Raw genomic sequence first — 106440 nt, forward strand, 5'->3', positions numbered from 1 at the left:
GGAGTTCAGGAAACCCGGGGACAGGTGGAGGGGGGCAGCACTGACGGAGACCATTTCTAGTGCTGGTGGGATGGCAACTTGAGGCAGATCAACTGAAGACCAAGAAAATTCGATTTCTGGCAAAATAGAGAGCAGAGACAGATGGCAGCACAGAAGCCAGCCCCAAATGTCTACAGCCTTGGCACTGATTGTACTTCTGGTTGGGTATCAGGGAGCCTGTGAGTGAGGCAGACTCCTAAACACAGCACTGTCAGAACACACACAGCTCCTCCGTCTCCTGCTGTGGGCAGCGGCAGCTGAGGGAATGGGTAGGTTTTTAGGGGAGGAAAGCATCTGCAAATGAGATCACGTGGCATTGATTTGAAGGGGGAGAAGACTGGGAACTTTGTGATTTTTGCTAAGGACTAAGTCGGTAGGAGGTGGACCCCAGGGAATGAAGTCTTGCTGGCAAGGCTTTAGAAGGAGACCTCTGAGCCTGTCAGTCTACTCTCTGGCTTTGTGATGTTTACATTGTGGAAAGCGTAAAATGAAAATCCCATACCACTCCATAAGCAGCCCCATGGAGACGAGAGGTTAAAGGAGACAGATGAAGACACTTTATTCTGACATGTTACGGTTACAGTGAGAACTTCCAAGTTCCAAAAGTTCAAATAAAAATAGAATTTTACAAATTAAAAAAATTACAATGTATGTACACAACAGAATTAGCTAGGATTACTGTCTAAACCAACAGTGCGAACAGAAAGGAAGCCCGCCACGGTCGGAAGCTGTGGGATAATACTGCACATCGGCACTACAGGGCCCCTGACGGAGCTTCCGGCCTTTCCAGGGGCTTGCTTTCTTTCCTACGGCTGTGTCAGCACACAATTTTGCATCAGAAATGTCAAGCAAGCAGGCAAGCGTCCATCCCAGCCAGGAACCGTTTGTTAAACAAGGTCATGAGCAAATCCTTCTGGAGCGCCAAGGTCCCAGGGTCGGGAGGGACTCTGGCTCACTACCTCCCAGGCTCCTCAGCTGGGGAACGTGAAACACCTAGCGGGAGACGGGCAGGCACACAGAACACCGGCCTCCTGGCCCGAGCCCCCTGCGGCTGTGCATGTGGGCGTACCCCACCGCCACGGGGGCGACGGGGCTGGTAATAGGTGAGACATGGACAACGTGGGTTTCTAACTATCGAAGGAGTGAGGCTTCCAGTTATTTGTTACAAGTGGGGCAGTGGTTCTCTTTGGGCTAATCCGGTAAGGGCAGACGCCCACGGACGACAAGAAGCAACGTGCCTTTCCAGACGGGCCCGAGTTTGGGACCTCGTGGCCGTGCAGTCAGCTCATGCGGAGGGAGGCGCGTGCGTTCTGCCAGTCACCTCTGGGCTAGTCTAGTGGGGATGAAGTGTCTGGGGACCAGAAGTGCAGGGGCGGTAAATTCCAACAACATTCACCCAGGGCAGCCTCGAGGCAGACAGCTGGTGACCCCAGAGCCCTGGAGCAGACGTTCCCCACCCCCCGCAGGACCTTAGTCCTGCCAGTTTCACTGAGGTAGGGGAGAGGGGATTCGGTTTCTGTGACAGGCGGGCCTGACTTCTCCGGACTTGGGTTTCCCTCTTGATTCCCTCTTGATAAAAGGAACGAGTACCGCGGCCTCGCCCTGGGTGCGGCCTTAAAATGAACAGGCAGGGGGCTGAACGCGATCACATTCAGAAGCGCTTGCCTTTTTGGTCCTTGTGATTTCCCCAACTACTTACTGGGGGCCCTCATCCACATTTCACAGGTCGAATGCATCCAGGGAAGCTGAAACATTTAGAAGTCAAAGTATTTTTGGTCAAAGAGATAAGAAAACGGGGAGGATGGGCTGGGGGGTAGGGGAGCGGATGGACTGGGGGGGGAGGGGGAGCCAGGTGGAAAGATCCTGAAACAGCCGCCTCACTTAGGGGAGCAGAGGGGCTGAGCACAAGACCTGGGCCCGCCACAGCGAGACGAGTGCCCGCTCGCAGACTGCACCGTAGTCTTGGCAATGGAGGTCGGCCCGAGGCAGAGGGCGAAGAGGACAGCACTGTCCAGGGCAGGCGCCCATGTTGTCGGGAACTGCCACAGCTGACCAAAAAACCCGACGCAAACTTAAATGCAAATAAACGCCATCTTGAGTCCCAAAGCACATCTGCCACCGGGCGGCACGACCCCAGGCCTAGGGTGTGGACACAAATCAGAGGGACGGCCCAGAGGCTGAGAGGAAAGTAAGTGCAAAATAGCCGAAACGAAGCGCTCGCTCTGGGGGCCCCCAGCCTGGAGAGACAAAGAGGCTCCGTTTCCAGGGTTTGTGCTCGGGCCTTGGGGCACGTGCGGGTGGGGGTCCCTCCCACCCCTGTCCCCTGGCAGCACAGTTTCCATGGTTGGGCCCGAGTGGGCTGGGGATGGCTAGTGGCGGGGGTCAGACAGGTGTGTGACGGGCACACGCCCTCCTCCTGGAATAAGCCATCTGCTCTGTCCTAATCTGGCTTCTAGGCCGTATCATGTTCCTGTAGTGCTCACTGGCCCAGGACTGGCTTCTGCCCGTCTCAGATGTAACAGTATCATTCCCCAGAGTCGGGTCAAGCAATATCACAGGGTGCCCTTTTATCTAATGGGGCAGGGGGCGGGGTGGAGACACCGGGGCCGTGGCTGCATCTCCAGGAAGACACGCGGAAGAACTCATGGGAAGTCAGTAACTCGGTGCAGAGGGAAGGGACGAGGGAATGGGCCACGGTAAATGCTAAAAACTGGGGCGGCTCTAAGTTGGACCGTCCCATCAGACTTCTCCTTCAGGGACAGTCCGTGGGACTTGTGCTTCTGGAGGGCGGCGCTTCTGAGGAGGCAAGCCCAGAGCAGCAGCTCCCCCGGAAGCTGTGTTTCCCTTCAAATAAACTGGGCACCTGTCAAGAGTCCCAATGCAGGAAGGCCCCCGGGACACATGCATTATCTCAGTGGCTCAGTCTCTAAATTTGGTAATTCCCTTAATTTTGCAACTGGCTTTCGCCCCAGCACTTGCCTTGGCCAAAGCCCCTCCTGTTACAGTTTAAGGCAACACCTGGGTTCCCTAGGAAAGCAGCAGCAGAGGGCAGGAAAACTGCTCTGGGCATCACTCCCCCGTGGCTGAGGCCTGATGCCCCCTCTGGTCCTGGCACGTGTCGGGTGGAGGGGCCTGGGGCCGGGGCCCAGGCTGGACGGCAAGAGAGCAGGGAGCAGGAAACAGGAAGATACTTGCTGAGAAGATCAGACAGGCCCAGGCTCTCGAGGTCCAACATACCATCCCCAGGACCGCTGACCGCCGAAGTGTTCGATGATCGCAGGCTTTCCGAGCGAGTGGGTGAGTGGGAATCTTCAGTGTCCTGAACAGCCCCAGCCAGCTGTGGCGGCGAAGCATGAGTGAGCCGCCTCCTCCCCCGGGCAGACCCAGGAAAGGGCGGGCTGGCGTGTGGCGAGGCCGCACCGGGCTGTCAGATGGTCTGGTAATGCTGCCGCAGCCGGGCCTGCAGGAATTCGTAGGTCAGGTTGTGTCGAGTGATGATCCCAACGATCTAGGACAAGGAGGAAAAGACCCCCGTCACTGCAGAGCAAACCTGCTGGGGCAGGAACAGAAGCAGACACGGCTGGCCCGGCGCATCACTGTAAGCAGGGGCGACAGAGGCCGGGACTGCAGAGTGCTGGGACAGATGTGACAAGCCGGTCACGTGCACTTCGAGAATCTCCAGTTTCCAGGTGACGGGAGGTCGACAGGTTAACTAGGGCTCGTCATCTGGAGGCCAATGGGACAAATTCAGCTCCAAGAGAAGTTTTAGTTGGGCCAGCTAAACTCTGAGTTTTTCAACAGAACACACGCTCACTAACGCTCATAAATACCAGGTCTCAGCACCACCTGAGTCCTTGTGATGCGTGACTTACAACAGTACACATGTACTTGGTCTTCACCCCAGCTCCTGGCGTAAAGCTCTAAAAGCTTGGAATTAAGTGATAAGAGTAAGGAGTAAGGAGTAAGGACGTCCTTTACCGTTCATAACTAGCCCCTTTTAGCTCTACCTGAGCTTATGCGCATGACAAAAAAACTGTGAGAAAGGCCCTAAGGATGCAGTCCCCATCCCGCAGCCCCATCTGTGGGTGGGGAAGGGCCGGAGGCGGACTCAGTCAGCATGGCCATCATGTGATCGATCACGTGTATGTGCACGGCAAAGCCCCCGATGACGTTCCTCAACTACGGGGTATGGGGAGCCCCACGCTGGCGAACACGGACGGTGCCAGGAGGGTGGGGTGCCGGAGGGGGCGGGGAAGCCTGGCGCCCCTCCTCCACACCTGCCCCCGCACCTCCGCCATCTGGCCGTTCCTGGGTCACATCCTTTCGTGGTTCCCGATCATCTGGTAAGTAAACTGATTGCCTGAGTTCTAGGAGCACAGGGTCATGGGAATCCCCAAAGTACAGCCACCTGGCCAGAAACCCAGGGAACAAGCTGGATTGTCGATTGGCATCTGAAGTGGCGGGGTGGGGGCTGGCAGTCGGGTGGGGCTGAGCCCTTAGTGTGCGGGGCCTGATGCCATCTCCAGGCAGATGCGGTCAGAAGGGAGGAAGGCTGCGGGATGTCTCGCCGGCGGGCGGGCAAACAGAGCTCTTCAAGGCCGCAGCCGCCGCCGCTCACGTCTCACTGACGAAAGGAAGCACGTTAGAACCGCCCTGCTCTTTCAAGGAAAAGAACTGCGCTGGTGCTTCAAGGAATAGTCCGACCCACGGCAACCAAGCCCACAGAAGAGCAGGCCGGGCCGGGCCAGCGTTCTGCCCGAGGACCCCACCCACAGAGCTCTCACGTCCTGGAGGACAACTTGGCGACAGACATCAAAAGCCTCAAGAGGGTGATCGGCGGTGACGTTTAACTACGCGGCCCCCAGCAGGGGACGGTTGGATAAGCGACGGGACAGCTGGCCACGGGGATGCAGTCAAGCCCACGGAAACACTGTGAGTGAGTGTTTCCTGCCACAGAAAGGTCTGAGCCACCAGGGCCTTAAACAGTACAGGCAGTGGTGACGCGCTAAGACGGCACGTAAATCTCTACTTGTAGGTGCAGAGGGAAAAAGACAAAGGAGCTACCTTGGGAAGACAGAGTGGCTACAGCTCTGTCGAAATAAGGGGTTGGTACTCATTTGTTTGTATTTTGCTTTTCTATTTTTTAAATAACCAAACAATAACTGTGTAACAAAAAAAACAACCGAGTTCGGAAAAAAAAAGGAAAGTCTGCAGCACTGATTACTAATTGTAGGCAGTTGGATCTTCTAAAAGACTCTAAGCATTTTTTTTTATACTTTCTAAGCATTTTGCTTGAAATTCTCTTATTTCATGTCATAAATCCCCAGAACGGGTGAGGAATGGACCCTTGCTCCAGGAGGCGCAGGCCTGATGGAGGGTAAAGAAGAGGAACCTTGGGGACGACCGGCCTATGCGCTTCTGCAGCAGCCGTGACCCTGGCGACACCTGCCGGCCGAGGGGACAGTGTGCTTCAGAAACACGCAGGAAGCAGAGGGTACAGGTCCTCCAAAGGCTACAAAAGAGCTTTTAGGCGGAGAAACCCTGCTGGTTGGGAAGCCTGACTCGCATGCAGCAGGGACAGGGTTCCTTCTGGAAGGCAGGCGTGGCTGTGGGCACAGCCGGAAGCTGGACTCACCTCTCCCACAGCATTCACCACAGGCAGGTGCCGCAGGCCCATCGTTCTAAACAGGTTGAAGACTTGGGAGACGTGGGTGTTAGGTGAAACGGTGAAGGGCGAGGGGTTCATGTATGGGGTGACATCCTGCAGAGAAGACCACACAAGTCACCTGTGGCCGCCGGCGCCCTAGCCAGGATGAGGCGTGAACATGCGGAGGAGAACCCCGCCCCAGAGGCACAGCCCTGCTCACCACAATCATGCGCGGGTTCAGCAGCGTCAGGTCCAGGTCGTGGATGTCGGGGTACCGCGGGTAGTCCTCAGCCATCTCGGCGTAGGAAAGGCGCGGCTGGCTGGCGCTCTGCAATCCCAACAGAGACAGGTCCTTGCACCCAGGACGGCCACCGGCAGGGGCGCACTTACAGCCCCTCCCCCTCTACGTCCACACCGCTGGCCATGGTGTCACCTGGCGCGAGGCGGTGCAGAACCGGGGGCTCTGCCGTGAGAAGCCCTGGTCTGGAGCCAGTTCCCAGCCGGGCCTCGCTGGGCCCCGCTCAGGGAGTCCCCTCATCTCTCTCTGACTCGGCTTCTCCTGGTCCGTAAAACGGACCTGGCTCGTCCTGGAGCCTAAGTGGGAGAAGAACTAATAGGTCTTAGGTTGACGTGTGTTCCTCAAAAGATGTGTGTTGAGGCCTAACCCCTGCTACCTGTGCCCATGGCCGCATGGGAAACAGCGGCTCTGCAGACACGAGCAAGTTCGGATGAGGTCAGACAGCCCTAGGTTGGGCCCTAGGACCAACGACTGGTGTCCTTCTAAGAAGAGAAGAGGACACAGAGCGAGAAGACCACGTGACAACAGAGGCAGACTGGAGGGACCTGTCTAAGGTCAAGCAGGGCCCGGGACAGCCGGCAGCCTCCACAGACCAGCAAGGCAGGGAGCCATCCTGCCCTGGGGCGTCCGGAGATCAAGGCCCTGCTGACTTGCGCACTTGGTAGTAAGACCCTGAGGACTGTGAAAAGAAAAGGTTTCTGTCGTTTGCAGCCTCTGGGTTTGTGGCAATTCATCGGACAAAGCAGCTTTGTCACGGCCCTGCATCCCAAGTCTTCTGGATTTCCCCTGCGCCCTCACTGGGCAGCTGGACGGCCACCCAGGAGCAAGAGCTGAGCCAGGAGAGTCCTTCAGGAAGGGAGGTCTCTGCACAACATTTTCAGGTTCCTTCTAAAGGGGCTGAAGTGTGTGCAGATGGGTGGGTCTTCAGGTCACTATAGGGACCACTTTGAACAAAACACCCACCCTCCTTATCTCTGTAAGAACCAAATGCGAGGAGGAAAAAAAAGGAAAATTACAAAAGAATTAATGGGAAGAACTTAAAAAAAAAAAATAAAGCCTGTAAAAAAGTTCATTTATACCAGAAATCAAAGTGTACAAACTGTATTAAAAGTCTATAGGTGGGAAGCTGGGTGGCTCCGTCGGTGAAGCGTCTGTCTTTGGCTCAGGTCATAATCTCAGGGTCCTGGGATCAAGTCCTGCATTGGGCTCCTTGCTCAGCGGGGAGCCTGCCTCCTACCCGCCCGCCTGGTGCTCCCCCTGCATGTGCTCTCTCTCTCTGACAAGTAAATAAAATCTTAAAAAAATAAAAATAAAAACTTAAGAAAAAAAAAAAAGTCTAAAGGCTTGGGGCGCCTGGGTGGCTCAGCGGGTTAGGCATCTGCATTCGGCTCAGGCCATGATGCGGGGGTCCTGGGATCGAGCCCTTTCAGGCTCTATGAGCTCCATGGGGAGCCTGCTTCAACCTCTCCCTCTGCCCCTTCTCTCTCTCACAGATAAATAAAATCTTAAAAAAAAAAAAAAAAAAAGTCTCCAAGCCAAAAGGACACTTGACAAGCAAGTGCACAGACTAAGGGGAGTGTGACTGGGGGCGTCCCCCCCATAGTAGAGTCCCCCGGGAGGCGCCGAGCACAGCAGGGGGCTGTGGGGCTGCACACGCTGCAGCACAGCCAGCCGCCGGCACCGGACTCCCCGAGTACTAGCTCTCGGCCCCCCGAGGCACTGGGGCTGTGCTCCCACCACCCTCGTGCCTTCCCGAATCCCGGCGCAGAGCAGAGACTCACTGATTGGCTTTCCGAGTAGCAAACGCCTCGGACGAGCAGGGTGACGAGCTGCGCCCGCAGGATCAGGCCGTGGAAGGTCAGAGGGCGGAAGCGCTCCTCCATGGTCCAGTCTTCGCTCGGGGACTGGTCAGGGTATAGGTTGGGGTAGGGAGTGTATCTGTTACGTAGAAACCAGACGCTGCCTAGCACACCCGCAGCAGGATTGCTTCTCGCTCCCCCCGCACACTGCCCCAAGAGACTCCCCGAGTCCGGAAGCTCAGGGGCTGCCTCCACGCAGCGCGCTGGCCCTGGCCCTCGGGGAGCCGCAGGGGCGGGGCGCGCAGCGGGGGGTGCGCCCTCACCTCCGCTCCAGCATCTGCTGCAGGAGGTCCTCCTTCTCCGCAGGCTCCTCGGAGGGGAGGTGCTCGTCACACACGTTTCGCAGCTCACTCGATGGGTACGACTTCATGGATTGGCTCCGTCGGCGCTGCTCGCCAGCCCGGGTCAGGATGCTGGATTTCTGGGCGTAGGGAGGGGTGACGGCAACAGGGGTTTCCACCAGGCAGGCCGCAGATGGCTGGCCACGGGCACACACCCACGGCCTCCACGTGGCTCAAGGATGCGGGCGGCAGTGGAGTCGAGCGCTACCAACGTAGGAAGTGCAGGGCATCTTCACGGTGGCTCAGGGCAGAAGGGCTGCTCTCTGAACCTCAGGGCCTGTAGACCCCGCGGGTTCTGCCTGCCAAGCTTCCCTACTCCTTTGGTATGGGAACAGCCCCTCACTCTCCAGGGGCAGCCGCTCTCCTATGCCATGGCATGGAGGGATTGAAAACACATGTGCCCTGGCCCCCGGAGCCACAGGGGCTCACAGCCCGACTGAGGGACTCTGCCCGCACCTGGATTTCAACTCAGGAGCCAGAGCTAGCGCCCCTGCCTCCCAACACCCCAGGGTGACTGCGAGCCGCCTGCACACCCGGCGGGCCACCTCTGATCCTCCAGCTCTCCTGTCGGTCCTGCAGCTTCCGGCCGATTTCTTTTTCTGTCTTAAGTAGGCCAAAGTCCACTTCTGTCCCAGGCAACCCTAGAAACCTCCTGATACCACTTACACGCCATAAGAAATGGTGATTAAAACAAAAAATCCATCTGCGCGTTTGCTAGGGTGAGACAGGACATATGTCGTGACGGTCTAACGACGTCCACACTCGCTATCATGTCTACACTCCCTGCCGCACAGAACAAAGAAGCGGATTCTCCCTGAGAGTCCACCAGTGCCCCCATCTGTGGGGTGTGGCAGGCGCCAGGTCAGCGCGTGCGTCAAAGAGCGGCTTATTTCTCGCCCACCATTCCTCTCAGGTGCTGTACCTTGAACTTGATGTTGTTACTGATGAGCTGGTTGCCCTTCATGAACTCCTTCTCGTTGCCGCGGTTCTCCGTGACCACCGGGAAGGCGTGGTGGACCGTGGTGCGCAGGATGCTGACCAGGGACTGGATGCGGGTGTGCGGGTACACGTAGGTCAGGTTGGGCTCCATGATGTCACTGGCTCTCAGCCTGGGGACGGAGGGAAGCCATCCTGCCTCACGAGAGAGCCCGTGGTATCCCAGGAGCGAGCCCCAGCTCCCCTGGGCGGCCCAGACCACCGCACTCCCTCTTCTGAGCCAGCTCAAATGGTTCTTTGAACACACGCATTCCTCTGTACTTCTAGCTTGTGCCAACGCCCTTCCCTGCTCTACCATACTGGTGGGCCTTTCCTCAGCTCGATACGAGATGTCCCCTCACCACAAACCCCATCGACCTGCCCGGTGATTAGCCACCATCTCCTGAGCCCCCCATGGCACGTTCCTCATATGATCACTGAACTGCTAATGATACTACTAGGATTAAGAAAAGAGTAAAGTCTGGGCCGCCCCTTTAAACCAGGTGGCAACCACAGGTCCCAGGTCAAACCTGGCCTCTCCCGCTCATTTACGTGTCGCCTCCGGCTCCATCGCACTGCAGCGACCGAGCGGAGGAAGTGAAATGGCAGCCAGGTGGTCCAGAAAGCTACAAATATTCACCATCCGCCCCCTTACAGAAGTTTGCTGATCCCTCTGTTGGACCACGAGGGCCCTGTGGGGTCCCCCCATACAGGAGCCCCAAACCATTTGTGGGCTGATGGATAAACTGGCGGTTATGCCCAGAAAAATCCCTGATGACATGACATTTCGTGGGGCATGTGTGACGCAGGCTGGCTCTCATTCATGGGGCTCAGCAGACCCCCGGCAGAAGCGTGCAGTCCGAACACCCCGACTGAGTCCTCCTTTCAGATCCCTCCAGAAGGCCACAGGAGCCACACCCAACGATGCAGGCACCACACCAAACCCACCTCCATCCCCCAGTTCCCCGCCACACCCAGCCACTTCCTGTAGCTATCTACCGGCTCACCGGACCCCCACCCCAGCATCTTCATCACCACTTCCCACCCTGATGCCCACAGCCCTCACAGCCCAAGATCATAAGCTCTGAAACCAGAACAGAAGAGAAGGAAAGCATGGTCTCACTTGTCCATTTCCGCCTCCGTCTCCCATTCCAGGAGTGGGACCCCTCGCAAGCCCACATGGATATCATAAATGCCCTTGTTGAAAAAGTCCCCTGTCCATTTGGCCACCTAAAACACAAAACAAAGACTCGAAAAGAAACTGCTGGGGGTGGGGGGTGCACTTGGCCCTGCCCTGGAGACAGGCCTGGAAGGGGAGCACTCACCATCAGAGTGACCATAATGGGGAGCCCGTAAGTAATCTCGTTGGTAGACTCGATAAGGATGACCGTGAGACTGATGGTCATGCGGACCACCCCGCCCAGGAAAGCTGCGGCACCGATCAGGGCGAAGGTCCCCGAGTAGATGTGGCCCAGGCCGATGTAACTGGGCAAGAAAGAAGCCGAGACTGCGGCTTGGAATCACAAGGTTCGTACACTTGCGTCCGTCCACACCCGGGCATGCTCACACGCACACATGTGCGCACGTACCTTTTAAGCACATTGGCAACTAAACGTCCAAAAGCAGCTCCACAAAGCAGGGAAGGCACAAAAAGGCCACTTGGAACTGAAATGCCGTAGGTCCAACACGCGAGCAGGAAATAGAGGGCGAAGAATAGGGCCAGAGTGACGGGGCTGAAAGTACCTGCGATGCAAGAACCCATGTGAGTCCACCACCAGACACCACCAAGGCCCACCGAGCTGCCCTGACCCCTTCCAGGTCCTTCCACACCCCACCGGTTCAGCTCCAACACTGGAGGCAGACACTCCGGCCTTGTCTGGGTTGCTAGTACAAAGGAAAAGTCCTATTTTGCTCTGAACTGAGGGTAAGCCTGGCTGTGTCTATAGGCCAACAGCAGGGGCAGAGGAATCATTATCCGTTCCCTGCAGAAAAAGATCAACCACCCCAAGAATGAGCAGGCTCACAGATACTCACTATCCTGGTGGAAAAGCTGAAGGATGGCAGACTCCTGGGGATTGAAGAAGAGTGTGGCCATGTCGTTGTAGGTCTCGTTGGGACAAAAGAAGGTTTTGATACTTGAGTTGACATCTTCTGATGTGACCTAAGATACAGGAATCAGAAAGTCAGTATGAGGTCCGTACGAAGTCAGAATACTGACCACGGCGCTCAAAGTCTCAGAACGGGAGGTCTCCAGTGAGGTCGAGAAAGTGTGACTTGCAAACTTTACCCAGAAATGAAACAGGTGGCAAAGAATCAATCTCTAGCTAAAGCAGCCAACTGTGAAACTGTATTCCTTATGGTCTGAGAATGAAAGAATCTGGACGAGGGCTCTTGAGCTACGACTGAGCTATGACAATGAAATTCACCACAGATCCGGCTCTGCTCCGTCTCGCAGTGCTCAATTTTCTAAGTGCTACAGCTGGAAGCTTGGCCCGAGAGCCCCATGCAGGGTGAGATGCGGATGGGGACCAGCAGATGGAGACGCCACGGGAAGCAGGGCAGCGCCCCCTCCTGGAGGAACCTGGGAGAGAGGAGCAGCCAAAGGAGCAATGTGTGTGGCTCAGGAAAGAGGCAACCATGGAACGATCCACGACGCAGCACTTCACAGACTGTGTCCGGAGGAATCCCAGCCCTGAGGGCTCCCTGGAAAGAATCCTGCAGCCAAACGTGCTGAATGCATCATGGCCCTTGCTGGAGATCAGAGAACCAGCTGAAGGCAGAGCAGAGGCTCCAGCATCAGGTGGACTCGCCTCGGACTCGGCAACTGTGGGAGCGGCAGGTCATTCCAGGAAGCTTCGGCTGCCTCCCCTGTGACATGCAAGTAATGCTGACCTCATGGTGTGTAGCACTAGCTCAGATCACGGTCAAGACCTCGTTGTGTGGGGCGCCTGGGTGGCCTAGTGTGTTGTGTCTGCTTTCAGCTCAGGTCACGATCTCGGGGTCCTGGGATCAAGGCCTGCATCGTCGGGCTCCCTGCTCGGAGGGAGCCTGCTTCTCCCTCTCTCTCTGCTGCTGTCTCTCTCTCAAATAAATAAAAGAATAAAATCTTAAAGAAAAAAAAAGACCTTACTCTGTCTCCATTTTCTCCCCTATAAGATGGAGATAATAATACCAGCCTATGGCAGTGGTTAAGGACTCAATGAAGTCACGTCCGTGAGGTGCTTAGTGGCAGAGCGGGCACACGACCTACATCCAAACACTTGTGACACAGACAGAACTGTAAGCACCCTCCGCGGACCTGTACTAGAGCAACTCACTCAATCCTGGCTAACCCATCAGACCACAGGATTCTTCTCCACTCGTCTGTGACTCATAGGTACCAATGTTCCGCAGGACATGTTTGGAAAACACCGCTCTGGTAAAGAACAAGGTAGCCTCAGGACCACCGAGTAGCAGGGGTTGCTACACGATTTCTATAAAGAGCCACTTTGTAAATATTTTCGATTTTGTACGCCACACAGTCTCTGTTGCACCTTCTTCTTTTTTTTTCTTAAAATATTTTTTAAAAACGTGAGAGCCATTCTTAGCTCGGGGGCTACAAAAACAAGCAGGAAGCCAAAGGCCAATCTGGCCCACGGGCGGCAGTCTGCCCAGCCCTGATCTAACCCACACTGCCATTCGTGGATGTTTCTGGGGAAGCCAAAAGGGGCAGCCATCCAAGATGAAGCCCCCAATGAGGCCCGAGGGGTATGAGCGGCTACTCAGGGACAAGAGGACGACCGGCTACTTTGGGGACACCCCTCAGCCTCTACCCTAGAGGCCAGAACCATGCCTCTGGCTGACCACATGCAGCTCTAGGACCCACTGGCTTGGACCAAAAAATTACAGGGCAGAGTGAGCTCTAATGCCTCCCTCGCTGCCTCTGCTCTTTCAGGGAAAGGTTCCAGAAAACACTATACTATATACTCCTAAGAAGAGAGAAGGAGAAATGGAAAAAGAATGTAAGCCAGTAAATGACCTAAACCCAATAAGAGCGAGGAGATGCCAGAAGCGCCAGCTCGCCCGTTACCCTGAGGCAGACATTCGTTTCTCCTCGTCTTAAGGGTGATGCTCACAACTGTGAGGCTGGGGGCACCTGTCGGGGTTGAAGAGGTCGAAGAGTCAACTGGGGCTCGTCGAAGAAGCTATGGTCTCTGCTTCCTGAGCTCGGCCCCAGTTAACTCTGTTCAACAGGGAAAGAGAGACAGAGAGAGTCCGTTCTGTGAGGGCTGTGAGTCTATGTAAGAGTGAACAAGAGCGTCGCACACCCTCTCTTCTGGGAAAGGCTCCCACGGACTCCTCTCTCAGCCGTCTGACACTGCGTGGGGGGGCGGGCAGGGCAGGCAAGACGCAGCTATTAGCAATCCGCAGAGGTGGGTCACCCATTTCTGGATTCTCCCTCTCTGGGGTCTAGCACACGGGCAGCAGGTGCACAGGGTTACCTGGAGCTGGAATGAGTCATTACCGATTTGACTCGAAGCAGACATCTGTCGGCATTCCCCTAACACCATCGAGGCCAGAAACACCACCACGGTGGTTACCACGGACACCAGGAGGCTCTCCAAGACTCTAGAAAGCAAAGCACAGCTGTTACCATACAAGATAAAAAAGACACCCCAGCCTCAGGAACTAAAAACACAACCCTGTCGACTCCGACCCTCTTCTCCCCCAAGAGCCCGCACACACAGCAGCCCCGAGCCAGTAGTCAGGACCCGTGCGGAACTTGTCAGCGACTCGCTCCGTTCTAGCACTGTGCAAGTCAACAGTGGGTGGCCAGGAACGTGGGCGGCTACACCCACGGCATCTCTGAGGAACAAAACGGGCTTCCACTTTAGGTCCTGGGCCTTGACTCGCACTGACCCTTCTGACTTCGCCATGTGTCCTCGTGGCCGGGAGGCAAACAGCACCCCTGATATGAATGAAGCTCAGACAGTCTTTCAGCCCATCTGACAACTGGACGGGATCTACAACCCTCTCTCCATTTTTAGTCTTAGACGTGAAATCAAAGCTGGTGTGGGAAGTAGAATCCGTGCCTACAAGTGCCTTCCTTGGGAGAGACGGCCTGGCCCCCACGAAGCTCAGGGAGCCACGGCAAGCTGGGGGAGGCGAGCAGGTACCTGACGAGCTTAGGTTTCGGATGCACGTTTCGCATACGGTATTTTGCAAGCCTCTTGTTCAGACAGTTGAATGTGGCTCCCAGGAGGCCCCCAATGACCCCCATCACGACGAAGAAACCCAAATCCATAGCTGTCCAGAGATGACATTTTTTGTCAGAGTCAGAGCACTGAGAGAAGGGGCAAGGGAGAGAGAGAGAAAAACCAGAGCGCCCGTGAGAACAGGAAGGGACAGAAGCAGGGAAGCCGGAAACAAGCAGCGAGCCCATTTTCCATCTCCGCGAGTCATTACAGAGCCGGACGCCTGCGCACGCCGAGCACGGAGCACGCACAGGAGACTCCTGGGGCAGAGAGACCCACTAGAAGCTCTGCCGACCCTTCCAACCACCGCGCTCTGCTACTTTACTTACAAACAATTTTCAGGTTGTAAAGTAAAAACAAAAACAAAAATAAGAAAACCCCCCCAAAACTATGGAAGGATGAAACATACCTTAAACTCCCCAAAGTTCAGCAATCCGGGCAGCTGGAAGGAACCCCAACTTCCAAACTGGATCCCAGAACGGAAGAAGTTGAGGGTGAAGGTGGCAGACATGGAGCAGAAGAGCTGGGAGAGAGGCGACAGACAGGAGAGAACAGTCAGGAGGAACAGGACCGACCTTCTCCCAGGCGCAGCCTCAGAAACCCTCCCCGCCACCGAGAAACCCACACGCCCGGGTTGGACACAGAGCTCTGGTCGCCACTGCCCTGAGCCCTCCTCGGGTGCTAAGACTGCGAGACGGGCTGTGAGAAGTCCGTGTTAGCTTATTGCGAGAGTCTCTTCATTTAGAGCCTGCTGTGGTCTAGACCTTGAGCCCCAAAAGGAACAGTGCCCATAGGAGGAGGAACGTACTAGTCTGAGGGAGGAGGCTAGGGGGTGCTCAAGTCCAGATTCTGCCAGTCTGTCCCCGTCTCCCGTTTTCAGGCCAGATGGTTCATCAAGAGAAGACAATGGCAGTGTGATTTGCAGATGATAGGAAAAGTACAGAAAAGTCTACGGTTTAGAGATTGTGTGTCTACAGCAGAGGAATTTCTAATAAAGTCGGCCCTCCTGGTCTCATCAAAATGAAAGGGGACTGCACCAAGTCAGAGATGTCCACTTTAGTTCTAGGGGGAGGTGGACTGACTAAATTTAAGGACATGTGTTCACTGAAAGTCCTCCTTACCACTTTCCACGTGAGCCCCTGGTTCCAGAAGGATGAGCCCTCTTCCAGACTGAACAGGGTACCCCCGATAGGGGCCCCGAACGCTGCAGCAACTCCAGCAGCCGCCCCGGCGGACACAAAGTCCCGCTTGTCTCTGTGGGGAGAACAGAGAAGTGATTTACCCAAAACAGTTCTCAGACCCCGAAAAGCAGGTGTTCCCTTCCTTGTCTACCAACATCCTGTCTCGTGACCCATGAACAGTCAGGGCTTCCGGAGGCCAGGAGTCCGGTGAGGCAGACTCCCCAGCAAATATGCTTTCCCTAAGAGCGAAACGCCCGCCTTAGTAGGAGGGCTCCTGACATCGGGCCACTCTGAACGCGGGATCTCAGCCACTGGCTGAGGCGGCAGAGCCCAGACTTCCGTCAGTCCCTGCTGAGCCACACTCTGACCAGATCTTTCTCCCAGAAAGCGAGAGCAGCAGTGAAAACACCAGGAGCGGGTAACGGCGACCCGCAGGGAGCCCCACAGGAGACGGGGAAGGTGGATGACTCTGAACCTTGGCCTCGATTCCGAAGGCCGAGCGGGGTGCGCACGTCAGTGACCCGCCCGGATCCCACAGGGCGAGAAAGTACCCAGAAGAGCACCTTCCGACCCAGAAAGGGGGCAGACCAAGTACATTATTTTGGGATATAAGATACATTCTTGATAATACGTCTGTGGACTTCCCTGGTCATGTTTTCGATACCGGACTGCGTCTTCCTCATTGCCCGAGATGGTTCTAGGCCTCATGTCACAACAAAACAGAAGACCCGAAGCCGGCCTGGCCCTCGTGCTTACTTTCAGAAGCATCCCAAACCCCCCCATTCCGACAGGTGGGTTCCGCACGCAGCCTGCCCAGTAGGGCAGCCTGGGAGCCAGCTACGGAGACCACAGTGGGCACTGAGTAGGCAGCAAACGAACTGGGGCGGGTTTCCATACCTGTCGCTCCGGAAGTAGGGGAAGTTAAATTGGATCTTCCGTAAGGACATGCTCTGAAACTAGACAGAGAAAAAAGATGAGGGTCGGGGGGAGGGCGGGCGCAGGGACCACAGCGGCAGGAATCCCAGGCGCCAGAAAGTTCCCTTTGCTTGGGGACACTTGGGCAGATGTGTTGCAAGAAGGAAGAGGCCAGAACTGCAATGCGGGGGGAAGAAAGACGTTGCTTCTGGAAGGAACTTCTTTTCCTGCCCCCCAGACTTCTAGGATCTTTGGAAGTCACGGTTCACGTCTGGTACACAGTCAGCAAGACAGAGAAAGGGGAACTGCTGAGTGGAGGGAGGAACTGAAAGCTGCTGCGGAAGATGAAGCAGGCTCTGCTCGGGGCCACACTCAGGACGGAAGGGGCGCAAAGAGCCGGCTTCCAGTGACCCCGGCGAGTGCTCACGCTGCTGCCCTGTCCTCTCCTGGCCTCCCTCCGCCTCTCAGCTCACCTCTGGGAGGCCAGTGCCTGAGGTAAAGGAAGGGAAGCAGTGACGAGAGAGACCAACAGACGGGCTCTGGACGAGAGTCTTCTCTCCTGTGCGGCGACAACCCACAGCCACCGTGAGTCCCTCCCCTCAGAGCACGAGAGTGAACATCTCCAAGGTGTGGTTCAAAGAACAGAGACGTCCCAACCTTGCAGCTGGGGAGTCTGAGAAACCCTTAAGCAGGGGGCCTCTGGGGTCCCGAGCCAGTTGTAAGCCTCGGTTTCCTCAGTGGAGGATGGGAGAACGGGGACAAGCAACCCTGCGGGGGGTCTGAAGAAGAAAGCGCTGGACACAGAGAGTCCGGCCCCGACAGCATGTCGGCAAACAGCAGTCCGGGGCGCCTACGAATGGCCTTGCTATAGACCTGGGCCTGGAACCATCTCGGTCGGTGCTCCCAGCCCCTTGGGGTTTGGCCTCGCAGCGGTGATCCACGCCCACCTGACGGGCCGGCGCTCAGCTCTGGCTGCGGGCGCACTCGCTGACTTCCATTTGAACAGACTTTCTCTACGTGCCATCGCTGCTCTGAGTACACGGCAGGGCCTTGTTAAAACCCAGGGGTGCCAGCTGCCCCTCTCTGCTGGGTGATGGGACAGTTTCACACCCACCCAGACGGACATCAGCTTCCAAGGCCATGTTAGATGCTCGCAATGGATGTGTTGCGAACTCAACCACGGACATGGCCCTGCCCAGGGGCCCCTGCTGAGGGCTGTGTCCTCGAAGCCCAGCAGCTCTCACCTGAGGGAGGCCGGCTCCCACCACGGCTCCGCTGTGGATCATGGGGCCTTCCTTCCCCACAAAGAGCCCTGGGAACAGGTGGAAAAGAAGACGACCATCCGTCAGCACAGAAAGCTCTCTCGGTAGGAGACCTCCGCTAGGCAGACCTTTCTCTCGACAACCGTACAGCAGAGGCGAGTATACGTGACTTTGTAAGAGCAAGAGTCAAATTCTCATCAAATCAGAAAAAATATTCCTTAATATGAGCAGTCAGAAAACTACAGCCTGCGGGCCAAACAGGCTCAATGCCTGTTTCTACAGCCAGGGCATGAAGAATGGTCTTTACATTCTCACGCAGACCTATTTCCAACGGTTACACACGTAGAAGTCCCTACATCTTATCGCCCATTTTGCCTCTTGGCCCATCGGGCCTAAAACATTTGCTGTTTGGTTGTTTACACAAAAACCTTGCTGACCTTACTAAAAGCCAACTCCACAAACCAACTACCTGGTCTTTCCACTTCAAAACTAAATGTGTGTGAATTGGATTATCTCTGACTAGTAACTTAAGGGCCTACATTTAACCCATCAACAAAGACTGCAGGGATCCGTTTGAGGGCAGGCCCTTCAAATCCAAATCTACTGCATTCACACACACAGCACTTCTAGTCACCTTCCCCCCTCGGTACTCGGAAGGCTCAAAGTCAGAAAGACCCTCCTCACCTCCAGCCACACTGAACAGCACTCCAAAGACTTTGCAGAGCAGGGTCCGGAGACGGACAATTCCGGGCACCTTCACACCATTCAGATAGCATTTGATTTCAGGGATCCCGGAACCTGCTGCCACTGGCTGACAGGGGAGAGAAGGATGCCCGTGAACTCGAAATCCACTGGCGCTGGGGCTTACCTGCAACAACCCCGCCGACGAGGGGGAACCGACCTTCTTCCCGAGCAGCGTGAGCATCACCTGGTGGGCCTGTTAACACAGATGCTGGGCCCCGCCCTGGCTGCATCCCTGTCAAGTGCCGGGGCTTCCGCAGCCCCCGGGGGCCTTGGCATCTACCCTGGCACTCCACTTACGGAGATTCGGATCTCATTCACTTGAGCTGGGTAGCAGCCATTTTTAAGGCTAGTTTTAAAGTATTTTAAAGTCACTTAGAGTCATTTTTAAAGTTGCCCAGGTGGTTCTAATGTGCTGCTGAGGCTGAGTATCCCCCTCCTAAGGGGGCTTTCCCTCTGTCATCTCACCAGAGGCGGAAACCTTTACTTTCACAAACAGCTCGAGGAGCGGGAGAGGCCACTCTGTAGGAATCTATATCCCAAGCCTAATTCAGTTTCCTGACATTCCAGAACGGGAGATGGAGGAACCCAAAACCTCATCAGCCAAAATGCAACACTCACACCGCCTCACCTCGATCAGGACAAGAATGCTTGCCAAGAAGACGAAGGTCAAGTTGAAACCCAAGAGCTCAAGGAGGGAAAGGGCGAGGCAGCCCTTCTGGCTACATTCCTCCACCGCTACAGAACCGGGGTTAAGGAATATATGCTCGCCGGTCAAGGGCATTCCTACCATCAATGGCAGGAAATGGTGTAGCATCTCTTCTTTTAAAGTATATTGGCTGCTTACAGCATATCTTCCTGCTCTCCATATGTAAACTTAAAAGACATAAACAAAAACAAAAACTCTGTCTGAAGGGCACCTGGGTGGTTCAGTTGGGTAAGCATCAGTCACAACTCTTGATTTCGGCTCAGGTCACGATCTTGGGGTTCTGAGATCAAGCCCTGCATCGGCTCCATGTTCAGCGGCGAGTTTGCTTAAGAGTCTCTCTCTGTTCCCGTCCCCACCTCAAATAAATAAATAAATCCCCCTTCCACTAAATAAATCTTTTTTTTTTAAACTACTTTTTTTTTTTTTTTAAAGATTTTATTTATTTATTTGACAGAGAGAGATCACAAGTAGGCAGAGAGGCAGGCAGAGAGAGAGGAGGAAGCAGGCTCCTTGCTGAGCAGAGCCAGATGCGGGGCTCAATCCCAAGACCCTGAGACCATGACCTCAGCCGAAGGCAGAGGCTTTATTTAACCCACTGAGCCACCCAGGCGCCCCTCCACTAAATAAATCTTAAAAACAAAACAAAACAAAACAAAACAAAAAGAAGAAGAACAACAACAAAAAACCTGCCTTGAGAGATCTTCTACATCAGAAACCATTTTCTAAATTTATTTTTATTTTTATAAATATTTTATTTAAAAATAATCTCTACACACCCAACACAGGGCTTGAACGCACTATCCCGAGATCAAGACTTGGATACTCCATTGGCTGAGCCCACCAGGTGCCCGGGGACTATTCTTAAATTATGAAATACGGATGTGGGGAACACAAAGGCAAAAGAAATGTAGAAAAAATTAAATCCCCTTACAACTCGGCTCGGCAAACACTTGAGACAGGCAGCGTGACCTTCCTCAGGCCACTCGACTGCACCCATGTTTATGCTTTGCTAGAGGCAAAAGGCAACCTTAGCTGGATGGTAGCCTCATCTCCAGAATCCAGTAAGTCGTAAGTGGTCTTTAACAAATGAAAATCCCTTTGGAAACTTCCTTTATCTCTACTGGTCCTCCCCAAGATGCAGGTGAGCGATCATAATCGAAGCACAGGGCCCACTGATGGCCATCCGAAGGGTGTCAGGACTAAGGCTTCACTGGGCAGTACTAAATCACCGTATCTTAACAGCAGCTAGCCCCTCAATGTCCTGCAAACCTTGCTTCCCCAATTCCTTAAAGACCTAACACTATTGCTAACCCCTCCCAATTTAAAAGTATATAATCAGTCACTGCTCACCATCCTGGTACAGCTCTTTCTGCCCACAGGCCTTATCCCCGTGTGCTTTAATAAAACCACCTCTTTTGTACCAAAAACTTCTCAAGAATCCTTTCTCACCATTTGCTCCTGGACCCCAACACTTCAAATCAACACTTGAAATATCACAAAAAACAACAACAGCCTCCCCTCCACATCCTTCACATTGGCAAATCTTGGTGTCAGGCCATATTTGCTCCAGGTTTTAAAAATTAAAATGTTACATACCATTAAAAAAAAAAAATCCAGTTTCCTTCTCTCTCTCCCCTGGGAAAAACCACTAACCTGAAATTATTGTGTGTCATTTTTTTTTTAAACTTTATTTTTATGTAATCTCTATACCCAAAGTGGGGCTTGAATCCACAACCCAGAAATCAAGAGTCGCAGGCTCGACCAGCTGAGCCAGCCAGGCCCTCCATTCCCTGTGTATCTTTAGATGCAGCCATTTGTCGTATGGGCTTCTAAAATGAAAATAATGTGATTGCACTTTATGCATATTCTATACTTCCCTTTCTTCTCTCCTTCAACACTGAGTTTTTGAAAATTCGCCATGTTGATAAACACAGCTCTGGTCCATTCATTTTAACTTCTGCATAAAATGATACCATATGAACACATAATTTTTCTGTTCTCCCATTTGGTGTGATTTCACCTTCCTGCAATCACAGAGCTGTAATGAACACTTCTGCATCTGTCCAAGGTCCACATGAGAAGGAGGTACTTAGGAGTCGGGGAAGTGTCCCTTGCTACGTATTTAATTTACATCTTTAGTTAATGGTGAGGGGAGCCCTTTTCTACAGGTTTATTTACTGACCATTCCATTTTCCTCTTCTGAGAATTGCCTGTTCATACCCTCCGCTCATTTTGCTATTGGGTTGTTTGGGCTTTTTTCTTTTTGAGCTGCAGTTCTTCTGGTGTTCTAAATACTAATTAATTGTCTCCTAAATGCAGTGAGTTGCCTCTCCTAGGCTGTGGATTTGTTTTCCACTTTCTTTATGCTGTTTTACTGTCATGGTTTGGGTTTTTTTTGTTTGTATGAAAAACAAACTTGTCATAGTCAAGGTTATTGATCTATTCCCTTTCACTCTGTGCCTCCTGGAGTTTTAAGAAACTATTCCCTACTCTTGACATCACATATTAGAGTTTTGTTTTGCCTATTTACATCTTCAATCCACCTGGAATTAATTTATGGTGCGAAGTAGGAATCTGTATTTTTCCCGATGAATATCCAGTGTCCCAGTGTCTTTTATTAAGTCTGTCTCTTCCTCACTGACTTACAACATTAGCTCTGACATCCACCCTACTTCTCTATATGTATAAACCAATTTCTGCTCCTGTTATCTTCCACTGGCCTAATTGGGGATTCTGCACCCATAGGCAATGGTTCCAACAACTATATCTTAAATTATGACATTGAGTAGGGCAAGTGCCACGCTTATTCAAAACTGTCTTGGGGCGCCTGGGTGGCTCAGTGGGTTAAACCTCTGCCTTCGGCTCGGGTCATAATTCCAGGGTTCTGGGATCGAGCCCTGCATCGGGCTCTCTGTTCAGCAGGAAGCCTGCTTCCCCCCACCCCCACCCCCACCTGCCTCTCTGCCTACTTGTGATCTCTGTCAAATAAATTAAAAAAAAAACCAAAAAACGGTCTCAAATACTTTGGCCCTTTACTCTTTCCAACAAATTTAGGAAGAGAATTTTCCAGTTCCACAAAAAAGTCTATTGGAGTGTTGATTGGGACTACACTGAATTTATAGATGATTGGGAAGAACAGGCATCTTTGTGGCATTTATGTCTTACCAACCTGACTACAAAGTTCTCTTAATGACTTCCTGTTGTGTCCTTCGACGATAAATAAAAACTTAAGCCAAATGGTTTCTCTAAATCATGTCTCTTCTCTAAATCATGTCTCCTGTTCTCGAGACAAGAAAACAGGGTCAGAAACTGCTGACATGTGGGAACACCAAGAGCCGTGGAAAGGATACATGTCTGTACCACACCGAACTTGAGCTGGGTGAAGAGGCGGACAAAGAAGTCCACAAAGAGACCCACCTGTGAAGAGAAGGCAAACCGTCACTCAGTTTTTCCCCTCGGTGGCACATGCACTTCACCCCAAAGCTGTGAGCCCCCCTGGCCTTTCCCGGTTAGCACACACACCCACGGCACCAAGAGGCAAAGAGTGAACGCCTTTCCTGCTAGTCACTGACGTGCCAGGAGATTCCCTGCCAGCCTGGCCCTACCGCCCCTCCAGAGGACAAAAGAAGGGCGCACACGCAGCTAAGCTGAGAGAAGAGGAGTAAAACAAAGGGAAAGGCTGCAGGAAAACATGTGAAATCCAGGAAGACCGTCCCGTGACTAGAGAAATCACCCAGAACTGGGTGAGGGTCTGCTCAGCATTTTCCGGAGGCAGTTTCAGAAGAATTCCAGTAACATCTTCAGGGATTCTTAGCTAAATAAGCACATAACTTAGGATATTACTTTGAAAAACACTCTTTACTCAGGTGTATATGGCTTTTGCATATTTGTTATTACTATTTTTAAGTCACTATTTTGATTTGCAGCCAACGGCTACCCTGGTAAGGCAGAGAAAATCACTCAGAGTCCAGCAGTCCACGTTAAGCCCCAAGTCTTTGCTCTGGGCTTCATGGGGAACTGGAAAGGCTTGTTATTTGGTGGATTCAGGATCAAAGGCTTCAAGCCTCTGGCCTTCCCTCAAGCCAATGCCCCGAGGCTTTTAAACACTGAAGCAAAACGTTGTGACAGATGGAAGGATAAGACAGCCAGCAGGAAAAGGGCTGGTTGCTAAGTTATAAAGGCGAATCTGCCTTCCAGCAGCATGAGGGGATGTAAGAGGACCGGAGGGGACATGAGGGGACATGAGGGGATGTGAGGGGACTGGAGAAGTTGCTAGCATTGGTAAACAGAGTGTGATAGGAAAGGAGCAGAAAGACTAACAAGTAGATGGCTTGTGATTATGCCTATTACGGGGAAATTTCCAACCAGAAACATACATAGCAAAACAGACACCTTGAAATTTCAATATAACAGTTAAATCGACCCAAGTTCTCCCCATAATAGAATGTTACCAAAGAGACCTTCTGAATGCCCTTTGTCTTAACTAGAAAAATGTTCCCAGGACCTCTAAATTTACTGCAGCAAAAATTTGACAAATGCTAGGAAAATAAAAACTGGTCAGCCTTTATGGCTAGATCATACTAAATACGGGCTTACATCCTATGGGTATATCACGCAGAGTCAAGATTGAAACTTGTAGTCAGTTCCGGTGAGATGAACAAGCTGCTGCTTAAAATATATATGATCTAGGGGTGCCTGGGTGGCTCAGTGGGTTAAGCCTCTGCCTTTGGCTCAGGTCATGGTCTCAGGGTCCTGGGATCGAGCCCCGCATCGGGCTCTCTGCTCAGTGGGGAGCCTGCTTTCCCCTCTCTCTTTGCCTGCCTCTTTGCCTACTTGTGATCTCTGTCAAATAAATAAATAAAATCTTTAATATATACATATATATGTGTGTGTATATATATATGTATATATACATACGACCTGTTATGCGCTGACCTTTTGTGTCCCCGCCCCCCAAATTCATCTGCTGAAATTCTAACCCCTCCTGGGATGGCATTACAAGGTGGGGCCTTTTAGGAGGCGATTCAGTCCTGAGTGTGGAGCCCTCATGAAAAAGATCACTGGCTTTATGAAACACCCAGAGAGGTCTGGCCCCCTTCTCCCCTGTGAGGACACAGCCAGGAGCCAGGAAGCAGGCCCTCACCAGACACTGATCCGTAGGCACCCTGACCTTGAGCTTCTGGCCTCCAGGACTGGAAGAAATAAACATCTGTTGTTTAAGCCCCCCGCAAGTCTAGGGTATTTTTATTAGAGCAGCCCGAAGGGACAAAAGCAGCCTACCTGAACACTGTAATGATAGAAATCAGATGTGACAGATATCATTTTGATTGGCTGCTGACTTTTCCAGTTTCTCTTCCCCAATTTTAAGTGGTTAGGTCAGCAGTTAGGATTCCAGGCCTTGTGCTACTACACAATCTGGCAGTGTTTCATAATCTTTTCTTATCTGTGATTCATCTGTGAGCAAACGGACTCCAGAACCCTGTGCATTCGGGCACATTCCTCTACCCACAGCCGCCAGCTCCACCTTTTAGATAAAACAAGCAGCGTGCCGGACAGAAGTCCAGGACAGCACAATAAATTCACTGAGATCAATGCTGTCCTGCTTACTGGCACGCCACACTAAAGGAAAGGGTGTAACGGCTGGTTTTGTTCCACTGTTCTGCTTTTTCCCTACAGTGACCTCAATTTCCATGCAGTGCTCCCCTGACTACGTTGTCCACCTGATAACCATACCGTATAAGAGCTTGGTCCTGACCAAGGCTTTGAGTGCTTTAAAGAAAACCAGCGCTGTAGGGTTCAATTTCATAAAGCCAAAGCAAGAGAAGTGCCAAAAACAGTGTCAGGATTGTTATTTGGGGGTTGAAGAAAGGCAGTCTCAGTTATTAGGACAAATGACCGCCCCTCTGACCCACATGCCCCCACCCTGCCCACCAGGCCCCCCCCGTGCCCCGCCTGCTCACCAGCCCAGTGCAGACTCCAATGGCGAACACCATCATCCACTTCACCGCCTCATACCTGCGGCCTTTCTGTTCACACAGGGAAAGACAGACTCAGGTTCTTATATGGTTTTGTCAGCAACAGGGAAGTAGCACATCCTGGCTAACCAGTTTTAGGCTAAATTTCACAGAGACAGCAAGCCTGGTAGTGGTATCTGTATGACAGGTGCTTTGCTTTCCCAGAAGGATGAGCTCTAAGAGCCCAGGCCAGGTGCACTGAAGTGGGTACTTTGGTTGGCAGAGGTCTGAGGAAAGGGGCTGAAAGCCATGGAGTAAAGCTATCTACGGGGACATTAAGATGGGAAAGGGAAGCCGCTATAAGATCTATTCAGTCCCAAGAGATCAATAAGGGACTCACCTTATTATCCATGGTCTCCAAAACTTCCAGGTACGGGTCATTGATACAGCGATCATAATCCAAACTCTGGAAGAGAAACGGGAGTGAGCAGGTCACAAACAGGAAGAATCACGGAAACCTGCAAAGGGCTGATGCTTCAGGTTCCTGCCACTCGAAGTGTGGCTCGTCAGGGCAATGGACCTGCAGCCCCCCGGGAGGAGCTGGTTGGAAATGCAGATTCTGGGACCTCCGGACCTGCCTCGAGGGAGTCTGCGCTTGATGCACACGAATGTTTCGGCAGCGCGGCTGCAGGTTCATGCTTCGGGAAAAGCTTTCAATTACCTACCTTTGAACTTCCTGCTTCTGCAAAACCTGAAAAGACCTCCGGCTACCACCAGCGTTACCCGACTTATCCTATTACATGTACGAAAGTTTCAATTCACCGGAACCAAATTAATTTAGAAAATCATTTAATTATAAGTATCTTCCATAGTCAGCTTCTACGAGGAAGAGGTTAGTCACGAGACAAACCAACGTGGAGACTATTCTGAAAAGCAACTTTCAGTTCATGTTAGGAAGAGGCAGGGATTTCACGCAGCTCCTGAAAGTACATCTCCACATCTCCAGCCGTGTTCCTTTGACTCTCTTCACAGAACACAGATATTCTGCAAAAAAAATCTGCCTGTGTGCCAGAGACATCTTGAGAAACAATTCAAAGGAACTAATTTTATTTCTTCTATGTTTTCTAAGAGAAGCAGCCGTCTGGCAACAGAGGAAAATGGTCTGCTGTGTTCTCTCCTTCCTAAACCTGTTGCTACCAACACATCAGCTGCTGAACAAATGAGACATTGTGGCCACACTCTGAGCATGACTTAGCAGTCAGCCGAACACAGGTGTGACATGTGACAATCTGTTCCATCTACATCTATACCCAAAGTCCAAATCCCTTTTTAAAAAAGGGGCATAAGCAGGCAGCTTATGAAATCAATTATCAGACACCCAAACACAGGAGACTATATAATGATAAGGTAATTATGAAAGATCCAAAGAGACAGATGTGGAAAATACGCAAAAATTATTAAGTAAAAGAATGGGATGCCTAACACCAGAACATCAATCTCTTCTTTTTTTAAAAATTGAATTTGACATTTTGTAAATATGTACCAAGGGCCTATAGGACCTGTTCTTAAAACCAGATATCGTTTCATTCTCCTTTGTGATGACTAACTCCCTTCTATTTCTGTTGTATTCTGCTCTTTGTGTGTGTGTCGGGGGGCGCCGGGGGGAACAACTTAAAAAAAAAAATTTTGTATAGGTGTTCTGCAGGGCTGCCCAAGGTAATGAGGTTTTAAATAGCATGTGGTCAAAGGGGTAAGCAGGACTGAAAGGCAACCCAAGTTCAACCAGGAACGTCACCTCAGTGTTTACACAAGCAGCACCCACAATGGGCCTTGAGCTAGGGGAGCTGCTGTGGCCCAGAGGGAGAGGTCCTTTATTCTAAGTCCTCTGCTCTGAGGGATGCCTTTTTCTAATTCAAAAGAGCAACACAGGTTGTGATCTGCGTGAAAACACCACTATTAACAGCCACCCCACAGATAGAGGGTTATTGCTAATCAGACCACCTAGTATGAGAATGGATGTCAAACCAGGGATTCTAACGTCACTCCAATAGGTGCAGTGAACTCTTAGGGAGGCAGGAAGGAGAAAGAGCACATTTTAGAGAGATTTTCAACAGAAGGGTTTTCTAGTTGATCCCTAGTCAAACCTGAGCAGACTTTTCAGATTAAGTGTCTAGCTAAATTTGCTCTGATACAAAGTAAATGTTCTGAAGAAGCTCTTACTTGAAGATAGTTCATTGAGAAATATTAATGACTCACATGAAACATTAACCCATAAAATTTACATAAACATGCGTATCAGGTGAACGTAAATGCATTACAAATACAAGTGCACTTTAGTAAAAGGAGAGATGGAGCCTTGGGGACAGCAGGATGAATGGAGCAGAGAAGCCATGGTGAGCTCCAGGGAGTACAGGAAGGTTGCCAGAAAGTTCTTGTCACGCTCACACAGTCAGGGTGACATCACTGGGTTCAGTGAGGGAGTGTAAGGTAATAGCACAATATGGGGCTTCTTCTACTAACTCTTGCAAACCTCTCAGCTATGTGCAAGGAGACTAATATTTTAGAAATATTGGAAAATACATCAGTAGATATCATGCTTTTTGATTCTGATTCATTAAAAGCATTCCCAATCAGTGTAGCATATTTAACTATGCCATGGTAGAGCAATTGGCAAATTCCAGAGTCCTAAAAATTATTCTGTCAAGTAAACTGCAAGGGGAAAAAAGATGAAGGAGGAATCTTCTTCAAAAAGATGAAGGGGGGCACCTGGTGGGCTCGGTGGGTAGAGCTGGCAACTCCTGAACTTGGGGTTGTGAGTTTGAGCCCCATGTAGAGGGTCGAGATTACTTAAAAAAAAAAAAAAGTTTAAGGAAAATTTAAAAGATAATCAAACAGATGCACTGTGAGGACCTTATTGGGAACTAGAGCCAAAGAGTAATAATAAATAATAATTAATAATAATTTAAAAATTACAGAACATTAAAAATTACACATTTATAAGACAACTGGAAAATCTGAACACTGGATATTTAATATCAATGCATTACTGTTAATTTCTTAGGTATGAAAATGGTACTGTGGTGTGCTAAAAAAAATCCTTGTTCTCTAGAGATGCAAGTTGAATTATTTATGGGTGAAATGATGTGATGTGTAGAATTTTCTTCAAAATAATATGGGAAGGGGATGGGAGCCAGAAGAAACAAGGTTGGGCATGAGCTGAATGAATGTTGAAACTGATGAGTATAGGGGGTTTCAATATACTATTCTATCCATTCTTCTTTATGTTTGAAATTCTCCATGATGAAAGTTTTTTCAAAATTCCATGTTATACTAATAAATCCTAACAGTTCCACAAAATTCTACAGAAAAAGATAAAATATTAAAAAAGAAAATTAGTCTGAGTATGTTATTGCCCTAAAATATTGAATTTTTAAAGTCTGTCTCACAGATTTTTTTTTTTAAGGTTTTATTTATTTATTTGAGAGAGACACAGCAGGGTAAAGGAGGCAGAGGGAGAGGGAGAAGCAGGCTTCCTGCTAAGCAAGGAACCCGATATGGGACTCAATCCCAGCACCCTGGGATCATGACCTGAGCTTAACTGACTGAGCCACCCAGGCACCCCTCTACGTGACACTTTCAAGAAAGCACTAAACATAGAAGATTAATCACACTTCTTGGAATTGCTCAAAGAAGCAATTAAGGATGAAGAAAAAAAGGATAGTCAAGACTAGTTCACCATATAGAAAAATCAGATTAAATAAATTGTGGCATAATAAAAAAGTATTCCTCAATTTTTAAAAAACTGTAGTAATGTATTAGCAATAGAAAGATTATTTTCAAGCTGAGGAGAAAACATGTTAATATACGTAGCAGAATCTCGCTTCTGTTATTTTAAAAAAAACAGGAATGTAAGCATGGAAAAGGGTATTCAGTAAAGTTCATAGTTATCTTTTAGTGGGTGGGGTAATGGGTTTTTCTCTAACTTCTTTTTGTAATAGCTTAACAATTCTCTATCATAACCATGGCCTGTTTTTGTTATTTCAAAAGTCACAGAAACATTATCAGAAACTGATTAAATGATAAAAAAGCAAACTGGTTTGGTTTTACTCCAGCAGTGCCGGCCTTACTAAACACATACACTCTTAGAATCCTATTCTTGAACTAGAGCTACAATCCAGAGCACTTCAGAGAGGGACACCTGGGTAGCTCAGTTGGTTAAGCATCTGCCTTCAGCTCTGGTCATGATCCCATGATTGAGTTCCACATCCGGCACCTTGCTCAGCAGGGGAGCCTGCTTCTCGCTCTGCCTGTTCTGCCTGCAGTTCTCATGCTTCTGCTTTCTCTCTGTCTCTGACAAATAAAATAAAATCTTTTAAAAAAGAGAGCACTTCAGAGAGAAGCTGTTTGGGCAGGGAAACAGTCATCTGGAAAGTTCTCTAAGAAGAGAAGGAAGGTCTCCTGTCCCACAGCTGTTATGATGAGCACGCACTGTCAGCTGCTTTTACTCTCAGTCTCTAGTTGTAAAAGTAAACAGTTTAAGGGCAAACATGCTCTATCGAGGTTAAGGTGCCACAGATCTATGAATGCATAGAGACACATCAGACCCTGTTTTGGGGTTATGGTGAGAAAGGACTTGTCAAACAGTCCCTTTCAGAGAGGGAAATTACCTCTTAGCCATTCACTCCCTGGGAGAGATGGTCAAAGAGCATCCCTCCTTACAATCCTAATGCTTCTGTCTGAAGTGACCAGCTCCCTCACTGCTTTTTTTACCCCAGGCAGCAACTAAGAATCTCACCTCATAATCTTTCCTTGGCAGGATCTCATCATCCTCCTCCTGTGTTTCTCCAAGGATGGTCTAGAAAACAGATCCACAGAATGGTTAAATAGTTAAATATCAAATGATTAAAAGTACAAAGAGACAAAAATAGTTACTAAAATTTGATTGCTTATTTCCAAGCCATCTAGAACTATTATCAAATGGGAACAAGATCTAAAAAAAAAAACCAAAAAACAAAAAACACTTTTGGGATGGGGGTCATGTCGGCGGCTATAGTCTTCCAGGTGAGCTCTTCGTTTCTACTGATAGGTTCTCTAAATAACCACTCTTGTCTTCAGGACCCGTCAAAGATCTCCCATGCCAGATAAAGGAGAAAAAAATTCAGGATCCATCGGACAATGTACTGAATCTGAAAACAGAAGGGACCTGTCAGCTCTGGGACACAGCAACTCAAGTTTTCCCAGGGTGCTTTGCAGAGGGAAGCTGGATTAGCAATGACCCAGAAAAGGTGAGGGATACAGTCAGAAAGGGCTGGAGAAACTAAGCCAGCCGCTGGATAAGCACCGAGTCCGGTGAAGGGGCTCATTTTGACAACGCTCGCTTCATTCAAAACTCCTTTCACAGGGAAATAAAAGAAAACGTGGATGGGATTAACCGGAGCGGGCCTGGATTCTCCCGCAGATACCAGGGAGGGGTTCTGAGGAAGACCCGAGACTTGGGCACGGGAAGCGAGGCAGATGCTTCGAGAGCCGAGGATGCGGTGCCCGGGCCCCGCCCGCTGCCACCTGAGGCCCCAGCTCGGCCCGGCCCCACCCCCGGCAACGCCTCTCGCCGTCCCTTGGCAACCGCCCCCTCCCCAGCTGGGCTCCGCCCGTTCCTTACCAGCTCCTCCGGGGTGCGGGTCTCACGCTCACCGCAGCAGCAGCACCACCTGCAGCAGCAGCACAGGGACCCCCTGCACCCCGCCATCTCCCTCCTTTACTGCCACTCTGGAACCCTCCGCCAACCCCCTCCCACCCAGAATCCGCGCCTCACGTGACTGGCCCCCGACAGTGTCACGTGGTCCTCTCGAGCCTGGGACCGAGACAGGGAGTGGCTGCAGACGGGTGGGGCGACGGCCCGCGTCACATGACGGTGGAAGACCCTCTTCCCTTGGGCGCGGCCATGTTGGGGATGGACTTCCGGTCGCTCGCAAGGATGGTTTCCGCCCTCTGGTCCCGCCTCCCTCGGCAACCTGACACCTGCTCCGCGCCCCGCCCCCCCCCCTCCCCGAGCCGGACGCTCCCACACCCTGGTCAAGCAGCTGCTTCGGGCGCTCGCGTTCTGAGTCACTCGCGACGGGAGGGTGAGTGGAGGCGAGGCGTGGGGTCGCTAGGGAGGGATATCCGGGAAGTGAGGCCCACCCACCCGGGGGCGGGGAGCGAGGGGGCCGGCCCGCCCCTCTAGGCGGTGGCCTTCTGCGGCTCTGCGCGACCCCTCAGTTGGGGGGCTGGTGTAACCGCCAATGGCTGAGACCCCCAGGGACTTGCAGCTGTGAACGGAAAATTCGCCTTCGGTCCCCGGCGTGGACGGAGGGGACCCCGGGGAGGAGGCGGCCCTGAGACGGGGGTGGTGACTCAGCCCCCCTGGGACCGGGTCTGGGCCCGCGTCCCCGCCCCCACCTTGACCCAGTGACCGCGTGACTCGGTTCGTGGTCTTCCAGCAGGGTGCCGGAGGCGTCTTTCCGGCTCCGGTCTCTTAAACTTGCCTCCCAGCTGAGCACCTGTAGGCCGCTGGTACCGCAGTGTCCGGCGCCCGCTGTGTCGGGCTGCCCCCAGGTGTCCACCCTGGCCCTTCTGGGCGGGGTGAGTTTCGTGTTCGCGCACTGCACGGTGCTCGGCACAGATTAAGCAAGTGGCCAGTAAATGGCAGAGGGTTATTTTGAGAACAGAGTGACAGCGCTTGACCCATTGGCGCTCACAGAGTGCTGGCTGTGATGACTGTGCTGGGCATGGGGGATGCCACAGGCAGGATCCCGCGCCCTGGTCTCAGGGGCCTGGAGGGTTGGAGAGGAGGCAAAACTGAATCCACAATTACAACCCTATGGCCCCGTGGGAGTCCAGCTTTCAGATGGCTAAGAAGTGATGTGAGGAAGGAGGCTGAAGAAGGCACGTGCCTGGCACTTACTAGGAAGGCAATAAGTCTGTATTAAATCAACGAAAGGGCAGGTAGTTCTGTTTCCTCCCCCTCTCTTGGTTTTGTTCCAGCAGACAATTAATGAGCCACTGTCTTGAATTGAGGAGAAAAGCCAGCTAGGCTGATCTCGATTTTTCTCCCTTTCCTTACTCCTGTTGGCTGTCCCTGCTGAGAAGCTGGAGTTTTAGATCAGGATAAAAAATGGGTGTCCCTAGGAAGAAAAATCGTTGCTACAAGTGTTTTTACTCTGGTCTTGACTTTGGGTGTACAAACTGGTGTTTTGTGCCCCTGTGTGTGTTGCAGGGGACAGGAGCAGTAGAGTTCATCCATTTCTCAAGAGTCTAGGACCCCCACATAGTTAAAAAGCCCAGCTCAGGGGCGCCTGGGTGGCTCAGTGGGTTAAGCCACTGCCTTCGGCTCAGGTCATGATCTCAGGGTTATGGGATTGAGCCCCGCATCGGGCTCTCTGGCAGGGAACCTGTTCCCCCCCCGCCCCCCGCCGCCTGCCTCTCTGCCTACTTGTAATCTGTCAAATAAATAAATAAAGTCTTAAAAAAATGAACATACAAATAAACAGACCCTGACTGAGCAGTGACTATCCCTTGAAAGGAATTAACTTGGCCTGGTTGTTCCTCTGATGCCCCATGTCACCACACAGAGGATTTTCATTGCTAAAAGTGTGTGTCTGCCCACTGCTGTTCAAGAATTCTGTTCTGTCTTGTTTTTAAGTATTTGTTTCATTTTCCCCACTAAACTGGCGGGTGACGCCGTGCCTTCTGCTGGCCTGCCTGTGGTTGCCATGGCTTAGGGCTTCGTATGTGGTGATTGTGCGGTCACTGTAATTAACCAGCTCGCGTGGTGTGTGTACGGAGAACAGCCTGGAAGGCAGGCATGGATGCAAAAGCTTTTATTCTGAGTAGGACACAAATTCATGCCCTTAATTGAATTTGGGTCCGGTTACTTGTGGAACCCAGCCGGGGTCAAGGTCTAACCCATGACAGTTCGTGCCACTTTTTGGAGTAGCACGAACTCAGGAGAAGTCTGGCTCCGTTGTCCTGCCCACACTCCTTCCATCCTGTGTGCAGACAAAGTGTTCCAAGTAACAGGAGATGTTCCCGACAGGGCCAGACCGAGCTCTGCCTTCTTTGGAGAGTAATCCGGTGACCCTGAACGTCAGTTGGCCTCCTGTCTACCAAGCCCTGCAGTCTCCAGTCAACATCCCCCTCCTTCCATCTGGCTTCTGCAACTGGAGCCTCAGCCCTCCCTCCCGCCTGGAAGCCTTGCCCCCGCCCCCTTGCGCGGGGCCCCAGCTAGTCCGGCTCTGGGCTCTTCCCCTGTCATTGCTCCCTCCGCCCAGAGGAACACACTCGCTGGGGAAGTTTCCTTTTGTTTCTTCCCCACCCACCCCGGGTCCCAGCTGGTGGAGATGGACCATCCAACACCCAAGGTTCTCCCTTCCAGATCCCGAGGCCCCTGCCTAGGACTGTGGACTTTGGAGGCTGGCAGGGTGAGGTTCTCAGTGCCGCCCTCCATCAGGTAGCTGTCACCGAGGATCCCTGGGCGGAAGGAGCATGTTTCTGTGCCGGGTGGGGGCTGGTTTATGTGGAGCCAGGCGGCTGTGGAGGGCAAAGCGTCGAGGGAGGCAGCATAGACAGTCACAGCTGTAGTATGTGGAGCCACTGGGTGGGGGCATTACACCCTTACCCTCCTTGGCCTTCTTCCTGCTGGAAACGCCACATCTCACTTGACCCTGCCGCTCCGGGACTTGGCTGCCTGCCCTCTGACGCTCCTGCCTCCACTCCTTGCAGCCGGAACCTGGCCATGGTGAACGAACCCAGAGGGGATGGCGGCCCCCCTCCCCGCTCGGAGGGCAGCAGCAGTGGCAGCGAGAGCTCTAAGGAGAGTTCGAGATGTTCCACACCTGGGCTGGACCCCGAGCGCCATGACAGACTCAGGGAGAAGATGAGGCGGAGGATGGAATCTGGGGACAAGTGGTTCTCCCTAGAGTTCTTCCCTCCTCGGACAGCCGAGGGGGCTGTCAATCTCATCTCAAGGTGAGCTGATGTAGTTGGGGAGGTGGGGTCAGAATGAGCCCCCCCCGCCCCCCCCCACCCCCCCCACCCCCCACCCCCCCCCCCCCACCCCCCACCCCCCCCCACCCCCCACCCCCGCGGAGGCAAAGCCACAGCCCTGCTGCAGGGAGGGTCGCACTCTGACCGGGCAGGAAAAGGCAGCCAGCAGGGGTGGAAAAGAGCAGGGCAGACCCAGGAGCTGCAGCTTCTCAGCTGTCCACAGAAGTCCTTTGGGTTTTATTTTAAAGATTTTATTTGGGAGAGAGAGAGAGAGAGCGTGCTTGTGAGCAGGAGGCAGGAAGAGGGATATGGAGGCAGGAAGTGGGAGGCAGGGAGAGGGAGAAGCAGACTTTATCTGGGGCTCGATCCCAGGACCCCAGGATAATGACCTGAGCCAAAGGCAGACGCTTCCACCCTCTGAATCAGCCAGGTGCCCTGCATCTGGAATTTTTAAGACACATTCTTCAACGAGTTAAAAATGTTGATTTTCTCAGACTGCGTTCTTTGGCGGAACTTGGGACTGACGCATGAATACAGTTTAGGTAGTCATAAAGCTGTGGCTTAGAGAACATTTTCAGTACGTTAGGAATTCGACTTAAATACCTTTCACAATCTAGAAGTGCCAAACGAATTACATTAGCACCTTATGATTTGTGGTTCCTTTTTTTTTTAAGTTTATGCATTGTACCACTTGCATTTTTCATGTGTCACTCTGGAAGTTTTGAAGTTCAAAGACACGAGAGGTTTTTTGTTTTTTTTTAAATAAGATTTTATTTGATGGGGGAGAGCACAAGCAAGGGGAGCAACAGAGGGAAAGGGAGAAGCAGGCTCCCCATTGAGCAAGGAACCCGATGTGGGGCTTTAATCTCAGGACCCTGGGATCAGTGACCTGACCCGAAGGCAGACACCCAGCCTACTGAGCAACCCAGGCAACCCAGGCGCCCATGTTATAGCTGGTTAGTCAGGCGTGTGTGCACATCTGTGGCTCTTGAGTCTCGTTCAGGAACCGTGGCCGTGTTCTAGAAGCCTGCTGGCTGCTGCACCACAAGGAGGCGGGCAGGGGGTGGAGTGTAGCATGAAAGAAACTTGTGTCTGCTCACCCTCTTTTTTCCTCTTCCTAGAGTGAGCCTCTGCTTGCCACTCAGAGAGTTCCCCATACCTTTGACCAGCAAAATGTCAGAACTCACCCAAGATAATCCAAGTGCAAGCACTTTGAAAGGCTGCAGGCTGCCCTCTCACAAAAGGGTTGCATTGTTGATACCAGTTATCTCTGCAATCATCATCCTCATTGGGGCGCCTGGGGGGCTCAGTCCATTAAGCATCTGACAGCCCAGGCCCTGATCTCCGGTCGCACTCAGTGGGGAGTCTGCTTCTCCCTCTTCCTCTGCCCCTCTACCCCCTTCATTTTCACTTTCTCAAATAAAATCGTTAAAAAAAAAAAAATCATCGTTGTAACAGGAGTTCCCATTGACTGTTGGCACTTCAAGGGCTGTGGAGCCATCTATGGTAATATTGTCACAGTGTTATTATTATGAAGTGCTGTTCTCTGGCACATTTTTGAAATGGGGAAACGGAGGCCCAGTCAGATTAATTTTCCCAAGGTCACACAGCTACTAAGTAGCAGCGCCCAGATATGAGTGTGGGTCATCTGGTTATGACTTGCCTGTGATGTCTCCCCCCCTCCCAGAGCCCATGGGAAGGTGGTGTAGGGCCGTGTGCTCTCAGGAGCCCCTCTTCAGAAAGAAATTACCTACAGGTTTGATCGGATGGGGGCAGGTGGTCCCCTCTTCATAGATGTGACCTGGCATCCAGCAGGGGACCCCGGCTCAGACAAGGAGACCTCCTCCATGATGATTGCCAGCACCGCCGTGAATTACTGTGGCCTGGAGACCATCCTGCACATGACCTGTTGCTGTCAGAGCCAGGGACAGATCACCGGCTACCTGCACAAGGCCAAGCGGCTGGGCCTGAAGAACATCTTGGCGTTGCGGGGAGGTATGGAGCCAGCCCTCTGCTCACTGGGATCTTGCTTCCTGGAAGGCCTCTTCTGTCCCTGGAACAGCCCTTTACTTTTCTCTGGGGCCCCCACTGAGCAGCTCAGCGTCCTCTCCCATCCCGTGGTGTCAGCCGGCCTTGTGGGTAGTGAGCACGGGCAGGCCGCGCAGATGGACCCACTTCTGGACTCTTGGCCTTGGCATCGGAGCTCAGTCAGGACTGCAGCCTTGCCTGATAGCCCACTGCCCTGGCTACACAGCTCCAGCGATCAGAGAGTGCGGTTCTGGCACTGATACCCGGAGGGGGAGGGGGACAGTTCCTCATACCTCTGGCACCTGTTGTCATCATGCACCCGAATGTGGGAAGAGGGACCTGGGTGGGGCGGTGCTCCCCCTAGGACTCACCTGGGAGTAGGAACTTCTCTGGGAGGCAAGAGCTCCAAGAGGATGGGAGGGGGAGCAGTGGAGTTGGGGGAGGTGCCTGAGCACACCCAGATCTGGGGAGGAAGGGGGTCCCACATACTCCAGGCTAACTGCAGAGCCGCAACTGTCCCCTGCTTGGCGCTGCCAGCACACTGCCCGCGGAGTCAGTGCTCGGCGAGCGCTTGCCGGGATGGCTGCATCTTTCAGGCCGCCACTTGCCAGGTGCTGTGCTGGGAAAATCAAGGCTCGATCTCAGAGAAGCTGGTGGCCCCGGGGGTGGGGTAGGGAGAAGGATCATAAAAGCCATCTGGATCGTGGGTGGGACCCAGTGACTGCGGCCTCTGCCCCCCTTGCAGACCCCGTGGGTGACCAGTGGGAAGAGGAGGAGGGAGGCTTCAGCTATGCCGCGGACCTGGTGAGGCACATCCGGAGCGAGTTCGGGGACTACTTTGACATCTGTGTGGCAGGTGAGTGGCTGGGCCTTCCCAGCGTGGGAGGACAGGGAAGGGAAGGCGTGACATAACCAGAGAGGCACAGAAGGCCCCCTGGCATTCAGTTCAGGACCCAGTGGCCCAGGCTGTTGTGGGCCTGCACCTGTGCTGGGGGAAGGAGGCTCAAGAGCCGTGTCACATTGTCTTCGCTCTCATTCTGTCATCCACCACCTGCCAGGCTGCCACTGGCCCTTAAGTTTTTAATCCCTTTGCCTTTTTATGCTCTTAGCTTGCTTCCCAGCCCTATTCTTCTTTAAACAAAAAAGGGATGTTAAGACAGGGGTTAGGGGAGCCGCAGAGTCTCCCTTCTCTGCCTCCCACTGTGCACGTGCTCCATGCTTCCAGGAGCTCTGAGTGTATGCTCTTGCACACATGTGACCTGCCACCAGCTCCCGAGCGCACACAGTCGCTTCCAGCCAATAGTCCTGCCAGACTGATGGGTCTCAGAGTCCGCTCCAGACTTTCAGGAGAGGGCACTGGCCCGGCGCAGCTCCTGTTTGTTCCAGGGGCTACAGCCAAGAGGCAGGGCTCACCTGCTCAAGATGGATGCGATGGCCTTCCCTCTTAGCCCCACTCGATGGGATCGGGACTTGGCTCCTCGAGCCAGGGCTTGGGTATGGTGAGGCAGTGTGTACCGGGTCGCAAGAAGTCCAGGGATTACCTTGAATGTCGTCCCGACATGACCATTTTTTTCTCAAAACTTTCTTGGGGAAATCATACCATTTTTACATGAAAACCAACATGGCTACATTCTGAAGTAGCACAGAATAGGGATGTGAATTTAAGAAACTAATCCACATGGCCTCAAAGAAGCTGTCGCCGGTGGCTTTGAATTTAGTCCTAGGCCCCCGTGTGCACATCCGCTCTTCATAGTCAAAGGGGCGTTTAGGTGAGTCTGGGAGGCCCCAATGAGGAGTTAGGAGCGAAGTGAGCATTTCCACCTGCTCAAGCATTCCCTGCTCACACGGGCCGCCATTCGGCTAGTACATCGGGGAGCGTGCACATATGCAGTAGGCGCTGGGTGGCCGTGCGCGGAGACGGGCTGGGCTGTGAGCTTGCAGGTGTGGGCCTGGGGCTCTGCCTGTGGTAAAGCAGATGAGCAGGATGATCTGGGTTGAGACGCCATACTGGCTGTGACTGGAAATATAGTAAATGGGCAAAATCTAAATGTAAGCACATGCTACATGTGTTCGGTGGTAATTGAGGATTTAGAGCTATAGTTTGAGCTTTTAAAAACTCCTTGTTTTTAAAATCGCTGTTGGAAAAATAGCCTTATTGAAAGTGAAATATGGTGGCTCAGTCCTCCCACCCCTTCGCCTCCTGAGACGGGTTTTTATATCCATTTTTGATGACTTGGGGTTTCTGCAGAACAGAAAGGCCTTATCACAGCAAAGCAGCTTGGCTCCCCAGCAGCCTGGCTCAGGGTCCTGCCCAGGGCTTGGGCTCAGGAAGCCAGTGCTCCCCTGTAGCTTCCTGCAGGCCTACAGTCGTCCTTTGCAAATACCGGACACGGCTGCTTGTGAGTTCAGTTGCTCAGGAAAGCAAGCAAACATAGGGTTCACGGGGCTGGTAAGGAGCCCAGGTGACACGGGGTCCTGCCTCCAGGCAGTTGTGGAATCCCGCCCTTGGCATCCTTGGCACGCGGTCTCCAGAACCTAGTTACTTGTTGGTGGGGCTGCTCCTTCCAGGGTCAGGCAGCTCTCTGGGACCGATCCTGGCTCTGGCATCAGAAGCCACACAGACTCGGACTAATAAGGAACTTGAAGGCGAATCCCTGTTCCCCTGCGACAGGCCTTTGGGCTTTTGGAAGTGGTTCCGGGCTGCTCTCCCTTCTCCCCTTCAGATGGAACGTGCCTACCTTCTTCGCTTCTTCCCTGGGCAACGTGGTTTCTAATGTCCACTCTCTTGGACCCCTGAGTAATCTTCGTGTTAAAATAAAAGCACGGTTTTGAATCCAGTGCCCAGACTCCAGCCTAGGACCCCAGATGCTGCCAGACCTGTGCTAAAAGTGACATTTTCTCTTTTCTGTGGCCCCAGCATGCCGGCCGGATTTGCTCGGCGCTTGCCATGGACCTGAGGCAGGACAGTACAGGGAGTAGGTGCCATCCCTCCCCCAACTCTTGGGCAGGTCGCCCTAGGCCACCTCTCGAAGGGTCATGGCTAGAGTGAGAAGCACAGCCGCTCACCACCTTGGCCTGTCTGCTGCGGTGTTGCAGGGGTCAGGAACCTCTGAGGCAGAGGGCTCTCTGCTCCCAGCTTTCCGGTCTCTTCCTCACTCATCTTGAGCATGTATGTGGGAGCCAGCCTCTCCCTACTGTCATCCCTGTCGGCAGGTTACCCCAAAGGCCACCCCGACGCAGGGAGCTTTGAGGCCGACCTGAAGTACTTGAAGGAGAAGGTGTCCGCAGGAGCCGACTTCATCATCACCCAGCTTTTCTTTGAGGCTGACACATTCTTCCACTTTGTTAAGGCTTGCAGCGAGATAGGCATTACCTGCCCCATCCTCCCCGGCATCTTTCCTATTCAGGTGAGGGTCCCAGGAGGTTCCGTGGCCTCCCTCCATCCCACTCCCAGCACAGGCCAGAGCCCTGGCGTGAAATCCAGTGCCTGATGCTCAGGAGCTCTCCCTTCAGATGGGTGCAGCGTGCCTCCCCACGATGGTCCCCTTTGAGCCACACCCCCTGCCCCCAAAACAGTGTCTGTTGGAGGGACCTGCTGACCAGTGTCCCTAAAAGGGATTATATCTTTTATTATAAATCTTGGTAAAAAATCAGTTTTTCCCCAAACTTGACTGTCATCAAAATCATTTGAAAAACTTGTTTTGAAAGGTAGATTTCCAGATCTCCTATCTGGAGGTTCTGATTGAATAGGTCTGAGGTGGGGCCTGAGAACTTGCATGTTACTTGTTAAATTTTACAGGTGGTGCTGATGATCAGTGCAGCTTGGGAGCCACTGGCCTTGATGTGCACCAAGTTATCAATAAACACACCTAGGGGCGGAAGGGCTAGCTCAGCCCAAGGGCGGGAATGCTGTAGGCAGCTGCTACACTGAGTGGAAGAAGCTGGACAAGGCGGGGGTACTCCTGCAACCTGGACTGGCTTTCTGAGTCACTCTGTGTGACAGTACAGCTGGCCGGGAGGCCTGGTGGGATGGAAAGGGCGGTAAGTATTTCGGGGGAGAGACGGGCTGGGAGACGGCACCCCATAGCCCTTTGTGTCTCGTACAGGGCTACCATTCCCTTCGGCAGCTCGTGAAACTGTCCAAGCTGGAGGTGCCGCAGCAGATCAAGGACGTGATTGAGCCGATCAAAGACAATGACGATGCCATCCGAAACTACGGCATTGAGCAGGCCGTGAGCCTGTGCCAGGAGCTTCTGGCCAGTGGCTTGGTGCCAGGCCTCCATTTTTATACCCTCAACCGCGAGATGGCCACCACAGAGGTGCTGAAGCGTCTGGGCATGTGGATTGAGGATCCCAGGTGACGCCACTGGCCCCGAATTTGGGCCTGGGAGGCACAGAGGAAAGTCAGATGGGCAGACAAGGCAGAGAGAGGTCACAGAATGAGCAGGCCCTAGCAGTGCTGGCTACCGTGGCGATGCAGAGGGGTGTCTGCCATGGCTAGCCGTACACTTAGGCTTCTGTCTCAGTGGGAGCTCCATGCATAGTCAGATCAGAGAACTCCGGCTGATTGCTGTCCCCACTCTCCCCACCCCCGCCTTTCCTGCTTCCTCTAGCCTGTCCCTTACTCATCCTGTCTCCATCCTCACCCAGGCGTCCCCTGCCCTGGGCCGTCAGTGCCCACCCAAAGCGCCGGGAGGAAGATGTCCGTCCCATCTTCTGGGCCTCCAGACCAAAGAGTTACATCTACCGCACGCAAGAGTGGGATGAGTTCCCCAACGGCCGCTGGTGAGCACCCGCAGGCAGCCCTTTGCCAGTGCATCCTGTTTCTTGGGAGGGAGGCAGAGGGAGTTTGCCTGCTTATTGGCATGCTGTTTGGGGAGCAGTGTGGGACAGGATTCATAGGAATGCCCCTTGGGCAAGTGGGCACAACTGTCCCTCTGTCAGGAGCCCCAGGTAAGGAGTATGCCTTGCCCTCTGGGCACCTTCTCTGCCAGGGGCAATTCCTCCTCGCCAGCTTTCGGGGAGCTGAAGGACTACTACCTCTTCTACCTGAAGAGTAAGTCCCCAAGGGAAGAGCTATTGAAGATGTGGGGGGAGGAGCTGACCAGCGAAGAAAGCGTCTTTGAGGTCTTTGCACACTACCTCTCGGGAGAGCCCAACCAACATGGCTATAAGGTGAGTGATGCTGGGGTGGGATTCCTGGTTAACCCCCCTGCCCTGTCTCCCCCTGCCCATCCCCACCCAAGCCTCCCATCTCTGTCTGAATGGGGCACCTCTGCAAAGAGGAGGGTGAGCTGGGAAGTCCCCACCTGGGACACCTAGAGGGGCTGACCGACGCACAGGTGGAGTCTGCGAGAGGAAGGGTGCCCAGGGTGGCCGGTGTGGTCGCTGTCCCAGCCTGGCTCACCCTCTGCCCCAGGTGACTTGCCTCCCTTGGAATGATGAGCCCTTGGCGGCCGAGACCAGCCTGATGAAGGAGGAGCTGCTGCGTGTGAACCGGCAGGGGATCCTCACCATCAACTCGCAGCCCAACATCAACGGGAAGCCGTCCTCCGACCCCGTTGTGGGCTGGGGCCCCAATGGGGGCTATGTCTTCCAGAAGGTGTGGCAGGGACACACAGGGCTGGCCCACCTTGGCCGGCCCCTGGGGGTTCCCTGGAGATGGGGACAGAGAACTCCCGTCCCTCCCTGGGGTCTCTTTATTCTGGGGGGCAGAGGATGGTGTGGACAGGAGTTCCTGTGTTTAGTCAGACCTGGGGATGCAGGTCACTTGACTGCCATGCACTTTAGCTGTCTCTTCTGTAAAAGGCAGAGAGAGCCCGTCATGCTCTGGGGCCGAAATGAACAAAGCACGTGCTTGGCACGTGGGAAGAATGAAGGACGCATTCGTGAATGGAGCTGCTACTGGTGTCCCGAGTTGACACCTTTCTCCTAGGGCTCCTGGAGTTAAAACGCCATTCTAGAACTGTAGCCGTGGGTGCTGGAGTTGGAAAGAGCTGGGCTTTCAGTCCCTGCCCCGCTGTCTCCCTTCAGTGCAGCCCCATGGCTCGGCCTCTCCTGACTAAGTTTCCTCATCTGTGGGATGGGGGTAGCCATGCTCCCCCTGCAGGCCACGAACCCGGCCTCATCCCGGACAGGCCCTCGGTGCTGGAGAAACCCTGGGTCACTGTTAGCCTCTAGTGAGTGGGGCAGCTGGGATGTGTCGGGGACCCTCCTGTGTCTCAGCTTACCAAACGGGCCTCCTGTCCGGCTTCTGAAGCGGCTTCTCCGTGGGGCCTTCCCTGGCTGGGAGAAGGGAGGCAGCTGCCCCTCAGACCTGTCTAGACGGAGAAAGCCCACAAGCATGCTCCCCTCTCCCCTGCTTGCATTTGCCCGTTCTCAGTTGTGATTCGGTCCACGTGGCCATGCTAGCCCCAGGGCCTCAAGTCGGGCCACATGTGTCTGCGAGGGCGCCTCCCCGGGGTGTCGGGAGGGCCAGCATCCAGTTGTGGTGCACACAGAGCAGGGGTGTGCAAGGACTGGGTTTGATGTGCTGGTCTCCCCCCTCCCACCCGCCCATAGGCCTACTTGGAGTTCTTCACTTCCCGTGAGACGGTGGGGGCGCTTCTGCAGGTGCTGAAGAAGTACGAGCTCCGGGTTAATTACCACATCGTGGACGTCAAGGTAGGCCAGCCCCGGGCTTTAGCCAGCGCTCAGCAGGCCCCGTGTCCAGGGGCTGAGGGCACCGTGTTTACTCCATCCGTCTGCAAGCACTGAGCACCTAGTGCTGGCCAGGCATGGTGGGAACATATGCCCAGAGCCAGGCCCCTGCTCTCAGCCCAGAGGGCCCCCAGTATAGGGAGGGGGCCCAGTCCGTGGGCAATTACAAGTCGGGGTGCATTTTGAACAGTAAGGTTCAGTATGGGATGCTGGGGACCCAGGGAAGGGACATCTAATCTGGGACGTCAGGGAGGGTTTGGAGGGGTCCCCTGTGGTTGGAATCTTTGAGGACAAGGAGCAGGCATCATGGGGAATGGGCGGAGGGCTGCGAAGGCGTTGTCTGCCGGCCTGTGGGGACACTGCTGGGTGGGTTCAGAGTAAGGCTAAGAGAACTGACTGTGCTGCTGGGGCTTGGGGTTTCCCCTAAAGGCCAGAGGGAGCCTTTCCCAGCAGCAATGGCTTGGCTCCCCATTTTGTCATAGACAGGTCACGGTGGACGGGGTGTGGATAACAGGACCAGGGAAGACTAGAATCACAGCGGCCCTTGTGTCAAGCCAAGTAGCAAGGGGCAGCCTGGCTGGGCCGACACACAGCAACAGATCCACAGACCCGTAAAGGGAACCAGCAGGAGCCAGCAGGACGTCTGGATGAGGGGATGCGATGTGGGGGGTGTGGAGCTAGGAGCATAGGGAGGAGGAAGGAAGTGCCCCACCCCCCCTTTCCCGGAGCTGCAGGGCTGGGAGGGGCAGGTGGAGGGGTTGGAGCAAAGCCTCCTCCACCACCACCACCCACCCCTGCGAGTTCCCAGGCAAGAAGATGACTGCAGTGTCTACGCTGTCTCTGTCGAGGTCTGCTCTGACCACCCTCCCACCCCCCCGTCTGCCCTCAGGGTGAAAACATCACCAATGCCCCTGAGCTGCAGCCCAACGCGGTCACTTGGGGCATCTTCCCTGGGCGGGAGATCATCCAGCCTACAGTGGTCGATCCTGTCAGCTTCATGTTCTGGAAGGTAAGGGGGCCAGGAGTGGGCGTGCCCCACACACCCAGCAAACCTTAAGCGGGAGGTGTCATTGGGGCCCCGTTGCCAGGGCAGGTGGGCTCCGCCTTCCTGGCTGGGTCCTGACCCCTGACTCAGGGTGTTGGTTTCTGGGCTGGAGGTGACTTTGGCCGGGAGCCTTTGTTCCATTCCTGGAAGTGTCTTGTGGAGCTGCTTAGAGGCCCTTGGGGGGAGGAGCAAGGAATGTGGAGCCCTGACCCAAGGGCAGCCCTGTTCACCTTGCCTGCCTGTGTGTGCACACGTCTGTGCGTCTGTGTGTGCGCATGCGTGTGGCTGCAGGATGAAGCCTTCGCCCTGTGGATCGAGCAGTGGGGCAAGCTGTACGACGAGGAGTCGCCGTCCCGCATGATCATCCAGTACATCCACGACAACTACTTCCTGGTCAACCTGGTGGACAACGAGTTTCCGCTGGACAACTGCCTGTGGCAGGTGGTGGAAGACACATTTGAACTTCTCAACAGGCCTGAGCCAGAGCAAGACACACAGGCTCTGTGATCCCGTACCCTTGTGGCCTTAGCCCGAGGCCCCTGCCGTCCTGCCTTCCTCCTCCCCAGGCCTGGTTCTCCCGGGGACCCCTCTTCTCCGGCATTTCTCCCCCAGCCCCGGCCTCCACTCCTCACGTGATCATGGCAGCTAGACTGGTGTGAGGCTTCCCGGCTCTGGCCGGACCAGAGTCAGCCCCACGGGGGAGCCTGGTGTTCCTCCCTCAGCCTAGAGTGTGTGCACCCTGAGGAGGGCACCCTGTCCTGCTGAGGACCATGGTGGGCAGAACAACATCCTGCCTGAGAAGAGAGGGCGTTGTTGCTGACCCAGCCCTTGGACCAGGGCAGCCGCTAGGAGCAGCCTGGGGCTGCCAGTGACCTTGCACTTGGGACCTGCAGGGCAGCAAAGTGTACCATGGGTGGCAGGCATTTGTGGTGCTGCGGAGCGCCCAGCAGAGGTGGTGGCTGCTGGCATGTCCACTTGTGGCTGGAGGGGCAGACCCTGCCCTGCCCACCTGCTTGGAGCGCCACCCGCCAGGCTTCTAGACAAGCCTTGGCCTGAAGCCTGATAACGCCAGCATTTCTTGGCGCCCGACCCCCGCCCCCGCTGCCTGTCTGCCCGAGAGCCAGCTAGGGCTTTCACTTTTCTCCTGTGCTGCTTTTCAGAAGAACTATTTCTGTATTCTGGTGGTTCAAGAGGAAAGGTGCCTCGTCGAGGTTAAAGGCATCTCAACCCTTACACTTGGTAGAGCCCTCGACCTGCCCTTCATCTCTGGCTGCGGAGGGAATACCCTGTTACTGTCAAGGGCAAAGATAAGGCTCAACAGAGCGGGACTGACTTCTTCCTGGCGTACTTTTTTAGAGGGGACTTCTTACTGCCAGCTGCTTCTGACCCTCTGCTCAGCCTGCTCCCGAAGCTGTCTGCCTGGCACTGCTCCCCAGGAGTCAGCCCTCGAGCCCCACTGCCCAGGGACAGTGACTGCTAGATGTGTAGAAGCTGTTCCCTGTCCTGGTCCCAGTCCCTGCCTGCTGGTCTTCACTGACTCAGCAGGAGAGGGGGCTGGGTAGGTGTCCAAAGAGCAGCCTGATGGCAGAAGAGGCAGCCAGGGTCACGGGTGTACCCTCTTCACTCCCGTCCCGGGGTGGCTGGCTGAGGCAGAGGGGCAGCTCTTAGGGGACACTGAGCAAGAGAAGCAGCTGGGACTAAGGACGGTGTTTATTGTTTTTCAGAGCTCAGAGAGCTGGCTCCCGGGTCACCAGGCAGTGGGATGTCTGGTGGTTTGGGCCTGCACTGCCCTGATGGGTGGGGCGTTGTTCCTTCCTTAGGGAGGCTGGGCTCAGTGTTGTTTTTCTTTCCAAGGAACAAGTCACAGCTGCAGCTGGGTCCCCTGCCCCACCATGCACACGGGTTCGAGCATCTTCCAGCCTACTCCCGGGGTTCCTGATGCCCACCGGGCTCAGGGCTATCAGACTGCTGGTGGCTCCTCTTCTGGCCCCTGGCTGCCAGGAGCTGGCGCCACTTCTCAAAGACCTGGAATTAGGGAGGAGGAAGGAAAGGCTATTTGGCTCCCTCCTGGGTCTGCTGTCTGTGCTAGGCTAACACCTGTGCCCAGTTCTTTCTCCCCACTGCCGCCCAGTGACACCCCCCCCCCTTCCCTCCACCCCAGCCAGCCACCCAGCCACCCAGCCAGCTCTAGCCCCAGGCCAAATGCACAGGCTCAGAACAGATCTGATTTGTGATCTCGGAAGCTATGCTCAGAGCGGGGTGGATAAGGGATGGGGCAGTCAGGGACCCATACCCAACGTGGGCTAGTGTGAGTGGCAGACCTGCCGTGGCCAAGGCTCATGCCCACACCGAGTGGGTAGAACTGGGCTGAGCGCATGATCACCAGCTAAATGGGGACCCAAGCTGTGTTTTCTCTAATGGAACAGACACCTCTCCTGAAAATGGAGGGGCCCAGCTCTGAAGAGCTGCTGAGGGGTGGGAGCTACCCCCATACCTGGGAAAGGACCCGGCTGCTTTCTTGCTGCTGTAATCTCTGAGCCACCCACAGCTGCAGAGCCCGCCTCCACCACACACGCCAGGCCTGCGTCAGGTGCCACTGCCTCAGCTGTGGGAGTGGGGAGTAAGAGGGGCCCAGCCAGCCCCTGCTGCCCCCCTGCCCATCTGACCCTCTGCTGCGTCTTTCCCTTACAGCTCTGCAGCACCACGGAGAAGGGGCTGTGACAATGCGGATGTCCCCTAAGGTGTGTTTGCAGATACTTGCACCTGGCCCCAAGCTTTCAGACTTTGGTCCGCACATAGACCAATATGCTTTGAGAGACTTCATTTCTAGGGGTTAGGGTTGAGGATGAGGGGAGCTGCGAGATCAGCTTGAGGCTGGGGAGAGGGTGCCACCCACTCACCAGCCTCCGTGCCAGCTGCTCGGCACCCTGAACATCTACCCAGTGTCTCCATGCTGCTGCCAGGCTCCGGGCCCGCTGGGAGCCGTGGAGCCGGGAAAGCAGTGCCTCCCGGTGCCAGCGCTGCAGGTATTTCCTCCTGGTGGGGAGAAGCCCTGGCGTGCACCCCGATAGCCAAGAGCATCAGGACCCCTTAATGACCAGGGAGAAGGGTAGAGCCCGGGATCCTCCAGCAGGGAGCAAGGAAGAGGGAGGGCTGAGCCCCGCCCCGCCCCCCGGGGCCCCGCGCGCACGCGCCGCTGCCCTAACCCCAGCTGTGTTCTAGCCGCCTCGCCTTGGCCTTGGAGGGGTGGGGCCTCAGAGTAGTGGTCGCTTCCTGGTCTCGTAGGCGGCCGGCCTGGGGCCTGGCCCGCGCATGCAGGCCGTTGCCACTGGCGCCGGAAGGCAAGGCAGAGGGGCCGCTCTCTGCTGTCTGGAAAGAAAAGGTTAACAAAATCTGTACCTAAAAAGGATTAGCCTCGTTGCTGGAAGCCGATTTCCAGGCCTGGGAGATGTCTGGCCCCAGGGACTTGTCTCCTTACTCTGAGCCCAGGAGACTTCTCTCGGCTTCCTCTGTCCCCCGTGGTTGTGGTGCTGGCTTAGGCCGGTTAGTGTCCCGTAGCCGTGGGCCTGAGGAACAGCCAGAGAGGATAACCTGAACCCAATGGGCTTGGACCCCCTGCATCCCAGGCAACGTGGCAGGGTCCTTCCTGCCCTGCCCTGCAGAGAAGCAGGGCCTCCTCCTCCTGTGTGGCCCCGAAGCTCCCAGAGGAGGCAGGGAAGACACCTGCCTGTAGCAGGGCCATCAGCACACACCCCTGCTGCCTCCCCTGTCCTCAAAGCACGGCCAGGGTTGGAAGCGGAGGGGCGGACCCATCATGTCCACCGCCTGGTGAGGGCTCAGCTGTGCCAGTGCAGTCCGTCCCCACTTGGGTTTTACAAAGCGAGATTACCTGCCTGACTCCGGAGCCCAAGCCCAGCTACGGCTCTGCTACAGACCAGGGGCGCTCAGAGGGCCTCTGTTGCATGGGGAGGCCTAATACCAGCTTGTGCCACCCGGGGAAGGCTGCCTGGGTGCATGTGTTCCCGTGACAGGGAGAGGGGCTGGGGCCAAGCACTGTTATTCTCCCCGGCATTTACTTTTGGTTTTAGTACGCCTCTTTTTCTCCATCGGCACAGGGGATCCAGACTGCCTTTGCTGATAAGAATGGAATGTTCAGGGCATCTGGGTGGCTCAGTGGGTTAAAGCCTCTGCCTTCGGCTCGGGTCATGATCCCGGGGTCCTGGGATTGAGCCCCGCATAGGGCTCTCTGCTCAGCGGGGAGCCTGCTTCCCCCTCTCTCTCTGCCTGCCTCTCTGCCTACTTGTGATCTCTGTCTGTCAAATAAATCTTAAAATAAAAAAATATGGAATGTTAATATTTTTAAGCAGACCAAAAGTAAAATTGGCTTGTGACACGGATCTAGAAATAAAATGCCGAGTCCCCAGAAGCTGCTGTTGCCACCGCCCCCTGTGCGCGTGAATATACGGGTTCTGCAAATAACCAAAGCGAGGCCCTTTCAATTCCGTTTTAAAAAACAATGTAGGGGCACCTGGGTGGCTCGGTTGGTTCAGTGTCTGACTCTTGATTTTGGCTCAGGTTATGATCTCAGGGTGGTGAGATGGAGCCCTGCCTCAGGCTCTGTGCTCAGTGTGGAATCTGCTTGATATTCTCGGTCTCTCTGCCCCTCCCCCTGCTTGCACTCACACGCGTGTACTCTCTTTCTCTAAATAGGATCTTTTAAAAAAAACAATTTAATCTTTTTTCTAAGAACCTTTCTAGAATCTATTACATGCTTCCTGACATTCTGAAACAAAACTCTGGATGATTCCTGTACATCTTTAGGAACCTGCGTGGCCTGCCAGTAACTGGGGCTGTGTGTCCTCCAAGGACATCCCTAGACTGCCCTGCGGTGCCCACATTCTTGTGCCTGGCTTCCATTGCGGCCTCTTCAGTCCTGTTTGCCATTAGGCTCTTGTCACCATTTGCAGGTGTCAGAACTAAATGCCTCCTTTTTTCTTTTTCTTTTAAAGGTTTTCTTTTCTTTTTAAATACTCTGCACACCCAACATGGGGCTTGAACTCACAACCCTGAGATCGAGAGTCCCATGCTCCACCAACTAAGCCAGCCAGGCGCCCCAGAACTAAGTGCTTCGGGTCTGGAGAGGGACCGGTGGTTGTCTTTGAGTGGAGGGAGTTATGAAAGAAACATTCCCTTTACATCTCCTGATTGTCCTGTAGTGAGCACGTTTATTGTTTCCAATAAGGAATAAAAGGGACTTGACAAACAGTTGCTCCTGTCCCCATGTACCCGACCCTAGGCTGCACCAGGATACATAGGAGTTCAAGTGTTTGTCTCCCTAACAGACTGTGACCACAGCATTTGTCTTTGTGGCGGACCTGTGCTGGGCTGGCACTTAGTAGGTGCTCAGTAAATGTTTGCTGATGGACCCAAAGATGGCAGGCTTCCAGAGCCGGGAGGTGGTTCTAGAACGTGGTAGGGGTCGTGTCCCTACCAGTGGGTCCCCTGGATAAGCGTCCAGCCACGCTTGCCACCATGGGCTGAAGTAAGCGGATTCTGAAGCCACTGGCCCACCCCACCTAGGCCGGCTCACCTGCTTCCACAGGGCTGGAGCGGGGGTCAGCGCTAGAAGGCGCCCTCTGCTGGCCACCCTGGGCCACTGCCTGAGGTCAACAGCATGGGCCTCCTGGGCCTTCCCCTGTGGTTCCAGCCGCATACTGAGCAGCGCTGCCTGCCACTGGCCCCAGTGGGTCCACAGGAGGCGTCTGGACCCAGCCTGCTGGAACTGGGTGATGGCGGCTCGCTGGTCACGGGCCCTAGCTGCTGACTGGGCCCAGGCCTCTAGGATCCTGGGACAGAGGGAGGAGCCCACATGTGTGTGAAGCAGAAGGTAAACCCTTCCCAGCCCGTGCCCTGCTGGATCCTCCCCTCATCCCTCTTCTGGGGAAATTGGGTTAAAAGAGGCCCAGAGAGCAGCAGAACATCACACCCCAGGGACAGAGAGCGGCAGTCTTGCTGTCTTCGCCTTGCTCTCCCTCACAAGAGCACTGTTTAATGAGCACCTGCCGTGTTTCGGAGCCCTGAGCCCAGTGCTCCCACGCATCCCCTAAGGTGGGCCTGTTATCCTTCTCTGTCCTTCAGAGACTTGCTCGGAGAGGGGTTGCTCTGCTGGAAAGTGCGGGTCTGGACTCGGACCCCAGGACGAGCTGCGATCGCCTTTTCCTCTGACCCCAACCTCCCGAGCCCCATCGCCAGCCACCACATACCCTCTACCTCTGCCAACAGCAAGCCCAAGGCCTCAGAAATGGACTCAGCTGGACGCACTGTGTGGGGCTGCCCGCAGGCCACGGGCACCCACCTGTTACTCAGCTTCTGGGCAGCACAGGCTCTGCTGACCCGGCATAGGCAGGACTCACCCACCCACTAGGTCTGGCACAGGGCCACTCTCTCTTCTGCCTGCCAGCAGGCCTCGCAGCACCGGCCCAGAGCCGCTCGTCAGGCTACGAAGGCCTGCTGGGCCCAGGCCCTGCTCGGCTGCCTGTGCACCCGGCCCCCCCGGCACGTGGCTTCTGCAGTGGGCCACGGAGGCCCAGGCCACACACCACTCCTGTGCCCAGGCCTTGGCTGCTCGGGCATCCTGTCACGTGGCAGATGTGGCCCCCTCGGGGGCCTCATTTCTTTCTCGGGCCATCCTGAGAGGCTCCCATGGCCATGACCACCCCTGTGTCTCTTTCAATTCCACGCCAGGCCTGGAAACGGCTGAAAAACAGGAGCAGAGGTGAGAGAGCCCAGCTGGCTCTCGGCATCAAAAAGTCCCATTTATTCCAAATCGCATCCACAAATCCCCCCACTAAGTGGCCTAGGTAATACGTGGTTTTGCATACACTACCCTGTGCCTTCAGCACGTAGGCACGATTGTGTAACGGGCCCAAGTGCCAGCTTTGGTCCAGGGCCTCCACACGCAGACGGACTCAAGAGGGCAGGTGTCCCCTAGAGGTCATGGGAACCTAGCAGGTATGGGGCAAAGTCCCGGGGGAGCAATGAGGTCTGGTCGCCCCTCACAAGCCCACCCGGGGGCAGAAGGCCGGTGAGGGGAGCACAGTGTCCACTGTTCAGGTCTGAAAGTTTGGTATCGGCCACTGAGCCATCAACGGCCAGCCGCCCGTGTGGGGACACCGTGAGCATCTGCGCATTTGTAGCTGAACGGTGGGAGCAAGCATCACCCGTTCCCGCTGCTTCTAACTATGCATGAGCGAGCACTATACATTTTACTGGAACATCTCTATTTTCAGGAAGAGTTCACTCATTTGGAAACTGTACAGAGCAGAACTTCCCTGTGCTCAACAAGACACGGACGTGATGTTGGGACACACGTAATGGTGGGTGTTGGAGGCAGGGACTTCCCCCGCCCTTCCTGTGTCCCCTCAAACCAAAGGACTGACCTGGCTGGGAGTTGGAGACTTGGGGCTCATCAGGGCATCGGGTGGGCACCTCTCGAACAAAGCAGGTAAAGGAGTCAATGGTCACAGGTCTATGGCTCCCTCGTTAGGTCCCCTGGGCTTTATCTCTGTTTTTCCGGAGTGGGGATAACCTCTCTCATCCTCCTAGCCCCAGGCCCACCCACCTGTGAAGTAGACGCCGCTCTGGGGCGGGCCCTGGGCGTCTCTGACGAGCTGCCGTCTGCCGCCAGTCCTGGAACACGGACCCCCTCAAGGCCCGGAGATGGACCTGCACCCACGTCTGGTACCTGGCATGCAGGGACTGCTGCCCTGTGACCCGAGAGAGGCTGAGATGCCCCCGGGCCTTCATCCCAGCCTCGCCCCTCAGCCCCGGGTAACTGTGGGCCCCTCCTCGGACGGCCCTCTGCATGTGACCCAAGCAGGGACAGAGGAGGCCGCCTAACCATCTGGGTTTAAGTGCTTGGGTTCCAAGTGTCCTGTGATGAACAGGCCAACCCGGCTCACTGTTTTTCATTTCTTGGAAACGTTTAGGGATCAGGACAATTCACGTAAAAATCTGGATTTCCAGCTTTTCCTTGAAAACGAGGTCAGCATAATTGGACAACGATTGGGCTGGAGAAGCAGCTGTCCTCAGTGGACAGGACAGGAACTTTCCAGAACAACCAGGTCCCCACCCACCAGCTCCCTGATATATGTGTTGGTGAAGTGGGAAACCTCGGAAACGGCCCCCAGTGCTCCCCACCTCCAATGCTGGGCTCTGAGGACACCAGGACTCGGTGCTCAGGCCCGTGACTCCTGAGGGCCAGGTGAGCATAATGAGGACGAGGGTGAAGAAGATGACGGTGAGGACGGCAGCAACACCTACTAGGAACTGAGCTCTGAGCCAACAGTGGGGGATGGTGTCCTAGACTCCCCAGAATCAGCCTCTGGGGAGGGTGCTGCTGTGATCCCCATTTTACGGATGAGTAAGCTGAGGCTTGCAGAGGTTGTGCAGCTCATGTAAGGTCCACACAGCTGGGGAATGGGCGGGCAATGTCCAAGCCCCTGGTTCTGCTCTGCCTCCCCCCACCGCCGTCCTGGGCGTGCTCCATGAGAGTCCCATCCCCGGACTCCGCAGGAGGGCACAAAACCCTGGGTCTCCCTGATGGACCTGGCCCTTCCTTCCCCTTCGGTGAGCCGGCACTAGGCCCCGACTTACTCTGCCAGCAGGAGTGCCAATGGTGCAGGGCCCCTCGGACCCGTGTGCAGTCCCGTGCCCGAACCCACTGCTCCACTTCGCGCCCCTGTGCCAGCCGCCGCCGCCACAAGCCCAGCGCGGCCCTGCAGCTCCGGTCCCGGGCCCAGGCAACCGCCAGCTCTCTCTGGGCCCCTTGGGCTGTGGCCCAGTGGCTCCAGCTGAGGAGGGCGCTAGGAAGGGTCGGGAGGGGAGAGTCCACTCTGAGGATGGTCACTGCTGCCCTGGGCTCTCCCAGCCACCCCCTCCCTCAGGAGCTTGGAGGGGGGACTTTTCTCCCTGTTTCCATCATGGGGGAGCGTGGCTTGCTGGGGACTGGACTGCTCAAATGCTACTCCGAGTGTTATAACAACAGGTTAGGGAGGAGATGGGATCACGGACCCCAAGTCCTGAGTTCAGCCACTAGCGATCAACACTGTTATGAACTGAGTGCTTACTCTGTGCCAGGCCCTGGGCTAGGGGATTACGTGCCCCTACCTTGTTGATGCCCACTGGAGTGACTACTGTTATTATCCCCATACAAACGGAGAGATGGAGACACAGAGAGGTTAAGCAACTTGCCCACGATCACAGAGCTAGGGAGGGGCAAAGCTGGGATTAGAACCCAGGCGGACCCAAGCACTGTGCAGCAGATGAATGAATGAATGAGCCACAGCTTCAAAGTCTCTGGGAGAAATGACTGGCGGGTTGGGAGGGCAGGAGAAGTCCAGAGGACCTGAATCTGGGTACCAACGGATTGGAGTGTGGGGTGGGAGCCCTCTGGAAGGCAGACCCCAAAGGGATGTGGGAGTAATGTGAGTCAGAGTAATGGGAAGGGGACTAGGTACAGGATGTCCACAGAGCGGTGGGCGGCGTGGCTCACCCACCATGGGGAGGGATCCCTACCGCCTCTGAAGGGTAGACTGGTGCCACCTCGCTGCACCCCGGGACTGCTGAACCCGCGCCTGCCAGGACAGAAGGCACTGTGCCCTCTGCCGCTGCCCAGATGCCCACAGAAGGCTCAGTGGGAGGGTCTCCAAGAAGGCGGGGGTCCTGGAAGCCTGGGGAAGGAGGAAAGGAGTATTGGGTCCTCAGGCCCTGCCCTGTCTCCACTGTCTCCTCCCACCTGCCCCCCCACCCCAGCCCATTCCCACCCCCTGCCCCTCACCTTCTCTAGTGAGCTTCGGGGTGGGCTGCCGTCCAGCAGCGGCTCCCCTCCCGGGATGCTGCCCAGGAGCTCCAGGGCCAAGGTGGTCCTGGCACTGTCTGACGGGGTGCTCGGACCCCACACCCTCAAATGCCACCCCCTCAGGATATGCCGAATCACCTGCCGCCTCTTGTCCTGGAGGAAGGAGCTACAGGAAGGGGCAGGTGAATCTCCGGGCCCCAGCCTCACCCCCAGGCTGATGGGGCTGCCAAGCAGGTGCTGCCCCCAGCTGGGTCTCTGCCAGAACTGGTCTGGAAGGGGCCACCCGTGCCCAACGCCACCTTGCAAGCCAGCCACATAGGGGACTACGTGGGGGGCTCCAAGACGTACTCATGCCCACTGGGGTCCCACCCCCCCGGAGATTCTGACTTAGCAGTCTGACTTTTCCAGGGCTCCCAGAGTGACTCTCACGAGCATCTAAGGCTGAGGCCACTGCTTTCTGCACCTGTATCAGCTCGCGATCCTTGCCACACTCCTGATGGGACTCGGAGCTGGGCCCCAGACCCAAGGACCCCGGACTCAGGGGACCATGCGTATGGCCACATCAGTACTTCTGCCTCTGTTCAGTTATGTAGATAGGGAAACTGAGGCCTGGTGGAAGGCCATTTCCCCAAACTCCAAATAGCAGAAGACGGGGGATCCAGAAGCTTATTTTAGAGCACAGGACAGCCCCAGCTCTGTCGGAAGGAGATATTGACTGTTCCCTGGTGCCCAAAGGCTAGAGGATGGACTATAGGAGGGAGAGCTACATTCTGAGGGATCACGGTGAACTGAGTTCCCTCGGAATTCTAGGGGCTTCAAAGAGACAGAGGGTCCAAGTGGACCAAGTGGGTGTGGGACGATGGATACTTGGCATGTCCTTTGTCTTCTTTAAGAGTTTATTTATTTGAGAGAGAGAGAGAGAGAGAGAGAGAGCGCATGAGTGGGGGGAGGGGCAGAGGGAGAAGCAGGCTCCCCAATGAGCAGGAAGCCAGACCTGGGGCTTGATCTCAGGACCCGGGGATCATGCCCTGAGCCGAAGGCAAACACTTAACTGACTGAGCCACCCAGGCATCCCACTATGGGGCTTTCAACTTATCCCTGCAACCGCTGGCTTACATTCTGCTTGACATTCCACCAGGGCAGCAGGCCCTCCTGATCTCCATCACCCCCTCCCCCGCAGCCACCAGTCTGGAGTCTGGGTCCCAGCACTTGTAGAAAAGCAACAGCGACCCAAAGAGTTGCTCCTAACTCACAGTATGATTTCAAGCAAGTTGCTCGGCCTTCTGAGCCTCAGTTTCTCTAGCTCTGTAATGAGGCAGACAGGGGGACGGGGGACCATGCCTCCAACCTGCCAGACCACGGCAATGCAGGCACGGTTCCTGCCACCAGGGGGCTCCCACCCATCCTGGAGAAGAGCAAGCAAGCTCCTGTGTTTGCAGACTCTTGTGTTAACAAGCATTTGTGTCCCAGCTAACCCATGGCTCCCACAGCTCGCTCTCTGCTCAGGCACGGTCTCCAGGCCCCTGGGCCACCTCCCGGAGCCCTGCACCGGTATCGCAGCATTCTGGGCCCGAGGACGGGGGGTGCCCTCAGCAAGAGCCTGGGGAAGAGCAGGACCTGGCCCATCCCCCATGGGGCACTCCCCAACTCCGTTCACATGCCCCCCTCCCCAACCCTGGGTCACAGGCTTGCAGACACCTACTCAGCCCTCTGGCGCTGGGACAGCCGTGTCCTCCAGAGCAGCAGCACCCGGTGCAGGGCCAATCTCTCGCAGGCTTCCTGCAGGGAGCTCCCGCCTGGCTCCAGGGGCAGCCCCTGGGCCCGAGCCAGGACCCCCAGGCCCTGGGCTGTGGCCCCTCTGGGCGCCGAGCTGCAGAGGGCCGTGTTCCCTAAGGACCCGTCAAAGGATGAATCAGCTGCATCCGCAGTGACCTCCTTCCACCCAGAGCCCTTGGTGGAACCCGTGGCAGCCTCAGCCCGCCTCACCCCTCCTTAGGACCTCCCCTCCCAGGCACTGCCCCCACCCACTGCCTCCAAATCCTCCCCTCCAAGACACCGCAGAGACCCCATCTTCCCCTATCAGATTCTGGGGGAGGGAAACCAGGGCTGTGAATGATCTCCCAGGTGAGGAGCTTCTGAGAGCAGCGACCACATCCCCTCCTAGCGGAAGATGGAACAAAGTCTCTTGCCTAGAGCCGCTCATGACCCGGAGTGAGGATGGGGCCCAGCCAAGGCCTGCCCGCTCTGGGGACCCCTCCTGGACCCTCCTGGGCCGTCAGACTGCACCCCCCAGAATGCTCTGGGTACCACCACCCCCCATCATGAGAAGCCATCAGTTCCCCTGGGGCCCACCACAGAAGGAGCTTAGGTGACAATGTTTGCTGGGGTCGGAGGGAAAGGGAGCCCCTCGGCCTGCCCCTTGCTCGCTCACCCGCCTTCTGGCGGCAGAGGGACAGCTGGGTCACCTTCGCTCCATCTGAGGTCCGGAGCTGTTTCATCCACATCCACTGTTGCAGACATACCCTCAGGGTCCCTGCCCGGCAGCGGGCCAGGCAGTCCCGGTACCGGGCGGCTCTTAGCATGAACTTCTGCCAGGCCCCAAAGCACCTGGGGAGCCAAGAGAAGGTGCTAGTACTCGTGGTCATGACGGCAGCGACAGCCACCTGCCCTGTGCCACTGTTGAGGCTGGGGACAAGCCTCTTCACACTCTGAACCTGTTCAGACCACCACGCCGTCACCCCTAGGTGCCCGGATGGCCTCAGCAGCCTCCTATCTGGCCTCCTGCATCCACTCGGGGCCCCTCCAGGCAGTGGCGACTCCGTGGCCAGAGTGATCTTTTCCCAAGCTCAAATGCCATCATCTTACTCCCCTGCTGAAAACCTCCAGCGCCACCCCCCCTCGTGCCCCCTGCCTTGAGCTTAGGACAGAATGTCAGCTCCTCAACACCACCTACAAGGTCATGCATGATCTGGCCCCCGCATGCCTTTCCATCATCACCTTAAACCCTCCCTGTCCCCTAGGCTCCCCACCTTGGGCTACCAAGGTGTCCTTTGAGTTTCCGACACTCCCCTGTCACGGGCCTTCGCCTGCACCGTCCCCTTGCCCAGAGCTCTCCTGCTGGCTCTCTCTCAACAGGCCAAGCATTCACCCTCACATCTCCGTGAAACTGTGGTCAAGCTCAAAGTTCTCCTAGGAAACGGCACTGGTGGGGGAGGAGGGCACCTAGGCGGCTCAGAGGGTGAAACATCTGCCTTGGGCTCGGGTGGTGATCCCGGGGCCACACGTGGGGCTCTCTGCTCGGCCCGGAGCCTGCTCCTCCCTCTCGCTCTGTGCTCTGCCTCCTTCCCTCTCTCTCTCTCGAATAAATAAAAATAAAATCTTTTAAAAAAGAGAGAAAAAAGTTCACGGGGGAATGCAGTTGGCAGGAATCAGACCCAGGGAAACTCTACTTAACCAGAAGCCTGGTTTCCTCCACAGATAAATTGCAAAGAAAAACAAAAACCCAAAAAACTGGAAGGGACCCCAGAGCTCAAAAAGACCTTAACGGTTTATCCCCCAACTTTAACATAAGGACTTTATTTGGATCCCGGTTCAAAGAAGCTCTAACAGAATGTGTACCTGTAAAACAGTGGGGAATGTAAAGTCTGACCAGATTTTTTTTTGGCATTAAGCAATTAATGTTCACTTTTAAGCGTGATCATGGCACGGGGGTTATGTCGTTGAAAAGAGTCCCTATCTTTTAGAGACGCTACGGAAGTATTTACAGGTGACACGGTATGATGTGTGTGGGGGGGAGGCTGCTTTAAAATAACGTAGGAGGAGCAATTGGGGTATGGATGAAACAGGGCTTTCAGGAGGTGATTTTCTTTTTCTTTCTCTTTTAAAAATATTTTATTGGTTTATTTTTTATTTTTATTTATTTATTTATTTTTTTAAAGATTTTATTTATTTATTGGACAGAGAGATCACAAGTAGGCAGAGAGGCAGGGAGAGAGAGAGGAGGAAGCAGGCTCCCCGCTGAGCAGAGATGCGGGGCTCAATCCCAGCACCCTGGGATCATGCCCTGAGCTGAAGGCAGAGGCTTCAACCCACTGAGCCATCCAGGCGCCCCTATTGGTTTATTTTTTAAAGAGAAAGAGAGCATGAGCGGGAGGGGCAGAGGGAGGGGGAGAGAGAGAAGCTCCTGGGGACTCCACGCTGAGCCCAACACGGAGCCTGACCCCAGGACCCTGAGACCGTGACCTGAGCTGAAACCAAGGACCAGACACGCAACCCACTGCCCCACCTGGGCGTCCCCAGGAGGTGATTTTCTTGAAGCTGGGTGATGGGCACACTGGGGGTTAGTAACGATTTTCTTTTCTTTCGTGTAAGATGTAAATGTCGCATCGTAAAAAATTAACACAGGAAAAACCCTCTTACGGGACTGTGTTCCTTCCCCTCGCGACACTTTAACTTAGGGCGCACCCAATGTGATGGCTTCCTGGAGGGGGGCTGGGGGCAGCCGGCACCGAGCTCTGCTGAGGATCAAACCTCTCTGCCTCGAGGAAGGGGGTCCCCATTCCCACCATCTTCCGCTCCTCCCTACCTGCCGAGCCGGGCTCTCCGCTGCTTAGGGTCCGGAGAGGCTCCCCTGGGTGCACATGTCACAGGAGAGCACGGGGCTAGGGGCTGCCTCCCCCTCCGCTGAGTCCTCAGTGCGACCTGGGAGACCTCTCCCTGGACCCCCCTCTCCTGCCAGGCCCATTCCTTCGGGTGGAACCACAAGAGGAAGACTGAGGAGCGAGGAGAGAGAGTAGGGAGGACCAGGACAGGAGGAGGCTCTGTCGTGCCCCGTCTCTGGGCGTCCGTGTTCCCCGTGAGTGAGTGATGTCTGAGGGACCCTCCAGTTCGAACACTCAAGCTTCTGCAGGGCCTGAATTAGCCTCAAGGGGACACAAAGACAGGATGTGTGCCTCTCGTACTGTGTGCCCTTGAGCTGGTCACTTAACTTCCCTGTGCCTCACTTTCCCCAACCGTACACTGGGCACAAAGCCTTGCCCAGGTCCCTGGACGCTCAAATGAGATCGTGTCTGGGAAGCTGTCCAAGGAGATACTCCATAAACATTCATTCGTGCAGTAGCCGCAGCCCTGCCCAGTTTGGGTGCTTGGGACCAGCCCCGCTCCCTCTCCCCTGTTTCCCCGGGGCCTGTGGGGGCCCACAGCTCACCAGCCAGTTGTTGTAAGACCTGCAGCATCTGCTCTACTCCATCGCCTCCAGCTGGTCTCGGCCAGGCTCCTGCCTCCTCCCTCGGACTCCCTGGACTGCAAGTGAAGTTGCCCAGAGAGAGGAAGCAATGACCCGGGTTGGGCTGAGGGAGAGCGACAGTCCCAGCCTGGCCACCTAGCCGCCACCCACCACGGCATGTGCATAGGTGCGATGAGCTGCCCCTCCCCCACCCCGTTCTCTCCATGTCATCTTTGATTATGGAAGCAGCTTGGAGGGGGGGTTCTGCCTTTGTTTCATTCTCTCTCTCTCTTTTTTTTTTTTCTTAAGATTTTAAAAATTTATTTGACAGAGAGCGAGCACAAGTCGGGGGAGCAGCAGGCAGAGGGAAAGGGAGAAGCAGGCTCCTCGATGAGCGGGGAGCCCGATGCAGGGCTCGATCCCAGGACCCTGGGATCATGACCTGAGCCAAAGGCGGACACTTAACGACTGAGCCACGCAGGTGCCCCTGTTTCACTCTCTTCAATCCTGTTGGAATTTTTAATTTATTGTTCTTTTAAAGATTTTATTTATTTATTTGACAGAGATCACAGGTAGACAGAGAGGCAGGCAGAGAGAGAGGGGGAAGCAGGCTCCACGCTGAGTGGAGAGCCCGATGCGGGGCTCGATCCCAGGACTCTGGGGTCCCAACCTGAGTCGAAAGCAGAGGCTTTAACCCACTGAGTCACCCAGGCGCGCCCCCTCCTGTTTGGATTCTTACTGCAAACATGTATTCAAACAAATGGCATTTGAATAATTATTTTAAACACGTTTGTTTCATTTACAAGGAGGAACAAAACCCTAACTTTGCTGTAGCGGGAGACTGAGGGAATGGAGAGGAAATGGCCAGCTTGAATTTCACTAAGCACTATCTGGTTATCTCAGCATGTTTTTTGGGTGAACTATTTATTGATTCTCACTTTGAGCGGTGGTAAAATACACAGTACACCAAACTTACCGTCTTAACCATCTCTAAGTGCGCGGTTCGGTGGTGCTCAGTAATTGTGGGACATTTCACTGTTTTTCCTTCTGTATCGTTTCGTGTGCACGAAAAATACCTGACACACCATTTTTTAGCCTTTCCCCCCATCTAACATAGCACAACCATTGATCCTCGTCACTAAAACTTTCATGCAAATACCAGGAAACTGCTTCTAGGAAGCGGGACACGTGGCGAAGGGCGGTGAAAGGTTCAGATAACTCTCTGGGGTGTTTTTTCGAATCAAGCACGTGTTACTGTTACGATCAGAAATAATGCCAGTAAGAGGCAGCTGTGAATAATGCAGCCGTGGACATATTTTTGCACAAATCTTTGTCCACTTCATCCTCATTCTCTTGTGGGGGGAGCCGGGAGGGGGTTGGGCACGGAGACAGGAAGCGGGGGAGGGGAGGCCACCCGAACTGCCCAGGTCCCCCTGACCAATGCGCCACAGGGTAGTCCAGGACTACCTGCTTCTCCTGATGGGGTCTGCCACTGGCTCCCTTCCTGAGGGGCCTTGGCCTTGTCCTGCCCCAGAGGGTGGGGGTCCTGGCCCAGTCTGGATGTGGGGCTGCCCCTGCTTCTGCTGTAGAGTCCGGGTTCTCCACTGGGGAAGACAGAGGGAAAGAAGGATGTCAGCGGCAGCCTCAAACCCCAAGAGGAGGCACCTGGATGGGGTGTGGGGACAGATATGTCTGACCGCAGAGCCCTCGGTCTTGACCTGCAGACTGCCCAGCCCCTTTGGGAATAAATGAATGAATGGAGAGGAGCCTAAGATGCAGTGCCTTCCTTGAGAGGCAACTCCTGAAGCTGGGCCCTCCCAAAGCACCCCCTTTCCCAAGGAGGGAAGAACACAGACATGCCTTCCCAGTCCTGGCTAGCTAACCAGTAGTGAAAGACAGCAACCACCCATACGGCGGAGCGCTTGCCATGTGCTAAGTAGGGTTCTAAGTCCTTTCTCTGTATTAATTTAATCTCACAACAACCCTGAGAGGTAAGTACTATTATTTTCATCCCCTTTTGGAGCGAAAGAAACTAAGGCACAGAGAGGTTAAGCAACCTGCCCAAAGTCACACAGCAAGAAATTGTGGAACCAAGAGAGTAGTGGAGGCAGGGTGTGATCTCAAGCAGAGCTGGTGCAGGTGTCTGGGTGGCCCTCCACCTGCTCTCCCGCAGATCGCTCAGGAGGTGCAGAAAAGGTGCCCATGGGAACGCCCTCCCCCGACATACAAGCCTTTCATCACCGCCCCATGGCCCAACCAGGAGGCCCCTGACCTTCTGGAAGCTCTGGGCCAGCAGGGCCTGAGTGTGTCGCTGCCACGCCACCTCCAGCTGGGCCTCCCGGAGTCTCGGAGCCCGGCGAAGCGCCCACAGGCCTCTGCACAGCAGCTGCCGGCGGCCCAGGGCCACCGCTGCAGCCTCCGCCCGGCGTTTCTGCACCAAGTGCCACCACGCTCTGAAACATCTGGAGAGCCACTGCCAGCTGGGCCCGGACAGGGGCTGATCAGGGGGGTGGGCCCCACGAAGCAGCTGGGGACTGCACCTCACCCAGGGCACCTGCCCAGCCCTGATGCCCCATGCTGCGGCAGGAAGACCAGCTACGGGCTGGAACAACACCCTCTGTTGGTGGCCAGCCCAGGAAGTCCCGGCCAGGAAAGCTCCCAGAGCCGCAGAGTGCCTTCTGGATGGCCAAGAGTGCCAGGCAGCCTTAGAGGTTATAGACTCCCAGCAGCAGCAACAGCAGTCCCCATGTCCCGGTCCCTGGGGCCAGGGAGGGCCCTTACGTTTCCCAGCAGGGGCAGTGGGAAGGGAGTCCCCTCCCCTGGAAGTCCCACAAGGACCTGCCGCCAGGGCTTGACCTCCATCAGAGGCTCGTCTCCCCTGGCCCAGGCAAATGGGGGAGCAGGTCTCCCAGGAGGGTGGCCAGCCCCCACCCCCCATCCCATGGCCTCACCGGGCTGTCTCGGGTTCCAGGTTCAGCACATTTCGGGCTTTTTTCTTGGAAAGCCAAAAGACATGACACAGTTCTTAGGCTGAGGAGCGAGCAGGACAGGACACACCCTCTGCCAAGCCTGCCTGCCCAACAGGGTAGTGGCAGCGAACTGGCCATGAGAGTTCCCGGGAGGAGCCCTCCGGGGGTCCCCCAGTTCCCATGCCCAGCCTCCTCTGGCCTCCACCTGCACGATGATCCTTGCTGGGGCTGCGTCCAGCGGGCAAGAAGCCGCCCTCTCTTCCTCCTCGCGGACCTGCTCCTGCGGAGTCACCTCTCCTCCTTCCCGCCGGGGTGGGACACCCCAGGCAGCCGCGGAGCCGGAGCCGGCTGAAGAGCAGAGTCCGGCCTCCTCGCTGCCTGCACCTCGAGGGAGCCGGGGCGCTCCCCTCTGCCCGCTGCCGTATGTCGGCCCCGGGGAGAAGTTCTCTCCTTGCCTCAGGGGCTTGGCCTGAAGGACGCCCTGCTTAGGGTCAAGGAAAATCCCCAGTCAGGATCCCCAGCGTGGTCTTCAGGGACGCAGGTGTTCTGCTTGCCCGAGAGTCAGAGCGCAGCCTGGGTCCCCTGTGTCTCTGGGAAATGCGCAGTTTCCCCGAGACCTGGTAGGTAGGTGCTCCTTCCTCCCATCCCGGGAAGCACAGGTTGGCTGGGCGGGGCGTGGGCGGGGAGTACCCAGCCGTCGCTGGGTTCCTGGCACACCTGGCACCTGAGACGGTTGACTGCGCGCTCCAGGGGTCGCACGGAGGCCAGCAGCTGGCGGACGGCGATTTGGGATGGGGTCCGAGCCTGGCTCTGGACAGGGACGGTCAGGTCTTCCAGGGTGAGGGGTTTCCCTCTGAGCCTAGAGGGCCAGCTCCCCAGGCCACACCAGAGTTTGGAGCCTGGCCGTGTGTGTCCACTGAAAGGACCAAAGCCTGCGTCAGGCTGGACATCTGGGCCGGAGGTGTCTGTGGCCAGCAGCTGGGACCGTCTCAGGCTGGACCATGGGCAAGCCAGGGATCCTCGGGGGCGAGGCCTTCCCTGAGGGGTCAGGTGGGGCCAGAGGCGGTGGCTGATGGGACTTCTGCCCTGAGCCGAGCTGGTCCCCCTCATGCTCAGGTTACTCTGCTGGATGGCGAACTCTCTTGTCCTTCCCCGGGGCGTGCCGGTGGGGAGCTGCAGGTTACTCTGCTGTTGCAAGCTTGTGTTCATCAGCTGGCCAGCTGTGCCCTTCAGGACGGGGCTCAGGCCGGGGCTCCGTTGTCCAGCCAGGTTGGTCTGGACTCGGCAAGGCTCCCGGCACAGCACAGCCCCCGGGGAGGGGGTGATGGCAGGCCCTCCCCTCTGGGTCTGGCTCGCGCGCACCCACCGGCCATGGTCACTGCCCAGGCCAACATCTCGGCTCTTCAGGAATCTCCGCTGCTCTAAAGAGAAGAGAGACAGTCGTGCCCTGGGGAGGAGCTGGCGGTCAGGGCTCAGGTGGGTTGGGGGTGCTGGTCGGAGACAGGGCCCCAGGTGGGGGGGCTCAGGACTCCCCCAGTGGACCGAGGGGTGGTCTGACTCGGTGCCTGGCTGCAAGGAGCAGGGCTGGGGTCCAGGCAGGGAGGAAGGGAGAGGGAAGCATGGGGACAGCAATGAGCTGTCGAGGGCGTTCCAGGTGAGAGATGACAGGGCTGAGACCCGGGGTGGCAGGGACGGAGGAGGGAACTTGGGGACAGATTTGGATCTGCTGTGGAGGCTCAGAATGGGGGCGGGAGGGAGCACGTGAAGAGAAGAGGAGAGTCAAGACGACTGATTTCTGGCTTGGGCAGAGGTGATGGGGGACAGCCCTGGGGGTTAGAACAAGACCCAACAACACATCCAACGGCTGCGAGGGAGCGGCTCTGGGGGACTCGGGGTGGGGCGTAGTGTCCCCGGTCCCCAAGGAGACAGTGGGAGACTAGGCTTCCTGGGGGCTGCCTGGGAGGACCCGGCATCTGGAGGGGGCCAGAAGACTTGCACCTTTGAGGACAGGAACTAAAGCTCAGGGAGGTTCGGCCACTCGCCCCAGGGTCACACAGCTAGAACTTGGAGAAAGTGGCATGTGAATCAGAATCTGAATTTCCTCGGGGTCAGCTTCTGTCCTTGGCTGGACCAGCTCTGTCGCCTTCTTGAAGCCCTAAGAGCCTGAGCCATTACCCCAGCACAGACCACCCTGGGAGTTGCGGGGGTGGGGGGTCCCTTCTCAGCCAGGGGTCCCAGCCAGGCCCCCTCCTGGTCCGCTCAGCCCCAGGCTGGGAAGACTTTGTCCTGGCCCTGCTGTCCTGGTCCAGCTGGAATTAGGGAGGCATGGGGCTGGCCTGAAGGGAAGGGAGCTGTGGGCCAATAGCTGCTCCTGCCACACCCAACCCAGACCCATTAAACGTCTTGCCTGGCCTCAGGGGCACCGCGGGCCTGGGGGGCACATTCTCCTTGTGGCTAGGGTCAGGTCTCAGCTCCATAGGCTCCAGGGCAAAGCAAGGCGACAGCGTCCTTGGTCCACACCACAGCCAGCGGTCTGACCTGTTTGATGAGATGGGTTCTGAAGGGCAAGGGCAGGATGCCCGGTCCCTGCCAGGCCACAGCCCAGCCCTGGTCCACCCTCACCCTTCACCAGCACCCCTGGTTGCCCTGGGGCCCAACCCCAGCTGTCCTGGTCAGACCACACCACCCGCTTTCCTTTGAAAATGTCTCCGAAGCTCCAGGCAGGCCCTGAAACCAGTCTAGGCCCTGTCCCCTCGTTCCTTGAAACTTTCAGCACTGGCTCACTGTTGCAGTCTCCAACACACACCACGGTTCTTGGCGATCTCACCATCCACATGGCCGACACCTCCCACTCTTGGTGTGCAGAGTCCTCGATCTCTCCTTTCCCACCATCCTGGCCTTGTCCCATCTCAACCACCTGCTCCCATGCGGCCCCCAGACTCGGTCACCCTAAATAACTGCACCCACTCCATAATTTCAGCTCCAGAGCCCACCCCCACCCTCTAGCACCCGATGCAGTGGTCTTTCCCCCATGAGACCCCATCTCTGGCCCTGCCGACCTCCATCAGTCCCTCGCTGCTTTGCCATCTCACGCCTCGTTCCACGGTTTAACCATGCGGCGTATAAGCACCCTTGGCACACCCTCCCCCTGGCCCCGCACCCCTCCTCTCTCTGCTCAACACTCATCAGTACTTTTCGCCTACTGCTGCACGGACCACCTCACTCCAAATGACCACCTTCCATCCCAAGTCAGGGCAAGGTTGTGGGAGACTCACACCCTAGTCCCCCCGGCCCCGATGCCAAGTCACACTTTCTCCTCTGTCCTCAAACCCCTGCCACCACACCCCTGCCACCTCCCCGCCCCCCACCCCTTCCAGCAGCCTTTGCTTTCTGCTGCAGTCAGAAAATAGGGTGATCGGAAGAGAAATGTTTTGTGTTCCTTTGCCAGCCAGCTTCCGGGCCATAGCCTCCTAGACCTTCCCCCATCCCGTGTGGTCCCATTCCCAGCCTGACCCTCCCCTGCTCTCTGGGGGCCATCCCGTCTTGCCTCCCCAAGGACAGCGCCCAGGGCCACCACTGGCCTCCCAGGTGCTGTTCTGTGAATCAGGAAAAGCACCCATGACCCCCAGAGTCCCACAGCAGACTCAGGCCTGAACTTGGGGGGCGAGCTTGGGCAGTGGGACACTGGCTTCGGTGTCCTTGCTCCAGAAACCACCCCCCCAAGCTTCCCCCTTTTATACTGAATCATCCCTACAAGCACTTAAGGACTTAATCATTGCTATGATTAGCTATGTACTTCTATGTGCTATGTACTTCTTCTAGCTTTAAAAAAACAAAGCAAAACAACCAGAAACCATCCCCCATCCTCCTTCCTGAGCCTCCAGGTTCCAGGCCGCCTCTCCCACTCTCACCAAACCCAAATCCCAATCCCTCTCCCGTCTCCACCTCTGCCGACCTCCCTGCCATCGGCTCCCCCAACCTCCACCCGCCCAAAGCTGCTTTCTTCCAGCTGATCCCCGAGATGCCACGCCCCTGGCCAGCCCGCAGCCCTGGGCCTTCTGGAGGCAGAAGCCGCAGAGGATGGGGCTCACTCACTCGTCCCCGTGGGAGCCCTGGCCTCCCTGACTCCAGGATGCCCTCTTCTCAGGTGTGGAACCAAACTAAAATGGAGACACCTATGTCAAGGCCGAATGGAGATGGCCAACGCAGGTGCATAACGGACACTTAACCTAACCTTACAGGAATTACAGTCCTTCTCACAAATCAGCCAAGGACACCAGCCAATTCCTGACCACCAAAGTCTGTTCGTGCTCTCTCTGGACTTCCTTGTTCCCTTGGAGTCCCTTGAATCCAAGTAAGAAAGACCATTAGCTCTAGACCAATCAGTTCTAAAAACCAAATAACTTCTGCATTTATCCCATAAAAACCCCTTACTCTGTGCGCAGTTGGAACTCAACGCTTCTGTAGCCTTGAGTTTCCTGGCTCGCAGGGAGAGAACCGTGCCATGACTCGGTCTTTCTGCTTGGTTTTATTCAGTGTGCAGAGTTTGACTGAGTTTCCTTCCCTCCCTCTTGCCTGCCGCCTCCTTCCCACTCACCTTTTTTGATTCCTCCTCTTCTGAGCTCGTGCCCTCAAGTTCCAAGACCAGGGAGCCTGTCTCTTATGTAAATCAAGTTCTCTCAGAACCCAGCTATCTCTAGTGATTCATGGCTCATCTGCTTTCTTGATATGATGGCAGAGTAGTTGCAACAGAGACCTTATGGTTATCAAAGCCGAAACCAATGGGGTCCCTGGGTGCCTCAGTGGGTTAAAGCCTCTGCCTTCCGCTCAGGTCATGATCTCAGGGTCCTGGGGTCGAGCCTCACATCGGGCTCTCTGCTCAGCGGGGAGCCTGCTTCCCACCCCCCCTCCTGCTTCTCTGCCTAATTGTGATCTTTGTCTATCAAATAAATAAAATCTTTAAAAAAAAAAAAAAGCTTTGGGGCGCCTGGGTGGCTCAGTGGGTTAAAGCCTCTGCCTTCGGCTCAGGTCATGATCCCAGGGTCCTGGGATCGAGCCCAGCATCGGGCTCTCCGCTCAGCGGGGAGCCTGCTTCCTTCTCTCTCTCTGCCTGCCTCTCTGCCTACTTGTGATCTCTGTCTGTCAAATAAATGAATAAAATATTAAAAAAAAAAAAAAGCTTAAACCATTTATTCTCTGTCCTTTAAGAACATTTGCTGACCCCCTGTCTTGCATTATCGGCCCCTCCCTCATTAACTTACTGACCTCACCCCTTGTCCCTCTTGCTCTCTCTGCTCCAAACACACCAGCTCCCCGCTGTTCTTCAAAAATGCTGTGTGTGTCCCTGCCTCAGGGCCTTTGCACCTGCTGTTTCCTCTGCCTGGAACTTTCTCCCTCTCCCCTTCAAGGCCAGCCTTAACCATGGCAGTGAGCCCTTCCCTGACCATTCTCCCCTGACTGTAGTGGGTCCCTGAGAAATGTAGCTTAAATCACATCTCCTTACAGCCCACAGCCATTGCTGAAATCCCAAGACAGGCAGAGCGTGACCTTCCTCAAGGAACTCATGGTTGCCCTCACGTTGATGTCTTACTAGACACGAAAACCAGCCTTATCTGACAACAGCCAGACCTCCAAGGTCCTGTAGACCCTGCTCTCAGCACACAAAAATTCCTGAGGAACTCACATGATCTCTAGCCCCACCCCTTCCTCCTCAGACTTCAAAGTCTAGAATCTGTGACTCCTCACAATCCTGGTGCAGCATTTTCTGCCCATGAGTCCTGTCCCCCTGCTTTAAGAAAACCACCTGTTTTTTGCACCAAAAATGTCCCAAGAATTCTATCCTATTCTTTAAAGATTCCTTTTTTTATTTGAGGGAGATAGAATGATTGCTCCTGCAGGGGGAGGAGCAGCAGGAGAGGGAGAGAGGACCTCAAGCAGACATCACTGAGCGCAAAGATGATGTGGGGACTTGATCTCACGACCCTGAGATCACAACCTGAGCCGAAACCAAGAGTCGGATGCTTAACCGACTGTCACCCAGGCGCCCCTCTTTATTCCTATTCTTATACAAAGTCGTCTGTCTTGGGCACAGGACGGCCACTTAAGTGACTAGTACGGCTACCAATCTTAAGACTTCCATGGGAGGTTTCCTCTGCCTTGGGTCTAATATGACCCTCTTCCCATCTCTGGTCCAACTGCTTCTGGCTGCGGGACATCCACTGGGAGCCGGCCGAAACCAGTACCCGATTGAATTAAAACCCAACTAGAACCGTTTCCAAGGGAAGTCGGCTATAAGGACTATACGTATTGGAATGTTGCTTAGACCATGATGGATTTCTACATTTTCTACTGTTTCCTGTCAATGTCCTCTACTACTTAAATGACAACATCGGGTAATTTCTGCTTGTAAAACTTTTCTAGTGTGTTCCATGGGTTAAAAACGGTGGGTTCTTCTTGGCAGAGCACGGCAAGGCAAGGCACGGCGTGGTATTTTGGGCCATTCACTGGCTCGCATTTGTAGGCTAGGATACAACTGGGAAGCAGGTGGAGGGGGCAGGGGAACACCAGCATCCCTCCCACGGGGCGGGGTGGTGAGCATAGCAATTTCCTTAGGGGGACACCTTGGATCATTTTGACACCAGGAGCCTCTGATATATCTCACATGGGATGACACCCGGGAGTGGGGTGGGGAAGGGAGGATTTTCTTGGTAATGAACCTTTTTTCAGTTCCCAAGGACTCTCCCTTGGGAAGCCTTTTACCCACTGGAAACAATTTGGATCGTAGACTTCAGAAAGGACTGATCTTCTGTAACACTGCATGGCTTCAATACTCCTTAGGAGATGAGGAGGGTGCCTGGGTGCCTCGGTTAAGCATCTGACATTGGCGCTCAGGTCATGATCTCAGGGTCCTGGGATGGAGCCCTGCGTTGGGCTCTCTGCTCAATGGGGAGCCTGCTTGTCCCTCTGCCCCTTCCCTGCTCATGAGCGTGCATGCATGCTCTCTCTCAAATACATAAAATCTTAAAAAAAAAATCAACAACAAAGAGATGAGGAAAAATGGCCTGTTAACAGGACTTTAAACTTCACTGTGATCTGTTTGTTAGATCTCTTCTGCAGGAAACAGGGCAAGTGGACGGAGGTACCCTATGTCCAGGCCTTCATGGCTCTAAATCAGGACCCCAACCTAAGGGCCTCTTGTAGAATATGTTTGGCCACTCAACAACCTAAAAAACCCCTCCCCTACATATTGGATGATGATTGTCTGAACAGGCTTCCTCTGAATCAGCCCAGGTTGCTGGATGAAACACGAGCCATCCCTGAGAAAGGGGACACGGACTCTCTCTCGCGGTTCCTCCTGATAGACCCAGACTGTATATGGGATCTTCTCCGTCATTCATTGCTCGGGCTCACGGCTATGATCATTGGAGCCAGCTGTCTGTCTTGGGATGGGGACTTTAAGGAATATTCCCAAGCAGCTGCCGAAATTCCTTTTGTTTTGGGGAGGTTCCCTGTCTTCTCCAGCCGGACAGGGACTGCCTAGTTCCACTTGGTGGTGGAAAGAAAACCTGTCTTTTTATCTGTCCAAGCTGATGGGCTTTAGGACTGGGGATCTGTCTTTCTCTGCCCTCTGGGCTTTTGTCCACCTCCAGCCTTCCTGGGGGCACCCCGCCTCTTCTGCCTTCCCCTCCCCCTCCTCCTGTTTCTGCCCCACCTGGGGTGTGGCCGGAAGAGGGGGCTCCAAGGTCATCCTCCCTGCCTCCACCTGCACTGGCTCCCATCTGTCCCCTCTCTGATGCTGACGGGGAGCCAAGAGCACCCCCTTGGACTTACACTGTCCCCTTCCGATTTCCCCACCGCGGGCCCCGGGTAAAACTTGACAATGGGGAACACACTGATGGACTTTGAAGTGGAACCAGGGGGAACATATTTAGCATTTAAACTAAATCTAAGTTTGTTGGTTTAATTAAGACATGTCTTTAGAGTTATCAGCGTTAAATATAAAGCTTTTATTCTACCAAGGACTCTCTTATCGCCACCTTGGTAAAGAAGTCATTAAGTTTTGCATTTTGTCGTGATCTGGAGCCCATTCAGGTGTTGGGTGCTATCACTTTCTGAGGTTTTAATCAGCTTCCTTGAGATTTAAATCGTAAATGGAGTCTTTTTAGTAGTCTGATTAGACTACTTTATTCAGTATGTTATGTCCTGCTGTAAGGGCAACCCTTAATATTCTGATTATTGGGATGCCTGGGTGGCTCGGTTGGTTGGACGACTGCCTTCCGCTCAGGTCACGATCCTGGAGTCCCGGGATCGAGTCCTGCATCGAGCTCCTGGCTCCCCGGGGAGTCTGCTTCTCCCTCTGACCTTCTCCTTGCTCATGCTCTCTCTCACTGTCTCTCTCTCAAATAAATAAATAAATAAATAAATAAATTCTGATTATTGAAGTGTTGGATGTCACAGAAAGGACAGAATTTCCTTGTCAGCGCTATTACAGTGAGCTCTCATCAGATCTTGAACCATGTCCATTTTTGAGCCTTTTGTCACTTTTCTTATTTTCTTGCGAAATGTCTTTCACCTTTCAAGAGATTCATAAAAAGGGCTTCTGACAAATACAGGTTTTTGAGATCTTTAAAATCACAAAACTGATATGGGTAAATATATCCAGAACTAACTAAAAAGCTGTCTTCAAACTGAACACGAATTAGTAGCGTGGAACTAAATGAACTGAGGAAGATGACTTAGAGTTTCTGTGGTTCTTGCTTGAAACAGTGCTGGTTCCAGATTAAGGAAACTTTCTCTTAAGAGATCCACGACTTACAGAAATACGTCAAAATATTCCTTTGTGAACAATTTGAAGTACTTAACTTTTTCTCTCTACCCGAACCCTCCAAAGTTCAGAAACTCTCAGGGAATATTCTTTCTTCCATGGCAATCATAATCATTTGCATAAGTTCAGTAAGAATCTGTTCTCTTTATGGGGCACCTGGGTGGCTCAGTGGGTTAAAGCCTTTGCCTTGAGCTCAGGTCACTATCTCAGGGTCCTGGGTTTGAGCCCCACATCGGGCTCTCTGCTCAGCAGGGAGTCGACTTCCTCCTCTCTGCCTGCTTGCGAGCTCTGTCAAATAAATAAAATCTTAAAAAAAAAAAAAAAGAATCTGTTCTCCTTGTAACATGACACCCTTGGAAACACGGGTTATTTTGCCAAGACTTTGACTGGAATGTTGTATTTGAGAAAGACATGCATAGACTCATATGTAACCAGACAGCTTTAAGGAATTGAGACTGACGTTACAAAACACGGAGCCAATAGAGCCCCTTGGAAATGTTGGCCTGATACCTTGCCTGCCGAGATCCCAGCAGCCACACCAGGTGAGTAAGGAATGTCATTTCCTGGTAGGTGCAGGAACCTCAGGCTATTTGGGGAACTTGGGAGGAGGAATCTGCCCCAATTTACAGGTACTAGAGGTATGCCTGATGATAAGCACTTGGACTGTCTTCTGGCCTACAGAGGCTACTCAAAGTTCAACCCAGATTCCTTATAAAACTTCCAGCAAAGCAGATTTTAAAGATGTATTTGATCACTCACTATTCTTGCTGAGCTTACGTAAATAACTAGGACAGGTTTGTTAAAATTGGACTTTTGGGGACACTGGGTGGCTCAGTCGGTTAAGCATCTGACTCAGGTCATGATCTCAGGGTCCTGAGACTGAACCCCATGTTTAAGTAGGCGTGGAGCCCACTTAAAATTCACCCTCTCCCTCTGCCTCTCCCCACCTCTCTCTAAAAAAGGAGGAGGAGGAGGAGGAAGAGGAGGGGGAGAATATAATTAAATAAAATTGGTCTTATTAAAAATAAATTAAGGGGCGCCTGAGTGGCTCAGTCAGTATGCATCTGCCTTCAGCTCAGGTCATGATCCTGGGGTTCTGGGATCCAGCCCCACGTCGGGGGCTCCCTGCTTGGTGGGAGGCCTGCTTCTCCCTCTCCTACTCCCCCCCGCTTGTGTTCCTTCTCTCGCTGTGTCTCTCTCTGTCAAATAAATAAATAAAATCTTAAAAAAAATAAAATTAAAATTGATTTTTTAAATAAATTAAAATTGATTTGAAAATGAATTAAAATCTTGATTTGGCTATCTTTGATAAAAAAAATGAGGGTGATTATAGAGGGAAAATAGGTTTCAATAATATCTTTGTAGATATTAGATTTTAACACCATCCATGTTCTGAACTCTTCTGGTTTCCTCAAATATCTAGCAAGAGGAACACACAGACCATATCCTCCCTATACCCGGGCTGACAGTTACTAGCAGCCCACCCCACAGAAATCCAGGAGACATGGTATATTTGAAGGATTTCAACTCTGATACGGGGTGGGGTGTGGTTAACTCCAAAATGGAAGGAGTGTTCCGGCTCGTGTTCTGTTTTCCCACGGCCGTAAAATGAGAAGGCCATTCCTCACGGGCTCCTGTATCAGGAATGAAGCCTGCACCTTCCTCAGGGGAACCCAGAGTGCGGGCTAACACACCTTCTTACTCCTGGGAACCTGTGGGAGATCTCACACTTTTCTTCAAACAAAAATGAAGGACTGAAGGAAAATTCTGGTCTATTGTCAAAGGTCTTTTTTATTGGGCTTCTCTTTCACATAATAATATTAATCTTCTTTTTCTTCTTCTCCTTTTTTTTCCTCCCCCCATAATGTCTCCGTGCCTATTGCCAAGACTCCCTGACCTAATGTCGTGGCGACAGAGGATCCTTTCTACTCAGGGACATTCAGCTGTGCTGTCTACCTCGGACTGGCTGCCTCTGCCCTTGGTAACTCCTGTATATATAAAAATTCCCCAGGTGACCAATGTTGACCCAAAGGTAGGGACATCACTTTGCTCCTATTTAGCAGGAAGAAGTTACAGAAGAGAAGACCTTCCTTCCCCTGCAACCCTAAAGATTTAAGGGTCAAAACTGTTCAGCAGGAAAAAGAATGAGGAACAAAAGCCAGAGAAATGCAGCTTAAATTACATCTTACAGCCCACAGCCGTTGGTAACTCATGGCTGCCCTCACGAAGATGTTTTACCAGACACGCAAGCCAGCCTTATCTTGACAACGCCCAGACCTCCGAGGTCCTGTAGACCCTGCTCTCAGCGCACAAAAATTCCTGAGAAACTCACATGATCTCTAGCCCCACCCCTTCCTCCATAGACTTAAAAGCCTAGAATCCGTGACTCCTCACAGTCCTGGTGCAGCATTTTCTGCCCATGAGTCCTGTGCCCCTGCTTTAAGAAAACCTTTTCTACACTGAAGACTTCTCGAGAATTCTTTCTTGACTGTTCCATCAAGAACCCCACAGCAGATCCCAGCGACCCACTCTGTCCTTTCTTTCCCCTGCGTCCTGTTTCTCCATGACTTGCCACCACCTAACGGAGAAAAGAAAGTCCAGTTCGCTCCCCTCCCTCCAGGGAGCCACGAGCCAGTCTTTTCTTCCCCTTCAGAATTTGCTGCAGGTGGACTCACACCTGGCCCATAAAGGGGCTTCTACACTATGCAAAACGAGCGCGGGGACCATGGCAAAGGGCGTGCGGCCTTTAGCGCACACCCTGTCAAATGGACACCGCAGCCCCAGGCATTAGGTCGCTTGTTCTAGAGATGCGGAAGCTGGAGCTTATAGGGGCTACGGGTCTAGCCCACGGCCGCAGCGGGTCAGGGGCTGCAGAGGGGCCAGGGGTGGAAGGGGGACTAAGGCCACAGCGCATGCTCAGAACCAGGACACCGCCCCCCCCCCCCCACCAACGCTTTCCAAAAAAGGCCTAGAGACAGCTCAACCCTCAGGTTGGAGTCCCCACCCCGAGCCTGGGCGCGTCTGTCCATCCATGTGCTCCTCACCTCTCCCACCTCTGTCCGCCCCCTGGAACGCTCCCCGCCCCATCCCTGCCCAATGAAGGACATCAGAGCCTCCCTCCGCTTTCTACCCAAAGAACAGGCGGTCACTTTTCCTGGCCTCCTGGGCCGGTCCTCCGGCGCCTGTCCTGCTTCTCCCCGTCGGGCTTGAACTTGGAGGGGACCTCCGGCGAGGGCTAACGAACGACCCAGGCGGGTAGGATTGGGGGGATGGCAGAGAACGCGCCGCCCAGCGCCCGCGGAGCCTGGAGGGGCACGCGGTGGCTCCAGGAGTCGCGAGGGCGGCCACCGGGGGCCACCGCGTGGGCTGCAGGGCGCGGGCGGGGCATCCACCCGAGCGCGCGTCCTCCGCGAGGGCCCAGGTCCTGGCGCGCCTCCAGTTGCGAGGCACGTGGCGTTGTGCAAGCTTCTTGCACGTGCAGGATAGGCGACACGGCTGGTTGTCGGGTCCCCCTGAAACCCCCTCCCGTGGGGCATGCTGGGCCCAGTCACAGCGCCCTCTAGGCTGTTCACACCTGCCAAGCCTTTGCCCACGCTGTTCCCCATGGATCCCTGCCAAGCCTTTCCGCCCTCTGTCCAGACTGTACGCTTTCCCCTTTGCAAACCAGGAGAGGAAAGAGCAATTGACCTGGGGTCAGAAGACCTGTGATCGCCAGCCTTTCTGGGGCTGTGTGCCTCAGCAAGACCCTAACCTCTCTGACCCTCGGGCTTTTCATCTGCAAAGCGGAGGCTGGAACACTTCCTCTACTATCTCACTGGTTGCTGTGAACCTTTAACAAATCAATGCCAAAGAACTTTTTAAAAGTCTAAAGCAATTCTTGAAGGAGGGGGTAATTATTACTTCCTCCCTGAATCTGCATAGCTAACATCACCTCCTAAATCTGGGGGATTGAACCTTTTGTTATTTACATCTTGTGCTCAGAGTTGATGCCTTAAAGGCAAGTTGGTCCAATACAATTTAGTTACACCAGCTCCCTTAGCCGTTTTGACTTTTTTTTTAAAATATTTATTATTATTTTTTTAATTTTTAAGATTTTTTTTTTATTGATTTATTTGTCAGAGAGGAGGGAGTGGAGAACACAAGCAGGCAGAGAGGCAGGCAGAGAGAGAGAGGAGGAAGCAGGTTCCCCGCCGAGCAAAGAGCCCGATGTGGGACTCGATTCCAGGACCCTGGGATCACGACCTAAGCCGAAGGCAGCGGCCCAACCAACTGAGCCACCCAGGCGTCCCTTAAGATTTATTTTTAAGAAAACTCCACCCCCAGTGTGGCGCTCGAACTCAGGCTGCAGAAATCGAGAATCAGGTGCTCCACTGACCAAGCCAGCCAGGTGCCCCTGCATGGTTTAACTTTTTTTTTTTTTTTAATATTTTATTATTTATTTGACAGAGAGATCACAAGCAGGCAGAGAGGCAGGCAGAGAGAGAGAGAGAGGGGGGATAGCAGGCTCCCTGCTAAGCAGAGAGCCCGATACGGGGCTCAATCCCAGGACTCTGGGATCATGACCTGAGCCGAAGGCAGAGGCTTTAACCCACTGAGCCACCCAGGCGCCCCTGGTTTAACTTTTTTCACTCTTGTACTCTCAGCATTCCTGTGTCTATCTATTTTACATGTGTCTTTTATAAACACAATAGGGCTGGAAGATTCTAGAAAATCATTGAAAAAGGTATGATCATGACGTGGATATATAAAACCCATCTTACTTTTGTGTTTCCCAATGGTCTAAATTCTTGTTTCTTTTTTCTCTTTTCTTGGCTTTTTAAGAAGTGATCAAATAACAACAACAAAAGAGTTGATCAAGTCTCTCTCCCTGGCCAACACTGTCTTGGAAATGACCCATTCTATTTCTATTCTTTCAGTGGTTCTCCAAGACATTAAATCGGCAAAGTCTAAAGTTAATGCAGTGTTTACCCGCCTTTCAGACAGAAAGGGACTCTGTAATACTTTGTGCCTGGCCAGGCCCTCCTGAAATGCACCAGCATTGTTTTGAACACTTAACCACATGTTTAGTGTTCCCTTTGTATATATCAGATCATCTTTATGGAAAAATGTCCTCCTGCCACAAGAAGGTTCTTTAGATGTTTCTGTATTAAAGGTCTGTTGGTGATAAAATCTGTTGTCATTTCTCTGGATAGGCCTTTGTTTTCTTCATTCCTTCTTTTTTTGTTTGTTTAAAGATTTTACTTACTTATTTGTCAGAGAGACACAGCGAGGGTGGGAACACAAGCAGGGGGAAGTGGGAGAGGGAGAAGCAGGCTCCCCACTCGGTGGGGAGTCACATGTGGGGATCCTGACCTGAGCCAAAGGCAGATGCTTAAGGACCAGGTCACCCAGGTGCCCCTATTTCCTTCATTCCTGAGAGAGAACTCATTGTACACAATTGTGGGCTGATGGTTGTCTTTCACATGACTTTGAAGATATCATTCCCCTGGTCTCTGGCTCCTTTTGTTGCTGGTGAGACATCAGTAGCCAGTGTTAATTGTCATTTCTTTTAGGACAACATCTTTTCTACCAGCTTGCTTTGGGAATTTTTTAATTTTTATTTTTAAATTAGCTTTTTAAAGTAATCTCTACTGTCCAACATGGGGCTTGAACTCCAGACTTTGAGACTGAAAGTAACATGCTCTACTGACTGAGCTAGCCAGGAGCCCCCGCTTTGGGGATCCTAGTGTTCATCTCTGGTGTTCTGCACCATTCATTCCATATCTGCTTTGTTTTTTAAGATTTTATTACTGACTTATTTGTCAGAGAGAGCATGAGAGACAACACAGACAGGGGAAGCGGCAGAGGGAGAAGCAGACTCCCTGCTGAGTAAGGAGCCCAGTAGGGGACTCAATCCTAGGGCCCCAGGATCGTGACCTGAGTCGAAGGCTGACGCTTAACCGACTGAGCCACCTGGGTATCCCTGTTTCTGTATTTGTTATAAAGTATTGCTCTGTCCTGGAACTGTGCCAGGTAAGCAATGCTGAACAAAGTGCTGAGATGAGAACTAGAAATGTGGATTTCTTCTGTTTGGGAAAATTCCCTGCCATTATTCTTTTGAACATTGCCTCTCTCCCAGGGGCTCCTTCAGAACTCCCACAGAGTTATGTTGGAACTTCTCATGCTATCCCTTGTTTCTTAACCTCTCTTCTGTAAGGCTTTATACGCAAGATAAACTTGACACCGGGTGAGGTAGACACAAGGCAAGATTTATTAAAGGCACTCTCCGGCGAAGTTTCAGGGCTCAGGAGAAGGGGAGCCGGGAAAGTCATACCCGGAGGAGGTGGGAACCCTCGAGTGAGGTTCCTCGACTCTGAAAAGGGGTGGGGGAAGACGCATTGGGAGGGAGTTGGTGGGGGTCTTTTATCCGGCCAAGGTAGGGCATGGGCTCACATCCATATATGGTAGGGTATTTGGTGATCGGAGGGTATGGGGAAGGGGGTCCTGATACTTCTATTTCCCCCCCGCATAGGTATCGGGTTACCTATGGAGACGTGACCTGGGCATACATCCTTTTGGCGGGAGAGTCAAGGGTTAAGAAGTGGGGGGGTGGGGGGGCGGCGGGAAGATGGTGGGACCCGGCGGTCATTTCTATTGTTCCTCCTGCACTCCCGAGCCCGTTGACCCAACATCATCTTTTGTACTTTTTGCTCCATTCTGAGTAATTCCTTCAAATATATCTTCAAGGGTACAGATTCTCTCTTCTGCTGTATCTATTCTATGAATTAACCCAACCATCGAGTCTCTAACTGTTCATTTGTAGAAGTTGTGTTGCTTTCCTTTTAAATTCTACCTGGCACCCCAGTCTCTGCATTGTCATGTTCTGGCCCTAAAATCAAGAAGTCTCCACCTGCCCTTAGCCACATCTCCTCTTTGGGGGCCTGTGTCCCAAGCTGCAGAATAAGGTGGATATAGAAGAGCTTTCATATTGTGCCCTGGGGCCCCGGTCTCAGCGTGGCGGTGGCACTGGGGGGCTCTGTCAGACCCGCTCTGTTTTATACCCTGGGTAAGATTTCTTTTGAACCAAGGGTTTGGAAGGAAAATCGTCTCACACTGCTGGTCTTCGGGAGCTCTAAGCTCAAGTTCAAGTCTGTGAATCGGTGTGTAGATCTTCGCTATGATAATATTTTGTATAAACGGTTGAATCTGTCAATAGTCTTTAGATTCATAGGTATGAACACAAGCTCTCGACTACCTGGGGAACTGGGCCCTTGGGGTTCTGCAGTGGCCAGTGAAGACAACCCCTGTTTTATTTCCTGACCATTTCTTCAAAACTTGTAGAAAACACTTAGTAAGTTATTATAGAATTGGTAATAAATGAATACACGAACAGATGGTCAGACTGGTGATGGGGCTCAGGACATGCTCTCCTCAAATTCTGGCACTGTGACATACTGAACATCTTAACCTCAGCGTTTGAAAAAATGGCAGAAGCAAGAAAGTCACTCTGACCCTACCCTGTCCTTTCCTGAAATAGGTCCTGAATCTCCTTCTCCCAGGAGGAAAGAAGATGATTCTTATCACCAGAGACAGGGAATTTATAGCCAAGAAATCTGTATAAACAAACCTTGTTAATTTAACCCTTATCTTCCTGGTTATTTCTTCACGATTCACTACCCCCAGGTCAGACCCTTTATCTGGTCAATTCCTTTTTTTTTTTTTTTTTTTTTAGATTTTATTTATTTAAGAGAGAGAGAGAGAGAGAGAGCAAGTATAAGCAGGGGGAGTAGCAGAGGGAGAAGCAGACTCCCCACCGAGCAAAGTGCTTGATGCGGGTCTTGATCCCAGGACCCTGGTATCATGATCTGAGTGAAAGGCAGACGCCTAACTAACTGAGCCACCCTAGCACCCCTGTCTTGTCAATATTTCACACATTTATTGTTTCTTTGTGTGAAAGTTATAAAAGCTCCCTCGTCTCGTCACTTCCTCAGGCCTTCCTGCTCTTGTGAAGGTTCTCGTATACATTTACAAGTTTGAGAAAACATACATGCTTTTTTCTCCTGTTAATCTTTGTCAGTTTAATTTTCAGACCCAGCCAGGGACCGTAAGAGGGCTGAGGAAAATTCTTTCCTTCCCTAGACTCGCCACCCCTTCCCTCTCTCTCTGAATAATTAACCCAGTAAACAGGGAACGAGAAACACTGATGTTACACATGGTCAGAGTTCACTAATCCTTGAATCAGGCACTGTGAGTACCCCCACTTTTCAGATGAGAAAACTGAGTCACAGTGAGGTTAAGAGACGGTCATGTCTCTTACCCAGCCAGTCACGGGTTGCAGTAGGGATTTGATCAAGGCTTGCTGGCTCTAGGGCCAGTCTGGAGGGAGGCTGGGAGAGTTGGAATTTCCAGGCTATCCTGGGGACTGACTCATGGGATGGGCCTAAGGCGGGGGCCCCTGCAGGTAGGGATGGCTTTGGCCCAGTTTTGGCCAACAGAAGACAGTGACCTCTCCCGGGACAAGGGCTTGCCTCTGGCTCCCTCATCTGGGAGGCTCAGCTTTGTGAAAACAAGAAATACAAGATTTGGAAACTAGCCAAGTGGCTTCAGCCCTCACAGACAGGAGACCAGAGGCATGAAGAATTTGCTTCCTGTGGCCGACAGTTTCCGGAACGGGGGACGCTCTAGACTAAAATACTGAGTACTTCCAAGTGTCTACAAAAGCTGGCCTCACAGTGAGAAGCCAATGGTGAGAAGCCGCATTTCCTCAGTGTGGCTCATTTGGCCTTTCCTTGAACTTGGCCTTCTGCCGCCCACCCTCCCAGTCAGTGGCAGCTTGAGCCCCAGGCTGCTCAGGCCCTAAACCTTGCAATGGTGCATTCTTGTTTTTTCTCTTCTGTCCTGTCCATGAATGAATCCGGCACCTTGCCTTCAGAACATCTCCAAGAGCAGCCCTGTTGGGCTGGGTACCAATGAGCCTTGAGGCTGCAACACTTCCTTACCAGGAGATAAAGAGCCCATGACAGCCTGTGCTGACCTTGTCACATCGTGTGGGAATACCATCCCGTTTCAAGCCCAGGTTTGTTCTTTTGTTCTGATTACACATGCGTGTCTCGTGGCACCTCTCCTGCCCACGGCTATGTCTGTCCTCCAGAGGAAGGGGAGTGTCCTTCCCCTGTGGCAGGAGAGAGGTGAAGAGTGAGCCCACTGCCCTGTGTCAGTTACTGCCAGCCCTAGGGGACCGATGTGACCCCCCCCACCGCCTGAGGCTGATCTGGTGAGTAAAGCGTGGTCCAGCCGGTGCCTGGACCAGTGCGTGGCTTTCCTTGGTGCCTCTGATTGCTCTGACAGTGGGCGGAACCGCCTGATGTCCTTCCCTGCAAGGGACAATCAGTGCCAGGTGTTCAGCTCAACACGGCCACTTGTCACCATCTGCATCTCTGCCTCCCAGCCCAAGCCACGAACATTGTCCTTTTAGAGTGAGGGTCAAGTTGTGTCCCATTCTGCCCAAAGCCCTGCAGCGAACCCCATCTCACTCAGAACAAGCCAAAGTCCTCAAAATGACCTACTAGCCCTTTGCTACCTGGTCCCTGTTGCTTTTCTGACCTCATTCCTTCTTCCCTCCCTTGGCTCTAGCCACTCCAGCCTCCCGACCATGCCCAGAAACAGGCTGGGCAGCCACAAACCTGCTCAAGCCTTCCTGTGAGCTGTTCCCCTGCCCGGAGCCTCTCATGGCAAACGGAAACCGCGCCGCCCACCGCCACCCCCCAAGCTAGAAGACTCCTAGCTCCCATAGGCTCTTGGTTGCTTGTTGAATGAATGTTAGGATGTCAGTTATGAGACCAGCTGTTTGGAAAGACATCCCACCGGTGGCCCTCACTGTCCCTGTGTCTCTGATGGCACTCTTCTTGCAGGACAGCCCTCCAGCTCCTGGGACCATTTGGCCTGCATAGCCAGGGAGCCAGAAGAGCCTAGAAGGTTAAGTCACTGTCCCCAACTATGGGACAGCCCTTGGCCAATGACCAGAATGCCTGGGCCCCCTTGCTTTGCACCAAGCCAGACACTGCGTTCAGTGTCTGCTTCTGGGGATCCCTACCTAAGACGGAGGCCTTCCTCGAACCCCATAAAGATCTGGTTGGACTTGAGGATCTGGGACTATGAAGAACCGGACTCTCTGAACATATCCTCCCTTCCATTTGACACAGGCTCTATTAGCTGTGCCCCCACCTTTCCATTCCCTTTGGAAACTGACATACTGACCACATACACCCAGGGGAAGGCACAGCGCAACCTGCCGTGTGCCAGGACCTGGTGTGAACAAGAGAACCGGAACTGGGGTTTTTAGTCCCATACCCCAAACGCCACACTTCTCCCCTACCCAAGGCTGCTTCAACCACGGACTTGAAGGATCCTTCTGTCTGGTCCACACTTCCCTATTCCATTCCATACACACTCGTGAACGACATATGGTACTGCTTGGAGGTTTTAAATTCAGGCCAACACTCTCGGATTGCTGATGCCATCCTGGAATCTGTTTTGCTCACAACACAGGGCGACCCGTGTCCACAGAAAGAGGCCTGGTTTATTCCCACAAACTGCCGAACCACAGCCATACAATGAATGTGCCGCAGATTACTTATTTGTCTCCTTCTGATGGTGGAGCTGTTTCCGGCTTTCCTGCAGCTGCAGCCACTCTGGTCCAGAGCACGGGTCCCTTCCCAGGGGTCTCTTCTGGAGCTCTTGCCTCCTGACTGAGGACTCTTTATAAGTCTGTTCCCTGAGAGCAGGCACCAGAGTTGAGCCCTGCAGCCCTTGCGCAGCGGTAACAGGTACTGAACCCCAGGGCATGGATGGATACAGGAGGGTGGTGGGGTTGTGCACTAGGCCTTGATCTCTCTTGTCTCGGAGACAAGCCAGGATGGCCTGGGAGAGCCAGAGGTCAACACTCGGTCCAGTTGATATAGATTAGGACCCTGGCTTGGGGCTTCTGGACGGGTGTTGGTCCCAGTCGGCCCTGACACCAAGACACAGGGTCTGCCAGGGAGAGGTCGCCCCTCGCCTACTGACCCCACATCGTCACAGCATCTAGAAGCAACCTGCCAGCTTCACTGTGGCTTGGGGAGCTGCAGGGCCAGGCACTACACACTTTGTTCACGTCATCACCCCCAGGGCTGGCACTGGCTCTTTTCCAGAAGAAACTGAGGCCAGAGTCATTAAGTCGCTCAAAGGCACACAGCCAGAACGTGGCTGAGGGGGAGGCAAACCCATACCCAAGTCATCGGACCCAGAGACACAGATGCCCACGGGCCCGCACTGAACAGCGCCCTCTGCTGCTGGGACCGAGGCTAGGCCAAAGCTGGGTTACCAGCATGTGTTTCCTCCAGCCACAGCAGGCCAGCAGCTAAGCCCAGCCAGCTTCCCTGCAGATTCAAAGGAGAAATCTTCCCAGGAATGGCAGGTCCAGGCCCCCAGGGCAGCTGGGAGATTAACCATGGCTCAAAACACCCCAGCTACGGATTCCCCAGACCTGAATGCCATGGCCATGGGAAGGGCAGTTGGCGACCATGGGGGTTCTCCAGGCTGCCTCCAGCCCCAAGGTCCCCAAGCACCAAGTTACTAGGCATGAGAAGCACAGGGACCTCACTTCCATGCTGGACTGCTCTGGGGGCTGACCATGACCCAAAGCTCTCAGAGCTTCTGTGGGCAAGGTCAACCAACTGTGGGCAAGGCCTGGCTCAGGTATGGCTGGACAGGGCTGCACGGAGCTGCTAATGGACATGAGGAAAACGACCACGGTTGCCAGCCTCAGACCAGTGGGGTACCTCAAAGGGAGCGGAGGCCTCAGGGAGTCTGGGACAGGTGTGCATGGGGCTCCTGGCCACTCAGGGCACTTGCCTGGGGTGATGGGGAACAGGAGAACACAGTCCAGGAAAGGGACATGGAGGTCAGGGGCAGCTCTAGAATGCCATCCGAGGCATGAGGAGGGCAAGGCAGCCTGGGCCATCTCTGGGGTCTGCTCCACTGGCCCCCGCGCTTGGGCAAAGTGGACTGGCTTCAGTACCCTTGTGGGGAGTGACCCCTGCCCTCTGAGCCTACAAAGGGGTCTGTGGGCGCCTCTGGTGAGTCAATCGTCTGGTAGCCACTGCGCTCCTGTGATGGTCCAAGGAAACCTGGGGGCGGAGGGGAAGGAAAAAACGAAGGGTGAAGACTCACAACAGTCTACTGTAAGTCCAAACTAAAATTCACCAGGAACGACAGTGACAGTGACAGCAGATCCCCCAGCTTTTGGCAGGTGTTCAGCCAATCCTCCCATAACCCCCCAGAGCAGGTATTGGGTGGCCCCACTTTACAGATGGAGAAACTGAGGGTCAAAGAGATGAACTGACTTGCCCCCAGTATGGCGCTTGAAGTGGAGGACACGGAAATTCAAGCCAAGGCCGCATAAGCCCAAAGCCAGTGCTCCTGGCCATGACACTTGGGCCTTCTCAGAGCAGCAAGCATCTGAGCAGAGGGACGACCAGCCCTGGGCTCGCAGGCTCTCCGCCCCCACCCCGGGCACAGTGGACACCATGTTACTGGTCCAGAAAGCCCAGAGCTGGCACAGTGTGCAGAGCCCAGAACCCTGGGATAGGGGTGCAAGGTAGGGGCAAGGGCTCTAAGTGCCCATGCTCTTTGCTCCCCTCCCTGCCCTGCACACTTGACCCTGAACAAATCCCAGGGGCTCTGGCCGCCAGCTCCCTCATCTGCCTAATGGGAGAAATGTTACTGGGCCCCCCTAACTCCACGGCAGGCCAGGGCAATGCTGAGATCAGTCCCGGGGAGACCGCAGGCCCCTCTTGCCCTGGCCCAGATGCTTCCCTAGGTGGGTCATGGGCCCCTCTGGGCCGCTTTTCTTGGGAGGGAACAGTGAAAGACCACCCCCCCCCACACTCTCTCCCCACCTCTCCGAGAAAGGAGATGAGCTGTATGTAAGAGAGAACAGGAAAACGGCCCAGCCACCATGAGCAGGGGGTGTGGGAGGGGCTGCGGTGGGCCTGGCTGAGGTGACCGGGATGTGAGCAGGGCAAATTCAGGGCCAGCTTCGGCCGAGGCTCCATGGCACAAGCCAGCAGCCCCTCTCCATTGGCCACCCAGACCCCACACGGTAGGAGGGCAGGTTCTAGGCCCGCGGCTGGCAGGTGCTGAGAGGAGGGGCCGGCCCCGGGAATGCTGACAGGCCTCAGGCTGCAGGCCGTCCAGAGCCATCGGCGGGACTGAGGCACACCCGCTGCACTGGCGCTCAGTGCTGGGGTTGAGACTAAGTTCTGGTCCCGCTGCCAACTCTGCCCGCAGTTGGATGCCCGGGAAAGCTCACGGCAGGCGGGGATAGGAGCGCTGGGCTCGAGCAGCAGAGACTGGAGGGTTTATCCCCCCCAGCCTGGTTTTGGGGTTGGCACCAGGCCCCGCCCCCACCGCCCCGGTGCCTTGACTCCTTGTCCCCCAGGGCAAGGTGAGCTCACTTGGGCTGCAGCTCAGGCAAGACAGAGACAGGAGAGACGTGGGAGACGGCGCTGCCAGCACCCTGGCTGGCGAGAGGTCAGTCAGGGAGCCAGCGGGAGGTGGTGGCCTCACCAGTACAGAGTGGGAGCTCACCCCCACGCTCCCGGTACATGTGGTAGACGAAGCAGCAAGACAAGGGCTTGAGGAGCAGGCTGAGGATGGCCATGCCGGCACCAAAGCGCTGTGTGTCCGTGAAGCTGGCCTGCCGGTAGAAGACGCTGATGTGGACGATGTCCAGGAAGATGGTGGCTGCCAAGCCACCGAGAAACTGCAAGGGTGATCACGTGCCATTAGGGTTTATGCCCTCCCTGATGCTCCGTCCCGCGCTCACGGCTGCCCTACCACGTACGCCAGATGGAAGCTCTGTCCCTGCCCACCTGTGTCCTTAGATCTTGCTGGAAAACAGATCAGCAAGCTGGCCGGACCCAGGTCTGGACCCAGCCTGTCACCACTCCCCCTGTGACGTGGGGCACCAGACTTGGTTCTAGAACCTTCGAAATGAAGGTCCCTTAGAGTTCACTCAATCCATCTGCACCATGGGAGCCCCCTTCTCAGTCATTCCGACAGGCCTGCGTGGGAGCTCTTGTTGCCCCTCGGGGCTGTGTCTGCTCTGACCTCACGAGGTAGAGGAGGTCCCTCTCCATAGGGCTCCCGCCAAAGCCCTCCCCACTAATAGGGCCCTAGAAGCAGGTTACCAGGGACATGCTCCAGTGCCCTTGAGGAGGAGCCAAGCTGGGGCACCTGGGGGGACCCACCCGTGCTTCCTTCGGGGAAGGCAACCAGCAGACTCAGGGTTCTCGGAGTCCCGCAGGCCGAGAAGTGGGTCAGGCTAGTGAGGACACACCTGGGCTGGTAGCTGGGGACGGCTTCTTCACAAGGCTTAAGAAATGGAAAATAGGGGGCAAGGTGCGGGGCCCCTTCCTTACAAGGAAGAGACAGGACTGGGATGGGTGAGGGGGCAAGAGTGGGGGCCACGGACCACCCTGCTCCCCCCGCCTCACCAGACTCATGGCGTCGACGGAGTCCCGCTGAGCCACGGCCCACACGCCCACCGCCAGGATGGTGAAGTTGGCCCAGGGGTAAGGGCCGGAGAACGTGATGCAGCCCCTGTGGGAAGGAGCGCCCGGGTCATGTCAGGTGACCGCCCCACAGGGGCCCGCCCCTTCCCCTCCCGCAGGCCGCCTCTTCCCCGCTCCGGAGTCCCGGGCCCTCTGCAGGGAGGTTCTCCTCCTCCCCAGCTGGGTCCTGGAAACGTCAGCAAAGCCCACTGCCTGTACTTCCCAGGTGGATCCCAAATCTGGCCACATCCCTCCGGCTCCAAAACCCCATCCTCTCCGGCCAGGATTTGTCACCGCTGCCTCTCCCCACGGGCCTCCTTACTTCCACTCCTGCCCATCCAGGCCCTTCTCCAAGCAGCCAGGAGTCGTGTAAATCTGGGGACGTCACTCCTCCGCTGAGAGTCTCCCCCAGTTTTCCTTCCCACTTGCAACAAAATACAGACTCTTCCCGTGGCCCGAGGAGCCCCGTGATGCAGCTGTCGCCCCCTTGTTCCTCCAGCCACTTCCCGCACGGCGACCTCTTCCCTGAACACAGCCCTGTCCTGTTAGTCTCAGCCCCCACGGGGACGCCGAGACTCTTTCCCCGACCACCTAGTTTTAAATACCAGCTTGTGACTTCCTATTTTATTTTTTAGGGCATCGTTACCAACTAACCATCTGATAGGTTTACTTCTTGGCTCGTCAACCCAGTGAAAATATTAGTTAACACAGAGCCCCTAAAAAATGTCCCGCATGGTTCTCGATGCTTTAAATGAACTCACTTACGTGCATTTATGTTAGCAACTCTAGAAAAGAGGCATGATTATTATCCCCATTTTAAAGATGAGGCAGCTAAGGCACGGAGAGATCAAGGAACTTGCCTCCGGCCACACAGCTTCTAAGGGGCGGAGGTGGCATTTGAATCCAGACAGCCAGGCTCCAGAGGCCGCGCCCTCATCCACAGTAGTCATGGGGGCTCCCTGCACGCAGTGGGGTGCCTCATTAACTTACTTGACTCTAAAGCAAACCCTACAGAGAACGTAGGCAAAGCTATGAAGTGTAGAACAAGACTCGGCTTGATAGTCGTTGAATAGGTCACCTGCCTTTTGGTTTTCTGGTTTTAAAGAAGCTAGTGCGGGGCAAGTGGGGGGGGGGGCGCCCAGACCACAGCTCAGAATCTTCAGGGGTATGACTGAGAAGTCTATTCAGACCTTGCTTCCCCAAGTCATTAGCCATGACCTTCACCGTCTGCTTTATTCCCAGCCATTTTACACGTGCAGCGTACGGCGAGGTCGGCAACAAGCCCACGGAAGCCAGTGGTCTCCAGTCCTGCTTCGGCAGGGCAATGGCCCTGCAGCTCAGCAGGTGAAACAGACAGTAATCATGAGATCAGTCCGTAATGCTAGAGCCTCCCTCTGTTGCAGGCCCCAGGGAGTGTCGGATGAACACAACCCGCTTCTCCCACACGGCCCCTGAGGGCTGTGCCATCCTTACACCCATTTTACAGATGGAAACCTAAGAAGGACCACGGCTCACCCAGGACCTCGCCAGGTCCATCTGAATCCCGAGTCTGCCGTCTCTGGGCAGGAGTGTGATGTAAGAGTGCGGCCCAACCCTAAGCAAGTGACCCTACCCCGGGTCTAGGCTCATGGAGTATCTACTTGCTGAGCTGGCTCCTGGACGCCCTCAAGAAATGTTAGTGGTTATTACAGTTTCTAAAATGGGGCTTTCACCATCCAATGACCTCACAAGGTAACTAGGAAGGTTAGTCATGCTCTCATTTTACAGTTGACAAAATGACTCAGGGGTCTAAGTGATGGACCCAAGGTCAAAGACACACAGAGCTCTAGCTGGCAAACACCCCCCGCTGCCTTGGGGAGTCCAGCAGGCTATGTGAGACTAGCCCCTTGGCTTTAGCACCTCATACCTTCCAGATACAAAGACTTTAGGGGAGGCACCAGAGTCACGCCAAGCCCCTAAAAAAGGCCTGGGCATGTCTGGAGGAGGATCTGAGCTGTGGGGACTGTCCTGGGCCAGCCACCTCCCCTAGGATGAAGACTTAAAGCTTCTGGGTGGGGGGGAGGGGTGATGATGGCAGAGGCCTCTGGAAAATGCCTGCCCCTCAGACATTCTTGGGACCTGGGGAGCTTGCTGATGACATTCTTGACAAAGGTGTTATTTAGCTCTGGAACTGGCAGGGAGACACGTGGACGGGAGCCTGGGGAGCTGTGGACCCGGATCCCGGGAGACAGGAGGACACAGGAGTGGACACCTGCGAAGTCACTCACCAGGTCGTCAGCAGCCAGTGAACCAGCAGGATCATCTGCGGGAAGGAAAGAAAAGAACGAGGAGTGACACACCATCTGGGGAGAGGTGGGGCGAGCTTCTGGAGGCAGAACACACAGGAAGCCCCCGTCTAGCACCTAACAGGGCTTTACAAATGTCTGTTAAAACAAAACAAAACAAAACAAAACAAAAACAAGAGAACACCAGCGACAGTGAGCAAAGCTGGCGTGAAGGAGGAAGAGCACAGGTCAGGCCAGGGGGAGCCGCCACAGGGCTCGGCCCTACTCCCTTGGGGCAGCAGACACCCACACCCCCTCCTGCTTCACAGTCAGCGCTGGCATCAGAGGATATACCTGGACTGGAACCGGCTGGGGGGGAGGGGCGGCGTGGGAGTCACAAGAGGCTGGTTCCTTGGCACACCGGAGCTGGGGTACAGTATGGGGCACAGGCGTTGTCTGCCCCGTGCATCAAGAGAGCACCAGAGGCAAAAGGGGAAAAACAGGATGAGGGAGCGGGAGACCAGGGGAAGAGGCAGGCCTTGAGGGCCTCAGCAGGGAGCGTGGATTTCATCCTAAATGCAGGGAGGGAAGCCACGGAAGGCTTTTCTGCAAGCAAGGAACTTGGTAGGGCTTAAGAAAAAAAAAATCCCTCTGGCTTTTTTCTAGATTTCTGCACCATTCCACAAACCCTTTCATTGTCCCATATGTCCTTAAAATCACAGCCCCTTTTACTAGAACTTGTCTCTACTCCTGGTAATCAGAAGGGCCCTTCTTGGAAAGCAGATAAAGAAGGAGGCAGCAGATGCTCCGGGGAGGGGAGGGCAGCTGTTGGCTGGAGCTTCTGAAAGAGGAGGCCGCCCTGTGCTCAGGGACGGGCAGGGACCAGCCAGGCCAAAGGGAGGAGAACAAGGTGTTCCAGAGCGGGTGGGTGCGTGGGAAGACCAATGGGGAGGCAGGACCCAGAGCCCAAAAGAGGAGGAGGGGGTGGGCCCAAACCGGCAGGGGGCCAGAAGTCCTGAGTCAGGAGCTTCCATGGGGTCCCAGTGGTAGACAAGGAACCTTGAAGGAGTTACTCAAGGGACTGAGGGCCTTAAGCTGGGAGGGGGGTTGCCAAGAGCCCGGGGCAGGAGCAGTGTACCAGCCTGGAAGCGAGGGCAGACACAGCAAGGGTGTGCAGTGAACAGCCCAGGCTTCCAGACCGGTGAAAGGGCAGAAGTGCGGCTTGTACACTTGCTCTGCGCCAAACGCCTCATGCCCCCTTCTTCGGGCCTCACAAAAGCCTCTGGAACAGACACCATGATCGTTCCCATTTCACAGATGAGAAAACTAGACTCCAAGGAAAATTAAGCTGATCCAGATTCCACCCATGGTGTGCAGTGAGACTCGAGTTCAAGTGTAAGTCTGACTCCGCTGCTCCCAAGCTTCACACGGCAGGGGGAGACTGGGCTTTCAGCGGAGGGGAGCTTGCGACAAACGAGGACGTTTTCTGCACGTGGGGGGAGCTCAAATCGGAGCAGGAGGCCGGGACGCTCCACCTGCACCCCCAGGCCCCGCGCCAGCGAACCCAAAGACACCGTGGCTCGAAAGCAAGGCGTTAGGCTGGGAGAAGGGCTCTGCAAGGACCAGTGCCCCTGACGAACCACGTCTACACCACAGAAGGCTGGCTCTAGATGGCAGCTCCGTGACCGGCTACCCCTCTTTGCTCTGGACGTTTCCTAAGTGTGGCCACCACGCTGTGTTCTGTACGCGGACGTGCTTAACCCTCACAGCCCACGGAAGCACCATTTACAGCTGAGGAAGTGGGAGGCTCGGAGGCGAGTGACTTGCCCACGGTCACATAGCTGCCCCGTGGCAGAGCCACAACTCAAACCTGACTGTGATCCTGGTGCTGCCTGACCACAAGGCCTCTCTGGGGCTGGGCGGGTGTGTTCCTCCCGTTATGGAGACGGGGAGATCGAGGGAGAGGAGGCTTAGTCGGCCGTGGATTTCTTTTCCCAGAGGCTCGTGAGACAGGATGAAATGGCACTAAGTTTCTCAAACATTTCACCCGGCATGGAACATTCTGGAAACAAACGAATGTAGCTGGATGGAAGACAGTGGAAGACTGACAGGAAGCTGGGGGTGGGCAGGACCAGGCCTGGGGGTTGTGGGGAAGAATTCTGATCTTTATCTCAAGAGCCAACCACTACCCCCTCTGTCTTCACAGGAAACCCTGCCCACAGAGGGGAGAAACCCTGCCTCAAAGACCATAGCATGTGACAAGCCGCAGTGGTCCTGGTGTCCGGCTTTCAGACTAAGAGAAGACACTGAGGAAGGGAGCACGGGGGAGGCAGCTCACACGAACACCTTCCTTCTGAAAATCAACACCTGAGCCTTGCCTGCTGTTGGCTTGTGTTCCAGAAACCGTCTTCATTTCCAAGTGCTCTGGTTCTCACACCCAGACCACGCACACCACGGGTTTTTAACACATGGGTGCTTCTTGGCCCTGCAGAGCCCTGCTTGACGAGGGGAAGGTGAAAAGCTGAGACCCGGAAACTAGCGGATACGCAGGCAAGCCTGTGGGGAAAGGGCTCTGTGTCACCTGTGAGACAAAGATTTAGCCAAGAGCCAGAGAGACCTGTAACATGCAGTAAGTGGCTGCCCGAAGTCCAAAACTCAGCCACCTGTTTTGGGAAGAGCGCAACCTGGAAATACAGAGGATCCCTAAGGACATACTGTGTCCCCTCCGTGTGCCCTCACTTTTGCTTTATATTTAAGAAACTTAGCAGCTTTTGATCACAACTCTTAAGCCCCTGGGAATAGAAACCCCCAGAAGACAAAGTCTCCTCTTCCTCAGTCTCCCCATCTTTGTCATGGGAGGGCACAGCCACCCAGGCCTACAGAGGCCTGCTGTCCGGGAGTGCTCCAACCAGCGACCCAGCCAAATGGGCCCAGCTCTTCCCGACACAGGAGGGAACAGTGACTCATCTCAGCACAAAGGACTGTCTGCCAACTGCTGGGGAGGTTTCCGGTAACCAAGGGGACACCAGGGACTCTCAGGTATGGCCTGAGAGACTGGGGGAGGGAGGCCCTGGCCTCTGAGAATGTGACTGGGCAGCCCTTCCCGGCGGGGCCAGAGCAAAGACAGACCGGAGCTCCTGGACTCTTCATACAGTGCTCGGCGCCCGGGGGCTGCCTGGTTCTTTCCCAGAAGACGGGGAAGGAGAGCGCGGATGAGGCAAAGCAGGCAGGGGTTGTAGGTGCTGGAGTGGAGGCCTGGGTTCTGGTCCAGGGGTCATGTCCCTTTGTGTCTGTGCCCCAGGTTTGGTCTCTGAAATGGAGGCAATCCCTTTCCTCCCCCGCTCCCACCTGCTGTCCGTCAAGCACAGAGACAGGTGTCTCACGGTCCCTGTACGAATCCACGTAATGACCACGTCATGACCGTAAGTACCCGCATGGAACAGGCATCCTGTGTTAACAGCGTTAACAACACAACTCCTGACACCAGGCCGGACCTGCCTGCCATGTGTCTGCACTGCCCTGAACACTTGGCCACCATGTGGGACGGGGGCGGGCAGTCATGTTCTGTTACTGAGGAAGATACTGAGGCAGCGGGAGATTAAGCAATCGGCCCACACGTGACGCTTACAGAAAGAGAGCTCAGAGCCAAGTGTCCCAATCGCTCTATCTGGTCTGACTTTTTCTGCTACTAGAAATGTACTGCCCCACCAGCTCCGGGACCACGGGATCCTACTCCTACCACCCTAGAAGGTAGGGTTTATTTTTATCTTCTTTGTACAGTGAGGAAAGGATCCTCAGAGCAGTTAGGAGACCTGCTCAAGGTCACGCAGCTAGTAAGCGGTCATGACTATGCTTCGCCATCAGGATCTCGAAGAGTTAGGGAAGGCAGGAGGGAAATGAGGAGGTTTAACCAGAAGGGAAGGCTAAGGAGAAGCCGAGGGGCCATGGGGACCAGGACTCAGACCCTTCGTCTGCTACTGAAGGGCCCAGGGGCGAATGGGGCGGAAGGAGCCTTCCTAGACAGGCGGTGGACAGACCTAAGGTCAACAGACAGATCAACAGGGGGAATCCAGTTCTCTCAGTCCTGTGGAAACACAGCCCGTTACGTGAGGTAGAAAGGTCCCCAAGGATAGCTGAGGCTGAGACGCAAGTCAGGAACGCCATGCCAGGGAGGCAGAGTCGGGCAGTGGGCAACGAAGTCAGATACGCAGATTTGGTCCCAGGGAGCCGGGGCTCCATGACCGTGCACGCTGTGTGATCTTGGGCAAGGCACCTGACCTCTCGGAACTGCCGTTTGCCCTTTTATGAAGTAGGGACCATCACGCCTGTGTCACGGGCTGTTCTGTGGATCTAGTGGTACAGGGAGGTGGAGAGGCGTGCGAAACACACAACACAGTGCCCGCCGGGTAGTCAGCCCTCAGTGCGCGGCCATTCTCATCAGCGCCATTAGGAAGTCGGCTTGCTGAGTCCTTAACCAAATGCTACACTGCTCCCTGGGCCTTTTTTCACAAGACCTCCTGAGCCCCAGTCTGCTCCTTTCTAAGCTTGTCAAATGTCATTTCTCCCAGATGGGACTCAGTTATGGCCCTCTGTGTGAAGAGCCTGGGGCAGCTGTTTCTGACCACTGGCACGACTGACCGCTCTGGCGGGGCTGGGCATGAACAGGATTCAACCAAATACCACGGAATATGAAATGAGGGAAGGCAGGTCCACAGGGTGGGCTCTCCCAGCTCCCGGGCAGCCCTGATCTCACAACATCCCACTTAAGAGCCTACAAGCAAGGAGTCGACAGCTGCCCTCCCTAGGGTGGCCAGATTTAACAACAACAAAAATACAAAACGCCCAGTTAGTTTTGAATTTTGGTTAATAAGCCTTTTGTTAGTATGATCCAAATATTGCCTAGGATATACTTATGCTGAAAAATTATCCACTGTTGATCTGAAATTCAAATTCAACAGATGTCTTTTATGTTCCTGGCAACTTTGGCCCTTCAGGGCCTCTCAGCACTGACTTATCTCTGACTGGTAACAGCTAAAACCTTTGGAAACACAGGGTCCTGTTTCCTAAGCCAAGGGAAAGGCCCCCTATTTCACTTTGGGGCAGAGAACACTAGCACAGCTCATACCTGTGGGCGTGCTTGGACTGAAGGCCCATAAAGTTGCTCAAAAACAAACAAACAAACAAACCCCAAAAACCAAAAAAGTCCCAAACAGACTAAGCCCTTCCAGTGGATGGAAACCATCAAAGCCAAAGCCAGCCCTAACTGGTGGCCAGGAAAGGGCAAGGCTTTGAAGTCTGACCCCAGTGGGTTCAAAGCCGGACTCTGCCACTTAATCCCTGTGGGACTTTGGCAAATTACTTATCTGCCCCAGCTGAAGTTTGCTCAGGAGTAAAAAAGGTGACAATATCAGCTTTCTCAGAAGGTGGCTGGGATCAAATGAATGGCCTGGCACATCACAGATGCTCCAGGAACCAGGGCTCCCTGCCCTCTCCGTTTCACCTGATGCTCTCTTAGGAATGATTTTAGGCAAAACTCTCATCAGCGAAAAGGCAGGGGCCACTGACTCCAGACACTGCCTGGAACACAGCGAATGCTGATACGAACAAACCTCAGTTTCCTGCTATAAATCAAACTGGCTGGAAGCCTCTGGGAGGGAAATGAGGATAAGGGAAATCTGCCCCGTGAAGTCCTAGTAACCCAGACGTGGATCACGTGTACTTTTGTGCTCCTCTGTCCCTCAGAGGCCTTCGGTGCTGGGTACCACGTGTGCTAAGTGCTTTGTCACTGGAAGTAAAAGGGCGTTTTTGGATACAGTCTCAAGGGGACAGCACCGTGACCCCAAATGGCAGGTTTGGGCCGACGTTCACACCTGCCTGACCAAAGCTAAAGGCCCCAGCCCCAATGGGCCCGCGCAGCCCCAAAGCAAAGCCCGCCGGGGGCGGGGACAAAATGAAGAAGCCGCGGGCACCCAGGAGCTGAGGACATGCCACAGGAAATGAAGACACCCCAGGAAACTTCGCAGTGTCTCCCTAAAGGCACAAAGTTGGGGTTTTCTGCGTCTAAGTAACTTCTATTGGAGTTCCTGTTTCTTACGAAATTAGGACGCTGGATTTAAGCGCTTTGGAAACTACTGGTCTGGGCATTTCGGGTTTTCTTAAGCTGATGAAGCCGACGAAGCAGCGCGGCGGCGCTGGCCGTGCAGGTGGACCGTCCAGCCCCTCTTTCGGCGACGGGCAGGTGTCCGCCGCCGGGACCCTCCCCCCCCCTCCCCGGGGCTCTCAAGGCCCGCCCCCACCCCGCGGCTCCCTCCCTCCCTCTCTCCAGCGGAATTCTGGGCGCGCAGGCCCGAGCGATCCTCGGGCTCCCGGGGCAAGCGGCCGGAGGCGCCGAGGCCAGAAAGGGGAACCGGCGGCCCTTTCCGTCCTCCACCGCCTCCAGCTCGCCCTCCGTCTTCCTGCGGGCCTTTCCCTGGATCCCTCTCCCTGCCACGGCCGGTCTGCTCACCCTCTTCCCACCCGGGGTCCACGTCTCTCGCCGTCTCCCCACCACCCCCTCCTGCCCCGAGCTGTCGACCCTCTCCCTTCTGAAATCCTTCTTGAAAAAAATCAAACGTTCCCCCCCACCCCGCCCGCCCCGGCCACACACTTTGGGGGACCCGCCCTGCCCGCACCGCGCCCTGCCCGTCTCCACCTTCAGGTTCACGGCAGGCAGCTCCATCCCGACCCCAGCGGACGGCACCTGCGCGGCAACCGCGGGGGCTCCTGGGCTCCGAACTCGGGAAACAAACTTGCCGGCCCCGCCCCGCCCCGCCCGGCCACGTGAGGCAGGTCACGTGATCCCAGACCCGGTTGCTAGGAGACGGCGTCCCGCCGCTCGCGCGCTCCTCGGGGTTTCTCTGGCTCCGTCTGCCTCCCACGCAGTTCCGCGGGCTGCTGGAGAGTGTGGGGTTCTGTGTCGCAAAGGGCGCGGGATCTTGCTTGGTTCGTATCCCCACAGATGCACTGATGGGACCACCCGCAGCCGAAGAGCTCGGGGGAACGTCCAGGCGCCAAGGGCTGATGTCTCACCCCGGAGGGCATCCTCTCTCCTTCCTCCGTCCTCGCTTCTAAGGGGAGACGTTGAGGATACCTGCCTCTTAGGATCCTTGTGAGGTTGGATGAACTCATTCATGTTGTTGGTGAAAAAATTATTCTGACACTTGCTGGAGTGGTAAGGGAGAGTTTATTCAGGACTGTTGCCAGAGGGGTATTGCAGTAGGGGGAGAGTGCGGAAACTCGCTTTCCGGGACAGACAGCACAGGCGCAGACGGAGGGACCGATGGGTGGGAAATACCGAGAGGAGATGTAAAGGATTGGGAGATTTTTGCTAAACAGCAGGATTCTTGCTAGAAGCAGCCCCGGACTTAGACCCCAAAGATGGGGGATGGGGAACTTGATCAGATCTGGAGGGTGACCAGTTATCTGGTGGGGGGGGGGATCCTCGCTCAACTGACTCAGTAGGATTCTTGCTAAAACCGGATCCTGCAGTCTCAGCAATGACAGGCTGAACAGAGAAGGCCAGGCCTAGCTTAGAAGAGGGCTCAGAGGAACCTAACGAAAATTTGGTCAAGGATAGTGTCTTTGTCAAGGTCAGGTGCCCAGAACAGCACCTGCCACGTAGTAAATGAGCAGTATAGACGAGCTATTGTTATTATCAATACAGAAGGTCATTATCGATAGGATGGTTGGAGTCCCCTGGAATCTGTATACCAAAAACTTTAGGAAAATTTAGCTGGAAAGCCAACAGGAAACCTATAGGACACACCTGTCTCCAGAAGGAAGGAAAATGGAGAACAAAGAGATTTTATCTAAACACGGTCTACCCCTCAATTGTAAATGGGAAGAATCGAGGAAAGAAAAAGCTGTCTTAAAACAGACACATGGATCAATGGGACAGAACAGAGAGCCCAGAAATAGACCCTCACCACTATGGTCAACTAATCTCTGACAAAGGAGGAAGGAATATCATGGAAAAAAGACAGCCTCTTCAACAAATGGTGCTGGGAAAATTGGACAGCCACATGAAGAAAAATGAAATTGGACCATTTCCTTACACCGCACATGAAAATAGACTCAAAATGGATGAAGGACCTCAATGTGAGAAAGGAATCCATCAAAATCCTTGAGGAGAACACAGGCAGCAACCTCTTCGTCCTCAGCCACAGCAACTTCTTCCTAGGAACATCGCCAAAGTTAACAGAAGCAAGGGCAAAAATGAACTATTGGGGTTTTATCAAGATCAAAAGCTTTTGCACAACAAAGGAAATAGTTAACAAAACCAAAAGACAACTGACAGAATGGGAGAAGATATTTGCAAACGACATATCAGATAAAGAGCTAGTATCCAAAATCTATAAAGAGCTTAACAAACTCAACACCCAAAGAACAAATAACTCAGTCAAGAAATGGGCAGAGGACATGAACAGACATTTCTGCAAAGAAGACATCCAGATGGCCAATAGACGCATGAAAAAAATGCTCCACATCACTTGGCATCGGGGAAATACAAATCAAAACCACAATGAGATACCACCTCACACCAGTCAGAATGGCTAAAATTAACAAGTCAGGAAATGGCAGATGCTGGCGAGGATGTGGAGAAAGGGGAACCCTCCTACACTGTTGGTGGGAATGCAAGCTGGTGCAACTGCTCTAAAAAACAGTGTGGAGGTTCCTCAAAAAACTGAAAATAGAGCTACCCTATGACCCAGCGATTGCACTACTGGGGATTTACCCTAAAGATACAAACGTGGTGCTCCAAAGGGGCACATGCACCCGAATGTTTATAGCAGCAATGTCCACAATAGCCAAACTATGAAAAGAACCTAGATGTCCATCAACAGATGAATGGATAAAGAAGAGTTGGTGTATATATACAATGGAATACTATGCAGCCCTCAAAAGAAACAAAATCTTGCCATTTGTGATGACGTGGATGGAACTAGAGGGTATTATGCTTAGTGAAATAAGTCAATCAGAGAAAGACAACTATAATATGATCTCCCTGATATGAGGAAGTGGAGATGTAACATGGCGGGTTCGGAGGGTAGGAGAAGGAAAAATGAAGGAAGATGGGATCGGGAGGGAGACAAACCATAAAAGACCCAATCTCAAAAAACAGACTGAGGGTTGCTGGGGGGAGGGGGTTCGGGAGAGGGTGGTGGGGTTATGGACATTGGGGAGGGTATGTGCTATGGTGAGTGCTGTGAAATGTGTAAACCTGGTGCTTCACAGACCTGTAACCCGGGAGATAAAAATACATTATATGTTTGTAAAAAAAATTTAAAAATTAATAATAAAAAAAAAAGAAAAGGCTGTCTTACCTGGCATCTCTCTTAAGACTTGACCACGCTCTCCCTATCCCAAAAAAGAACAGTAATTCCCACCCCCATCCCTCCCCAACCCATCCCTCATCCATAACCAGAGAAAATTTTCATTTGGAGAACACCAGCTTTTATTAGAGTCACTTGGGGGAAGGGTCTCCTTAGAGTCGGTCTGAGTGCTTGTTCTCGTTTCTGGGAGGGAGAAATCACAACACTGCCTGGAATTGTGGGTCTTTTGCAGGGCTCCAGGGACTACTGGCCTAATTTAATACCCTGTTTGGAAATACAGTCCTCCCGACCAGGCGACAGGAAATGACTACACCTAGTTTGATCTTTGCAGAGTTAGCACGCAGGGGAAGAGGCATCTGAATCCTGGTTTTGCCACTTACTGGTCGAACTTGGGCCAGTTGCTTTGCCTCTCTATGCTTAGTTTTTTCATATGTAAGATGAGGATACTAATAGTTTTTCTTCATCAAAGTGTTGTTAGGATTTGTTAATACACAAATAGCATTAGGAACAGGGCCTCACTGATAGTAAGTGCTAAATCAGGATTGGCCACTATTATTCAGTATAATTCTTAATTACTGGTTATGTGATCCCTAGAAGAGATCACAATTCCTCAATAAATGCTGGATATTATGACATTACATTATTATTCATCAATTCTCTCTTTTTACAAGATTATATTTATATATTTGACACAGAACGAGAAAACACAGAGAGAGCACAAGCAGGGGGAGTGGCAAAGGGAGGAGGAGAAGCAGGCTGCCCTGTGAGTGGGGAGCCTGAGGCAAGGCTCAGTTCTCTCACAGGGCTGGATCCCAGGACCCTGGGATCATGACCTGAGCCAAAGGCAGATGCTCAACCAACTGAGCCACCCAGGTGCCTCTATCAGTGCTCTTCTAAGAAATAGCCCCCAACTACTTGAGATCCTAGAGGTGTTTCATTCACGTCTGTAGGTGTGTAACAAGACCATGATCACCTGAGAAGGAGAAAATGCAAGTCCTAGATTAAGGCCGTCGTTAATTAAGTACTTAATTTGTGGTAGGCAGTGTGAAGAACACTCTGCCGTGAATTCTCAATAGTAAATTCTCACAGGGACCCGATGGTGTGGCTATTGTCCTCATCCTTGTTTACACAGCATGAGGTTAAGAGATGTTGGAAGGATTGCCCAAGTCACTGGTCGGTATGAACCTGGGCTGGGGACCGAGGGGGTCTGGCTCTGGGAACTTGAAATTCACCCCTTAGCGCCACTGCCCCATCTCAGGATACCGCAGCCCACGCTTGGATATGCAAAGGATGGGGCAAGGCAAGGAAGGGAAGACAGATCGCGGGGCAAACACAAGGCTGGGTCTGTGGAATGTCGCCGGCGGTCACAGAGTGACACTGTGTTCACCCTGACCAGCTGGCACAGGAGGCATGGGGTGGGGGCACAAAGCCCAGCTGGCTAGGGTTGGGGAGCAGCTCCCGGGAACAAAGGAAAGTGACTGTTCTCAAAGGAGCCAGAGTTTCCGCCATGACTCAGTCCCGACTATGCAAGGACACGTCGGCCCTCACCCAGCATGTTCCACGAGGCTTTGGGGTGATGGCTTTCATGACACGCTTCTGGAATTCGAGTGTAATTCTGTCCTATCCTCCACCCATCCTGCCTGCTTCAGCCAAGTTTTATCTTTGTACCTTCAATGCGGACGTGCAGAACAGTCATTCATTCATTCAGGGCCCGGTCACTGGACACCCATTTGCGTAGATATCTCGGAGCCGAATGACGGGATCGTATGGCAGGCGTCTCTTTACCTTTTTAAGAAATTGCCAGACTGTTTTCCAAGATGGTTGTGGCATCCCGTCTTATTTTCTTTGTAGCGCGTACCAGTATCTGCAGATACGGCCTCTCCGTTTACTTATTTGTTGTTTCTTATCTGTCCCACCGGCCAGACTGGGTCTCGCATCCTCCGTGCTCAGCCCCGTGCCTGGCACATAGGAAGCACTCGGGGACTGAACCAGCACACACCCGCTGAACACGTATGTGCTCCCCGCTTCCTCCCATCACGGGCATCTGGAAGACCTGCCAGCGGTCCCCACCCTGGCTTGTCCCCAGGTGCCACGATAGTCAGGATCTGCCCAGGAGGCCACTCAAGTCAGTCCTGATGGTTTTTGAAAGGCTCACCACTCTTTTTCACTCTAATTCTCATGGGGTAGGGTAGCAACTCCTGCTTTGTTGATGGAGAAAGTGTTACAGTTTGGGTGACATAGACAAAGTCACCATGAGCAAAGCTTGGATGGGAGCTGTGTACATAAAACATGCAGACCCCCTCAAAGTCTACCCGTGGATGCCCAGGATTCTGTGTCAGGCACAAGGCCTTTCCGTGGTACTGGAGATGAAAATAGGCATAGGTGCCAGTCTACGGCTAGGGCAATGAGGAGCTCATTAAGGAGATACACTAGAAAGTCACTAGTAATGACCGGTTTTTAAACAGGCTTTTCTTGGGACATCTGGGTGGCACAGTCAGTTAAGCATCTGACTTCGGCTCAGGTCATGATCCCAGGGTCCTGGGATCGAGCCCCACGGTGGGCTCCCTGCTCAGCAGGAAGCCTGCTTCTTCCTCTCCCACCCCACCTGCTGTGTTCCCTCTCTCACTGTGTTTCTCCCTATCAAATAAATAAATAAAATCTTTTAAAAAATAAACAGGGGGTGCCTGGGTGGCTCAGTGAGTTAAAGCCTCTGCCTTCAGCTCAGGTCATGATCCCAGGGTCCTGGGATCGAGCCCCACATCGGCCTCTGCTCGGTGGGGAGCCTGCTTCCTCCTATCTCTCTGCCTGCTGCTCTGCCTACTTGTGATCTCTGTCTGTCAAATAAATAAATAAAATCTTAAAAAAATATAAATAAACAGGCTTTCCTCAAATTCACTTGTGAAGTATGGGATGGGAAAAAAATGAAATCTCTTGAGAATGTTTTGAGAGATGATCTGCTTAATTAGGCATTGCAACATGGGAACCCTGGGAAGTGCCTTCCTCCCAGGAAGGAGGCAAAAGAAAAATTAAATTTCCTTACCACCTGCAGCCCACCGATAAATCCTTGAAACAGGCCGAGTGACTTCCCTCTAGGAATTCAGCTGCCCCGATGTTAATACTTTGCTAAGGGCAAAAGGCCATCTTATCCCGACCCCCAGGATCTTGTACGTCTACTTTAACCTATAAAAATTCCTTTGGAGAATTCCTTTATCTCTACCCCGCAAGACACGTGTTGGCAATCATCCCCTAAGCATCTGACCCACCGAGATACATCTGAAGCGTCTCACGACCGAGGGTTTACAGACAGTAATAAATGACCTTTTTCTAACAACAGCTAGCCCCCTCAGGATGCTGGAAACCTTACTTCCAAAATTCCTTAGGGACCCCCGCTATCCCTAACCCCCTCCCAACTCGAGAGTATATAGTGGGCCACTCCTCAGGACACCGGTGCAGCTCTTTCTGCCCAGGGGTCCTGTCTCTGTACCTTAATAAGACCACCTTTTATGCACCCAAGACATTTTGAAGAATTCTTTCTGAGCTGTTGGCTTCAAACCCTCATGTCTTTCCTGCATCCCCTGAACGCTGTCCGGACAGCAGAGGGGAGCACAGGGCTAAGCCCCATGACACACAATCCTTTTCCACAATGCTGGAGATGAAGCTGGGTCTTGAGTCTGCACCTACATACTCATGTGTCTTCTCAGAGCTCTGGGGACAATGCCTGAGGGAACAAGCCATGCAGGAAACATCTAAAAAGAAAAAAAAAAATAGAAGAAAAAATAGAAAGGCTCCATCCCCAGTGTCTGGCAGCTTGGCCCCATTTACTCCTATTTGCCTCTAAATAAGCCAGAGAAGCTATGTTCCCCCTTCCAGGGGAAGCAAAGAAGTTAATCAGTCTCTGAGTTTTGTCCTACGCCCCAAACACCTGGTAACACCTAAGAAGAGCCGGATCCCAAACACATCCCTGACATTAGATTCCAGCAAACCTCGGCGGACACTGGCCTCAATATCCCCCACCCTTCCATGATTTATAAGACACCACCTGTTAGGGGCGCCTGGGTGGCTCAGTGGGTTAAGCCTCTGCCTTTGGCTCCGGTCATGATTCAGGGTCCTGGGATCGAGCCCCGCATCGGGCTCTCTGCTCAGTGGGGATCCTGCTTCCCCCCACCCTTTCTGCTGCTTCTCTGTCTGCCTCTCTGCGTACTTGTGATCTCTGTCTGTCAAATAAAATCTTAAAAAAAAAAAAAAAAAGATACCACCTGTGACTCACCACCACTTGTCTTTGATCCGACCTTACCCTGGACTCCCAAAGGAACACGTACCCCAGACTCCTTTCCAGTGGAAACCCCTAACCCCAGCTGACGACAAGGCTCATTCTCTTTTCTGGGTCTCCCAGACTCTCCGTCCGCTGCACGTGGTCACTCACGCTATTCATTAAACTCTGTGGTCACTTCCTCTGGTGCACGTTTTCTCTTCATCCTGCACAAAGCCAAGGACCCTCTTGGTGGGTCCTGCGGGACCTCCCATTCTGGGGTGCTCAAGATGCAGCTCGTCTGCATCACAAGCACTGTCCCCTCTCTTTCCCCGGCTTGCTGGTGTCCTTTGGGTAAAGGGGTGCTTTTGGATCCTCGCCTTGCCCCCTCCTAGCAAAGTGATTTGGGCAAATTAGGGATCCACACAGAGCCCCAGGATGACTGTTGGGGTCACGTGGGATGCTTTACAAAGGAAGCTCGGCCCAGCTCCTGGCGCTTCATAAATGCTCAGTAGGCAAAGAGCTGTCTTTCCACAGCATCTTGCTCCGTCTCCCAGCAGGTCCTGGCCCTCGATAAATGGATAAATGCCAGGCAGACCCCTTCGATGGAGAGAAGATGCCCTTCCCCCCTTTCCTATTAGCAGAGACTCCACTGTTCACCCCGACGCCTCACCCCCACCCCCAGAGCTGCCACTTTGTATCTATGTCATTTCATCTGTCACTGAGTCCCTCTGAATTTTGACAATGAAAACAGTGATCATCAGTCCCCAAGGTGGTGGTGGGGGTGGGGTGGCGCTGCGTGAGGCACAAGGAGGCACCGAATATGAAAAGGTTTTGAGAAGGTTTCCCACCCTCCAACCCACGGCCTTTGATTCTCAGCGCCCTTGGAGGCCCACAATCGTGATGGGGCCCAGCCACGTTCTTTCCCGAGTGGGCAAATCAAGCTGGAAGAAGTACAGCCGAGAACATCACCTAAACCCTGTCGGAAAGTCACACGCGCCTGCCGGAGAGCAGGGCCCCGGCAGGAAGTGCATCAGAGAAGGGCCTGGAAGCAGACCCAGAGCCGTGTCCCCTGCTGACACAGGGCTTGTTTCTGGGGTTTGACCTGGATACCTGTCCTCCAGTGTTTGTGGCAGCTTGTCTCTAACCTGCTGGCTTTGTTTCTTGATCTAAGGTCTAGTGGGGTTGCAGGGAAGGCCTGCGAGTTTTGTTGGTTGGTGTTGGCCTTTGGATCCGTGGCTGTGGTCTTCCTTTTTCCGAAGGCCAGCTGCCCTGAGCTGACAGCAGGGCACGGGGGCAGGAGCTGATGGAACAGAAAGGAACCCTATGGGATTGCGGTTGGGGTGACTCTCTCGGGCTCCCAGGCTTCATTCCCTGTCCTTCAACCCAGTCTCTAGTGGATGCCAAGATCCCGAAAGTATCAAATGCCATATAACTCGTCAGGAAAGTCACTGCATCCACAGCACCATTCACGCAGGGCCAGGAGAGAGACATGATCCTGGGGCAGCCCCGGGCCCAGAGGGAGCTGGGGTGGACGAACCTGCTACTTCTCTTTTCCTGGTTTTCTGGAGGTGCCTGGACATTGCCAGGGGGTGGGAGAGATCTCCTCTCTAGAGGACACTTCTGTTTTTATGATTAATTAAAACACAGGGGGAAGGTGGTGGGGGCTGATTCTGATGTATTTGTTCCAGTGGTGCAGAATTTGAACTTCTAGCAGCACCCATGGCTGACTTTCATAGGTTCTCGTCAGGCTCCTTGAAGACTCTCCCTTGAGCTTTAAAACGAGACCGTAATTCCCAATGTCCCTGTGGCCTGGTCACCTCATCGGGGTCCTCTGAACATGGCTGCAGGGTGAGCCCCGTCCTGTCCTCACCGGACACTCTGTGATATTACCCCGACCCCACAGAGGCCCGCAGCTCATGGCAGGTGTCAGAGAACACGTCAGAATGCCCTGTGGAGCTCTTGGTGAGCGTGGAAGAGGCAGAAAACAAAGGTTGTGTGAAATGCCAGCCACAGCGAAGGCAGCCAGAAGAAGCTGTTGCCAGGACACCCCTTCCACGCCCTGTACCTTTCAACCCCCTGGTCTACACTCCAGCAACCCTCTTTATGTCATTGTGTGTGTGTGTGAGTGCGTGCGTGTGCGTGTGTGTGTGTGTGTGTGTGCGCGCGCGCGTGCCCAGGTTCTCATTAACTACGTACCTCTGCCTCCCACCACCTGTCCCAGATCTGTCGGTCTGTCCTGAGTTCAGGCTGCCACCTTTTTTCTGTCAGGCTTCCCATCTCTCCATGTGCTTGGAGCTGGAATTTCAAGGGAGGCATCTGAGGGGTGTGGTTATACCTTAGAGATCGCTCAGATACACAAGCAAGGCCAGTTATGGCCCCGGGCCCTGCAGCCCCCAAGAGGCCTATCTGCCGTGGGCCTTTATCCTGCTGTTTACTTCCACACCCTTCTGCTGGGCCGGCTCAGTGCCGAGGGCTTTCGGGTCCAGGTCTGCGACAGGCTCCTTGAGGTCTCACATTCCTCACTGGGAGACAGTAGGGGAGCCTGCGCCCAGGTGTGTGGCGGGGTCCGGGGGGAGACACAAGAGCAGAAGGGGAAATGGGTGCTGGGATCAGGCAGGGTACCTCCACAGGTTCCACCCTCTGGGAGCCCCAGAGAGGGGTCTCAACCCGAGGGGCTTTCTAGAAGGCGGCCTGGTGAGTGCATGATCTCCGGTTCTGGCAACCCAGGGCTGGAGCTTGCCCAGCAGAACTCCTGTCCCCTTGGTCACTCCAAAGGCACCGAGCAGCTCCTATGACCTGGGTGTGGGTGGAGGGGACAGTGGGGGACAAGGAGGACTGGTGACCGACTCCTAGTAAGTGCTCAGCAAACTTGTGGCATATGAGAGGCAGCGTGACCTTGGTGAACACGTTCAGGTTTTGGAGTCAGAGAGACCTGGCTGAGGTTCCGGGTGCTGCCACTAACCAGCTACACTACTTTGGACAAGTGACCTTTATTTCTTGATGCTTCATTGGCCTGCTCTGAAAAGGGGGCTCTGTAAATTTCTAGCTACACAAGAGGAGGGTGCCTCTGGTCGTGGGCCCAGCTCCATAAATGAGCTCACGGTTGTGTTTGGATGAATGTATTCCCTCTCTAACCATGCACTCCGCTTTGTGCCAGGCGCTGACACAAGGTCAAGGCTGGGGCATGGAGAGACCATTGAGGACCACAATGTCCAGAGCTGACCGACCGGCTTGCCCCACTGGATGGACCAGTCCCCGGTGTGGTCCCCCGGGCACAAATATGTAGGTTTCAGGATACGCCATCATGGAGGGGTCGGATGTAGGGACAGGAGTGCCTCTGTTTCGCCACTTGCTTATCCAAGTGTCCGTCATCCACCTGGCCCCACCCCATGCCCACCAGGATTTCATGTCCTGACACTAGGACACGTGTGCCCACTTACATGACAGATGTCGATCACTGCTGCCACTTGACACTCAAGCTGACAAAGGAGAGAAGAAGCCCAGAACTTCAGGACACACCAAAGACAACTCTGCCATGTGCCCACAGGCTGTGATCCAGAACTGGGGAGCTGAGCCTGAGAGGCCCCTCTGGGATGTAATTTTCTGTCTCATCTTGGCCAGCTGGAGTATGTGAGGATTTAATTGCCCATGAATCTGAGTGCTGCTGTGATGGCATTTTGCAGATTTGTTCAACATCTACAAGCAACTGACTTCAAGTAAACGAGAGTACCCTCCATCATGTGGGTGGGCCTCGCCCAATCAGTTGATGCCATTAAAAGCAAAAGCTGAGGCCTCAGAGATGTGGTCTGGAGACTATAGTACCAATTCTTGCCGGCCGGCCTGCCCTATGGATTTCAGACTTACTAGCCCTTGCCATAACGTGAGCCAGTTCCTTAAAACAAATCTGTATAAATATTTATCAAGAGAAGAGATAATACAAATACACAGACATATTTAAAGATATATAAATACAAATTCCATTGGTTCTGTTTCTCTGGAGAACCCTGGCTGATACACCCCCAGTCCAGCTACCCGATCCCCTGAGTGCAGCACCCAGGCCACCAGCAGAGAAATCCCTGTGGCCTTAGGTTCAACTGACCTTGACTCCTCACCTGGCAACTGCTCTGACCTTCATGAGTAGAGAGGGATTTGAGTTGACGTCCCAGGACAGAACAGTTTTTAAAAGTCTAGCATACCTTTCTGCAAAAGTGTTACCCAGGAGTCAGCAATATAGCGTAGGGGGTTGGCGAACTACGGATCATGGGCAGATCCAGCCTGTCGCCCTTCTGTGTGAATAAAATTTTACCGGAACACACCCGCGCTCTGTCATTTGTGCGTATCCATTTCCAGTGTTGTCTGACTGCTGTGCACTACGATGGCAGAGCTGAGCAGCTGGGCCAGCAAGGGGACTCTTGAGGCTCCTATGAAAGGGGGCTTCTGGGCTCCGTTCCCTAGAACCATCCCTCAGTGAGAGGCTCACCAGTCACCTGGAGGCCTGAGTGGGGAGGAAAGTGAGTTCTCAGGAAGGTTTGAGGATGCAGTTCTCAAACCTAGGGCAGGGGGCTCATCAAACATGCAGCTTGCCAAGCCGTACCCCTAGAGATTCTGAGTCATAGGCACGGGAGCTTGGAAATTTGGGTTTTCTCCCCCAGAGAATCCTGTTGCTGGGAATCCTCGGCCTGTGTTTTGGGACACCCAGGATTCCCAACCATCCAGGCTGCAGAATCTGGTCCATCAGTGGCATCTGGGCTGGGAGATTCCCACAGGGACAACAGGCCCTTAAGGGCCTCCCATGTCTGTGGTCACCCTGGCCCGCAGGAGAGTCTGGGCCCTGGCTTGGCTTTAGAACGTGGAGCCACTCAGAGCCATAACACAGCCTCATTCTGTATTACAGTCAGCCAGGCCTAGCAGGGCCTGGTCAGCAGAGACAAGAGATGGACTTCCTGGTGCTAAGCCAGCCTCCCCACCCACCCCACCGCCAATGCATGCCCTTTCCCAAGACGGCATCTGAGCCTGCCCAGGCCCCAGCGGCGTCAGCTGGCGGCACTTTGTTCCTCCTCGTCCGGACGAAAGTGGCGTCTGCTTTTCTCTGCACGTGGCCGCCCAGGTCCCCAATGAGGCGAGCCTGCTGGGACTAGTCTTGTCATCTCTTT

General features: G+C 54.2%; 4 protein-coding genes and 1 non-coding gene across 29 annotated transcripts; 2 read left to right on the forward strand and 3 right to left on the reverse strand.

Annotated features, from left to right (window-relative positions):
- Positions 1-573: 573 nt before the first annotated feature.
- On the reverse strand, positions 574-30947 carry CLCN6 (chloride voltage-gated channel 6). 4 transcript variants are annotated; one of them, XM_032361041.1, is made up of 23 exons: positions 30815-30947; positions 29951-30010; positions 25556-25621; positions 25162-25227; positions 22552-22618; positions 19124-19230; positions 18436-18562; positions 17734-17801; positions 16472-16530; positions 15515-15647; positions 14803-14916; positions 14316-14482; positions 13641-13767; positions 11194-11320; positions 10749-10902; positions 10485-10644; positions 10283-10389; positions 9107-9293; positions 8107-8264; positions 7766-7922; positions 5907-6014; positions 5675-5800; positions 574-3547 (listed from the first exon to the last, which is right to left on the reverse strand). In XM_032361041.1, exons 1-23 carry the CDS (start codon positions 30899-30901, stop codon positions 3467-3469), a joined length of 2613 nt encoding a protein of 870 aa, XP_032216932.1. In that variant the 5' UTR covers positions 30902-30947; the 3' UTR covers positions 574-3466. The 4 variants fall into 4 exon arrangements, 3 of the variants coding, with proteins under 3 accessions (XP_032216932.1, XP_032216931.1, XP_032216933.1); XM_032361040.1 differs by having other exon boundaries at positions 7766-7925; XM_032361042.1 differs by lacking the exon at positions 30815-30947 and adding an exon at positions 30497-30783 and having other exon boundaries at positions 7766-7925.
- A 94-nt stretch (positions 30948-31041) lies between these two features.
- On the forward strand, positions 31042-45287 carry MTHFR (methylenetetrahydrofolate reductase). 7 transcript variants are annotated; one of them, XM_032361049.1, is made up of 13 exons: positions 31210-31277; positions 33569-33643; positions 33916-34161; positions 35936-36174; positions 36953-37063; positions 39421-39614; positions 40314-40564; positions 40858-40992; positions 41202-41382; positions 41627-41809; positions 42769-42870; positions 43796-43915; positions 44243-45287. In XM_032361049.1, exons 3-13 carry the CDS (start codon positions 33929-33931, stop codon positions 44456-44458), a joined length of 1965 nt encoding a protein of 654 aa, XP_032216940.1. In that variant the 5' UTR covers positions 31210-31277; positions 33569-33643; positions 33916-33928; the 3' UTR covers positions 44459-45287. The 7 variants fall into 7 exon arrangements, with proteins under 7 accessions (XP_032216937.1, XP_032216935.1, XP_032216940.1 ...); XM_032361044.1 differs by lacking the exon at positions 33569-33643 and having other exon boundaries at positions 31195-31277; XM_032361043.1 differs by lacking the exon at positions 31210-31277 and having other exon boundaries at positions 33339-33643.
- Positions 45288-47128: 1841 nt separating this feature from the next.
- Positions 47129-74175, reverse strand: LOC116600751 (uncharacterized protein C1orf167-like). Of its 13 annotated transcripts, none has more exons than XM_032361033.1 (17): positions 73958-74175; positions 64411-64541; positions 62697-63424; positions 62209-62487; positions 61986-62029; positions 61307-61514; positions 60502-60638; positions 59017-59111; positions 58396-58582; positions 56242-56417; positions 55513-55699; positions 53790-53976; positions 53528-53682; positions 52607-52815; positions 51573-51717; positions 49542-49797; positions 47129-47517 (listed from the first exon to the last, which is right to left on the reverse strand). In XM_032361033.1, exons 2-17 carry the CDS (start codon positions 64478-64480, stop codon positions 47335-47337), a joined length of 3246 nt encoding a protein of 1081 aa, XP_032216924.1. In that variant the 5' UTR covers positions 64481-64541; positions 73958-74175; the 3' UTR covers positions 47129-47334. The 13 variants fall into 13 exon arrangements, 11 of the variants coding, with proteins under 11 accessions (XP_032216924.1, XP_032216925.1, XP_032216923.1 ...); XM_032361034.1 differs by having other exon boundaries at positions 61307-61496; positions 62694-63424; XM_032361032.1 differs by having other exon boundaries at positions 62694-63424.
- Positions 74176-81365: 7190 nt separating this feature from the next.
- AGTRAP (angiotensin II receptor associated protein) lies at positions 81366-94471 on the reverse strand. Of its 4 annotated transcripts, none has more exons than XM_032302156.1 (6): positions 94356-94471; positions 87668-87702; positions 85344-85449; positions 85098-85221; positions 84436-84610; positions 81366-82973 (listed from the first exon to the last, which is right to left on the reverse strand). In XM_032302156.1, exons 1-6 carry the CDS (start codon positions 94380-94382, stop codon positions 82928-82930), a joined length of 513 nt encoding a protein of 170 aa, XP_032158047.1. In that variant the 5' UTR covers positions 94383-94471; the 3' UTR covers positions 81366-82927. The 4 variants fall into 4 exon arrangements, with proteins under 4 accessions (XP_032158047.1, XP_032158050.1, XP_032158048.1 ...); XM_032302158.1 differs by having other exon boundaries at positions 82861-82973; positions 84415-84610; XM_032302159.1 differs by lacking the exon at positions 85098-85221.
- Positions 94472-100600: 6129 nt separating this feature from the next.
- LOC116568376 lies at positions 100601-100783 on the forward strand. The gene has a single exon (XR_004276585.1). It is a non-coding gene; the product is annotated as a small nucleolar RNA SNORA73 family (small nucleolar RNA).
- The last annotated feature ends 5657 nt before the right edge of the window (positions 100784-106440 follow it).

Source organism: Mustela erminea, chromosome 10, assembly GCF_009829155.1.
Source record: "Mustela erminea isolate mMusErm1 chromosome 10, mMusErm1.Pri, whole genome shotgun sequence".
NCBI classification, from domain to species: Eukaryota; Metazoa; Chordata; class Mammalia; order Carnivora; family Mustelidae; genus Mustela; species Mustela erminea.

Coding starts and splice junctions, on each gene's coding strand:
- CLCN6 (XM_032361040.1), bottom strand. CDS start 30,901: ATGGCGGGGTGCAGGGGGTCCCTGTGCTGCTGCTGCAGGTGGTGCTGC. Junction 18,563..19,123: donor GCATTCTTGTCCTGATCGAG/GTGAGGCGGTGT, acceptor CTCCCCTGTCAG/CCAGTGGCAGCAGGTTCCGG. Junction 5,801..5,906: donor TGAACCCGCGCATGATTGTG/GTGAGCAGGGCT, acceptor TCTTCTCTGCAG/GATGTCACCCCATACATGAA.
- MTHFR (XM_032361043.1), top strand. CDS start 33,534: ATGGACCATCCAACACCCAAGGTTCTCCCTTCCAGATCCCGAGGCCCC. Junction 40,993..41,201: donor GAGTTCCCCAACGGCCGCTG/GTGAGCACCCGC, acceptor CTTCTCTGCCAG/GGGCAATTCCTCCTCGCCAG. Junction 42,871..43,795: donor ACCACATCGTGGACGTCAAG/GTAGGCCAGCCC, acceptor GTCTGCCCTCAG/GGTGAAAACATCACCAATGC.
- LOC116600751 (XM_032361030.1), bottom strand. CDS start 64,480: ATGGAGCTGAGACCTGACCCTAGCCACAAGGAGAATGTGCCCCCCAGG. Junction 62,030..62,208: donor CAGCAAGGATCATCGTGCAG/GTGGAGGCCAGA, acceptor TGGCTTTCCAAG/AAAAAAGCCCGAAATGTGCT. Junction 53,977..55,512: donor TCCCAGCGCCAGAGGGCTGA/GTAGGTGTCTGC, acceptor CCCTTCCTGTAG/CTCCTTCCTCCAGGACAAGA.
- AGTRAP (XM_032302156.1), bottom strand. CDS start 94,382: ATGGAGCTGCCTGCCGTGAACCTGAAG. Junction 85,222..85,343: donor CCGTCGACGCCATGAGTCTG/GTGAGGCGGGGG, acceptor CCATTTCTTAAG/CCTTGTGAAGAAGCCGTCCC. Junction 84,611..85,097: donor CTTCCCCGAAGGAAGCACGG/GTGGGTCCCCCC, acceptor TCACCCTTGCAG/TTTCTCGGTGGCTTGGCAGC.